General features: G+C 51.2%; 3 protein-coding genes and 1 long non-coding RNA gene across 5 annotated transcripts; 3 read left to right on the top strand and 1 right to left on the bottom strand.

Moving 5' to 3' along the window:
- Positions 1 to 28,685: 28,685 nt before the first annotated feature.
- Positions 28,686 to 35,790, bottom strand: LOC106740003 (uncharacterized). Its single transcript, XR_002093990.2, has 2 exons — positions 33,716 to 35,790; positions 28,686 to 32,498 (listed from the first exon to the last, which is right to left on the bottom strand). It is a non-coding gene; the product is annotated as an uncharacterized LOC106740003 (long non-coding RNA).
- A 299-nt stretch (positions 35,791 to 36,089) lies between these two features.
- On the top strand, positions 36,090 to 55,062 carry BCL6 (BCL6 transcription repressor). Of its 2 annotated transcripts, none has more exons than XM_014607117.3 (10): positions 36,090 to 36,183; positions 45,089 to 45,127; positions 46,029 to 46,196; positions 47,155 to 47,376; positions 47,524 to 48,501; positions 49,315 to 49,496; positions 50,463 to 50,630; positions 51,409 to 51,539; positions 52,279 to 52,416; positions 53,736 to 55,062. In XM_014607117.3, the coding sequence occupies exons 3-10, from the start codon at positions 46,036 to 46,038 to the stop codon at positions 53,877 to 53,879; spliced, it is 2,124 nt and encodes a 707-aa protein (XP_014462603.1). In that variant the 5' UTR covers positions 36,090 to 36,183; positions 45,089 to 45,127; positions 46,029 to 46,035; the 3' UTR covers positions 53,880 to 55,062. The 2 variants fall into 2 exon arrangements, with proteins under 2 accessions (XP_014462603.1, XP_019354598.1); XM_019499053.2 differs by having other exon boundaries at positions 50,460 to 50,630.
- A 16,283-nt stretch (positions 55,063 to 71,345) lies between these two features.
- On the top strand, positions 71,346 to 73,489 carry SST (somatostatin). The gene is made up of 2 exons (XM_006278486.3): positions 71,346 to 71,540; positions 72,963 to 73,489. Exons 1-2 carry the CDS (start codon positions 71,403 to 71,405, stop codon positions 73,173 to 73,175), a joined length of 351 nt encoding a protein of 116 aa, XP_006278548.1. The 5' UTR covers positions 71,346 to 71,402; the 3' UTR covers positions 73,176 to 73,489.
- Positions 73,490 to 81,753: 8,264 nt separating this feature from the next.
- Positions 81,754 to 86,360, top strand: LOC102571536 (cytoskeleton-associated protein 5-like). Its single transcript, XM_059731260.1, has one exon. It carries the CDS (start codon positions 81,951 to 81,953, stop codon positions 86,031 to 86,033), a length of 4,083 nt encoding a protein of 1,360 aa, XP_059587243.1. The 5' UTR covers positions 81,754 to 81,950; the 3' UTR covers positions 86,034 to 86,360.
- Positions 86,361 to 141,765: the final 55,405 nt, after the last annotated feature.

Below are 141,765 nucleotides of genomic sequence, written 5' to 3'. Positions count from 1 at the left end.
TGCTGCTCTCTGTAAACACTGAAAGACAGTGCTTCTGCAGGGCACCGCTACAAGGAGAGTCAGCCCCAGCAGGCAAGAGCAGGGTCAGTGCCTTTGGCATGACGGTGCCCTCCCCGGAGAGAGCGCACGGGTCTCGTTTGACCAGGACGGCTCTGCAGCGAGGTGGGCAGGGGAATGGACACCCCCAGGAGCTCAGGGCATTGCAACCCTGCTCCTGCCACCATGGTTTTCGACCTGCTTTTTCACTGTCATTTAAAGCTATGCAGAGACAGAGACCATTCAAAAAAATATATCAGCCCCCAAACACTCCAGTGCACACAGCTCCGTCCCCGGGGAGAGGAGGAGAGAACAAACAACACGTGTCAGCTGCGAGCCGCGCCGCTGGGTGGGAAGCCCTCTGAAGCGATGGCGATGGGCACAAAAGAGAAGAGAAGGGACAGTCGGTGCTTCATCACCTTCATCTTCTGCCCTCGCTCACCTCTCCTCTCCTCTCCAGGCCATGTTGGGGTGGAGAAGACACCGCCAAGGGCGTTTGGAGGTGTCACGGGGGGGAGCGGACCTCGAGGAGGAAGGCAGGAGAGAGGATGCAGGAGCTGTGTCGAAGACTCAGCCCGTGATCAGGGGAAGAGTGGTCCTCCTTCATAGTCGACAGGAGAGCTGCCCGGATGCTAAATCCATGGCTGGGTACCCGTGACCCAGAGCCAGGGCACGGGCCTGATGCTGATTGCGGAGAGAGTCAAAAGTGGGGGTGGAAAAAAGCAAGAGAAAAAGAGGGGATGGCTTTTATAGCAGAATTAAAATATCAGCAGGGCTAATTCCCAGCGAAGGGCAGTCTCCTCTGTCGATGCCAGGGCAGCACACAAGGCCTCGGAGGAAACAAGAATGGGAGCCTGTGTCTCTCCCCCTTACGCGCCACTGTTGTTTTTTTCTTTGCTCGGCCATCGCAGGGCCGTGGCGATGAATGCTGATAAGGCCAGACTTGGACGAGCCTCCGGCAGACATTTGGCGTAATTTGACTTTAAATGATACTTAACGATTTGTTTGGAGTGTTTAGTTTCTTCCTCTCCCCCTCCAACCAATTAGGTTAAATTTATTTTGGCAGGAGACCTGATTATTGGGGCTGGGCTCCAGATGGTCGGGAGCACAGCCGGGTACCGTAAATAATATGGGATGGAGGGAGCAGGAGGCTCCGTGTCCTGCAGATAACACCCAGCTGCGCGGCCTGGGCCCTGCCCGGGGCACGGCAGGGGGTGGGTGAGCAAGACCCGGGCTCGCGTCCCACAGTCGGTGACATGAGCTGTCCCCGATGCACTTCCTCCCAGGAGCTGGTGATGGGTGTCAAGCTGCTCCCTAGATCCCTGCCCTTGCATTCAGGATGGAGGATCTTAAAACAAATCTCCCTTTTTCTGTGCTTCCTCAGGGCCCTTTTCCTAACAATATTGATGTTAAACTCTCTGATGAACCTTGGCAAGGAGGTAGTTTGCATTTTTTTTTCCCCAGGGCCAAAGGATCCGTGTATTTACAAAAGGAATAAACTTAACAGAAGGTGTAAATCACTAGACAGAGCCCACACAAACCCTCTGTTTCACTTGTTCTCGATGTGAGGAGATTCCCTCGAGAAATGCCACATGTTGCACGCCCTTGTTGAACACTGCGTGAAAGCAGATGACAGCGGCGCAGAAAAACCGGTTTCATAAAGTTTCTGGAAAGGCCACTGGGTCTCCCATGCAGCAGTGGATAAACAGGAGGGATCTCCCATGCAGGAGTAGATCAAAAGGAGGGATCTCCTGTGCAGCAGTAGATAAAAAAGGGGGGAATCTCCCGTGTAGCAGTAGATAAAAAGGAGGGATCTCCCGTGCAGCAGTGAATAAAAAGGGGGGATCTCCCATGCAGGAGTAGATCAAAAGGAGGGATCTCCCATGCAGCAGTAGATAAAAGGGGGGGAGGGATCTCCTGTGCAGCAGTGGATAAACAGGAGGGATCTCCCATGCAGCAGTGAATAAAAAGGGGGGATCTCCCATGCAGCAATAGATAAAAAGATGGGATCTCCCATGCAGCAGTGAATAAAAGGGGGGGATCTCCCATGAAGCAGTAGATAAAAAGGAGGGATCTCCTGTGCAGCAGTAGATAAACAGGATGGATCTCCCATGCAGCAGTGGATAGAAAGGAGGGATCTCCCAGGCAGCGGTAAATAAAAAGGAGGGATCTCCCATGCAGGAGTAGATCAAAAGGAGGGATCTCCCATGCAGCAGTAGATAAAAAGGGGGGGGGGATCTCCCATGCAGCAGTGGATAAACAGGATGGATCTCCCATGCAGCAGTGGATAGAAAGGAGAGATCTCCCAGGCAGCGGTAAATAAAAAGGAGGGATCTCCCATGCAGGAGTAGATCAAAAGGAGGGATCTCCCATGCAGCAGTAGATAAAAGGGGGGGGGGGATCTCCCATGCAGCAGTGGATAAACAGGAGGGATCTCTCATGCAGCAGTAGATAAAAAAAGGGGGGGGGGATCTCCCATGCAGCAGTGGATAAACAGGAGGGATCTCTCATGCAGCAGGGAATAAAAAGGGGGGATCTCCCGTGCAGCACTGGATAAACTATCACCATTGCTACATGTCTGAGGCAGTCTGTTTGGACCCGGTCAGGCATTTCCAAAATTAGATTTTTCATCTGCTGCTTTTTGGATGACTTTTTATGTTGCAAAAAAGCTTCTTTTTCCTTTGCGTGTCTTGGCCAGCTCTAACTGTGATGAGCACGAGGGGTATTTTAGTGACAGGTCAACTTCACGACTGAAAATCAGAGAAGAAAGCACAGCTGGGACGACCGTTCTTCTCAGCCTTTTAAGTGCCACGAAGTCCGTTTCTCTCTATTTAGGCCTGATTCAAAACCCTTTCTTCCTATCTTGATTCAAATCCTTTCCATTGCCTTTGCATGGGCTTTGGAGAAGGATCTCCTCTTCTTCATTGCTTGACACAAAGCAGCTGGAAGGACCTGCGGGGTGGAGCTCGCAGCACTTGTGCAGCGAAGCTACCTCCTGGACCTCCCCGTCAGAAATGATGGACGGACAATTGATTAGCGTGTCCTTTGGTTGCATTTCAGCCAACGGTGCGCCTCTTGCCTCTGCTCTCCTTGCTGTTTCCAAAAAAGCATGGAGTCACCGCGGTCCGGACCTCTGCTTGTAGGTGTCAGCCTTCACAAGAAGGCTGTGCTGCCGAACCACGAGAGCAGCTGTCAGAGTTGGGACCGGTGCATTTTATTGCCAGGTCTTCCACTCGATCGCTGCATGCCCGTTGCTAAATTATTCAACTTCTCAGCGTCCTTTGCTTCGCTCATCTGTGAAAGGAGGCTGACAGCTCTTGTCCCCCCTCCAGGACCGGTTGTGAGCAAGGCCAGATGGGAGCAGTTTGTCGGAGTTATGAAACTTCTGGAGATTTTCCAAATTTCCTTCATCTGCACTAGGATGAAACCAGTATCTTTCCATATGCCGTAACTCCCTACCCTGCCTGAATCAGAGCAGCAACTTGAACTTCAGGTTCTCACGTCTCCAAGGAGTGCCCTGCCCCAGGGTTTTGACGGCTTTGTGGTGGATCCACCTCTGCTTTGAGCAGAAATGTCACCCCATGCTTGCCCGGTGGCGCTCCCATCACAGCTCGTACAATGGGGTTCGCTTCCAACCGATCAGCATCTTCCAACAAAAGTGGGTTCGTCAAAACCCCCTGACCTGCTTTCAGCGGTGAAGCCTAATTAATTAGCTTTTATACAACAGCTAGATAAGAGGAGCAATGCAAGTGCAAAGTTTATTATTATTATTAGTTAACAATACAAGAACACTTAGCAAATTACATGCCAAAACGCTTATCTCAACTCATTATCCTAATTTATGTTGGTGCCTCCTGGAGATTTATCAGGCATCGAGGACAAATTATAATAAGTACTAAAATTTTTAGTGCTGATCCAACCTTTATAACACGAATCAGTCAACATGAACTTATTATTCCATCTTATATGTTTATTATGCATCACCTAAGCTAATTGCAATATTAAGGGCTGAATGCTATCCTGGGTTGGGAAAGCTATGGCTGCTGGGGTACAACTGTTGGGACTTGTTCTCCATGCTTTGTGTCTTTAATGGACATCTCCTGTTACAAAGGGAGCTTCTGCGTTGCATTCAGACACCACCTACCATGGGGTGATAGGAGACCTTCATACCTTCTGACTTCACATCTCCTGACCATGCTCCTACCACGCACTTCCGCTACTGCCTGGTGGTGTTTTGGCTGGGATCTGCCAGGGGCAACGGCTGAGTCGACCCGGTACTGCACACCTTGTACGTGAAGTGGTTTTTACGGCGTTCTGCATCGTATCTTTATTGTAGACCATTTATTGCAGACCTATTTTCGTGCAGGTGTGGAATGTTTATTACATTGCACCGAGCCAAATCCGGCTGTGTTTACAGGCCTACGATGTCCTTGGTGCAAAGTCAGGGCTGGGGTGAGCAAGTACGAGCTCTGGTGAAGTTAATAGAGTCTGCATGTGAGACAGTGTGTGTGGGGGGGTGCATGGGTGCAGATTTTTAGCCACTTCTATGAGCAGAGAAAACACAGTTTCATCCTATTTGACCGCGTGGCATCCCCTGCAGAGGGTATTCGAGACGTGGAAGGAGCTCCAGCACAAATCTTTCGAAAAATGGCCTGGATGTTGTTTCCAGCAGTAGGACACCAGTAGGCAAAGAAAGGCACTGAGCTGCTTGAAGTCACAGGCCTGAGCTGAAGTCACAGGCAGAACTGGGAGCAGCTGAACTGGAACCAGTACAGCTAGACAGCTCCTGATCTCAACATCCAGTTGCAAAGAAGCGAGCATTTGTCACGTTCTGCAAAGCTGCTGAGGCAATCCTTCCAGCCCTAAAGAAGTTCAAGGTGGAAATGATCTATTAGATCCTTTTGCAACCACTTGGGAGCAAGGCAAGAATGGTCCCCTGGGGTATTCTTAGTGTTTTGCTCAGTCTTGCTCTTAATAACTCAGACAATAGCCAGGTGAAATTATGTCATTTGTGCAGCACAGGAGGTGATAGGCCGATGTGTATTTTAGGTTACATTCGGGTCCCATTGCTCTCCTCTGTGTACTTGGGTGTGTTTGATGTGGTTAAACAAATCCCATAGAGAAACACATTTAATTTCTGAAAGTACTCGTCTTCCAAGAATTTTTAAGAGCTTGCAATAAACCCAGCCAAGGCGATCACTCAACAAATTGAAATCATAGCTGTATTAATGGGGTTACTATATTCAGATGAAATCTAACCCTAATGACTTTATCTTGTAATCTGGCAAAGTGAATGGGTCGCTAGAAGTTACTTGCAGGCAGCTGAGCGGGCATTTCTCCGGTGACGTCACCCTTGCTGCTCTCCTGATTCAACTCGCCTCCTTCATCCAAACAGCCACAGGCTAACACCTTGCTATGCCTTTCACAGACCAACCTGGAGATGTTATTATTATTATTACTATTACTATTATTATTATGATGCATGTCATAGCCCAACCTGGGGTTTACCGAGCTCACTACATTCAAGATCATTTTCTAGGGTTTGCTTCTACCTTCCCTTGTGGCAGGGGCCACTTCCATCAGGTTAAATATTCCTCCCCGTGCAAACCAAGGGCTGCTGAAACTACACTCAAGTACCAGTCAACCCTTTCTGCTATGCTGGGCAGCTCTGGTTCAGAGTAGGAAGCCAAAATGTGGCATCCTGTGTTAGACAAGTGATTGCAACGTTGCCCCTTGATGGCTGGGCATGTGGACCATGTGCAAGCCTATAACCACTGCAAGAGGCTTCTGGGTTTGAAGCCGGAGGATGAGCTCCTCAGCCACATGGCATTTGGTTTAACTAGCCATTAGCTGGGTTGTGTACAAGCATGTGGCTTTCCTTGTGCAGCCCCCTGCATGCTGCCAGGGTACTGCGGCCAAGCGGAGCCAACCAACCAAGCAAAATATATGGTAAAGAGCCTTAGGGAGGTTCCCAAAGGCATAGCAGGCCATTAGCTCCTCAGCTCCCAGTGCAAACCATGCACAATGCTCAAAATATCCCTCCAGAGGATGCGAAAGAGCAGCCAACGAGTTGCAGGAAGCCACCTGGCCTAGTTAGATAAGCAACACCTTGTTAATAAGCATCCGTGCATCCCCGGTCCTCCACACCTTGATCGCTAACTGCTGTCCCAGGCCTCAGCCCCAAGATGAATATTGTGTGTCCTTGCTTGGGATTGCACAGAACGGCGAAAGGCTGGAGGGCATCTAGCTCACGTGCGACTCCAGCGATGGGCTGGGCCCCTGGAAACCACAGAAGGACGACTGGATGACTCAAAGCAGGTCAGAAGAGTTCCCACTGGCAGGGATACTTCCCTGATTTATAGGAGTCTCTTGGAAATCTCAGGAAAACACGTCCCCAAACAGACCCGCTGCACCCCACTATTTGTGTTTGGGCAGGGAAAAAAACCCCTTTGGTCAAAAGCTTCTCTAGTAAGTTTGGGGTGGGCTCCCTTGTTGTCCCGACCACCCGAGCAAAAGCAGAGGCATCAGAGACTCTGGCCTGGAAAAAGATTATGTGGTGGTTCTCGCTCAGCTGGAGGGGTGGGCAGAGGTCTGGATCGGCCGTAGGCTTTGCCTAAACTAAGATCTCACCTCCCGGAGCAGGAAGAAGCAGCGCAAGCCTGCCCTTTCCAGGTCCGGCTGCAGCAGGGTGGCAGGCCAAGGACTGAAACGATGCCAGCTGTGTGTGCAAGTCCAGGAACCATCCGGCCGGCCCTGGGAAAACCGGCTCGGCACGGCTGACTTGAGACGCCTGTGCCAGGAGCATTTTCGTCGCTCTTTTGCAACCAACCTGTGACCACTCTCACCCCTGCCTGGTACATAGCAAGGGCAGGGAACGGGCTAGAGGTCAGCCCACAACTCCTAGGGACCCTGGTGTGCTTGCGAGCATGGGATCTCTCCCTCCCACTTTGCACACTGAGGCTTTGGCTATGCTCACTCGCTTGCTCTGCCAGCCAGCAGCCATCACTGCCAAGCTACAGAGCACATGCCCTCCCATGTGCTTCGGGTGGCTTTGCAAGATTACAGGGCTGCAGCTGTAATGCCAGTGTGAAGTGCACCCCGGAAAAGCACCCGCTGCTGGACAGGCCGTGAGAGCCAGCTACGGGCATGGGAAGATGTGTGGGCCAGCGGCTGCGGGGGGCAAACAAAGCCATGCACCTCTGGACAGAGGTGCAATAGCTCGGTGTAGACTAGGCCTGGCAGTCAGGGAGCCAGCACAAAGCCCAGGTGAAGGTGATGGGCAGGATGGACCTGGTCTGGCCTCCTGGGCTGCTGTGGGATGTCAGGGGTGCTTGGCCCTGGGTCACGCTCGCGGTGCAGGAAAACGCTTCTCTTGAGCACAAAGGCAGGAGCTTGCGTGGGGAAGAGAGAGGCAACGAGAAGTGAGCTGGGCCCATCTCCCTCCTGCTTGCACCCAGACAACACAAGGCCCAATGCAGCTCCCTACGTGCTACTGAATCGCACGTCGCCTTCTGCAAGAAGGGAGGAAAAAGAAAAGAAACCCATTCCAAGAAGCAGCACTGAGGACGGGCTGCTCTTCCTTCTCCCTGCCAAGCAAATGGTGCTTCCACAGCGCCGGTGCCGGGGTGGGCTCGACCCCCGCTCGGCCGCCCCGCTCTGAAAGCAGATCGGCCTTTTCAACCCGGGGCTGGGAGCTGGGTGGGAAACTCTCCCTGGCTTCACGTTGTCTCGCCTGTGCCGTGCTGGCTTCACAAACACAAGGTGCGCTGTCAGGACAGCCCGGGGCAAAGTTTGTACTTTGCTTGAATTCTAACTGTTGTTTACCCAAGTCATAAACCGGTCTCCTCTTCCAGGTGTAAACGCTATTATGAAAAGGCATATTTGTATTTCGCCTCGCCTCAGCTGTACAGTATGTTCTCTCGTCCCACACGGGGAGCACGGGGCCTCCACTGCACCCGAGCTCGCAGTGGGGAGCGCAGCACGGAGGGGAAGACTCGAGCCCTGCCGCCTCCTGCGCACGTGTGGGGGAATGCAGCTCGGTCCGGGGGGGGTGACCGGATTGAGCCCCCGGCACTGGTCATCTCACTCCTGCCTTCACAGCCAGGTTGTATAAAGCCCAGCCCTGCCCGCCTCTGCGGTACGTGCTACCTTTGCCAACAGTTGGGCTGTGTCAGTCCTGGAGCAGGATCATGTGGAGATGATCCTCCTAGCCAGCTTGATAACTCTGTCTCGGCAAGTTAAGCTTCGGATGCTAATTGTCTTGTGTTGGCCACCCAACCTCTTATGTACCCGCTTTGTCTTAGCAAAGGCCTTAGCCCCAGTGTGCCGCATGCATCGGAGAACAGGAGGCTTTCGCTTCATCTTGCTAATGCTGCTTCAGGAGCCCAGCCTGGCATTTCCCTATGCCATGCCCTGATTGCATGGGGACCCAGGTCTTGGGATAGCAGGTGCATTTAGCACCAAGCAGCCAGTATCCTAAATGTCTCCCTGTCCTTCAGAGCTTGTCCGATAGCCCTGAGCTTCCCACTCACTGCTCGAGGGGCCTAGATGCTGGCATTGATAGGGATGTTATGGCACATGCCAATTTATGGCACATGCCACCAGATTTAGGGTGCATGCCACCAGATTTAGGGTGCATGCCACCAGATTTTCAATGAGAGCAAACAGCCAGCCCTGATTGCTCATCTGAAGGACGGCTAGTGTTGCCGCTCCACCACGCACCAGGCTGGGGGTGATGGGCTCCATCCTGCCTCTCGAATGAGCAACTCTCCCAGCCCCTAGGTTTTCCTCTGCTCACTCCCACTGCCCTCCCCGGCCCGAGCTGAGCTGAAGCAACCTTGAAATGCTGAGCTCTCCTAAAGCTTCCTACAAACACACCAGCTGCAGGTCACTGAAATCTCCTCGGTTATACTGCATCCTTTTGGGGGCACGTAGAAGAGAGCTGTTACAATGCAAACATTTTTTCATGCATGGACTCTATAAAAAACTGCCTGTCATTCCCATGTGGAAGAGCATGGGTGCAGGGAAGGATAATAGATTGAGAAGAAATGGAATAAGGATTCAGGCTACCTCCTGGCAATGGAGAGAGTCATGGACAAGCCAAAGATATGGCTTGCGAAGGCATTCACGGTGTCAGGCAAGGATGTTTTTGGGGAAGAAATCAGAAGCCATAAATGAGATCTCACTCTAATGTTTAAATGTATGAAGTATTGGCAAAAGTTGTTAGGCTTTTGGGGGGGGGTTCTTTTTGCATCCTACTAATTATTTCTCCAATGTCCCCCCACCTTGCTCACACCACCCTTCCTGTCCTCTTTGGGCTTTCTTGACTTCCATTTGAGGAGGGAATGCCCACACCAAGCTAATTCTCCTCACATGTCAATAGAGGCATCCATCAGACAATAATTCTGGCCCATGGGCACTCCAAAGGCAAGCTCTTCAGAAGCAGCTCACCAGAAGAATAAAAATCTCATGAGGTTCAACAAGGACCATTGCAAAGTCCTGCACTGAGGAGGGAGCAATCCCCTGCACTGGTGCAGGCTGGGGGTGGGGGGCTGGGCAGCAGCTCTGCAGAAAAGGACCTGGGGGTGACAGGACAAAAAGTTGGATGAGCCAGCAGTGTGCCCTTGTGCCAAGAAGGCTACCGGCATCCTGGCTGCATTGGTAGGAGCGAAGCCAGCAGATCAAGGGCAGTGATTCTTCCCCTCTATTCAGCACTGGGGAGGCCACATCTGGAGTTCTGTGTCCAGCTGTGGGCCCCCACTGCAGAAAGGATGTGGACACATTGGAGAGAGTCCAGTGGAGGGCAATGAAAATGGTTGTGGGGCTGGGGGACAGGACTGGTGAGGAGAGGCTGAGGAAATGGGCTGATTTAGTCTGCAGAAGGGAAGACAGAGGGGGATTGAATAGCAGCTTCACCTCCCTGCAGGGGGGTTGCAAAGAGGATGGAGCTGGGCTGGTCTCAGTGGGGGCAGATGATAGAAGGAGCAATGGGCTCAAGCTGCAGCAAGGGAAGTTGAGGTTGGATATTAGGAAAAACTCTCTCCCTAGGAGGGTGGTGAAGCACTGGGACAGGCTACCCAGAGAGGTGGTGGGATCTCCATCCCTGAAGGTTTATAAGACCTAAGTAGACAAAGCCCTGGCTGGGATGATAGAGTTGGGGCTGGTCCTGCTTGGAGCAGGGGTTGGATTAGATGTGACCCCCTGAGGTCCCTGCAACTCTCATTGTCTATAATGCGAACAATGAAGAGAGACCGTTTCCAGCAGCAAAGGTTGACGGCAGGGCCACTGGAGGGAGAGGACCAGGGCCCACATGTAAGAAAGAGCCTCATTCCCTGGAAGCATCAGGCTCTCCTCTCCCTGCACCGGGACAGCAGAAGTTCACGCCTCCCTGTGTCCACTTCAGGCCGCAGTGCAATGGCCAGCGTGCAGCTCCTTGGGCACACACCCAGGGACTGAACCAGAAGGACACACTTTCTGTAAGAGATGGTGAGGCAGAGCAGCAGGTCTCCCTGCAGGTAAGAGCCTAAAGGACCAGGCCCTGTCTGGGAAGACACCTCTGAGGTCTGGATGCTTGAGCTGAAAGAGGCAGCGACTCCTGACCCTTACTGTCGTCTCCTAAGACCCCCGTTTTGGAACGAGCGTGTTCCCCGATCAAGGTCAGAAGAGCATTGGCAGCTGCTCCATGTGGGTTATGCCATGCTGCTTCACACACACACACACACCCTGCATCCTTTTAAATGTGCCAGTGAATCTGTGTCTCAACAGGCTTTCTAATCGTGTTCTTGTAACACATTAATTCAGTTCTCCCGGAACAGGGAAGACACAGCATCATGCCAGGGCTACGTAAGAGGCCAAGTGGATTTCACACATTGTTTGGTTGGTTGCAAAGGTCTAAAATAGATTTTACTGGTGTTAATTTGGGCTAGGTGAAAGTAATAAAAAAAAAACCCTATAAAGATCTGGGCGTATTCTAAAAGAATCTGCTCCAACCCAGCTTTTATGTTGAATCCTTTTTTCTGCTATAAGGTTTTGCAGTCACAAAGCGGTCCCCAACGGGTGAAGTTTGTCCTCGGCAGAAGGAATCAATTGACTGGAATCATCTCCTGGGCTTGAATGGGATTTTGGTTTTGGTGAAAAGCACCCCCATGCACAGTCCCGTGGCAAGTTTTCATGGAAGTATAACTGAAATGGGCTATACCCGCATGGGAACCACTCATGGACCCTCTGCCCATCACAGAATGGGGCGTTCTTGGCATGTAGGGGGGGAAATGTGCCTTGCAGTTGTGCAATAGGGTGGATTGTGCAGTTTTAAAGTCAGGCAAGCATATGGCTGGGAGGGTTCAGCAATGGTTCTGCCTCAAGCAGGGGGTTGGACTGGATGTGACCTCCTGCCCCCACCCCGGGGGTCCTTTCCACCCCTATGTTCCCGTGGTTGCATGATCCCAAATAAACCTCAACCAAGAAGCATGCTTTGGCAGGTATCCGCAGTCCCCTCGACAGGGTTCAAAGTAGCTGAGCCATGCTGCTCATCTATAAGAGACCTGAAGGAAATGTGAGCTATTTGTGGATAATTTCACAAACAGGAACACTACCATTTGCTTCAAACTCCTGCACCTGGGTGCCGAAGGCTAAGGATCTATCAGAAAGGTCCTGGGTTGGGGTAATAGCTCGCCTCCCTCACTTCAGGGAGCTGAGTGATTTATATTTGTGTGATTATCATCTGCTCTGCTCTGCTCTGGCTCCGACGCTGCAGGGACTTCTGCCCGAGTTTCTCTTTCAGCATCTGGGCTGTCCCAAAGGTCTTAGCAGGGCTGCCGAGCCCACGGCGCTAAGCAGATGCAGAAGTCTTTGCAGGCACAAGGCCCGTGCGAGGAGCTAATTTGTTCTGGGGTTCTCTAACAAGTACATCGTGTACATCTGAGCAATGGCAGGGTGCCCAGTGCACTTGGATGGGTGCCGCTTCTTTATCACCCTTACCAATCTACGGAAATTAAATGAGCAAAGAGATAATAACCAAAGAAATCCCTGCTGGGAGAGGGGACAGGCAGGATCTTATAAAGCAAGGATCTCTCTCTCTCTCTGCCGAGCCGTCACCTGCTGCACAAACCGGACTTGAAATGAATTCAGGTTTACGTTGCTGCAATCTTCAAGTCAATAGTGGTTCCTCTCCTTGTTTCTGGCCAAGAGCTGGAATTGGTGAAAGGTGGCAAGGGACAGTCCCCTGATGGCATTTCTGCCTCTTCCCAAAAGGCAGTCATTGAAGAAGGGGAAATGGGAGGAATGGGCTCTGCAGGGTAGAGCAACACCCAGACACCCCCAGATGTTTCGACATAGCTGGGATAAAGACCCTGGGTGGGCAGGGAGGATGGCTGGTGAGTCCCCTAAAGCAGAAGTCTGCAGAAGTGTTGCCAGGACCTCCAGGAAGGCCCAGCTGTCGAGGGTCTCTTGGAGAAGGGATTTGTGGTCTTTTGGGGAAGGGATTTGTCAGAAATGGGAGAAGATCCCAAGCTCTGCTGTGCAACAGGATCACCTCTTTGGCGAAAGGTAACTGCAAATGCTTTGGGGAATTTAGATACGCTCCTAGGAGAGGCCCTCAGCCAGTATCGAGCACGGCAGCGCTGTCAGCTTCCCCTTGCAATGGCTTTCACGTCCCCCGCGCTCTGCCCTTTGTGAGGTTTGCCCATCTCCAGCTGGGCGACCAGGCACAACCTGACCCCTAGCATGCTGTGGAGGATCCTTGGCACCCACAAGGAGCTCGGTGAAGATTCGATACGCTGGCCTGTGCCCTCATTCACCTTCTGCTGGGGGTTAGACCGGAGGGAAGTGCATGGGGTGGGTCTTGAGGAAGGGAAGAAGAGCACTGTGCCATGCCTTGCTCATCAGCAGATGCTCTCCATGGGACACTGGCCTTGCCAGGGCCTTATCCAGTGCATGGGACTTGCCATGTCTGATGTCCTTCCCTGCCCACGCTCCATGTCATCAGACACTACTGCCATCACTGTGCTGACAAGGTTAAGGAGGGGCTGAAGGAGGGCAGGGATGCACTGGCTGAGCCTTTTCCAGGGGTTGCAGTCCTGCCTGCCATTGTGCAGCCTGTGTGTTAAGTCCAGAGGTCCATCCGGGGCAGGGATGGGGTACTTGTCTAACTCACCCATCCCCAGACGTTGGGCTTTGGTTCCCCATGTCAATGGCTCTTCTCACCCTTTCTAGGTAGCTTTTAAGTGAGGCTGGCTTGATTCAGCCCACAAGAGCGGCATCAGCTATCACCTGGAGGACTGGATGTCTACAGGTCCAGGCTGAGAGAAGACTGAATGGACCAGAGACTGGGCCTGCCTTGCCCATGTTTTTCTATCACCCAGACCCATGGGCCTGGCATGGGTTTCATGTGGCAGCAAACACGGATTTAGCAAGCTGTCCTGCAAGATGAATGCTTACAATTGTCAGACCTGAAGCTTTTCTCTCTCGCTCGGCATCGCAAATGCACATCTCGATGATGCGACTAATGGTTTATTTTCAACACCGGGAGCAGCAAAGGCGAGTGTGGAGTTGAGCTGTCATCTGGGCCGCTTTATCTTCAGTAAGTGCCAACTCTGCTACCATGGCAGGCGATGCCACTGCTTCCTCCTGCCGAAATCAAAACCCTTCCATTGCCCGACAACGTTACTCAGCAGGGACATCTCCGGGCATTGTTTTCCGTTTCGATTGCTTTTCATAACTTCATCAGCCACGTTCAAAGGCGAGGGGGGAGGAAGAGAGAGGAACAAACAGAGCTAATATAGATATTTCTTTTTAAAAAACCCACATCTTTTAAATTATGAAAGATCCGACTGATCCTTTAAAAACTACCTGACTTTGGAGTGTCAAACCCTTCGTTGATGCCATAAAGTATTCATGGAGGTTGGGATTCAGACTGGCATTTTATTATTATTATTTTTTTTTTGAAACAATGAAAACTGAGAACCTATTGATTGAAGCTGGGCTTTCACAATTCCTCTGATGCTAGCGAGGAAAGTCAGTTTGTGCCACGGGAGTCCTGCGACTTGACAGCGTCTATGTATCTCACACGCCCAAAAAGAGGGCTGGAGGGAGGCAAAGGCAGTCTACATAGCAGGCTCATCGATGCCTTCCCCCATCGCCGTGCCCTTTAGAAATCACTCAGACTTTCCAAACTCAGAGCGTGATCTAAAAGGTCTTTATAGGTCATGGAGGTAGATCTGCTCCACGTCGTGTTGTGGGCTGGATTCAAGAGCCGTGGTGAAATTCAGGGGCTTGACTTAGGCAGAAGATCACCCTGGAGGATCATAGTGGTCCCCCGTAGGCTTAACATCGATGAACAAAGAGGGAACGTGAGAGCCAGGGAGGGAATCTGGCTAGGGAAGGAGGAGACCTGGGGAAAGCAGACCCCAACCGGTATTAGGGGTTGTTGGACGACCTTCTCTAAGAAGGCTATTCCACCGGTGGTGACATAAGCCGTGAAACACCCCAAACCCATGCTTACCCCCCAGCATCCCCGCACAGTTCTTCACCAAGAAGAGTTTTGACCCCTTGCGACTCCACAAAGTCCACAAAGGATGCTACTATTGCAGCTGCTTGTATGTGGGTGCTCCTTAGCCACAAAGGTGGTGGGTGGCATTACAGTCCCCTATGACAGCAGACAGACAGGTGTGAGGCTGAGCTCTCAGGCCCATGCTTCACCATGATTTGCAGCCTGCTTGACAGCAGGTGTCTTTTTATAACCAGTGCCATCAACCCCAGACCAATATGACCATTGGTTTCCCAGGGAGTCTGCCCCTATGAAGGGCGAAGAAGAGAAGTAGGATACAGGTAACTGTTGCTGCAGATGTTGAGACCAATTGAGATAGTGACCATTTAAATGGCCATTTGGTTAACTACTTCGCTACCAAGAGCTTTTTAGCAGAAACATCCAATGGAGGGGACAAGTGGGTTTTTTCCTTCCTGTGGCAGGGAGCTTAGGGGCAGCTGGAGAGCTTAGGAGCAGGCTTATGCCAGCTAGGCCCTGGCACCTGATCGAGCTGAAGAGAGGAGCAATTTCTTCTTCAGAGGGCTGGAAAGTTTGCAGGGAGGGGCGTTGTTTGCCTTTGCTCTGGCTGAGCCCCATTGCACTCACTCCAACCCGTGGTAGAAGAAGGCTCTTCTGTACAGATTCAAACCCAGGCCCCTGCGATTAGGCTTCGGAGCAATCCCCGTCCTCATCCTTGAGTCATCTAAGGGGTGCTCCAATGCAAGCAGGGAAGAGGAGACTTCACGTTCCTCTCTACGGTAGGAAAACTCGGCTTTTTATTTTCCTTCCTTTCATGGCTTCTCTTCCCCAGTGCATTCCCCCGAGGGGAACACGGGTCTTATCTGCACCACAGCATTCAAGTAAGACCCTCGCTCTTAGGACAGAGTCCTCATTGAGCCGATAAGGAGGGATCAGTTGTGTCGACACGCAGGAGGCGGCGTGATTCGAACCCTACTCCGGCAGCCGTGGTGGTATAGCGATAGTGCCCCGTGCTTGCCTCGCAGGGCTCTGATAACTGGAATTTCTGGGCCATCGGTACACCCATCTTAATCCCTCTCTTTCTCTTCCACAGGCTGCTCCTTGGGCAGGAGTCAGCACACCCTGCCCACGCTGCTCCCGTTCACCCGCGGAAGGCCCGAACAGGGCAGGTTCCCAGGCACGGCAAACATTTCATAAATCTCTCGCTCTTGTCTCCCTTTCAAACAGTGCCAACACTGCAAGTGGGTGCAGCCGGCATGCGCACCCAGCTACGCCTTGTGCTGGGTGCCAGCTTTCTGGGCATGAACACGCCTTCTGGAATGAGCTCGCTTGTCTCTTTGCAGAAGGGCACAGGGACCGTGAGGCCTGGGCCCGGGCTCTGGCTAGCAAGCGAAGCCCTCAGTGAACCAATCTCTGTCCCACTCTTGGATTCGTGACCGTACAGCACTTTCTACCCATGGTCTCAAAAGGGCATTGCAAGAAACAAAGCATAGTCAGGCCCATTTTGCAAGCGGGAACACACACGGTGCAGCCTGCGGAAGTGACTTGACCGATGACATGCGGGGAGTCAGTGGCGGAGTCAGGGTTAGAGTGCAGCAGCCTGGTGAGCCGGAGCGGGCGACCGTGCCCATGGTCTCTGCCCTGAGGGGCTTGCACACTGGGCGTTAGACCTCACGCATAAAGGTATAATCGGCAAGCAGTCTTGTGGATGCAAGAAACCCCAATCGAAACCAGGTCCTAATGATTAGTTATCTAGAGGGAGATGAGGCTGGAAGGGTAGGGAGGAGCAGCAAGAGAAAGAAATAAACAGCTAGGAGGCGAAGAGACCCAAGGAACAGCACGGCGATAAGATCATGCGTTTACTCTGTGTAGGCACCATCCTCACTTCTTCCAGGTACTGTAGTGAGAGGGTGAGAGTTGGCAAAGGAAGCCAGGAAACGGGACTTTTCACCAGGAAGAAATGTAATGATTTCATGTTCTTGTCTTTTGGGGGTTTTTGAAGGGCTGGTTGCAAACCCAAATGGTTGGAAAATGTCTCTCTTGCAAAATGGTATCCAGCAAGGTGGATGAGGGGCTCCTGCAGTTAGGCGACTTGGCACCAAAAGCTCGTCTCCCTCCCAGTGAAAGATGAACGACACCCACAAGGATCCCTGCCTCTCGCCTGCAGGGAGGTGACCGTTTTCAGGGACACTGTTTTCAGCCCCAAAAAAGAGCTGACGTTCTTCAATTTGCCATTGCTGGAAACTGCTGGTGTGTCAGCATTGGGGGTTCAATGGAAACCTCCCCCCCCAAAAAAACCCATGCATTTCCCACAGAAATGTCAGCATGGAAACACTTTTTTCCTGTTTTTTGGTTTGCTCAAAAGCCAAGGTTATAACATAAATTTTTCCCAGCGCTATTGGTAGGATGGATCTGCATGCGGAGGAAGAGGTGACTTAGAAAACAGGAATCTGGGGGCAGCTCCCAATGGACAGGGGCAGGGAGCTTGGGGAAAACCATGCAGGCATTGAAGGGCGTTTCAGAAAGCCCATCCGTTCCTGCGTGGTAGATCTAGCACTCACCAGCAATGGTGCCCAGCAAATATGTGACGGTAACAACTCTGAGGTTAGAAATAAGGGAAAGGGTGGGGGACAAAGACGAAGCTTTTTTAGGAAGAGCACAGGCGGCTTCAGCAACTTGGCACCTACAGCATAAGGAGCCACTTCAGGTGTGATGTCTCTGGGCTGGTTTTGCTTTATTTGCTGCTCACGCGGGCATAAAGACGCACTCCTGCATGCAGCAGCTCACACGTGTCGAGGCCCTGACACGTTCCCTGCATGCTGCTGCTAGCTGTTGCAATCGCAGCCTCTCCGCATCACTGCGCGAGAGTTTGGGACAGAAAGTGAGGGCTGTGATGTCAAAGGAGCGAGGCAATCATGGCACGAACATCCCATGTCGAGAACGGGTCCAGCACAGCTCACCCAGGTACCGACTACATCGTGATGTTTTGGTGGTAGCCCAATGTCCAGGGTGCAACTGGAGGCCAAGGCTGGGAGTCTGATTTTTTGCTTAATTAATTCAAAGGAAGTGACTCTTCCTTAACAGCAACCTGGCAGCCCATTGCACAACTGCTTGTTTTAACCCTTCAGGGAGTGGGAAGATCTTAGAGGACTTTCCTGGTGTCTATCAGCCCTAAAAGCATGAGTCCCCGGTGAGACGGGAGCAGCATCACCCCCTGAAGACAGCACAGATTGCCACCACTAAAGGAAATGTTTGGGAAGTCTGAACTTCTTGCTTTTTTTTTTCAAGCATTATAAAAAGAAATATGAAGAGAAAAACTCCTTCTGTAAATCTGCAAGCTCAGCTTTTTTTTTTTGGCTCTAAGCTTTATCAGGAGCCCCAACAATGCCAGGCCCTGAGAACTATTCATTAACGCTTATAAGGTGCAGAGATCAACCAGCGAGGAGTGCCCCAAGAAGGATCATGAATAAATAAAATAATGTACCCAGCCCGTGGGATAATACACGCTCCTGCAGCTGGGCAGGTGCACAAGTCTTTACAGGTTCAGGGCCCTGAATGCGCTGCAAAAATGTTTGCAAAGCAGCTCATTTACTGTCAGGCCAGATGTTCTTCTTTGCTCTCAAGTGCAGCAACGGTGGAAGATGCTGGCTGCAGCACAACCAGGAATTAGCACAGGTGATCTCCAGGCTGCTGCCTGACCCCATGGAAAGCCAGGAAGGCAAATGCTACAGTGATGAATACTAGCCTGTACCCTAAGTAAAGAGCTAGAGGGAGACAAAAAACACGCGGCACTGAGTTCAAATTCAATTAGAAAAGGTAAGTGTTTGCTGCCACCCAAGCGGTCCCCGTGCTCTTGCAATGGAGGCTGTGGCGGTTTCTTTTACAATCAATATGTTCTCCCCCTAAGAGTGGGGGAGTGATCCCCAATCCCATGAAAACGACTGGCAGGAGAATTTGTGCACCTGCAGGCTGAGCTCGTCTCTGCGGCAAACCTCTCCGAAAGAGCGGCACGCTGCCTTTGACCTGGCTGATTTGGCTGGAGAAATGGGATGCATCCTCTTCAAGGCAGCAGGACAAATCCCTCCCTGAAAAGTGGACAGCATGGTCTATATGATACGCTATAAAATGTATATCCTTGTACTCAGCTAACATCATACATCACCCCAAAGTTTGGGCAACTTTGCAGTCATTTACACTGTGCATAATATCATTCTGCAATGAATATCTTTCCCCTTCCAGAGGGTGCAGGTGCTGTCTTCCCAGCTTGGGCCCAATCTGGGATATCCTCACACAGTCTCTGAAGAGCTCAGTGCATGCTTTCTTCATTGTTTTGCCCAACTGCAGCACTGAAGGAACGCCAAGGGCATTGTACCGGCTGGAAACAGCACATGCACAGTTCCACCCTCCTGCAAAAAAAAAAATCCTTTGAATGAAGCTAAACGTTTGGTGAACTCGCATTAAAAATACTCCTGGGGAAATAGGGGGAAATTGATTTTCCTTTTTTATTTTGCAAAACTGCAAGGTTTCATCTTGGCGAGATGGAAATCTGGAAATCTTGGAAATCTGGTCTTCATTTGTATTTGGGCTGGCTTTTCCTTTCCTTCCCAAAAATGTTTAGTGGTATTTCACAGCATACTCCATGCTCCTGCTGCAGCCGCAGCCCGGCCCGGCATGAGATGCTAGTGGAAGCAGCCTATGATTTGTACAACTATTTTATTTTGAAAGGCACTAGGGGCATCTGCTCCGTAGTGCCAACTGGAATATCTCCCCTCTTCCATGCATCTCCAGCTGGTGTTGGCATGAGATCATTTGCCGTTTTGAACCCCTGACTTTCAAATGGCTCTAATAGCTCAGGCAAGAAACTGTATCTCTCTGTCCCTGTTTCATTTAGGCACTGGTTGACCTGATTAGGATTTAAGCATGTGCTCACAAATCAGCACCTGTTTAAGCACTTTGCTGCATAAGGATGGAATTAAGCAGGCACTTAAGTGCTTTGTTGGCTCGGGGTGTCAGGTTGGGAAAGACATAGCTGTCTGGGGGCTTGCTGGGCTCCCAGGTGTTGCCTTGCCCCAACTTCTGCCTGATTTCAGACCACCACAGATAGCCACCTCCCTGTATTGAGGAGTAACAGGCTCACCGGTGCTCTTTTCTGTGCATTGCACCCAAAAAGAGCCAGCAGGCATTTCAATTCCCCGGCTCCAGAGACACCTGAGAGGCAGAGGCCCCGGGAGGGCAACCCACCGAGGTGCTCTGCAGCCGTGACACTGCGCGTTCTGCCGTCGTCGGTGAGCTTCACTCCCAGAGTGGGTCGTCTCCCCGAGTTGCAGAAGGGCAAAACCTCCCATAGTCTGTACCAATCTGACCCAGGATAAAACTCCTCCCTGGCCCCAATAATGGCATTGGTCTGACCCTGAGCAGAGCCCTTTAGCCAGGAACCTCTGGGTTGAAGTCCCAGCAGGAGCATTGGGCACAGCCCGGTCGCCATCCCCAGCCTTGGCTACACCCGGCACCGATGCCTCTAGGGGAAGGGGACCCCCACCCCGTCTGACACATGGAGCAACAGAAGGGGGAAAAGTCCTTCCCGGCTCCATGTAGTAACCAGCAAAGCCCAAAAGCAGTAGAGCAAAGGCACAGCTCTTCCTACATCATCCCTGACTGCCGGTGCTTGGCCAACCTTTTCTTGAGCACCTCCAGTGATGGAGAGCCCACCCCTTCCCTAGGCAGGTATGGACCACAGCTCCTCACAGAGAACATTTCCACCAGGTCCTCCTCTCTGCTCTTCAGGCAATCTGTCTAATAAAAGCAACAGTACCTAGCAATCACAGTCAAGGAACGCCTGCTATAACAGCAACCCTTTGCACTCGGAGAGCTCCCTTCATCAACAGAGATCTGGGGCCTTTGGGGCATCTCATCCCCCTGTCAGGCAAGCATTTAGGTGGCCCCTTCCCCATATTTTGCTGACAGGCAAACTCAGGTGGAAGGGGGATTTAAAACCCATCTCCCAATTAGCAGCACCTCAGCCTTGGGTGCCAAAGGCCCAAGCACCCATAGCTCCAGCTGAAGTAGGGGGGGCAGAACAAGCACTGAGCACCCCTGAGGCTTTAGCATTAGCCAGATGAGACCAGCAACCAAATCAGAGGCAGCTTGTGAGTGCTCACCTTGAAATGACTTGCCTAAGGACGCTTGGGGAGTGAGTGGCAGAGTCGGGTCTGGAACGCAGCGCCCTGATGCTCTGTCCCCTTGCTCAGGGCACCGGGGACAGCGGCAGGATTTAGGTGGCCTCAAAGGTAAGTCTTGCATTAGTGATCATGGAGGTTGTAGAGCAAGGGTGGAGGCACTGCTGGGCTCAGGGTTGTTCATACACAAGGCAAGGCTCAAAGGCTAAGCCCTGGGGTCTGCACGCGCTAATGGACACAAGTCCCTTCCAGCATGTGGGCAACCACAGAGAGAAGTCAACCATGTGCCCAGGCTGTTGCAATCTAACCACTGGTACCCTCTGACCCTCCAGCCTTGGCTTCAAAGGGACTGCACATCACCTTCGAGATAGGCTGCCGGGCCTGGCTGGACCCAGGCACCTCACATCACATTGGTACCTGAAGAAAGTCATATGTGTAGAAGGAGGCTTTTCTGGAGCAGGCTTCTCAGTGCCCACCTGGCATTTCCTCTTTGGTCCTGGTCACTCTGGCCATGCTGGCACTGAGCAGCTACACCATCCAGGTGAGTGGCTCTGCCAGGACCTCTTCCTTCCCCTGCTACACTTGTTCCTTTAATTTGCATGTCCCCTGACACCAGCCCGGATTGCACTAGGAGATGCACTATTCCCTGCTCAAGTCACTAGCCATGGAGTTCGCCAGGACTTCTGCCAGGGAGCCTAAAAAAAGATTTGATTTTTATTATAAATAGAAAAAAAAAACGCTCCACACCAGCAAAAGGCACTCGATCAACAGTGCTTGGTGGATGCCCACATACACCAAAGGCAACGTCCCACCCTGGCAGCCCACTGCTACAGTGTGGCAGTCTTCATTTGCATCGTTAATCAGGAGAGGCTGCTTTCATCCCCAGGCCTGGTGCCTCTCCGCTGCCAACACAGACACCACGAAATGCCATGCATGCCGGGCATCGGACTATATCACACAGTGCCCATTTTCCAGGCCTTCGCAGTGCCCCCACATTTCAAGGGATGACGTGCCTTTCTTGGTGCAAGGTTCCCCATGTTGCAAGCCAGCTTTGCCTATCGACACTGGAAACATAGCAATCTCTGACACTGCCCACACCTTAGGAGTTTCCTGTCCCCTTGTCTTGCACTAGGTATGTGGCAGGAGGAGCGCGATGCACCTACCCACCTGCGAGAAGCTCTGACCTGCCAGGCTCACCTCGCAAGGACAACCTGACAGCCGCTGGCTAATTTAAAGCCTGCTGCTTGCTCCACACCTGAGCTAGATGTGAACTGGTGATCTCAGAGCAGAGCAGGACATCTATGGACCCAAAGACAGCGCTGAGTCACCCGGCCTAGCACTCTGCCAGCGCGTCTACACCTTCATTAATACACAGTAGTTACTGTGTATTTAATGTAGGACTTGTTTAATGAAGTCCTAACTAAATGTGCAGTAACTCATGGTACTGGCAGTAGCACTGGCACATAGGTTTTTAGTGACGGTTACTGCATAGTAGCCTAATGATACTGTGCAGTGGTGTATTAGCACGGGTTTTGCCCAGCACGCTACTGTGCAGTGTTATTAGGCTACTGTGCATTCAGTGTCTCATGTAGACGCGCTCAGTGTCCATGAAATGAAACCGACCACAGTCCCTGGTAAACCCCACTTCATCCTCCAGGCTTGCAGAGGGCCCCCACGTTCCCAGCTGCAGTGACATCCTCATGCTGCGGAGAGAAGTAGGCCCATCTCCTCCCTCTATAGACAGGGCTGGATGCAGCTGCAGTAACATCTGTGAAGTGGGGTGCCAGATGCCAAACCACTGCCCCCGCTCCCCCGCAGGGATGCCCCGCTACCAGGGCTGTGTGTGCCCAGGAAGACCGGCGTCTGTGCTCTTTCACTGCTGAATTCTCCCTGCCAGAGAGAAGGCTAATTAATCAACTCGGCTCTTCTGGCATCACTCAACATGCAAATAGTTTCTGGCAGCGAGGCAGGCACAAAATTAGCTGCTGTATTAAACTGCCATATCCCCTTTCCTCCTTTATTGGCTGCACTTGGTGCAGAGGAATAAAGCATTAACTGGTTCCCAGCGGACCTGAGAAACTATTAGGCCTCTCTCTCCACTGCGTGGAGGAGGAAAATATAATTTATGGCTGCGATTCCCTTGAAGATGCTCGTTTGACTTTGTGGCACCGGGGATAGAAACAGAATCAAGCATGGAGATCCTTGGCACAACAGGGGAGACCGCTGGCAACTAATAAACCAAGGATTAGCAGGTCAATTGTGCTCCTGAAATACAATGAAGTGACTGAATCCTTGTATTGGGTCAAGGCTTGGATGAGAGACTGCCAGCATCCCAGCCAGGCTATCAATAGTGACGTCAGGTGCCTACATCTGGACGTGCCCCAGGCTCTGACGTACGCTCCTGAATCTCCTTGTTATGACAGAATGGCAAATCTTTTTATAAAGGAAATCATTCATGGCCACATTGATCCTCCTCATGGTTTCTGATCCTCAGCCAATGGGACGGGTGGCCCATGGAGGTCCACAAAGCCAACAAGATGTGCTAGCTACGGGAGCTGGTCCTTTTGCAAAAAAACCCAAATTCATCTAGGTTGCATGCTGATGTAAGCCCATCAGATGTCCCCTGCACCTGGAAGCTGCTGAACTTTCTCACCAGCCAGGAAGAAGCCCCATTGCAGCAGGGTCTGTTTCTGTGCCCTTGCTTCAGGGGAAAGCCGATGGATGGATGGATGGATGGATGGATGGATGGATGGATGGATGGATGGATGGATGGATGGATGGATGGATGGATTCTGCCCTGGGTTCCTCTGCTGTAGCAATGCTGTTGCATTTCATTCACATTGGATGGATGTGGGAGAAGCAATCCAGAAAAAACTGGCCCTTGCTGGAACCACTTAGACCTCATTTACTTGTTGGAGGTGGCTGTGAATGAAGCCTGCCCTCGAGGAACCTGGGGGACAGGCCTTGCTAGGGGAAAGTCACTGCCACACAACCCACACCTTTCCCGAGTGCCTCAAGCTCCTTGCACTGTTGTTCATCCACCTCTAAAACGTGGACAGCCTATCTTCTCTCAGAGGTCCCACAAGGAGCAATTTGGGAACTGCAGCAGATGCTTTGAGAGGTGCTGGCTTGGAAGGAGTTACAGGCGCTCAGTGAGTACAGATAACTGGACCCGGAGCACTCCTGGCCTCATTTACCTAGCATGAGTCCCATGTAGCCTCCTGAACGTGGTATCTGCAGCCCCTATGAGATGAAAGGGTAGATCCCAGGCAGAAACTGGGCCTTGCATGGCTCAACATCCTGGGCTGGATGGGACAACCCTGCCTTGTCCTTCTATAGGCAGCACTCAGTGTATGGGAACCACCTCAGAAAGCCACTCCAGCCCTGGATGGACTTATACCTCATAGGCCCCAGCATTGGGAAACTACAGCTGTGGGACCCAGGTCAGCATCAGTGGGAAAGTCCCATGGACTTCCATGGGCACTGAAGCCAACAGGCCTTATTTACCTGTCTTCTCTAAGGATGACCAAGAGGCAACACCGCTCTGGCCTCTCCAAGCCCTCACCCAGACACAGGGAGCGACCGCGAAGAGCCACAGGATGGGAGCTCTCATCAGGCCCCTGGTTGTGCAAACCACACGGTACCAGAGCCCCACTTCCACCACGACACACCACGGCATCACGCAACAAATGTGCAATGCAGGACGAGTCCACCCAAGTGACACCCTTTGGCCTTCTCTCTCTTCTTCTGGGAGAGGTGTTGCCCAGTGATTGAAACACGGGATGGGGATCCGGGAGACCTGGATTCTTTCATTTCTGCCTGGGTCCCACCTCCAGGTTTCTTCACCCCCTGTATCTCCATCTCCTCATCTGCGAGATGGAGATAAGGATAATTACACACCCCATAGCAGAGCCACATGGACCCACTTATTCATCCTTCTGAAGTCCTTGGAGATGAAAGGCACTTTGCTGAGCACAGGATTATCATTACAGTACTAATAATTACAGTAATTAATACGCTGTTTGGTCACCAGCATCGGCCCTTGACCCCATTTTTTACATCAAATGCATGTACCCCATGTCTGCAAAAACAAAAGTAGCCAGAATAATCCCCAAAGTATAACAGCAAGGCTTGCTTCTCAAAAGTAAAAAGGAATTGAGCCATTCCTTGAATGGACACAAAAATTGCATGGGCTTCTTGTGGTTCAAGATGATTACCAACCAGTAGCCAACCCTGAACTGGGCCAAGTCAATGCTTCCCTCAAAGCTGCAGAGACTGTCCTGGGATCTGGGAGCTTTCTCCCCGGCTGTTATTGGCTCCTGGTCTCTGCCTCTCCATCTAGCTGTGGTTTTGCAAAGCACCGGCAGTGCAATTTCTGAGCCCCTGCCAAAACAGCCAAGCGTGCAGGTGCAGAACTCTCTCTTCCCTCCCGTCAGCAGGGACTGGGTCTCCTTATGTTGTAGGCAGGTTGCTTTTTTAATCTGATGCCTGCATTTATAACAAGTTCCCTCAATACCTAAGAAAACCCAGGAAATGAACCTGCTCCCTTCCCCTACCACCACCAGTGCCAGCTAGGAAACAAAAGCCGCCCTGATGATGCAGGCCGATGTTAGTGAGAGATTTCAACAGATGGGACCAGAACCTAAAATAAACTTCCCTCCCATGGGATTCTGATTCCTTCTCTTAGGGTGCATCGAAACACATCTGGAGTCCTGTGTCCAGCTGTGGGCCCCCACTACAGAAAGGATGTGGACAGGTTGGAGAGAGTCCAGCGGAGGGCAATGAAAATGGTTGTGGGGCTGGGGGACAGGACTGGTGAGGAGAGGCTGAGGGACCTGGGCTGATTTAATCTGCAAAGAGAAGACCGAGGGGGATTGAATAGCAGCCTTCACCTCCCTGTAGAGGGGTTGTGATGAGGATGGAGCTGGACTGGTCTCAGTGGGGGCAGATGACAGAAGGAGCAATGGGCTCAAGCTGCAGCAAGGGAAGTTAATGTTAGATATTAGGAAAAACTCTCTCAATAGGAGGGTAGTAAAGCACTGGAAAGATTATCTGGAGAGGTGGTGGAACCACTATTCTTGGAGGTTTTTAAGGCCCAGCTTGATATCCCTTGGCAGGGATGATGTTGCTGGAGCTGGTCCTGCTTTGAGCAGAGGGTTGCACTGGATGCAACCTCCTGATGTCCCTTCCAGTCTTCATTTTTGATGACTGCATGATTCTTTGAAGCATGTGAAGGGTATCAACATCTAAGGTACAGGAGGAATTATTTAGGGTGTTACAACTTGGAAATTTCCTAATGGGAAGACACCCTCAGGTATGGAGCAGAGCCTACGGTGGTAGGTTGCATCTGCCTCAGGTATGTCGGCAATCTTAATTACCAAGTTATCAGAACATCTCACATCCTTTAATGGCTTTTTCTTCCCAACACCCCTGGGACATAGGATGGTGCAATGACACACCATCGGGGATTGGAGAACAAACAGGCCAAGCTCAGATCTTCAATCTTATTTGGGTGCTGACAATCCACTGATGGAAGTCAGGCCTGTAAGGAGCTTTGAAGTCTGGAGCCATATGACTTGGCCAATGATATGCAGAGAGCCTGGGATAGAAAAAGGATCTGAATCAGCATCTCATGAGTCCTTGGTATCATAATAAGAGGATGGGCCAACCCTCTGGAGCTCCCCCTACACCTACTGTTTTCTTGTAACCTGAATATCTTTGGTATGAATGGAGTCCCCTGAAATATTTAACAGTAGGCTCCAAAAAAGACCAGCAAATCCTGTAGAAAGAATAATCCTGTAGCAGCAGCAGGGCTGGCTAACCTGACCCCTATCTCTCATTCTCTCCTGCCTTTATCTCTGCTCCCTGAAGCCAGCAAAAAGCAAACCCCAGTGCAGAGACTGGACACATCGGGCAAGAAGGAGAGATCTCAGAGATGGAGCTGCCCCTGGGCATCCACGGACAAAGCTGGTGCTACATGCACCCCTGGGACCCCTCTAGAGATTGCTGCAGTGAGAGATGCCCACTCAGCACCCAGGGAAACTTTTCCATAGGGAAGGTGAGAGCAGGCCTGCAACGTGGTCCTGCACAAATCCAAGGAGACACGGCAAGGGCTGGACGAGGAATTCCTCCTCCCTGGGGCTGCTTATCAAACGCGCTATAAAAAGGCAGCACCGTCCGATACGCAGGACAGGACTCAAAGAGCAAAGGGTGAAAGCCAGAGGCCTCGTTCTGCCTCGTGTTGTTATCAATCGGGAATGACCCACGTGAGGTCTGCGGGGCAAGGCTGCTGGGGATCGGCCCCTTCGCTCCAGCCTGGCCAGGATAAAATGAATCCCAGGCACATTCCAACATATCCTGCAAGCCCGGGGAGGGCGTTTTGTTGTCTGGTTCTTTCTTTTCCCAGCACACATTGTTCTGATCCCACAAGCATGACTTGTATCGGCCACTCCTGACCCAGGGCAGCAGGCGACGGGGCCAGCAGGCCTGCCGGGTGCGAGACACAGCTCCAGGATCGGCCGTGGTGACGGCTGACTCCTCTGCTGCTTTGGGACGAGATGCTTTCCCTTCTGGAGCGGGTGCCGCTTCGAAAGAGGGAAACACATGGAAGGCAGGCCAAGAGAAGTCTCAGAGGAATGTCGCTTTAACTGAAACCCTCTGCGCTCATCGACTTCAGCACGCGTTTAATGATTCATTTCCCAGCCAGCCAGCTTGTACCTTTGTAATCTTTGCGAAGGTTAACTTGTTGATCCCAATAGCCAGCGTCGTTGCAAAGGGGGTGGCGGGGGGTGGGAAAGGGCTCGATTTTTGGTAAAAGTCAGGTTGTTGTTTTTTTCCTTGAGGCTGAAGGAGCAAATGGGAAACAGGGCAAAGAACAGAACGAGAGAGATTTGCAAAAGAAAGGGAAATGAGAAGCACTTGGGGACTGCTTCCAACTTGTTTAAAGGCAGATTGGTAGAGGAATTCAAACATATTGGTCATTAAGAAATAGCCCCACACTGAATTGTCCCCTTAAGACGTAAAGCTTAACGTTGGTAGTAATCAAAATTATTTCCTGGAGCTGTTGGCAATGCTGTTCTGTATCCAGCTCCCCGATGTGCTCTGAACTCGATGCGAATAAACCCCTCATTGAATAACCAGCATATACAATGAACTTTTCCAAACAGGAGATTTTACCACCTTCAACTCTCCTATGGAGTATGAACTGTCATTTCTACCCAGGAGAACTTTTACAATCTTTTCTCCAATGCCTGAAGAAGGGTGTTTGTGCCCAAAAGCTTGCAAGTAAAGAATTTTTTTTTTTTTTTTTTGCAAAAATCTAGTTGATCTAATAACAGATATCACCTCGACCATGAGTCCTGATAATTGGTCCCTTCCTCTTGAAATCTAACTGATTACTGCTGGCTGCAGCTTTGATCATTATTATTTTAGATGACTTAAGACCTGAGAAGTCCCTTTGGACTTGTTCATCTCAGTAAAGAGTTAAAATTGTCCTAGCCATTTTAGGTGGGGTCGTGCAAGAGAAAAGCAAAGAGGAAATCCAATTCTTCAAACTAAGAGTGAAAACAAACTGAAGGGAAATTAAAACCCCAAAACCCCTCCAAAAGGTGGATAAAGAAACAAAAGCCCCTCCTCACAAATTGGTAGTCACTACATGATGCTGCTATTGATAGATTGGATTTAAATAATCGATAACTCCATCAATGCATACATTAACACTGGAATGATTAGTATAACATTAAAAAAAAACCAGTTTCTGGTTGGGCAGATACAAAAAAGAAACTCTCAAATATAGTTTGCTGTAACTCTCTCTGTTTTTAAAAGAGAATGCAGAGATCCGAAAAATTTCCAGAGACAAACAAGGCAACAAATGCTTTCCCCTGCAGTTACTCATATATTCCAATCAACTAACTCAATTCTTTAATAATTAGTGAATCCGGACTGTTCTGACGATTCAAAAGAACATAAAAAACTAAGCATCGATATTTTATTTGGAGGAAGGAAATGAAAGGCAGATAATGCTAACTCGGCACAGATGTCCAACAAGTTATATAAAAAATAACTGAAAAATAATATGAGTTTAAAAAAAGAAATCCGGGCCCCATCCAAGCCCCTGGAATTTAATGGGAGTCTCCCTTTTTATCGCCACAAGCTCAGAATCAGGCCCTTTGTTTCTGCAGGAAACAGGCTTCAACTTTTAACTCCCAAAGTTTTCCTTCTGGGATCAAAAAGTTTTCCACTTCTGACATTTAGTAGCATGGACCTGTGAGGTTTCGGGCAGAGCTGGAATAGAGAAAAAGAAGGCTAATAAGTAATCTGAATTAAGGACTGCCTTTGATTTATTCACTTTTTCTGGCAAGGCCACCATTTGTTATTAGAGACTTGAACCATCTCAGCATTTTTCTTATCAGGAATATATCTTCTGGGGTTACTGAGGTTTTTGACATTTTCTTTTAACCTCATCAGGTGGAAGTTGAGATACATGCTTAAAAAAAAACCAAAACAGCCAATTTTAGCACCACTTACTTGAATACGTGGAGCTTTGCACTCTCACCAGCCACATATTTCATATTTTCAAATGTAACAAATGGACAAGTTCAAAAATACATTTATGTACGTGTAAGCATGCATGCATTCATGTAGGTGTATATAGACGTATCTAGGTCTGTCTTTTAAGTATTTATGCATTTCTTATGTCTTTTAGGATACCTCTACACATTTTATAGATAGGAGAGCAGGCACAAAATAGGGAGGATGAAATCTGGGTTTGCATTTGAAGGTGTTGGAGTTTGTATTTCTCAAGCAGGGGTACATAATGCTCCCAGGGCTATGTGTTCATCTTCTAGAGCGTACGTGAGAGGAAGGCATAGGAAAGCAAAAGAAAGAAAAGGGATAAGCTAAAGGCAGAATAAAGAAAATCTTGAAGAGCAACTCTTCAATATTTCTTAGGTGGTTGGAAAGGTAACAGTGTGGCTGAAGGGACATGAAATGTTAGTTCTTTATTATCCGTCACATGAAAAATCTGAAGGGCACAGACAAATTAATTTAACTAGCCTCAAAAGAGATACCCCGCACCCAAAAAAAAGGTTAAGAACCGCTGTTACATATCAATAGCATATGGCCATTGCAAACGTCTCTCGCTGCATGTGAGCCACTACGTTTTTCTACAAGCTTGTCTCACACACATACACACACACATAATCACAGACTTTGGTCTGTAATTGGTTAAAAATTGATTGGGGGTGAAAAGGGAGGAGGATAATTATCTGCGACTGGCTGGATGCCTACTAGAATCTAGGTCTGAAGTTTATCCCCGTTTTTTTCATACCAAAGATCGTGTACATAGGGCACAACATTGTGATGTTCAGTGTCACAGAGTGGGGAGCAATCAGAAGCCTTGCATATTAGTTTGTATATACAGATAATATTTATTATGCCAGATAGTAAGTGTTTGCAGATCAGACAGGCAGATAGACAGACAGGGAAAAAAAAGTGGCAACAATCCTCCTCCCACACTTATGCTGAGAAAATCATTTCTGACACACAAGTTCTCACCGTCACTCTCCCGGCAAGGGTGGGAAGGTGGATTTGTCAATAATGACAATTGCACAAGAATATGTCTATAATATCTCTGTTTCACTCAGCGTGATGATCCCGTCGCCAGATGTGAGCCAGCCCTGTTATGTGACCCAGTTCTGGGTACCTGGAGTCCTTAAGCAATGGCATTGAAAATATCCTGTGTGTGTTTCAATGGCACTGAGACTATCCTTTGGATTGAAAATAGCAATCCCAAACCTGCATGATCCCATTTTAAGTGCCCCCCACCTTGACATGTGAAAATATAGGGGCGCCTGTGTGTGTCTGGGTGTATTACACATGTGAAACCGGTAACACCGCTCCAGAGTTGCTTGTATTTGGGTGCCTGAGTGAATATCACCTCCAGTGTGGAAGTCAAGGGAGATTCTTAGCCACTGATCTATCTGTCCGTCCACCTTTCCCTCTGTCTCGCCATCCATCCCTTCTTCCAGCTGGAAGGGCAGCCTCTCCAGTGTGCACCCAGCAGCTGCGTCCCAGGGAACAGGGGGATGCTGGTTGGCATCTCACACTGTTGACAGGTTTCTGCAGGAAGGAGAACTTAAACCAGAAGCACTCTCCACCGTGAGCCCACGAATGGAAAAGTACCCGTGCTGTCCCAATGCACATTCTTGGGCTCTGAGTGAGACGAAGCAGGCTGCCTTCAGAGCTGGTTCAGTGCGGTCAGGTGTACCGAGGGCGGTATAAGAGCCAGGCCCCGGCATGCCAATCAAGTTTTTCCACTTCCAGCCCTTTCACCAGAGGTAAGGACCCAGCCAGATCACAAACATTCCAATTAAAGTTCAAAATAATAATGATAATGAACATAACAATACCCCCCGCCTTCCTCACTGGAGCTAACAAGCATTTGGGTCTTCCTCCCTTGTTCTTCTCTAAGCCCAGCTGCCTCTTCTCCTGGCACCAAAGGGAAAATATTGTTCTGTATGCAAGGACCTGAAAGGAAAAAGCAGCAGCAATGGGGGGGCCATTTATTTAGCTCCTGGAAGCTGGTTGCAAGGCAAAGCTTCTGGGAGCAGGAAGGCTGCTTTGTGGCCTGCCCTTTGCAATAAAAAAAATACAGAGATTTCAAATATTTAAGAGACTCAAGTAAAACTAGCGTGGGATGAAAGCAGGGTGTTGAGGCTGCTTGCTCGGTGAAGTTCAATCATGACACGTCTGTTCGCTAAGGATCTCAGCTCCGGGCCACCACCTTTAGCCCTTTAAGAGTGCTAGCTTATCATCTACCTCCAACTTCTAGCCTCGGTGCAAAAAGAGAGACGAACTAGGAGGAACAGGCACGCATGCACAGACAGCAGGCAAATGCAGAGTGGTAAACTCGACTACTTTGTTATGATGATGCAAAAAAAAAAAAATGAAGTCGCGATCATGTGATTTTATGCAAATCGAGTGAATGGACGGTTAAAAACTAAATGTCAGGTAGATAAGATCACATACACCTAGAGCAGCGTCATGATATTCTCTGCACGTTACATTCATACTGGAAACCAAACCGTGTTACAGAAATCAGACACCCACAAAAGGGCTCAGAGATTGCACTGAAAACAGGTTTCTGCAAAGCACCAGCCTCTGACAAAAAAAAGTAGGTTAGATGAGAAAACAAGATAACACGAGCGAGCCAGGGAATACACTGTCCCTGAGCAGTGTGCAATCCCACCTTATTATATAAGTTTACATGCACAAAACTGCCTTGAAATAACATTTATGATCCAGCCCAAAGCTCTTAAAAAGGCAGGTGCTCCAGGGCTTGGCTGATAATCCATCTTTAACTGCTGTGAGCAAGGAGTTGTATAGGAAACGGCTTTTCTTAAAGGTGAATTTTCTGCCCTTGCCACTTAAAAAAAAAAAAAAAGATCCTGGGGGCTGTTTATTTCTGTATGTCTGTATTTATTATACATAAAGCCATTATTATGCACTAGCTGGCTATCTAGGGAATGAGCAGCATTGACTTCCTGAAGGAGCTAATTACAACAACATAACAAATAGTCATTTTTAAACAGAGGTTTATTTAAAACCAGTATTGCTCAGAAGATACGCACAGTTCTTTGGCTACCTAGACTTCGTCTGAGACCCGACCTGTAAGATTTTAAACCCCAGATGACGTAGCCCAAAGGACTGAACAAGTCCGTAGAAAGCAAGGTTCGTTCTTGTCCTCGAACAGTATAGGACCAAGCCCCGTGGAGAACTGCAGAGGGCTAAAGAATGACATATAAGATGATGCTGTTAATCAGTCATGCTAAGAGCTCAGATGAGTACCCCCCACTTCTTACGTATGCTGGCAGAAATGCACGGCACATTTGGGGGGTTTGGGGTTTTTTTTAGAAGAATCACTGAAATAACCAAATAACTTTTGTTTTTCAAAGAATAACTGAAAAATAACATTTTCTAACCTGCAGGAACATTTATTTCAGGGGGGAGAACAGAATTCCCTGTGCTGATGGGGCTATTAGACTTAATGATCTCAATCTACGTTCAGGACCACGGGACATGCAAAGGTCCCGATCTGCTGTCCTCTACACTTGCTTCAAACCTCACTCTTATTGATCCAAGACATTGTGAAAGGAGCTGTGCCGGCCTGTCACATACACTGAATACTAGGATATGTCGATGCAGAATTTGGGCTTCTATGTCACACACAGATATGGAGAAGGATATAGCGAGGGCAGCTCTCCATGGAGAGCAAAGGGAGGCAAGGTCTGACAGCCAGGGCCCAGACTGGGGAGCAGATGCACGTGCAAAGCAGGTCCACATTCACTGCCTAGTTGCTTGCATTTTTCTACCCTGTCAACCCTCCCATTGCAAGGAGCAGTTTCCTTTTAAAAATGAAGCCAGTTTCTGAGCTAAAAGGAGCAACGCAACCTATTCTACCGCAGCACAACTTTCTCGCCTTCTCGCAGGCTGCGACTAGAAACCCGGCCTGGGATTTTCATATTGCTTGCAGAGCCAGGGCAAGGAAGGCCTTGTTTTACTCTGCAGTGCCTCCCCGGCCAACGTAGGCGTTGCAAGAATGGGCTCTGAAGGGAATTTCATGTTGCCCTTCCTATGCTGGATATTATAGTCCCTGTATATCCTCATGAGTCCCAGTTCAGTATATGGAGAGGAAGCTCCAGTGGTGATGAACAGAGGTTTAGGTGCATAAGAACCACGTGTTCAAGGCACAGCAGCTGGGTGAGAGTGAAGTGAAAGCATGGAAAAGCACAGGATCGAATAGAGAGGAGGAAGATCATACAGGCACCCCAAAGGGGGAAAAAAATAATGGATATAATCTACCCAGTGCTTCCAGGCTTGGCACCTGAACACCAGTTCTCAGCCCAAAGTGAACGCTCAGGGCTGATTTATAAGTCCCTGTAAACAGGGGGTTTATAATGGAAACTCTGATGCAACCCTAACATTTGGCAGTGTAAAGGCATACCAAGATCTCTGCTCAGTGAGGTGCCAATTTTAACAGCCGTCCTGATAAATCATCAATCGGACAAAAAAATCTTCTCCGCTTCCCAACTTTCTGCAAACATTGCCTTCAGCCGCTCAATTGATGCAGCCACCGTAGAAGACTCAGGCTGTCCAAAGGGGGGAGCAGGAAGGGGATCTTTAAAAAAATGAATTAATAAAGGCACGCTAAAAAAATAAAAGCTAGCTTGGCATTATACTTCTTGTATTATTTGTTACTGAGTCCACTTATATGACACCAATAATTTTGCTAAAGTGGATAAACAAGCTTTCTATGTCCCCGAGAGCTTAGAGTCTAATAAGTAAAAGCTATGCTCACTCTGAATTATATATATTACTTTCCAACTACAAAGGGAAACGTCTTTAAAGCTCGTCTGCATCATCTCAAGTATCATCTTAGCCTGATTCCTACTCCTTACTGGGCTATTTTTAATGACAGATGCGGGCTATCGGTTACAAGGCTTTCCTCCTATTTTGTTTTAAGACAGTGCTGAGTATTTCAGTCCGGGCACTTTGCTGAGAAATTAAAAAAAAAAAAACAACCCTCAGGAAATGTTCAATAACTTTGCATTTAGGCTGCAGATTTCTTGGAATTCTTGGTAATTTAATCAGTTGCTCTAAGCAATTTGATTAGCCGGAGCTAGGGCACGGTGACCCTGCGGTGGTGATTCTTGTAAACTAATTTCTATTAATTGGAATAAACCTGAAATGCTATCGGAGGCACAAGCCTTCCCCCCACCCCTATCCTCTCTGTCATGCAGAAGAGGAATTTGAAATCCTTTTACCCCCCGGACATTCAGGCGGGGGGAAAAATAATAATAATACATGCAAATTGAAACAGAAATCTGCTGAGATCTTTTAAAACACACCCACCCGAGCCAGGCCTGAGTGAATACGCGGCACAAGTAAATATGCAATTCATTTGCTTTTTTAACACAGATATTTACATAAAGGGTCATTAGAATAACACTTTGTCACTCTCCCTCCCTCCTCCCCCTGCCACACACCCGCAGATCTATTTGTAAGACCGTCTTTACATTTTCCCTGCTGCCTGAAGCTTCCTCCAATGGCCAAAGCAGGCCTTTGCAGCTCCCTCCCAAGAGCTCTGAACTAAACATGGGCTCCAGCGACTCAAAATCAGAAGTCTCCTACTTACAAGGAAAATCAAACATCTATTTTGCATACAATCATAGATAAGACATACTGTACATCGCAGCTATGGCACGACAGACGCTTTACCATGTCCTTTGCAACCAGACAGCAGCTACAAAGAATTAACCCACCACTTAAAAAGAGTCCTGGAAAGGGAGAAAGAGCAACAAAAAAAAAAGAAAAAGAAAATATAATCCTCCGAGTGCGGGGGGTTTTTTCCAAGTATATTCCTCCCATTAAAAAGCAACACCCAAAAAAGGGGGGGAAAAATAAACCATATCTATCAAGAACAAAAAACAAAACAGCTTCTTTTCTCCTCAACAACAAATCCCTTTAAGCACGAGAGCCAACAAGAGATAGAAATACATACATTTAAAAAAAAAAAAAGATGATTGTGCAAAAAAACCCAAACAACCCGACAACACACACAAAAAAGAGACTCCGATGTCGCAGGATCCTGGGCTTTTTTGGTTGTTTTGTTTTAAGCAAGAAACTTGCACGCAAAAAATCAAAATCAAAATCAAATCAAACCAGGAATATGAGTCGAGTCTAATTCTGAACGGTTCTTTCCTCCCTTCTGCCTGCCTGCGATTTTATCTGCCTCTCTTCCTTCTGCATTTTTATTGGTATGTTGGCTGGTTGTTTTTGGTTTGTTGTTGGGTTTTTCCCCCCCTTTCCTGTCTTTTTCTGCCTTAGGGGGGGAACAAAAAACGCAAAAAAGCCCAGCCCAAGCCGCCCCGCTTTGCACGTCCTAAGCCTCGCTCCCTCGGTTATTTTAACGCGTGTTTGTGCCCTGCTCTGGTGTGTGGCGGTGTTTATGGGGCTTTCATGGAGACGCAACGCGCCCGGACCCCGATTTCTCTTATGTCACCGACTAGCAAATGAGTTCTCAGAATTCCAGGGGCAGAACCCTGCAACATTGTAGCGCGCCGACGTCACAGAAGGCAGGCGCCACGTGACGCCCGGGCACGGACCCGTCCATTGCGGCCGGGGGGGTGGCGGCGCCCCCGGGCCGGGGCAGCGCCGCGGGGAGACCCCCGGCGGGGCGCAGCCGCGGGCAGCAGGCGGGGGGCGGCGTCGGGCGCTGGGCCGCAGCCGGCGGGGGCGCTCCGGGGGCCCGGGGCCGGGGTGCGCGGGGGCCGGGAGGCTTGTCCCCCCCCGCGCCGGGCGCAGTGGAAGAGTCGGCAGCTCAAATTCCGAGAATTGAGCCGTGTTGATTCTTAGAACTGGGGTTCTTAGAAGTGGTGATGCAAGGAGTTTCTAGGAAAGCCCGGAGACCAGGTGATTGCCTTGCCGCTTCTATTGCCGCTGCCGCTGCTCCCGATTTTACCCTTTAATTCTTGCTTTTGCTCCGAGGGTGCCAATGGCCTTGGCTCCGAGACGCCGCTCCCCTCCCCGACTCTATATATATCGCTCCCCCTCTCCCGGGGCAGGTGCTCCCGGCTCCCCGTGCCTCCTCCCGCTTCCCAGGCAGGGGCGCGATGGAGCCGCCGCGTCCCCACGGGCTGGAGCGGCTCTGGGGCAGGGCAGGGCAGGGCAGGGGGGGCTTTTGGGCCACGGCTTTTGCTCCCGTCGCTGCCGGCTGCGCTGTCCTCCAGGACTGGGGGGTTCTGTACGGGGAGCTGGTGGCATGGCTTTTGCACCCCGGGGGGCTTTGAGCGGGGAGCTTTTTGGACCCGTGTCTGGCTCCTTTTCGATTATTATTGTTTGGCACGGCGCTTGCACTATCCCTGCCTGCTGCGCTGTCTTCCTCCGGGGGGTTTAGGGCGCATCTTTTTGGACCCATGTCTGGCTCCTCTCTTTTATTTGGCATGGCTTTTGCACCCGTCTCCGCCTGCTGCCCTGTCCTCCTCCGGGGGGTTTTAGCGGGGATCTTTTTGGACCCGCTTCTACCTGCTGGGTTGTCCTCCTCCTGGGGGATGTTTTTTAGGGGGGGCTTTTGGACCTATTTTTGGTTCCCCCTCTTTTATTTTTCTTTTTTGGGGGGGGTTGGCGTGGCTTTTGCACCCATCTCTGCTTGCTGCGCTGTCCTTCTCCTGGGGCTTGATGGGGGGGATCTTTTTGGAGCCATTTCTGGCTGCTGCGCTGTCCTTCTCCTGGGGTTTTATGGGGGGGATCTTTGGGCATGGCTCTTGTGCCCATTTCTGGTTCCTTTTAATTTAGGGTTTTGGGGGGGTTTTTGGCATGGCTTTTGCACCGCTGTCTTGTGCCTCCTGCTGCCCTTGCTCCTCTCCTCTGTGTCCCTCCCTTCCCGGAGCTGCCTGCCCCTTGGCTCAGCTGTGCGCTTCCCAGGGCTGGCGCTGCTCCGCCGCCCCCCGCTTAGACGAAGTGACAACGGGCAGGAACCGAGATTTGCCAGCGGCGACGTTTCCCCCGAGCCCACCCGAGAGCTTTGCAGCGGGTCCCGGCGGCAGGGGTGGAGGGCGGCTGGCGGGGGTGTTTGTGTGCGTGTCAAAGATGATTCTTTTTCTCCCCGTTGCCCTTGCCTTTTGGAAACGTCTGTGCCCTGCTGGGGCTGGGGAGAGGGGGGGGAAGGCAGGGGCTTTGCACCTGCCTGGATGTCAGGGAATGGGGCTGGAGCCCGGTGTTTGGGGTGTCGAGGCGTGCGGTAGCGTCCTTCATCTGCGTGACTCGGGCTCGTCTCCCAATGGCTGGATTGTGTCTGTGTTGGGTTTTTTCTTTCTTTTTTTTTTTTTTTCTTTAAAAAAAAAAAAAAATCATCTCTGAGATTTGCTGCGGAGCTGACACCCGCACACAGGCGCACGCCCGGCAGCGTTCGCGTGCTGCGGCCGGGGCAGAGCGAGTGCTCCGGGGCTGAGTTCTGCACCGATGCAAACATTCCCGGGGTTGGGGGGTTGTTTCTTTTTTTTCCCCCTCCTTTCTGTGCAAGTCGGGGGCTGCAAAATTGGCCAGTGGAGCCTTGCAACCTGTAGCTGTCTGGTCCTGCCCGGGCGAGGTGGGGGGGATAGGGATGGGTGCATGGAGGGGGGAATTGGGGATGGGTCCATGGGGCATAGATCCACACAGAGGGGGGCAATTAGGGATGGGTGCATGGAGGGGGTGGGGGGGGAATTGGGGATGGGTACACATGGCTTTTTATTTGGGGAGTGGGAGGGATTCGAAAGTCTTGTCTGGACTTTGGGGGGCAGGTAGGGGTTGTTTGTCCTGCCTGCGAGTTAGGGGCTGTTGGGCAAACTGGATCTGGCTGGGGATGCACAAATCCAGCCACTTTGGTGCGGGAGGGGGGTCACTGAGGCACACAGAGCAGCTTGGAAAATGGGGGGGGGGGGGGAAGGAGCTAATTGGGGCTCACCTGGGATGGGGGTCCCCAGCTCCATGGCAGTGAATTGCAAAGTGTGGGGGGGGCGCCCGAAAAGGAAACAATCAGTGCAATGAGTTCACGGGGCCTCTGCAGATGGGATGCAGGCAGTGCCCAGCACCCCCCCCCCCCAATGTCCCCTGCTCTCAGGCCCAGGGACAGCCCCCCGGGTTATGCCTGGTGTATGCACTGTTTACTACCGCCGAGCCCTTGGCAGAGAGACAGGCCTCGTAAATCTGCAGCTCAAGTGAAGTTCAGCTTGGCCCCTTTCCACACGCTATTCCTGGAGGTAGCCGCGCGGCTCCGGAGCAAAGAGAGCCGCGAGCGCGTTTGTTTTCCCCGGGGGGGGGACCAGTGCTGCTGTGCCAAGCCCAGCCCGTGTTAGCGGGGAGGCACTGGGGCGAGCGTGGGGTCCCTGCCCCGCGTGTCTGGAACGGGTGTCGTGGGGTGGGAGCGGGGTACGCTGCCTGAGCCTAGCTCAAGTCCATGGTGGGAGACGGGCTGGGGAGGGCAGCAAGCTGTGATTGTGTGCGCGTGTGATTTGTGTGTGCATGTCTGGGGGGGGGGTGATTTGTGTGTATTTTATTCATTTATTTTTTTTAATTGAAGAGTTCCAGTTTGCTGTGTCAATGCCAGCTGGGACTTGATGTCAACCCCCACTCTTCTCTTCCCCCCCCCCCCAGTCCCAAAATGAGGGGGGGCACCCTGTTGTGAAAAGTGAGCGTTGTGTTGCTGTGTGGGGCAGCAGTGCCACCTGCTGGCTGCCCGGGGGAGTTGCTGGGGGGGGGCGGTTGTTTTGGAGCCGTTTTGGGTTTTTGGTTTGTTTTTTTTTGTGTGTGTTTTTTGTGCAGTCACAATATTTCGAAACATGCTGAAATAACCTTGACGGGCTGAGAAGTGGGGCAGGGAACTCCGCGGCAAGTGAGATCTTGTAAAGAGCGGTGGCTTCTCCCTCCTCCCATCCTTCGAAGTCTGGCTTGGGAAGGGAGGTGTGAGCTGGGGTTAGAAAAGGAGCCGAGCTCCGTGTGAGCGCGCGCGCACACGGCAGATCCGAGCCAGAAAGCGTGGGCCGAGGCAGGGGAGGGGGCTAGGTCTCATCAAGGGTTGTCTGGATGGATTTGGGGACCCGTGCCCATGGACCATCTACTTGCCCATGGATAATGGACTGGAGCAAAACTCCCCTGGACTTTGAGCAGAAACTCTAATCTGAGTCCAGGAGTCCTTGGTGTCATCGTCCCGTCCCCCCCCCCCCCCCCCCCCCATTCTCCTCTCAAGGACCAAAGCTTTGTAATAATTATTCCCAATATTGCATTAAAGGCCTAAAGGATCAGGACTTGGGGAGCAAACCTGGGCTGCGTTCTAGCAGCCTGGAGGGGGCTTCTTTTAACAGCTCAAATTGCTCAGGGAATCTATTTAAGACCAATCCACCCTACAGGGGTGGGGGGGAAAAAAAGGGAGGGGGGCTGGTTATATAGGTGTGTTGTGTGTTTTCCAGTTTTAAATGCTAGGATTGCTGGCTTCAAATAGCACTGCACAGTAAGACTACAGCTCTTGCCTCACACAAGAACCCCCCCCCCCCCCCCCCGACCTAAAATATTCAGAGGCCGCCTAATAATGATTTTTCAGAAGAGCGGATTGCTGCTTTGTTCCAGGAAGAAAAGATCTTGTCTCTAAGCGAGCGTTTGTTGTTTGTTTTTTTTTGGATTTTTTTTTTTTTATTGTTGACTGGCAAAACAGATCAAAGCTCTCTTGGGAGAATTTCACTTCCAATCCCTCCCCCCTGGTGGGGTCAGGCTGAGTCAATAAGCAGCTATTGCCCAAATAGTTATTAGGAAGCAAAAAAGGGAAAAAAGCCAAAAAATCACGATGCCTCTAAAAGCTCCTGGCCGGAGCGTCCTGGCTGTCCAGCTGGGGAAGAGAGACCGAAAGCCTCCCGTCTGCTGAGCCTGAAAGAAGGCGAGCAGAAACGCCAGGCTGTGGAAAACAAGGATGGGAAGTCGCGTCAAGAAAAATAATCATCATCCTATTGCTCAGGAGCGTTTTAAGAGCGCCCGAGTGAGATGTTTGCCAGCCTCCTCTGTGGTGGGTTATTTTCCAAGGGGAAAAATTAGACTCTAACAACAAAGCTAAACGGTGCCACCTAACGGCTTGTGTCGAGATCCCTTTGGCTGACGGGCGATCGCTGTTCTTACAAGCTTGGGAAAGCAACCACGCTGCAGCGGACATAAGCCAGGCCAAAAGTCGGATGGGAGAGGAACTTGGAGAGCTTGGGGATTGAACTGAATGGCTTCAACAAGGAAACACACAGTCCTTTTTTAATGAGGAGATCTGTGTTAAGAGCTAAACTGGTCTCTGTGGGGGCAGATGACAGAAGGAGCAATGGGCTCAAGCTGCAGCAAGGGAAGTTGAGGTTGGATATTAGGAAAAGCTCTCTCGCTAGGAGGGTGATGGAGCATCAGAACAGGTTACTCAGAGAAATTGGGGACTCTCTACCTTTAGGAGGTGTTGAAGACCCAGGTACACAGCCCTGGCTGGGATAATGGAGTTGGGGCTGGTCCTGCTTTGAGCAGGGGGTTGGGCTGGATGTGACCATCCCTTCCAGCCCTCATTTCCATGATTTCTATGATTTTTCCCCCCCCCCTCATCCCACCTTAAATCTTTCCTACAGGTGAGGTTAGACTATGAATTTCCACCCAGTGTAGGAAGCATCTTTATAAGCATCCTTCTGCAATAGATGTGGGGGGGAAGAAATACTTCAAGCACTGTGGCAGAAACCTAAAAATAGTCTTTAAAGAATATCTCTGGAAAATGCTGACAATGCGACCTGTTTCCCCAACACCAACACAACTACAGGTGGCTGCATTTTGGGGGGCTTTGTTTTTTATTAAACACCCCATTTCAAATACTTTCTTGATTTCTTGTGACGAGCTCTGGACGAACACCAGGGCTGCTTGCAAGATCCCAGTTTGCTTGTCACTGTTGTGGCAGTCTGTTTACTTTTTTTGTTGCATTTCTCCCATCCGAGACAAAGAGGCATTGAAGTCTGCTTCAATTCCTGTCCTGTTTGGGGCTAAAAGCTGCCCGGGGAGTGTTTGCTGCTTCCATTTAAAAAGGAGAGTTGTTGTTGTTATTATTTTATTTTTACGTTTTGTAAAATCTAAATTTGGAGCCGCTTCTGCCTGCCTCTCCTGGACCTGTCATGCTCTTTTATGGCTCGGCATGGGAGCTCTGGGAACAAGAACCTCTTGTGTGAAGAGCTCCTGTATTTTTTTTGTTCTAGACTTAGCTTTTAAAGGGTTCTTCTGGCTTTAGAAATGCAGCCAAAAAAGTGTAATTTAATCCTTGTGTTTACAGCAGAGAGGGCTGGACCTGGGAGGGTTTGCAGCTGGGTTGGTTGGAGGAACATCCAGAAGTCGGTCAACTTCTTGGGACTGCACCCTTGAAGCTGCAAATCTAGCCACTCTTTAGCCCCCTTTTCTCATGCCCCACTATCTTCTCCATTTCCAGTCCCAGCAGCAAGTCAAAAGCCTGGGGCATTGCTGGGGGGAGGTGGCTGTATTTTGGACTTCAGACCTCAAGCCCCTTCTGAGAAGGGTGTGAGACCAGAGGGAAGAGAGGGTGGCCCGATGCTTTCTCCAGCCCTGGTTGCATGGTCTCCTTCCCCTCTAACAACAGGCACTGCATGCCACAAATGCCTGGAAGTTACTTCCCACCGCCACGGGGCAGATCAGTGGGAACAGAGGGGGAAACATTCCCAAATGCAGCACCAGACAGCTCAGTGCGTAGGAGAACTTCAAACGGCATCTCGGTGCAGCTGAACCCCGTGTAGTGGTGGCCACGGGGTACCAGGGCAGGCGTGGTCACTGCAGCCTGGAGCACGGCCACAGCCCAGCCCGCTACAATGGGGATGCTGGTGCAAATGCCCCCAGCACCCCTCCGGGCTCTGCAGGCCTCACAAGGCTTTAAACATGAATACCTACACCTGTCTCCCCTGCAAGAGAGTTGGACTCATCGCTTTCCAAGGACACGCACTGGCTTTGCACCCAGATCTGGCCTGGGCGCAGACACCAAGTGTGGTGTGTACGTAGTGTGTGTTGTATATACCTCAGTGTATGCATACGTGTGTGTGTGTATACACACATTAACACGTATATTATTATTTATATATGATCACACACATACGTGTGTATATGTGTGTAGGTGACTTTCCTCCTCTCCAGCTTCCCCCCCCTGGCTGCAGCCCCTTCCCCAGGGTGGGGGGCCTGGCTGGCCCTAGGAGCTGATCCCAGGTGCGGAGGGGGGCAGTGCCCCTTCCAAAGAAAAGGGGGGGAACCCCCGGCTCTTTTGCACGGTTGGAGATGCAAGCTCAGCTCCTCGCCGGGTTTTTTTTGTTTTTTTTTACGGGGGGGAGTGGGGGAGGAGAAAAGCCTCTGAAACAACAGCAAAAGCAAGTTCCCTTTGCTTCCCGGCTGGGGCCGGTGCAGGCGCCCGGCGCGGCTCCGGCACGTCTGTTTGCTCGGCCCCCGCGGGCGCAAACAGAGCGCTTGGAGCAGCCGCAGGTATCGATCCGGCCGCGCTGCGGGGCGCAGCACCCCCTAGCGGCCCCACCACCTCCCCCCGGCCCCCCTACAATGGGAAGCATCTCCCCATTGCAGCCCGGCGGTCTGCTTTCTTTTTTCCCCCTCCTTTCTTTCCGTTTCTGATGCCGGGGGGGTGCCCGCGGTGCCCCCCGCCGTGCTGGGGCAGGAGCAGGCTTTGCAGGCTCTCGCTTCCCCAGGGGGGGCAGGGAGCCCCCGGGCTTCCAGGAAGAGCCCTTCCCGGGGTAGCGGCCGGGAGCCGGCCCCGTTCCGTGAACCGCGGCTGGGCTGCAGCGCCGGGCTTCCCGGAACGCGCCGTATCCGCCCCCCGCGCCAACGGGATGCTCCGCCGCGCTCCCCGCCGGGCTGCACGGGCCGCTGCTCCGCGCAGGTACGGTGGGCACAGCGGGGCTGCGGAGGGGGGTTCTTCCCCCACCCACCCCCTGATCCTCATCCTGATCCTGGAGCGGGGGAGGTTTGCAAAGGGTCCCTCCCTCCCTTGGCTGGGGAGAGGCTGGATCTCGCATCCCCTCCACCCGGCCAGGGGGGCGATGGGTCAGTTCTTCCTAGGTGCTGAGGACCGGGGCTGGGGCAGACATCCTCCCGCAGTCCCCAGATGGTTGAACTCTCTGCTGCTGCTGGAGCTGAGCGGGCAGCACCTTTGGCATCTGCCTTGGGTAGTAAGGGGTGGTGATTGAAGGGCAGTAGGATATGCAAAGGGGTCGCAGAGGGCAGCTTCCTTTGGCGGCATGTGGGCATGCCCCACCCCAGCCCTGTCTGGGAGTTGTTTCCTGCAGGAGTTTCTCTCGTGGTGTCGAAAGACTCCCAAGTTACTCCCCCATCCCGCTCCACACCCAGGCCCGGCAGGGATCCTGCTCGGTGAGACAGGTGTGCCAGCCCTGGCCTTGGTGGGACTGGGTGCTGTCAGTGTAGCTGCCCCCCTTTTTGTGCATCCCCAACCCATTGCTCCGGGGCTGGAAACTCTGCAGCGGGGCCCAGGGCTGACAAAATCCTGCCAATCATTTGGCTTCAGTGTGAGCTCGGAGAGTGGCTGGCACGGGGCGCTGCGCAGAAAGGTCAGAGTCTGCAGTGCTTGGGAAATGAGTCACTTTTTTTCAAGCGGCGCTGCTTTGCAGGTTGGCACCATGTGCGCGTGGGCACGGGGATTTCAGGGGCGGCCGTCCTGGCAGCATCCTCAACTCTCCCTGTGAGCTGGGGGACGATAAAAGAAGGATGATTTTCTTTTTTCTTTTTTTTTTTTTTTTTCAAGTGTGCAAGCCAGCTTGGCTAAGCTGGGAGGACTTGTTTCAGTAGGAACCAGGATCAGCCTCCTGTCCTTCGGGTGCTCAGTCCCTTTGGGTTGCTCTCAGCCCCAGCAGCGTGATCTGACTCAGATGGATCACTTGAAAAACTTATTTTAAAGCATTCAAGACAAAGAAATGGAGAGCTCAATTTTTAAAATGAGTTTGGTTTTCTGCCTGCATGACTGGTACTGGGAAGTGAATGCAGAACTCTGCTCCTCTGCTGGTTTGAAGCCTTCTTGCTTTTAACCTAAATGCATTAATCATTGATGCAAATTAGGGGGACAGAAAAATGTCCTTTTTTTTGGCATTCAAAATCCTCTCTGGCCCTTGCTGCTTCCATCCATTGGGGCCAGGGATGAGTTCCGGGTTGGGTTTTCACTGACTCACCGCGTGCCTTTGTTCCATTACTTAATCTCTCAGTGCCTCAGTTTCCCAAACTCCGGCGTGGGAGTGCCACTTCTGAGCATGTAATTGGTGTTTGTAAAGTGCTTCGAGAATGGCGGGGACTCAAGGAGAGGATGCTCTAGGCCTTTTCAGGTTGCTGAGCCGAGGAGAAGCTGCATTGGGGGTGCAGTTTAGTAGCCCCAGAACTGGGACGGGATTAGGAGGATGGGGTACATGGCGAGACTCATCTTGGATGTGAGGCATGACCAAGTTCTTGCTTGACTTGACTTCTCCTCGGCCTTCCCCACTGCTCGTAAGATCCTGAGTCATGGAAATGAAAGGCACCGTGGCACACAGCCAGGGCTTGGGATGGAGGGTGTGGAAGACTCTGACTGGATTCCCAAAGCCCTCTGGTTGTGATACCAGTGTGCTCTCCAGGAAGAATGGGAGCCTTACTGGAAAGTGGAGGGTGTGTTATCTCCCACGCTGGTCCTGCGTCAAAACAGCAAGGCTTATCTTCATCCCCCACCCCGTCCCCCCACCACAGCCAGTTTACAATCGCAAACTAATCCGGTGTTTGTTTTCTTGTGTTTTATTCATAGGTTTGAAAGAAGCTTTTGGACTGTGAATTAAGGCACTGGGTATGTGAATTTAATTGCATGGCTTTCTAAATGGGTGAATGCAATGCTTCATTAGCCCCACCCCGCATCTGTGTTCCCATGTGCGGCTGCACCTCCAAAATAGCGTGTGTTATGTCCTACTGCCAGGTGCGGGGGGGAGGTGTAGCTTGCTTTTCATTGAAAAATTTGGCATTTAAGATGCAAATTCCCATGCAGAATTTCAGGCCAAGGGAAGCTCAGGCTGTCCCAGGGATGGATGGGGAATGCCTGGAAAAGAGTGGACCAAAGGAAGCATGTTTGGAAGGTGTCAAACCAAAGCGTGGAGAGCGAAAAGGAGAATAACTGGTCCTTAGGACAGCCGGTGCCATCCTCCACTAGAGGAGCTGGACCTCAAATCTGGCCGGGGTCAAGTGCATTAGGCACGGGGGAGCCAGGCTTCTGTCTGGATCCTGGCACCAGTCCACTGGGGAACGATGGACCAGTCTGCTTCCAAGTGGCACCCAAAAATCAGCAGCTCGGTTCAGTGCTCAGCTCAAGGCATGGCAGGGATGGTCAAGAAGAGCTTTTATTTTCCAATTTGGGCTATGCAGTCTCCAGCGGGGATATGCAGAGCAGCGCTTATACTGTTTGGGCCGGGGCAGGTGTGTGTGGAGAGGTCACGGCGGCAGGGTGGGAAGAAGGTACTGCTGGCTAGCTGCTGGTAAGGTCTCATTGCATTCATCCCCAAGCTAGGGAGAGAGATGGAGCAGAGCAAGCCAGTGAATGGGGTGGGTGGAAGCCTTCAGGTGGTCGTAGCCAAAGGTCTGCTGCTGTCTGCATCAACTCTTGCTGTTCAGTAAGAGAGCGGCAGGTCTTAGTCCTGCTTGCAATGCCTTCCCAGAGGCCTCCCGGCTTCAACTTTTTCCCCTCTTGTCTCGTGCAGGCTCAAGATGGCCTCTCCGGCAGACAGCTGCATCCAGTTCACCCGCCACGCGAGCGACGTCCTCCTCAACCTCAACCGGCTTCGGAGCCGGGATATCCTGACCGATGTTGTCATCGTCGTCAACCGGGAACAGTTCAGAGCCCACAAGACGGTCCTCATGGCCTGCAGGTGAGCCAGAGGCCAGCGATGGGCAGCGTTCCCACATACATGTGCTGCTCCCCATCCAAAATCACGGGGTTCAGAGCTGCGTGGTCACGTCCGGCAGCTCCGTAGGGACTGGAGTTGCGGTTGGGAGCCAGCGTGCTGCTGTCCGAATAGGTCTGAGATGCTGCATTGCCCGACATCATTAAACAGATGGGACGGGCTTGTTCCTGGGTCCACGGGTGGTTGTCTGCCCGTCTCTAGCATCCCTCAGGCCTGGTAGTACATCCCCTGCAATCAAGCTTTACTTCCCAGTCAGTTTTAAACATGTGGTATTAATATCCCATTGATTTTTTTTCCCCCTCCCTTGCCTGGTTTCTCATTCTGTTTACTGGGTATCTATTCATTATCTTCCCTTGTAAATAAAACATGACCCACTTCTATTGTTCTCATATGATCAGGCAGAGGAAATGAAAGGATTTGGGTTTGAAAGCAGCATAAAACATCTACAAGGTTTTGTTTTGGAGTGGGGTTTTTTTTCCTAAATAGTTTATCACGGTGTCTTCCACAAGACTCCAGAGATATGCAAGTGATGGAGGGAGAGAAGGGGCAAAACACCAACAAATGGGGCTATGATAGGTGAAGGGGATGGAGTGAACAAGTAGCCAAAAAAAATGGAAGGCTGCTACCTACTCAGTTATGTGATGATTTTTTTTTTGTGGACCAGCAAAGGAGCTCAGGGCAGGAGGAAGAAGTGGACAAGAAAGAAGTTTCGTTGGGCCCATTTATGAAGGGGGTGGGCTTGTATGTACCAAGATAGGAGCCCTCAGCCTCTCCCAGAGCAGGACGTCCATCCACTTGGGAGCCCCCCTGCTAATTTCCAGAGCCCCTACACTGTGCCATACTCCAGTCAAACCCCCCTCTTCTTCCACCATCTCCCAACGTTTCACTCTCCTTCTCCTCCCGCTCCTTCTCCTCTTTGCAGCGGCCTCTTCTACAGCATCTTCACCGACCAGCTAAAGTGCAACCTGAGCGTCATCAATCTGGATCCAGAGATCAACCCCGAGGGGTTCTGCATCCTGTTGGACTTCATGTACACTTCCCGCCTCAACCTGAGAGAGAGTAATATCCTCGCCGTTATGGCCACAGCCCTTTACCTGCAGATGGAGCACGTGGTTGATACCTGCCGGAAGTTTGTCAAGTCTAGGTGAGAGGCGCGGGCCCCATTCAAGACTGGGGTGTGTTGTGTTTTTTGGGGGGGGGGGAGTGAAAGAATGGACGGCGCGTCAGCCAACGTCGTTTAAATGCTAGGGATGATAGTAACCCTTCCCTGTGGTCTCGCTTGTTTGTACAGTGAAGCGGAGATGGCCATGAAGACGCCACGGGAAGATTTCTTGGCCGGCCGGATGCTGAGCCATACAGAGATGATGGGATACAGGGCCCGGGAAGTCTCTGAGAGCAACATGCCTCTCCGGAATGGATCTCTATGCGACAGCAGAGCATTCGCCCCCGGCTTGTACAGTGGCCTGTCTGGGTCCTCCCTTTCCTACACGGGATACAGCCCTATCCCCCTGAACGGCTTCCTCCTTGACGATGACCTGCGGGAGGTGAGGATGCCGCTGTCGGACCTGTCGAGAGCCAACCCCTTCCCAAAGGAAAGGGTGCTGCCATGCGATACCTCCCGGACCATCCCTACCGAGTACACACGGGCCGTCACAGACGTCTCCGCCAACATGTGCCATACCACAGTTTATTCCCCAAAGGATGTAGCTGCTGAGGAGCCTAGGAGCGACATGCACTACAGCGTTGCTGCTGGCCCCAAACCCATTGCGCCGTCAGTCCGAAATAACCCCTACTTCACCTGCGACAAGGTGGGCAAAGAGGAAGAAAGGACGTCTTCGGAAGATGAGATCAGCCAGCACTTTGAGCCCACCAACACGCCCATGAACCGCAAGGGGCTCATCAGCCCGCAGAGCCCCCAGAAGTCGGACTGCCAACCCAACTCGCCCACTGAGTCCAGCAGCAGCAAGAACGCCCGCATTGGGCAGGGCTCCGGCTTGCTGGCCACCAAGAGCCCCACTGACCCCAAAGCTTGCAATTGGAAGAAGTACAAGTTCATCGTCCTCAACTCCCTCAACCAGAGCACCAAGCAAGAGGGGGCCGAGCAGAACGACATGGGGACCCTCTCGCCTCGCTCCTACATGCCTCTCTCGAACTGCCAGCAGTCGATAGAGCCTGAGACTCTGGACGTCCAGTCCCCGACCAAGATGAGCGTGAGCGGGGAGGACTCCACCATCCCACAAGCCAGCAGGCTCAACAACATTGTTAACAGGTGAGGACAAAACCTTGCAGCTTTGCTGGTTTCTATTAGTGCGTGGGAGAGCTACGCTTCCTCAGTCAGTAGGGTCAGATCCTCAAAGAGCTCATTGGCAAACCCAGTGGAGCTGTTTAAGGCAACACCAATGGAGGATTTAGTCAGTAATGTACATTTAGGTTGTGGACTTTCCACCCTTGGAGGTTTTGAAGGTCTGGCTAGACAAAGCTTTAGCTGGGATGATGTAATCGGGGCTGGTCCTGCTTGGAGCAGGGGTTTGGACTAGATGTGACCTCCCAAGGTCCCTTCAACCCTCATTGTCTTTGATTCTGATTTCCCTAATGTAGCAACACCAGGGTGGTCTGATGGCTAACTCAGGTGGTCGGCTTGGCCGCTGTGAATCCCCTGTTTAACCTGCGGCAGATTAGGGTGTGACGTCTTGTGCTTGCATCAGTGTAGTTTTGCTAAGAGGTTAGGTAATGGGTTTGCACAGAATGGTTTGCACAGAGCTGATCCTGCCTCGGGCAGGGGTTAGACCAAGTATGACCTCTCTGGAGGTCCCTCCCAGCCCCACTTCACTCTGATTCTGTGTAGCCCTGGGCAAATCATCTCAAACGTAGTCCTCAGCTGCCCACTGCACCAGGGTATTTATAGAAGGCTTTGCGATCCCCAGGTGGTGAGTCCCCATAGGGTAAAGCATTGCTGCTCAATGCACAGCAGAGCAGCAGTCCTTGCTTGTATTCACCTTGCACCTGGGCTGGCGATGGCAGCTGCCGCCCTGGTCTTGCACGTTCTGTCCTCACGGGTTACATTGCTCTTCTTCTTCCCCAGGACGCTGGATGGGTCCTCTCCAAGCAGTGAAGGCCAGTCCCCGCTGTACATGCACTCGTCCAAATGCAGCTCCTGCGGCTCCCAGTCCCCCCAGCATTCTGAGATGTGCCTTCACACCCCCGGCTCAACCTTCGGCGAGGAGATGGGGGAAACCCAGTCCGAATACTCAGACTCGAGTTGCGGTAAGGCCACAACCCAGGTCTTCCTCCCTTGCCGTGCCAGCTAGTGGAGGCAAGCCAGAAAAACGGTGGGGCCATGGCACAGCCCTGTAGCACCCTTCCTCCAAGTGGGTCTGGTCCCCTTTGAGAACCCAGGAGCATGGTTGCTTCTGTGTCCAGATCTGCAAGGGCCTGAACCTCAAACTTTCTGAACCTTTGGATATGATCATTGGGAGTGTGTTTGCTTACCCATCCACCCACAAAGATTAGGCACGGTGTGAGATAAGATCATTACCCCTAGCTCGCCCAGCAGTTCAGGACAGGAAGTGAAGAAAGCCGCACCCAGCTGGGATCATGGGGAGGGGAGCAGACCCGGTTGCCCAAGCTGGAAACATGTTTCCTCGTGCAGCAATCCTACTCGCAGCCTCTGCGCTGGGAAGGGGTCTGCTTTTGCATGCAGGGTGATGAGGAGCTAGTGAAGCTGGCAACATTTGACAAGCCCCCTGGTGTAAATCTGGAGATTTGGGGGGTTTATCTGCTGCTCAGAGTCGAGTTGCTCCAGGCGAGGAGAAATTCTGATTTTAGATGCAGGAAAAGCACTCTTGAGTAGGGAAGCTCTTGTCTTCTGCTTCCTGTTTCTGAAGAGGCTACTTCTCCTCTCTGTTGTTGGGCCCACGGGTGGTTTTGTGTGTAGGAGTTGACTGAGGCAATCGGGACATCTTAGTCACAATGCCAGCTGCATCACAGCGTTGTCTTGGGTTGGGAAACTGGTGTGCCTCAATCATGCTCGACTTTTTGGGCCACCTTGCCTTGATCTTAGACTTCTTATCTCTGGCAAGGGCATCATGAAGGTGCTGCTGATTTTTGCCGAGTCCCAGACAGGATCCAGCTAAATTGGCTTCCTGCCCTCCCCTGCTCCCTGAGCCCACGGCACATCCCGGGCATGACTACTCACTTGCTGATCTTCTACATTTTCCTCTTTCCCAGCAGAAAACGGCGCCTTCTTCTGCAACGAGTGTGACTGCAGGTTTTCGGAAGAGGCTTCTCTCAAGAGACACTCCCTGCAGGTGCACAGCGACAAGCCGTATAAGTGCGACCGGTGCCAGGCCTCCTTCCGCTACAAAGGGAATCTCGCCAGCCACAAAACCGTTCACACAGGTATGGCCCATTGTCCCCATCCAGTCTTTGGGAGTGCATTGAAGTGGGGCCTCGAATGCCCGAGCATTACAGAAGGGTGGTTTTGGGGCACAGATCCATATAGTGTATGCATTGCTGGGGGGGCACCTGGCTTGTGCCTGGGTGCAAGGGCATCTCTGATGGGGGAAAAGCAAAGTTGGCCTCACACCTTGGGGTCAACACAGAGGGCAGCAATGCAACTTTTTAAAATTGCACTAAATGGAGTGCAATTTAAAAAAGACAAAAAACACAAATCTTGTGTTTGCAGTTGAGGAATCCAGGTCCTGCCCATCCTGGGGAAATCTTACTGGTAATGGGAGAATAGCTGGGAAGCAAAGGGAATTGAGGGTTAGTCTCCACTCAGAAATCTTGGGGGGTGGGAGGATGTTACCTGGTTCTTATTAACACTTAAACAACCAATTCACATTTTGGAGAAAGGAAGTTCGGGGTAAAGATTAGGCCTGAATGGCACAGGCTTTAACTGTACATGGGCATCAGCAGACACTTAGGCACGTGCTGTCACGTGTGTGGGATCAGGCCACGGGGACTCTGTATCCAACAGGGAAGGAGATACACATGGGAGAGCTCTTGCATTGCAGATGCCTGCATGGCCTGGGCCTGCCTCAAGCTGTGCTTGAAGGGCCTTTGGGGGAGTGGAAGCCAGGTGGAGCGCAGGGCCTCGCTCCCCTGCGCTGCGTGGACACAGTGGCCCTGGGTACCGGGGACTAAACAGACCTCTTTCTTTCTGTGTGGACAACAGGGGAGAAACCGTATCGGTGCAATATCTGTGGCGCACAGTTCAACCGGCCAGCCAACTTGAAAACCCACACGCGCATCCATTCAGGGGAGAAGCCCTACAAGTGCGAGACCTGCGGAGCCAGATTTGTCCAGGTCAGGACTGGCGCTAACTCCCCAGAGCAGTGGTCTGGGGATAGGGTGCGGGTTTCTTCTTGTCAGGGCCTGGGCTTCTTTGATGCATGGCCTGGGGACACGAGGAAAAGACTTGGAGAAAGTGTCTGGGCTGCCTCTGGGTGGAGGATGCTCCTTGCTATAGCAGAGAAAAACACGGGACTGCAGACTTTGCTCTCAGCAGTTAGCTTAGCTAAGACGCAGCCTTTAATCTGACGCTGGCTTTTGCCTCTTGCATTTCTGCATGAGCTGCAGGGGCTCAGGTTAGGTTTATGTTACAAACATCAGAAGCTGATGCTTAGGGGGCTGCGATATCTAGGACCCCAGGAAACTCCCTGCTGGGTACCACTGGGAAAGGGTCTGCCAGGCTGGGCTGAGATGCTGGCTCTTCACACTCCAGCTGGGACGTCTGAGGAGTTGTAAGAGCAACTGGATAGTCCCTTCAGACCAAAGCTTCATGGCATGACTATGATTGGCACAAGGTCCACCTAGTCCAGGAGCAATTCTCATGGTGCTGCGGGGGGCATCCACTCCTGGGTGATCCAGGCTTGTGCAGTCCAGACCCCTGGGGCAGTGGGAGGGAGGGATGCATCTTCCTGCCCCCTGCCCTTGGCCACCAGCTCATGCTTTGAAGTTGGGGGGGTGTTAGACACAGCTTGCAGGACAGCCTCAATGCCCCTGCAGCAGGTACCCGTCCGTGACGCTGTGTCCTCTGTGACAGGTTGCTCATCTCCGCGCGCACGTGCTCATCCACACGGGCGAGAAACCATACCCCTGCGAAATCTGCGGCACGCGCTTCCGGCACCTACAGACCCTCAAGAGCCACCTTCGAATCCACACGGGAGAGAAACCATACCATGTAAGTGACCCTCGGGGACTGAGCTGAAGCCCCTTAGGAGGCAGAAGGCTGATGGCCTCAAGACTGACCCCCAGCTCTGGGTGCCCCTGGACAGCCTTGGGCATCCTCAGAAAACCTTTCCCCAAGGTTGCTTTTCCTCTCCCTGTGCAAAGCCAGCTGCTGAGGTAGCATTTAACCCAGACCAGCTGCATGTGGAAGTGCGTGGTGTGCTGACCAGTGTTCCCGGCTCAGAGCACGCCTTGGCTGTATTTTTTGTTTCATTCCCCTTCCTTACCTAGAGAAGGTCACTGTTCCTTGAGGAGCCTGCAGGTTCCCAAGGGATCTTTCCCCTTTTGCTATATGCAGACTAAAGTGCTGGTGAGGAGAGAGAACCAGGGTGCAATGCACCTGGGTGGATCTAGACCTCGCTGGCTTCTCTAACCCTGTAGTCTGTGGTGTCCCACTGGGCAGAGCTTGTCCCGGTGGGCTGCTTTTACCCCTGACCCAGCTAGATCAAAATCCGGAGCAATGCAGCTTAACCTTGAACTGAATAAAGATGGGTACTCATCTGGAGCCAGCCAGGAAAGGCTGCCACCAGAACCCAGAGTAGCTGGGACATGGGGAAGCATCCAGCCTTACCAGTACCACCCCCCCAGACTGCTCTCCAGCCCATGGAGAGTGTGAGAAAACCCCCACCCAGCTGTAGGGAGGTTACACAATCCCTCTGGCTGGTGGGTCGAGTTCAGATAGACATGGACATCCTCCCAGAAATAGGGACTGTTTAGAGATTTAAAGAAGACAAGTGTTCAACACATCCCAGTTTGCTCCTGGCTAGCTGTTTGGTCTTGAACAAGCTGCTTGACTGCTCCGAGTTTCCCTCTCTGTGACCGGGTGGGGGGCTATAGACCGGGGGGCTGCTCCCAGCTGCTTAGTCGTGTGAGCTTGAAATGCGCTGGAGGGAAGGTGCTACAGACCGGCTTGCAAAAGTCCCATTGGGACTTGAACCAGCCAGCTGCGAGGCTGTGGCAGAGCCGTCGGCTTCTCCGTGACATTATCTTGACATGAAAGGAGGACTCGTGGGTTCCTGGAACTCATGAGACCGAGGCTCAACTTCAAGCTCTGCCACAGACCCCCTGGGATGACCAGTGGCAAGTCCCTTAGCCCCTCTGCACCCCCGTTGTCCCATCTGTAGAAGAGACGTCATGCTCTCAGGGTGCAAGAACTACCCGGAGGTAGCTTTCAACCACGGGGCCCAGGGAGCCGTAAGGGCGGCTCGAACACAAAACCTCCTATGCAAGTGCCCTCCGTCTCACCCGCTTTTGTTTCCCTCTCCTCCACAGTGTGAGAAGTGTAACCTGCATTTCCGCCACAAAAGCCAGCTGCGGCTCCATCTCCGGCAGAAACACGGCGCCATCACCAACACCAAGGTGCAGTATCGCGTCTCCACGACAGAGGTGCCGCCAGAGCTGCCCAAGGCGTGCTGAAAGCGGACGGGTGGCATCGACGATGTCCAAAGGCTACTTGTAACACTTTACAATGTTCATCACGTGATGGAGTGCCTCTAAGCCCATCGTGCAGATAGGTGAAAAACAAATATTCACACACACACACACACACACACACAAAAGACAAAAATACACGGGTTTTATTTTTCCCAGTTATGTGAAAGTAAAATAATAATAATAATAATAAAATTATTCAGATCTTCTTTGTGTATAAGAGAGGAAAAATAACAATAGTCCTTTTACATGTCTGTGCAGTGGAGTGTTGATAATCTCTGGAGTTTGACCTTCACAGCCTTCACAGCCTGAAGATGAGGAATGTAATTTTTTTTTGGGGGGGTGGGGAGGGAACAATTTTGGTTTCTTTTTTTGTATGCAAAACGTGTGCGTTTTTCTTTTAAAAGAGAGATGAATTGTGTATGCTATGAAAGACAGGGCTTTAATGTTTTTAACCAAAGGTGAAGGAATCTATGACAGAGTTGTAAATATATAGATATATATATATAAAATAAATATATATATATATATATATAAAATAAATATATATAGACCTTTAAAAAAACAAAAAAGATATATTAAAAATATATATAAAATGCATTAAAGGCTCAGTTGGTATCTGCAGGCAGATGCCAGCCTGAGAATCTTTATTGTGATAGAGCACTTAACGAGATATTTTAAAGTATTGCATCTTACAAGTAAGAAAATATTTTGTCTAAATGCATCCGTGTATTTGTATTTTTTTGCAAGTGAAGGTTTACAATTTCCAAAAAAAAAAAAAAAAGGTGTGTATTAAACCGACAAAGCTGCAGAAGGAATTTAAAATAATAAGAAGAAAGTGTAATTTTTTTTTTTTGTTCTAGTTTTCAGTCTGTATATATGTAAAATGTGGTTCGCACGGTGCCTTTCTTTTCAATGGAAGTTTTCAATGTATGGACTACATGAGCCCCGTGTCCTTTTCAAGGTACAGCTTAGACGTTTGCAGAAAGGAGTCTGGATGGAACTCTTCATTGGGGAATGTTTTTTGGGGGGGTGTTGTCTTATTTTACGTGCTTGTGTTTTAAACAATCTCGGGCGGACAGGGTTTGGGCTGTGTCTAAACTGCATTAATGCGTTCTGTAAAATATAGCTGTACAAATACAAGAATAAAATGAAGAAAAGTAAAGTACATGCGAGTGAGGAGGATTTTCTTGGGGTTGGGTTTGGGGTTTCTTTGAGTCTGCCCAGAAACATCTCGGTCTTGCATGCTCACCCTTGAAAGGCACCACGCAGGGGCTGATCCCAAGTGGTGGAGGCTTGTAGAAAGGCTTCACGGGTCTGTCTGCAATCATTGACGGAGGCATGTTAGGATGGACCTGATCCAGAATAAGCAGCCTGCGTAGGCTCTGAGCCATGAGGGCTCAGCACCGCTGAAATGCCTGCTGTCTTACAGAGGGGTCCATCCTGGAAAACAATATCTTCCATCCTCATACCCAGCGCCGCATGTCTGGATTACTGAGGGTCTCCAGATTGGCATGGCCTCTTATCGGGGCTTCCTGGGCAATAAGAGGTCTGTGTCCCCGATGGCTTGACTATGAATTCCCTCTCCATTTGTGACCCTCTCCTAACCTTGTGCCAACCCCGTTGGTAGACACATTGGGTTGGGAAAGTACTTTGGGAGCTGGAAAGAGGAGCCAATTCATTGTGCGGTACCAGTCTGAAAAGGGTGGAGAGCATCTGAGGTGGTAAATGAAACAGCGACTTGGTCCCACGTGTGTTTGTTTGCTACCCCTTTCTGTTGGGCTGTCCCACAGGCAACTGCTGGAGATGGAGAGGGCACACGCGTTGGTTAACAAAGGGCAGGCAATGCATTTTAACCCCTGAAAAGACACATTAAGCTTCAGCTGGAAGCCATAGCACTCAGGGATCCTGCCAGCTTTTCCATCACATAGACCCCCTGGCAGCCCATTGCATCAGGGTGGGTGAGACCCACCTGTTTCCCTAGCCCATTGCAATCCCAGGATGGACACGTGTCACCCTGCCAGGATGGACACGTTTCCCACCCCGAGCCGAAATGACCAGCTACTTGTTTTAATTAGATGTTCTTTCATCCGAGTCGGGAGCAAGGCTGAGTGACTCTGCCCTGCCCTTCTCCAGGAGAAACCGAAAGCTTTCTGAAATAGCGGTAAAAGGAACAAGCTGCACGTGGCTGGGGGACTTTGGTGCGGAGGGACAGGAGTACCCCCCCGGCATTTTCTGAAATAAGCAGGTCTGTTACAGGCTAGCAGGGCCCTTTGCTTTCTGATCTCTAGTGCAGGGTCATCCCCCACCCCATGCTCCGGCCTGCGCGGGTGGATCTGCTCCCTGGCAGCGCCGCATTTGAAACCTCTCTAAGAAACGCCAGGTCGATACTATCCTGGTAGTTGAGTCTATTGCACTGCTTGGCTGCTAGCCCGAGGTGGGAAAGTCCAGCCTGTCTGGGCCCTAGTGTGACATGATGAAAGATGCCATTGTCCTCTGCTGATAAAGCAGGGTGAGGTGGGGGAGCTGTTTTTCTGTATTCAGGGTAAAGTTTTCTAGCCTGGGAACCTACATGAGAGGTGCTGAGTACTTGCCTATTCTACTGCAGCCAGTGGGTCCTGTGCAGTATTGAATAGCAAGCTATTTTCCTTAGGTGCCTTCTGTGACACCCAGTATTGAGACTTTGGGCTGTTTAATTTAAGTTTAAAAAAAAACAACCCAAAAAACAAATGCAACTTGGTTGCTAAAAGTACTATAAACCTGCCCAGAGTGGGCATCATGCTGTGGCAGGGAACTTGGAAACCTGGGGAAACAATAATATCATCTCATGCATTTAATCCAAGGACCGTTACATGCACATTCAAGAAGGAAGGGTGACAGCCGCCATCAGGGGCCTGTGTCTGGCCCCTGGGAAGCAAGGTCTGAGATGAAGCCAGGGATAGACGTTTGTAAATGTGCTACAGGCAGAGAATAAAGTATTTCAATAGGATGCCGAGCTTCCAGAGAAGGTCCGGAGACGGGCGACAAGGATGATTAATGGTACGGAGGGGCTTTCATGGGAAGCGAGACTAAAGAGGCCAGGCCTATTCCATTTAGAAAAGAGACATTTGAAAAAGGACATGATAAGGCTTTACAAAATGGTGAACAGAAAGTAGATAGGGATTTATTATTTACTGCCGCTCACGATACAAGAACTAGGGGTCATAAAAAAGAAATGAGCTGGCAGCAAGCTGAAAACTAACAAAAGGAAGTGTTGGGTTGGGTTTTTTTACACAGTGTGTTATTGGAGTGTGAAGCGTGTTGCCTCCAGACATGGGGAAGCGAAGAGTTTAGCCAGACTCAAAAAGGGATTGGGCACATTTTTGGAGGAAAGGGGCATCGGTCACTATTGAGCAGGGGAGCGAGGGGCACAAAGCAGAACTTCCTGAGCCTTCAATGCTGGAAGCTGTAAGGGAGAGAGGAACAGGGGGAAAAACCCTGCTCGGACCCAGTTCAATCTTCCTTCTACCGCTGTGCGACACAGGAGCCTGGGCAAGAGGGGCCTGGTCTGACCCCATCAATGGCATCTCTTATGCTCCTAAGCACTGGGGAGAGAGGACAGCCAGTGACTCAGTTCAGGCCAAGGTGAGGGAGACGATTTTGGGAAGTGCAGGACGTGGGTATCCATGTTGGTGGTAAGTGCGACAAGAAGCTCTGACTCCGGACAGGGACCAAGGGGGTCTGATAAGTCCAGACCAGGCCTGCGGAGGTTGCTAGAGCTGCAATGGGCTCCTATCGGCAAGTTCAGCCTTCATTGGCAGCAAGCTCTCGGCACTGGGGGGTCCTTTGAAGCCTACAGCTCCTCCATGCTGCCCGCTAAGGGAGCGATAGGTCAGGCTTGGATAAAGACCGGGCGCTACATCAGATGACACTGCCGTCCCACCGAGGAGGGGCTGGGACGGAGAGAAGGCAGAAGCACTCTGATCTGTATCCAGATTCCCCTATAATGCAAGAGGCTCAGTTTGGGTCCATTTCCGATGAACGAGCAGCAGAAAAGAGGGCCTGGGTTACCTCTCCTTCCTAACAGACAGCGAGCACTTCTCCCCAAGCACCCTTCAATGATTCGAATGAGCCCAGCATCGCGTGGTCGATGAACCGTGAGTTGGAAGTCGCACAGATTTGTCCCTGATGCGTGAAGCTTGCCCAGAAGCTAGTTCTTGCACGGTGGGACCAACGTTCCCCTGCTAGCATCCCAGCTGGACAGTAACCCCCGTCACCAACGGCCCAGCAAGACAGACCGGCGGGACGCAACTCCAAACCCCGAGGCCAAATTTTGTGTCTCCAGCTGGACGGACTCCTGCCCTCCATTCAACCCAAACCCCACTGAGCTTGAACCAGCCTATTCTGAAGCTGTTACAGGCAGCAAAGCAATCCATGGAGGGCCTGATAGTCTACGTGTGCATGCTCGATCGCCTTCACAGAGACCACGTTTCCAGGGGCTAGTGGCCAGTAAAGATATCCGGTTCCCGTGTGCAATTGGTTTCCATGACACACAACTGCAAGGCCTGGACCGCACGCCCTGTTTTGCCCATGCAGAGATGCATTCAGGACACCAGGCTCTGAGTCTGCTGAATAAAGCTGGTTGAAGAACGGAGGCTTTTTCTAATGAAAAATGACTGACCGGATAGGCATTTCCCCTCCCTCACCACGCTCTGAGCTGTGTTGGGTTTTCAGACGTTCAGTACAAATTTCCATATGAAAATGTTGATAAAAATCACTTTTTTTTTTTTCATTCTTGAGGCAGAAAATCCCACCCAATTTTCCTGTTCCTTGGGACGAGCAGCGCACGAGCTGTAGACAGCATCCCCTGGATGCAGGCAGCCTGAACGGAGATGGCAGCTCAAGTGACCTGGTGTGAGACAGCAAAGCTGGGGACACCTAACAGGGGTCCAGCAAGACTCCTGATCCTGCCAACCCCTACCCTTCCTCTGCAGGCTTTACAAGTTGTCTAAGGCTGGTGGGAAACACAATAATCTCACTTCCCCCGAAATATCAATGTTTCAGCAGTCCTCCTCTTCATTTTTGTCATCTTTGCATCTTTCTGGGGGTCAAGGAAAACATCCAACCAACCCCAACTCTCACACCAGCTGCTGGTGTCCGGTTTGGATCAGAAATCCCATCTTGGGTTCGGGAAACTTCCCTGGCCCATGGTTCTGGCAGCAGTTCCAGTTCTTACCCAGCCTCATTTTCCAAGGAAAGCGTGCTTCAACGAAAAACAATCCCCAGCAGCTCTGGAGAACTGCGTTTTTGCTGCCTATAGCTACCCCACCCGGGGCAGCCAGCCAGTCCAGCCTCCTCCTGCCTGCCTGCCTGATCCAGATGTCATGGATATGATCCAGCAGAAGACAGGGCCAGCAACGGAGCCTGGGATTTCTGCATAAAGCCCGTGAGATCTTCATGCCCGGTTCCTCGTGTGCTGCTGTACTATTTGCATGCCCATCTCCTTCGACTCCTTTGAAAACATGGCTGGCGCCAAGTTCCTAGCAAGTCATCATCAAAGATTTAGAGGCATTTTTTTTAATTGAAGCACAGCTGTGTTCCTGGCCAGACAACAGCAATGGAATTTGGGCACCCTACAACCAACTGGCTCAGGCTAATCATCTCGACTGCCTGGCCCTGAACATCTAAGGTCGGATGTTGTGTGCGGTTCGATAGCTGCTACCGTCCACCCCAGCAATGGCTGCATTGTGGATGTGGGTGCATGCTGTGCAGATCTGGGGAGCAGAGGCTCTATCATACAATCTTCCCACCCCCTATATCATCATCATTATCATTACCGTCATCATTATTATTTAAATTAAGGTACTACATTAGACACAAATACTTGAAAGGAGAACATTGCTTCCTTTGAGCAGTGTACAAGACTGAAAAGTACTACTAATAATGGTTAAAAATATTCTGGCCATTTGCAAATTCCAAATTTGCTCTCAATTACTCCCATCTGGTAGGTCTGTGATGGCCAAATGTCACGTTGGATACCTAAAGAATGAGATGCTGCCTGTTGTGAGTCACTGTAGCAGAAACTGGCCCATCATTTGGTGCTGAAACACAGAAGCAAAACCATCTTCTTGCTTATAAAGACAGGTTTATATATGGGAAAATAGAAAATTAGGGTTGGAAAGGACCTCAGCAGGCCATCTAGGCCAACTTCCAAGGTCGGAAGGGATCATCCTTGCAATTTTCCAAACACACCCAGCTTGACTTAATACAAAGCTGGGCTCACGAATGCCAATGTTTGTATTTTATTCACTTATCAGTCAAAACCGGGTATCTGTCTTGGTATATTTAGAAGCATAGACTCATAGAAAATGAGGGTTGAAGGGAGCTCAGGAGGTCACATCTAGTCCAACCCTTGCTCCAAGCAGGACCAGCCCCAACTGCATCATCCCAGCCCATGTGTGTTTTTGAATGCTCAGTCTAAGTTTGGACTTCTTAACAAATACAATTTAAAAAATAGAAAGGTTTTCAGGTGTCAGGTTTGTCTTTATTCAAGTTTTGTCTGGTTCCATTCCTATCATCTTCGCTGGGCATTACAGTAACCGAGAAGAGCTGGAAAGGGACCCCATCTAGTCCAACCCCCTGCCTAAGGCAGGACCAGCCCTATCTAAACCATCCCATATAAACCATAATTCTTTTGGTTATAACAGATATAACTATATATCAGTTATAGCTGATATCAATGGAAAGATTTAAAATGGCCTAGTCTCTAGTGACTGGAGGCAAGAGAAAGTAAGTGCTGTGATATGCATATGCCTATTAATGTTGGGTTGGATCTAAGAAAGCAGATACAGAAATGAATGGATGGCACATGGAGAATTTTTATATCGATACCATTCATTGATCATAACTGGGCAAATATATTTTGGGAGTTACCTGTGCTTCACCTATTTAACATGCTAGCCATGCTTATTACTACTCTGATAACCTGAAGTAAAATTTGGGGGAAAGCTACTGTAATCTGTCACAACGCCACGAGGTGGCAGGCTGTGCCAAAGTTTAGGGAGGTGATTGCTGTACCTGGAGTCCAATGGGCATGGCTTTGGCAGCATTGGAGAAGTATTTTCCAGTTTAATATGTTTAAATTAGAAGAAAAATGTTACACAGTAAAGGGAAAAAAAATGTTGCCATGTAAAGGTGTATGTGATTGAGGGGGTTTGGTCCTAGTTAAAAATAATGCTAGTTCAAATAAAAAATAAGCACACTTGGAATAAATATCATGACTTCAATTATGACGTAGCGTTGGAGCTATTTGTAGCTGTGATAGTCCAGGAATTATCTGAGAGGCGAGGATTTCTTAGGGCGATGTCTATTTATTGGATCAGCTGCATAGTTGGGATAGAGATAGACGGGCTTTTTGAGATAGACGGGCTTTTAAAAGCCAGGCATTCTTGTTCAGGTCTGAGGAGTGAACGCCGGCAGAGCACAGTAAAAAAAGCAGAGGAGGGGGAGAGCAATTCCCAGGGCGAGCAGACAGAGGCGGCTCCAGGGGGTGCATCCGAGTACCCCTTGTGATCCCTGCTCCATCTAAACTTTAACACTATAAAGCCTGCAGGGAGTGGGAGGCATCAGCCTTTCTATTCGGGCAGTAGTGAGGGAGTCAATGGACTTCATGGCTCATTGTCATCTCCCTGATTCCTGCTACTCTCTCTCCACTCCACGGGTGTTAACGACCCTCTCTTTTTTTAATGATCTTGATGTTCCACTATTCAAATACTCCTTCCACCTGCAATGTTGCTGTCTGTTAGCTATTCCTGGTAATAGCTCTCCTCGATTGTACAGCCCTGCAGACTGTTTTGAGCTCTAGCTGGAGCCGTTACTCAGGCGTGGGACTAGGAACTCAGGTGTAAAAGGGGTGACAGCAAAGTACTGGAGACACCATGAAGACATTCAGGAAGTCTAGATTTTGTTTTTTGAATCTGAATAAGAGGAATACATTTAACTGTAACGATGACAAGATTAATGATACAAACTCCTTTGACTATTTTTGCCTAGCTTGTTGTCATTTTGTATACATATACACCCCCCCATACACACACACACACACACACACACACATACATACACATACTTATACATATACACACACACACACATACACATATACACACACACACACATATACACATATACATACATATATACACACACACACACACATATATACATATACACACGCACAGACACACACACAGACACACACAGATTTCATACACATTAGGGGCTGGAAGAGACCTCGCAAGATCATCGAGTCCAGCCCCCTGCCAGAGGCGGGAAGTCTGCAGGGATCAAATGATCCCAGCAAGATAAACATCCAAACACCTGTTGAATGAGTCCAGAGTAGGTGCTTGCACCACCTCTGAGGGAGCCCGTTCCAGGCCCTGGACATTTGGACTGTGAAGAAGTTTTTCCTTACGTTCAGTCTAAATCGGCCTTCCAGGAGTTTGCGGCCGTTAGCCCTTGTTAGCCCTTGGGGAGCCCTGGTGAACAGATGCACCCCCTGATGTACTTTTTGGCAGCCACCAAGTCCCCTCTAAGCCTTCGCTTCTCCAGGCTGAAGAGTCTCATGTCCCTCAGCCTCTCCTCGTAAGGCTTGCTGTCTTAGCCTTTGATCATGCGGGTGGCTCTCCTCTGGACTCTCCTGAGCTTATCCATGTCCCTCCTGAACTGGGGAGCCCAAAACTGGATGCAGTACTCCTGTTGCAGCCTCACCAAGGCCAAATAAAGTGTCAGGATGACATCCCTGGTTTTGCTTGAGATGCATTGGTGGATGCACACCAGAGTTTGGTTTGCTCTGCCAGCCATGGCATTGCATTGGTGGCTCATGTCCATCTTGTGGTCAATCAAGACCCCCAAGTCTCTTTTGGTTGCAGTGCCTATAACTATGATGCTGGTTGTTCCTCCCAAGGTGGAGCACCCTGCACTTCTCTGTGTTGAATGCCATCAGATTTTGGCCCCCCCATCTTGTGAGCAAGTCCGAGTCGGCCTGTATCCCCAGTCTGTCCTCTAGTGTGACCGCCTTCCCCCATAGTTTAGTGCCGTCCACGAACTTTGCCAGTCCACATCTGACACCCAAATCCAGATCATTAATGAAGATGTTGAAGAGTACTGGCCCAAGCATTGAGTCCTGGGGGACTCCACTGGTCACCTTGCGCCACGTTGAGATGCTCCCATCAACTAGTACCCTTTGGGTCCGATCCCAAAGCCAGTTCTCCAGCCATCAGACTGTGAGAGGGTCGAGGCCGCAGCTCCCCATCTTAACCATGAGGACAGCATGGGAGACCAAGTCAAAGGCTTTCTTGAAACCCAGGTGTATGACATCAACCTCGTCTCCCCTATCGAGGCAATGCGGCACCTGGTCATAGAAGGAGACGAGGTTGGTCAGGCAAGACCTGCCAGTCACAAAGCCATGTTGGCTGGCGTTCAAAAGGTTGCCTTCCATTAGCTTGTTGCAGATGGATCCCTTGATCATTTTCTCCAGGATCTTTCCAGGGATGGACATCAGGCTGATTGGCCTGTAGTTCCCTGGATCTTCCTTCTTTCCTTCCTTTTTTGAAGATTGGGACCACGTTGGCTCTTTTCCAGTCTTCTGGTACCTCACCCAAGCACCACAAGTTCTCAGATATCTTTGCCATAGGGTGCACTACCATGTCCACCAGCTCCTTCAAGACTGTGGACTTATGGATGTCTAGCCTCTCGAGCTGTTCCCTCGCCTGATCCATTATGGACCCATCTCCCACCCCCTGGAAGTTTTGCATCCTGTCCGACCCCCTTGGGCGGGTGGAAAATTGATGCAAAGTATTCATTTAGGAGATTAGCCTTTCTGGGGGCATCAGACATCAGCTGCCCCGTTTTATCTCACAGGGGGTCAATGTTGCCTTTGTTCTTTTTCCGACTTTCCATATATCTGAAGGACTTTGTGTGTGCGCGCGTGTGCATGTGTGCATGTGCGCATAGCTTGCTGCATATAAATCTAGCAAACTAGTGCACCTTCCAATAGTTATATTTGTTTCTTGCTTTGCTTTTAAAATGAATAATATATAATGCTAGCTTCCTAGCATATTAGTAAAGCCTCTCGTTTCTCCTTAATTGGAGCAAACACGTGTTGTGTTCTATGCGATGCAACATCTGCACCCCACCCCGCTTTCCAAAATCCTCGTTCCCTTCATGGCAGCAGACAAACGATCGGCAGAAGAAAAGAGCTTCTGCAAGGAAGGACCAGCAGTTTCACAATCCCTCCAAAAGCCCAAAGCTCGGTTTTGTGGAAGGCTGCGGCTGTTTGCACTCAGAGGCTCTGCCCTTGGGATAACATGGTGTGACGGGAAGGTACTGCAAAGAAACCACAGCTGCAACTCAGAGCAGCTCAGGGCTCCCTGCTGCATGGAGACTGCCTCCAGTTTTAAAATGTAATTAAGAAACCAGGAGATCGCAGTCCCTCCTGTTAGAGAAGTTTCGATCTGCGCCCAGCTAGCTACAACTTCCACGCTCTTTCCCTCCCCACGACACGCAGGAACAAGCCGGTTCTCCGAGCTGGAAATCTCTCTCATTACGAGCTCCATCCGCGAGGGCTGAGGAAGGTGCACGTTCCCTCCTGGTGCAGGATTCATGTCTCACGCTTCATTTCCAGCCAGTTGCAACCTATTTTTCATTCGTTAAACCCCACTCTGCCCTCCTGCATCCCTTGCATTGTCTGCATGGAGGCCGTCGCCCTGGCTAGCAGATCAGCAGCCTGGAGTCTCACTGGCCGGGGAGCCTCAAAGCAATTTCTTCATGGGGCTGGATGGGGAAGGTTATGGGACTTGGTGGGGGGAGACAGGGATTTCAGGAGAGGGGGTCCCTCAGATACAAGGAAGGAGATGAGATAATGAAACCCCATGTTGTTTCCTTGTCCCCCCTGCTCTGTCTGCCCCATGCACCCATCCAGTTCTGTGTCTGCTCAAAACCCAGCACAGTGATCCCCGAGCCCACGGCAGGGGCTCCTAAAACCCTCCACGCTTCAAAACAACAGCAACATCCCATGCTCCCCCTTTTCTCAGAGAAACCACTGGTCGCATGTGCTCTGCAAGGCTCTTCAGGTCAGTGGCAGCGTTTTAAATGTCGAAGACCTCATGTCACCCCTCCCCACCCTCCCTAATGAGACCGGCTCTCAGCCACCAAGATAGATTTTTAATAGAATAAATGAGGTATTCTGGTTCATGGCTCTCTGGTCTGGAGCCACGAGGGGTAAAAGTGCTTTGGTTTCCCCAACCCTCCCTGAAGGCCAGACATGGATTTGCTAAAAGAAAAGTGAGAGTGAGATGCCTGCTCACAGGACTCCAGGAGCAGGGGCTTCGAGGGGGAAATATCATGACCAGCATCTCAAGCGCCGGCAATCCTGAAAACAGCTTGGGTTTCTCCCCTCCCTGGGTTCAGAGGCTGGCACGCGGCTCTGCTGCAGCGCTGAGCAGCACGGAGATAACTCCACCGCCGACGCGGCCAAAGGACCCGTCATGTCGAGGCAGGCTTGCGTGCTCCCCGCTGGGAGCGTCTGACTCATGTTATTCATCCTACAGGTGGGAGCAATGACTGGAAAACTCAGGACAGGGACCAGCAAGCCTGTATGTCTGAGCTCTCACAGGCTGCCCCTCATGCCGGGGAAAACTCCCTGTCCTAGGCTCTGGGATGCCTACACAAATCTGGACAAGGGTGAGGTGTCTGTCAGGCTAAGCTAAGCTGCCTTCTTGTGCACTTGCCCTCTCTGGTCTCCGCTTGCAAGCTTTTGGACCAGTCTTGCCCTGGTTTGATGCAGGACCTGGTGCAAACGAGTTTTGAGCTGTGCTGGGGACTCCTAAACCCCGCGGCCACATGCATCAATCCAGAGAGAAATTTACTCTCTCATCAGCTCAGTTCTCCCAGCTTTTCCCACCCCTTTTTGTCCCCTGGTAGTAATTTCTCCAGGAGACAGCATTTGAATTAGATTTGCAGCTCAGAGGACTTGTTCCTGCCAAGTTTTGCAGCTCAGAGGAATTGTTCCTGCCAAGCTGTGTTGAAAGAGAGAGCACTGAAGTTGTAGCTGGCTGGGGGCAAAATATTCCCCGTGGCTGGCTCCACAAGGATCAAAACTTCTCTCACAGTAGAGAGTCCCTGGGAAGATGATCGCCCCATTTCTTAACGACATTTTAAACCTGCAAGCAGCATCAATGCAGAGTGGGCCCTGTGCTGGTCTGAGTGCTGTGGCTGGCTCCGCCACATACCTGCTGTGTGACCCAAGTCAAATCATTTCACCTGCCCATGCCTCAGTTTCCCCATCCATAAAATTGGGACAGCGGTGCTTTATGTCAGAGTGAGATGAGCTCAATAAAATCATTATGAAAACGATCAGACGTTACTTGTGCCATGACAGCATCTCCTGGGCCCTGTCGGGGGTCCAGGCTTCAATGTGCAAGGTGCTGCATATTCATAATCGACAAAGACATAATCCTTGCCCCAACACATTTACAGTGTGGGTGTTATACTGGAGCACGGGGGAATTTTGTCATGACACCCTCCTTTTAAGATGCTCCTCTTCCCAGGGAAGGCTCCCCTTGGTTTCTCTGTGAGAAGGGTATAATACATTGAGTCAGGGATGTACTTGGTAGCTGTGTTGGTTTGAGACCAAAAGAAATGCAAAAATCTAGAATTCTGGGTTCATAAATGACGCCTTTTATTAGACCAACTAGGAAATCCGCTTTGAGCCCAAAAGTTTGCAGAAACAATTTTATTTATTTATTTATTTATTGCAATTTTCTAGGTGCTCCAATAAAAGGTATCAGATTTTTGCATTTCTTTCATGCTTTGAGAGACGCTTTGGGAATTAAAGTGAAATGGCATGAAGGTGGCGTGAGCCCAGGAAGCACAATCCAAGCACACAGGTTTTGCAGTCGGAGTCCCTGCCCATCGCGTGGTAATTACGTGCAGTGTCACGCTGCTCGGGTGCGTGCCAAGCCTGTTCTCCTAATGGCATCTCCCAGGGATGCCCAAAATACCAGCCAGGGGGGGTTTCCAGCTCTTTTTTTAGCACTGGTTGCTCATTATCTTTCAGGCGGAACCGGCTGCTCTTCTAATGGCAGCGCGCGTCTCCTGGGGAGAGATCACCCTGCCGCTCAGCTAGGAAGCCTGCCGGGTGGTATTTTAAAGGCAAGTAGCAAGGGACGTTTCTCTCTGGTGTTTCTCTCCTCCCCAGAACTGGCTGCCTCTCAAAGGGTCCCTCAAGCCCTGGAGCTGACCTGTGGCCTCTCGAGAATTCATGACTGCCAGTTTGCTGCGAGGCGAGGCCACTTGGCAGCTCCTGGCAGGACTATTTTGTTATTCATCATTCACTTGGCACCATGCCGCCTGGCCCCACGGCCCTGGCTAGGAGTGGCTGTCACAATACAAATACCGGAGGATAACTAACAGCTTTTACATAGGCAGTGACTTCTGTTTGGCGTTTTCCAAGCTCTTCATGGATTATTGTAATGACCTGCATTGCTGCTGGCTAAACGGCGATATTCAGGTGCATGCCCTAGGCCCTGTACTGTTAGCAGGGAATGAAGATCGCCCTTTAGCTCAACTCTTCGCAGCCTCTGCAGCTCTGCCTCAACCCACCAGCCCATCCTGGGACCAGAGGGAGGTTGCAGAGAGAGGTCTTTCTTGCAAGGGGAGGCATTGAAATGGGCTGGCTCTTAAGGTGAAGCATGACAGTGGGTTGGCAGAAAAACTTTCTCGCCAGGGGGGTAGTAAGGCACTGGAGCAGGCTCTTCAGGGAGGTGGTAGCATCTCCATCCTCAGAGGTTTTTAAACCATGGGTAGACAAAGTTCTGGCTGGGATGGTGTAGTTGGAGCTGGTCCTGCTTGGAGCAGGGATTGGATGAGATGTGACCTCCTGAGCTCCCTTCAACCTCATTTTCTATGATACTGTGAGTCCAAGGTTATGGCACTTCAGGCTGAACCGAGGTATCAAGCCATAGCGCTGAAAGAGGCTGTTCACATGCCTTCTGTGACAGCAGGTGGCAAACTTCTCCAGCTCAGCCTGTGCCAGAGACTTGCTCCGTGGCTGACGGGGACGAGCCCTAAACTGAGTCGTAAAGGGGCTGCCATGGGGCACAGGCAAAGACCCAGCCTTTCCACTGCCTGCAGAGCAGTATGCCCACCCAGAAAGAAAAGAAGAGAAAAAGGAAGAAAGAAAAGAAAAAGGAAGAAAGAAAAGAAGAGGAAGATTGTCAGGAGAGGTGGAATGGTCAGGGGAGCATTTGCTGGAGGGGCCAAACAAAGCAGCAACAAAGAAGTGGGGGTGAGACCGAAAGGACTTCTCAAGGTTCGCAGCAAAACAGAACAAAACCAGGATGTCTCCTCCACGGCCAAGCCCCAAAAGCTTTGCTCAGCCAGAGACCAAAAGGGCTTTGCGTCCTATGCTGAGTTATTAACCCTGTGGTGGAAGTGGCTCTCTTTCCTATCCGTGCAGGAACAAAGACTAATGAAAAACTCCCTCTTGAAATGCAAAGCTGAAAGGGGGCTTTGGAAACAAAGCACTGGGATCCTTCTTTTTTTCCCTCTTTGGGCTGATCTATTTGCTGGATTTGACTCCAATCTGCAAGTTCTTTCTATTGCCTCAAAATTCAGGCGGGTGTCTAGGGACGGGTGTTGAGGGGTTATTTTGCTGAGGGTGTAGCAAAATGTACCTCTCAGCAAAAGAAAACATCTCCCAGCTCAAATAGTAAATCCAATGGGAAGGGGAAGGGCTGCCACTGCCCTATATTTAGCGCCCTTTAGGGCTAGCTGCTCTAGGACACTGTTTATCCCAGGAGATAAACCGCATCCCTCCACCCCAGGGTCATTTTCAGGGGTCTGAAGGGAGTGAGAAGTGGGTGCAATGTGCCAACTAGAGCTGTGGGAGAGAAGACAGGCATAAATGATGGCATGGCATACCAGGCACTGACTGGGCACAGGAGAGCAGCTGAAGGGATCGCCTTGTAGCTTCCTTGGGCCCTGAAACCAGGGATCTTGCCAGCTGGATAACTTTTCTTCCACCTCCCCACTACTGTATGACCTCTACAATCTCTGACTTAGAGGCACATCCTGGGGAATGGGAAGACGGGTGGGATACTTCAGCACCCCGGGCACTCCCAGCTCCTCACATGGCCCTTGGAGGCTGAGGACATCAGATAGAAATTAGAGCCACCCCAAGGATGCTCAACCTTATCGCAGACACTTCATCCGATCCTGCCTGGGCCCAACGTTGAGGAGGGGCAAGCCTGGTATAAAACCTCCTCTACCCCCTCACCTGTTTGAGCCCTGTACCAAGCATATCTCCCCAGAGGGCACTTCTGGCCATAAATGGTTCCTGGAGACCCACTGAGCCAGGCATGGGGTCTCGTGGGTCTCTTTATGCACCACTGAGGGGTCACTGGGTTTCCTGCATGGCCCACTCCCTTCGGGAACCTGTGAGGTGGGCGGAGGTTACAGGATCCTAGAAAGTGCTGAAGACCAACTTGCCCTGGACTTGGCAAGCCCCCTGCTCGGGGCAGCCTGGGCGAGGAGTTCTGAAGCAACGAGGCCCCTGAGACGACACGCACCGGGCTGGGAATCCATGCCTGCCTTCAATGGGCCCTTCCCTGAGGCGCTGGCTGTATCCGGAGCCAGTGACTAAGGCCTGATGCACGTCAGCGCGTGACACACAAGCCACCTGCCCGCTCCCCATCTGCAGGATGGCAGGTGACACAGGGCCCCCCCCCCCAGCCAGGAGAGGACCGTGCAATGCCAGCACCCGCCGTGCCGCTCTGGCAGGGACTCGAGCGTCATCGCTCCCGACACAAAGGCTCATCGCAGGCTATTGTTCCACATGGATCAGAGCCTGGCCCTCCCCTGCTGGCAACCCCTGCCAGGTCCTGGCTGGGTGGCACAGCGTTTTGCTGCCACTAAATGCAACGATACCTGATCGGGTGTCCAAAGCCAGGTGCCCGGTGCCAGCCGGAGGCCCCAAACTAGGGCTGGCGCAGGGGTCAGAGCAGCACAGGCCCTGCAGGAGGGGATTTTACCAGGAAAGAGCTCAGCTAGCCCCCCCTGCACCAATCACATCACCCTGGGGGCTCAGGGCTCATCGATCCTTGGAAATCACTATGATACAGTTTGCTGTGCTATAGAAGATCCCTGGGGATCACTATGCCATAGCTGATCCCCAGAGGTTGCTCAGCTCTGGAAGATCCCTAGAGATTACTGTGCTACACCAGATCCCTAGATATTGCTGCACTGTAGTGGATCTCTAGAGGTTGCTGTGCTGTAGTTGATCCCCCAGGGATCACTGTGCTGGAGTGGATCCCTCCCATTCACTGTGCTATAGCTGATCTCTAGGGATCACTGAGCTACAGGAGATTCCCTAGATATCACTATGCAGTAGCAGACACCCTGAAATCACTGAGCTATAGAAGATCCCTAGAGATCGCTGTGGTATAGCAGATTCCTAGAGATTACAGCACTATAGCAGTGCCCTAGAGATCAGGGTGCTATGGTGGATCCCAAGCAATCACCACACTATAAAAAAAGCCCTTGGAGACCACTGTGCTATAGTGGCTCCCAAGAGATCACTGTGCTACAGGAGTTCCCTAGAGAGCACTGTGCCACAGCTGATCACTGCATGACAGTGGATCCCTGGAGATTGCTGCGCTAGGGCAGATCCCTAGAGATTACTGAACTATAGAAGACCCCCTAGACCGCAGGGGCGAGCAATTCTTTCAGGCGGGGGGCCGCTTACTGAGTTTTGGCAAGCCGGCAAGGGCTGCAGGACAGGCAGCCCGGGGCACACCAATATCATTTTCCAAATTTTTCCAGCCACATCTTGCCCCCCTCTGCCCTAGAGACTACTGCACTATAGCAGATCCCTAGAGACCACTGCATTATAGCAGATCCCAAGAGATCACCGAGCTATAGAAGCCCCCCTATAGGGCTGCAGCATAGCACATCCCTAGTGATGACCCCTGCACTGTAGTGGATCCCTGAGCTATAACAGACCCCCAGAGATCGCTGCACTAGAGCAGATCCCTCCAGAGCACTGGACTCTGGGGGTCCCTGGAGATCGTAACCGGTCCCCGGGGATGGCTGTGCGGAGGGGGGATCCATCCCTGTCCCTCTGCGCACCCTGCAGAAGAGCCCCCCAAGCAGGGAGCCCCCCAAAGCCCGGCGGGGCGAGGGAGCCAGGCGTCCTCCAGGCACCGAAGTTGCTCGGAGAGGCCGGTCCCCGCTGCGGCTCCGCAAGCCCCGGAGAGGGGCGGGGAGAGGAGCAAGCAGCAGCTCCCCCTCCCCTCCTCTCCTCCCCCCGGCACGGGCGGCAGAGGGGGGCTCCTGGGCCCTGACGTCAGGGCGGGGAAGAAGGGTTTAAAAGGGGCCGGGGCGGGCAGGAGCCCCCAGAAGCCGCGGCGGAGACCCCAGCTGAGCGTGCCAAGCCTCCTCCCGGACCAGGCTCCCCCAGCAGCGCCCACCATGCTGTCCTGCCGGCTGCAGTGCGCCCTCGCCCTGCTCTCCATCGCGCTGGCGCTGAGCGGCGTCTCGGGGGCGCCCTCGGACCCGCGGCTCCGGCAGTTCCTGCAGAAGTCACTGGCTGCGGCAGCGGGGAAACAGGTGAGAGCCCCGGGCTGGGCGTGGGGGGCCGGGGGGAGCCTGCCCAGCTCCCTCCCGGGGTACAGGTGTGCTCCCCCGGAGCAGCCAGCCCCCGGCGCCCCGTTCCCGTTGCAAGGGGGAAGGAGCTTCCCTTAGCATCTCCTGGAGCATCCATCCCCCCGGCATCCCATTCCCTTTGCAAGGAGGAAGGCACTTCCCTTAGCATCCCCGGAGCATCCATCCCCCCGGCATCCCGTTCCCTTGGCAAGGAGGAAGGAGCTTCCCTTAGCATCCCCGGAGCATCCATCCCCCCGGCATCCCATTCCCTTGGCAAGGAGGAAGGAGCTTCCCTTAGCATCACCTGGAGCATCCATCCCCCCGGCATCCCATTCCCTTTGCAAGGAGGAAGGCACTTCCCTTAGCATCCCCGGAGCATCCATCCCCCCGGCATCCCGTTCCTTTGGCAAGGAGGAAGGAGCTTCCCTTAGCATCACCTGGAGCATCCATCCCTCCGGCATCCCGTTCCCGTTGCAAGGGGGAAGGCACTTCCCTTACCATCCCCGGAGCATCCAACCCCTCGGTATCTCATTCCCCTTGCAAGGGGGACGGGGTTTCCCCTAGCATCACCTGCAGCATCCATCCCCTCGGCATCCCGTTCCCGTTGCAAGGGGGAAGGAGCTTCCCCTAGAGCATCCCTTGGGGCATGCATCCCCACTTTGCAAGGGGAAGGCAGGGCTGGGGGCACTGGGCAGACTGGGCACACGGGGCTGGACCAGCCGAGGATGCTAACTGGGAGGATGGGGAGGTGTCCAGGGTGCTGGCGCTGTCCCGGGTGCTGAAGCGAAGCCCCCCTCTCCGAGAGGAGTCCGCCTCGGTGAGGAGAGCCCAGCCCAGAGCTGGGCATGGGGCAGTCCTAAGGGGAAGCAAAGCTTTTTCCTTGAAAAGGAAAAGGGGGCAACAATGCGGTAGTTGTGGGTCCTGGCATCCATGCATGCACTTTGCAGAGTCTCTCTCCAGACTGTCCCGTGCTGGCGAGGTTAAATACAGCCGAGCTGTGAGTCGGTACCCCTGCAAGAACCAAGCAGATCCAGCCTGTGCCCCCCTCACTGTATTGCCCAGGCAGATTAAAAGGGAAAGGGTGGGTTTGGTGAGATTTCTTATATGCCTAGCAGATGTCTGTCCTTGTTGGGTCTGGATGTCGCTGGGCAGGTATCATTATTGGACAGCTCTGGGTTCCCTTTCTTGTTTGCGGTGAGGTTTGGTTTGTAGGCATCTCTTTTGGGGAGAGAGGAGCTGGGCAGGGGGCTGCGCTTTGGAGAGATGCGACAACTACTTTTTGATCCAGTAGCCATGGGTGTTTGCGAGGGCCGGGTCGGGAGAAAACTGGTTCGAGGTAACAGCCATTTACGAGCTCCTTTCTCTCCCCCTCTCTCTTTTCCAAAGGAACTGGCTAAGTACTTCTTGGCAGAATTGCTCTCAGAGCCAAGCCAGACAGAAAATGAAGCCCTGGAGCCTGAGGACTTGTCCCGAGGAGCTGAACAGGATGAAGTGAGGCTGGAGCTGGAGCGATCTGCTAACTCCAACCCAGCCTTGGCACCCAGAGAACGCAAAGCAGGGTGCAAGAATTTCTTCTGGAAAACATTCACATCCTGTTAGCTGTAGATCTGAGCCGTTCCGCCCATCCATCCCGTCCCCAAGCCCTCAGACCCTGAGGGGAACCCTCATGACAGGACCAGAAGACTGTAAATACCCAACATGCGGTGATGGTGAAATTAAAAACAAAAAAAAACAAAACAAAAAAAATGGGAGTTTGATTTGGAGCTGTTTTAATAAAATTTTCTGTTTAGATTGTACATGATTTGCTTGAGTTGTGATTTCTGACTAGTTCTTTATGACATTCACTCTGCAGCTCTCTCAGATGTACTATTTTTAATTCTTTGTCGCAATAAAATTTATGTTTCAAACGGTAACGCTTGGAGTTTTTTGGTCACTGAGACAAAAAAGAAATCACCTCTTTGAGACTGGCTTTGTCTTTGAGGGTATGAATAAAGCACTAGGAGGCAGGAAAAAGAAACCCACCAGCAACATATCAAAATCCGCCAGGTTACTGTCTATGAATGGTTGAGCTGAATGATTGCCGAGTCCACTGTCTACACGGGTTGAGTACCATTTTATAGTTAGGTCCAAAAAAGGTCAACATTTCAGTCAATCTTTCAGTCTAGGGGATGGAGCTGAACATCAGGGATGTGTCTAAATTCTTCCACTGCTTTGAAAAGCACAACTTTGCCATAGAAAAGCAAGGCGCTGCACTGAAGTGCTGACACGCCATGAATGAGTCATACCCCTTTCCCCAAAGAAACCCTAAGAAAACCTTCTTACCAAACTAGGAGACATTTTATTTATTCGATATAATTAAACGACACTTCTGAAGTGTATTAGGAGAGAGTCAAATTGCTTCTATGGTGCTAGTTTTCACGTCCCTACAAAGCTAAGTGTTCGAACACGACAGCGTCTGCTTCAGAACGAAGAGAAAAATACCCGAGTAGCAACTGGCAGAATTCATTAAATCATTAGTTGCAATCCCTTTTCTCAGCGCCCTAACACCACTGAACACAAAGCCAGGACTTTGTGATATACCAGCAGTAGGAAGGGGGGCCTTATTTGAACAGAAAGAAGACGGGGAATTCCCAGTGAGTCAGCTGTTCTAGCTTTATTGGTTTGTGAGACACTGAGCCAGAAGCCAGTGAGGAGTTCAGCACTTATTATTGAGTTTTCTGCACTTGAGAAGTGTATAATTTGGAGGCAAAGCTCCATAGAGGCATTTTGGAAGCCCTTGCTTCTTTAAATAGACTGTTCGGATGGGTTGAATAGTAGCTGAGCTATGCCACATCCAAAACCCAGCCTTCCCCATGGCTTTCCTCTTGGCATAATGCACAGAGGGGGTATCTCTCTAGCTCTTTTCCTCTATACCTGCAGGTGATAGCCCCAAAAGCCATATTCCACCCTGCCCGGCTCAAGAAGACCGATGGGATGTCATCAGTGAGGTGGAAAGGCAAATACAATCCCTTCCACCGGCAAGGCTGCTACATGAAATGACTCCATACAGATTATATGGAAAGTTTGGAAGCTACGCTTGACTTGACCGTTATAATCATCTTCCACAATTTCATTTTAAAGGCAAAGCAGAATGCCGCCTTAGAGACTAACTCCTTCACAGAGGCATAGCTTTTCATCCATTCCTAGCCGCTGATGAAGTTGGTTGTTGCTTTTGAAAGGTCCAACCTCTCTCTGCACCAATTAGTCTCCCAGGTGCCATCCTGCCCTGCCCTCTGCCTGACTTCAGACCAACATAGCATTAGCTAGCCACTTCTCCTATTAATCCAAACCTTGCTAAACCCCCCTGCAGGAATGCCCTCGGAGCTTCTCTAACCATTCTGGATCTCATCGATAAAAGGATGGCATCAAAATAACCAGGACACAAATATGTCTTGTTTCCTCCAGCAATGGGTGGAAAAGGTGCATGTGTGACTACCGAGCAAATATATATATATATATTTGAAAAACTGGGAAATTTGTCTTAGCATCTGACAAGGTCCTTTGGGTGAATCTGATATCTTTTATTAGACCAACTTAAATAGTTGGAAAACAATTATTAAGCAAGCTTTCGGGTTGAAAGCTTAGCATCTGATGCAGCTGGGCAAGCTACAATTCCGATGCTCTTGTCTTAAGCATGGAAATTGCAAACCCTGCAGCCTATTTCACCTGCTAACCCACTTCAGCGTGCTTTCTTTTGGATTAAAGCATCACTTACTAGGAGCTGGGCAATTTATACCAGTCACACTGCTTTTCTGAAGGGTACCCAGCATCTTGATATACAGCAGGGCCACACTTACAGACCCAGATTCAGCTCAGCACATACTTTACTTGAGCAGGGAGCTAGCGTGGGAGCAAGCACAAGGCTTCAGCATGAGTGACTCTGTGGCTGCTAGCAAGTTCCCGGTGACAAGGGGAGGCAGGTCCCATTCCCTCTTCTTCCAAGGGCCCTCTTTGTGAACTTGGTCAGTTGATTTCATCTCTCTGGGACTCTACTTACGCAGCACTAGCAGCCTGGCCCTGTCCTGCCCTGCCTTACAATGGTACTGGGAGGAAGCTGCATTCAAGATCACCGGGTACTGAGATAAGACAGTAACGGGTTTCTGCTAAGTACCTAAAATGTTGCATGGGCCCTGGCTGCCGGCTGCAGGAGATACTTCTGCAAGGACACTGCCTTGTCTGCCCTACTGGAGGGCCCCTGATCCCCATGGTTGATCCCTCATTTCCTGATCGTTCCTTGTGTCTTGAGAGAAAATCTAAGCAATTACTGCCAGCAAGCGCATTATTCAGCAATGAAACCCCAGTAAGTCCGAATGACTAGAACTTGCAGAAGGGGCCAGAGGCTTGACTATCCTTATAATCTGAGCTTCTATTTCCTGGCATAGAAAGACAGTCCTACTTGTCCATAGTATTCCCTTGGTCACCTCTCCACCCAGCATCTTCCAAGGCAGCTTAACACTGCTGACCGTCCATGAAGCCAATTGCAAATCATAGGAGGTTCCCAAGGGAATCACCTGTACATGCACGCTTAATGAAAGCTGCTAGCTTCAGATCCTCCTGGCATCTGCCTAGCTAAAGGCTGTATTTCCAGTGGAGGCATAGGTAGGTTTGATGGTATCACAGAGTGTGCAGTACAGTCACTTCAGTCACACCCCAGGCTGCATGGCGCTAATGCTGTAGACGCTTGGGCTATGCATTGCTCTGTAGTTGCTGTTGATTTTTGTAGACAGTACAATTCACCTCTCTGTAGACAGTACAATTGCACCAGCAATGTCATGGTGCCAGACACTACACAAACTCATTGCAATAGGCAGGACTCATCCTGAAGAGCTTCAACAGACAAGACAGGCCCAGCAGGACTTATTAACCCTATTTGACAGACAAGGCCTAAGAGATGAATTAACCTATTCTCTAGGGGGGCTGATTCATTTGACCATTGCCCACTGCCCACACTGTATCTGAAGCACCCATAACATTGCAGACTTACAGTCTGTTGTGCTATGTGCTTGGGGGGGTCAAGTCTGGGATCAGCCTGACTAGCTCGCGTGGGAATATTCCCTGCTCGCACAAGTCAGTCCTGCTGCGTGTGAGCCAAGCCTGCAGAATCCAGCCCTGGATCCTGCCACTATAAGGCACGGGGGGAGAAGCCGATGATGCTGTTTTGCTGAATTACAAGCATTCCCAATAAGGAGGTGAAGATGGGCCGTAAGTAGGGTTGGGGGTCAATACACAACTGATTGATTGCAAACATCTAGAACGCTTGGTTCACACATGATACCTTTTATTAGACCAACTAAGACATTGCAAAAAAAAAAAAAGATCTTTTTCTTCTTGATTGCTTGATTTGCATTGTTTTCTATTGCTGCTAGCACTGCTTCCAGCACCTGGACCAACCCTCCTGGGTGCCTTTGCAGCAGAGATTTGTACTAGATAACATGAGGAAAAACATCTGACGAACCACACAAAGGTCTTAGAGCTATGGGCTGAAGAATTAGGCTTGGTGAAAACCACCCGAGGATTTCCGAGGGATGCATTTTCCCAGCCCCTCTCTGGGAAGGTACAGGTGGTCTCACGAAGGACTGCAGATTGTGAGCCCTTGCTGTGAATGTCGGCGATCCCCAGGAGCACGGATGTGGGGGTGCACAGAGCCAAACTGGGTGAAAGGGGCATTTTCCCTGGCTCAGGATGGCAGCCCGTGACAGGCAGCTGAGATTCACTCCAGTCTGCTAGTGTCAATGTAAAGTGTGGTCCCACGATGCAAAGTGACCATGGACGACTGGCTCGAACTTACTCCCCCTTGCTGTGCATTCAGACTCGGATCTGCTGCCTTCCCTGAACACGCTCTGCATGCCATTCAGCCTCAAAACAGCAGGAAGAAGCCAAGAGGAATGAATTTGTTCTCATACATCCCAAACACAGCTGCCAGCTGATTTCCAAGGCTCAGGCCAATGCACCATGCCAGTGTCCAGCCAGTATCATTAACCCCTCCCTTATGTCTGGGTGCTAAGCTCCCTCACCATGTCCCCGAGTGAAGTTGCATTTCTTCTGGCATTTCCCTACCCCACATGTCCAAATAAGCTCTAAGCCATGTTGAATTTTCCTTGGCTCTTTCCACAACCATAAGAAGGATGAACCCCGCTGGACCCTCCCCTGCCTCGTCCAAACCCTAGAAACATCAGTGCTGTACCAGTACACGGCTGAATCGTTCCAGTCCAAATGTGGCAGAGCCGAGCCGTGTGCATCCAAGCTGCACAGCAAGGCAGAGAGGTGAATCAGGATCTCATGCATGCAGGAGATGAATATTCAGTGCTGAACAGCAGCCTGGACCTAAGCTGGATTTGCACCAGATAAGAGGGTGATGATTATTTCCCTTGCACTGGCTTCATCCAAGAGAAGTCCTAGCAAAGTTCATAGGATCCTCAGGGCTGCCCTAACTTACAGGCACTAGGAATATCCCCAGCTTCGTGCTTTAATAGCAAATCCTTCTTTCCCAAATGCCTGAGATTTAGGAGATAGATCTTATAGGATCTTCAAACCTCTCCAAGAGAAACAGAGCTCTCAACAGCCACTAAATAGCGCTGGATCACATAAGATACTGCAGATGTCTGGGGAAGTGGGGCGAGCACCCTCCAAACAGAGGCAGTGGGGGCCCACAACCGAGCCCTCATTCACCTGGAACGAGGCAGGAGGACGTTTCATTGACGAGCGAGGGTGAAAAAAGCAATAAACAAACCGTTAGCGTCTCCTGCGAAGGGAACAGTTTGTACTCGCCTCTCGCAGCCCGAGACACTTTCTGATTCTTTGAGAGCTTTTCACTCAGCCAGAATAATGCAGCGCACACTAGCCTCTATCATGCCTATAAGCACACGGATGAATCATTCGTTACCCCATAACAAGAGCTAAATGCCATTTCCTGGAACGAGTGATCTGGGCAGATGCAGGGGCTAGCTTGGAAGGACTTTCGGAGCCAACACTTTACTCTCCGTGCGAGGCATTTGTCCTAGCAAACTCTTCCACGAAAGGAAAAGGTGGAGGTGAGGGATAGCAGAGAGGTCTATAAAATTATGAAGGGTGTGGACCGAGTGAACAGGGAGCTGTTGTTCAGGTCTCGGGGGCTACCTGCTGAAATGACCAGGGGACAGGTTGAGACCTAACAAGAAAAAGACCTTTTTTTTAAAGCAAAGCAGAGTTAACTTGTGGAAGTTATTGCCACAGGAGGGGGTGAAGGCAGAGAGCAGAGCCAGGTTACAAAAGGGACTGGATAAATTCATGGATGATAGATCTATTCATGACTATTGAACAGGATGGTTGGAGATGTTTCCCCTGCCATCTCTAACCCAATACATGGTGGATGCAAGGGTGAGTATTGAATAGGGGACAGATCGCTCTAGAGGGATCTGGTTCGATGCTCTCCACGTATAGCATCCGCCCCTGCTACGGTCAGAGACAGAACAGCATCCGCCCCTGCTACGGTCAGACAAAATACTGCACTAGATAGACCGGGGCAGGGCGCTGCTTGTATTCTCAGGTTGCATGTACAGACCACGTGCACCTGGGTGAGCGGAGAAAGGCTCACGGCTGCTGCTGAATCCCTGGGCAAAAGGCACTTTCCTGGGATCATTTATGGAGATGCAGCAGAACCAAGCCAGGAGCATGGGTATGGATTAGGCAGAGAACTGGCAACTGGGGACAAACTCGATACCTGCTCTGAGCTGCAGCAGTCGCCCGGGTGTTTAGTGCTGGTGGAAAGGGGTGGATGCAGGCTTTGGAACGGGAATCTGCCCTAATTAATCCTGGAAGGAGTGGGGGCAGCAAGGGCAGCAGCAGGGCGAGCTTGCGTGAGTGGATTGATAGAGATGCCAGTCTTCACCCTCCAGAAGGGGAGGTGCAGCCACGCTGCGGCCTGCCAGGAGCCACCTCTACCCGCACGGCACTTCGATCAGGGCCCACGCTCTTGCCTTGCTCCAAACAGCCAGTATTGAATAGGGGGCAGATCACTCTAGAGAGATCTGGTTTGATGCAAATCTATGGTTCATATTCAGGTTAACCCCTGGGGACCTTCTGGCCTTGCTCAGACTTGAATAGACACCCTCTCCTGCACACTGAGCAGGGGGAAGCTCTCTCTGTCCCCGCCACAACCACAGCCTAAAGCTGTCAAAGCCACTCGGTGGGGCAGCCCATCAGCAGCGTTCCCCTTCCTGCTGCTTCAGCCGTGGTCAGTCACCTACCGGGCAGGAGCGAGGGTGGAGATGAATCCAGCTGGTAGATGACCCTGCCTGCGAGTGCCCCGCTGCACCCAAACCCTAAACTGCATTGTGCTTTTGGGACCTGCTCCAATGTCAGGATAAAAACCTGTGTACATGGTGCTTTGGCTCTGCTGCAATCTGATCATAGCTGCCTGCTCAAAAAGGTTTTGCATTTAAAAACAAAAACATATTGAGGCTTTTCAGCACAGCTGGTTAGAAAGAGCCTACAGCACCTGCAAGGGAGCTTTGCTGCTCGGAGGTTTCTTGGCGCTTCCTGGCACCCAACTCCCTGCTAGAAGCAAAGACTCACTCATCCAGTGCTCCTTCCTCAGACCTCTCTTTCCTCTAGGGAGCTTAAAATTAACACGGCTCCTTTCGTCTCTGTCCTGGCTGGTGTATTAGCGACACTGTGGATAGCACGAGGTACATTGCTTTTGCAGGCCCCACGCAACTAGCAGAGGGGACCAAGAAACATAACATTTATGCTGCTTTTACTCCGTTTTCGGTAGCTCAATAGCATCCAGCTGCAAAAAATATATACTGTGCTCGGTGCTGCATGGCACATATTAAAATAAAGCCCTGACCTCACAGCAGTCATCTGACCTTCTTTCTTTCAAACGAATACAGGGTTCACCTACCTGCGGCTTGGCAGGGAATCAAAACTATTTGCAAATCAAATTCCTGTTCAGCAAATACTTGCAGACACGAATAAAAGGGGCGGCTGGAGGAAGCCCTGAAAATGCTGCTGTCTTTCATTCTGCTGCCTTCAAAAACAAAAGGGTTGGGCTTTTCATCTTGCAAACAGCTCCTTTCCTTGCTGATTTGATTTCAATGGGCAAAAAAGGAACAGGGTTTCCCAAGGGGTGAGTAAGCTGGAAGGGAAGGGAAAAGCTTCATGTGGGGTTAAGCAAAATGAGGCCCGGTTGAACCAAAACAAAATTCTCCAATATTTGATTCCATGTGAACTTTTTCTCCACTTATTTGGCACGAGAACCAAACCGTGCTGTATTCAATGATGGATACACTGAGGACTGCAACACCCAGGGCTGGAGCTGGTGCGATGAGACACGTAGACATTAGGTTCACTGAACAACTCAGTGACGAGGCACAGATGCCCTGTCCATCTCTGGTTAGCAGATCACAAAGCCATGCTCGTTCAAGGGCTGCCTCCTTTGGAAGTCAGTGGGCGTCCACTTGGTGAAAGCTAAAACCGATGGTTCCCGTGGATATCTCCTCCTGCCTTCAAAAGACACTCTTCTGGGCTTCACCGTGTTTCCGTAATGACCCTGAGCTGATGCAGTCCCATCAGCACGAATTTGGCATAGGGCAAAGGCAGGACCAGGACCTTCCTCCCGTACCTTGTCCTGTCCCATACTTCGTCCTGTCCCGCACATCATCCAGAAGATGGGGGGAGTCACAGGAGGCCATCCTCAAGGAAATGCATGCCATCCTGAAGAGGCCGTGCTTGGTCTACCCAGCCAGCAAGATCACCAGCTTTATCCTGGAAGGACCAAGAAAATGCCATGCTTTAGAAACCAAGAGCTCACTGAAGAATAAGTGCGGGTGATTAAAATTGATCCTGAACAAGATGAATGAACTTTTTGGGGGGACAGAGGAGCTTGACGCCTCATGTCAAAGGGGGTTATTCCATCTCAGACTCAGCCCAACAGGCATTTTCCCAAAGACAAACTTATAACACAGGACCCTTCAGATGAGTGCAGCTGGGTAAATGTGAAGCACGATTCCTATAGACGCTGGACTTGACTCAGTCCCTCAAGGGTTAATCATTCTGCCTTCAGCTGGGCGCTCCATGCTGACACGTGGATGACATCACAATGACATGCCCCATGACCCGCGCACTCCAGGAAGTGAGCTCATCACACCGCACAGCTGAGCAGAAAGCGCCCAGAGCTGCTGCGGGAACATCGCCGGCTCCTCCATGGGCCGTGGGGGGCAAGGACATCTCGACGCCTCTCCTGCCGCTTCTCTGTGACCCCCTGAAAGAAAGCTCCCGCCACCCAGCCAGGCTGTGCCCATCAGGCCTGATGCCTCAAAAGAAGCCCCAGGCAGGCCAAGGCTAGATCCCAACACCATGTTTGAGCTCGAGCTCTCGGCAGAAGCATGCGAGGAGAAGGCAGCGGCTGTGCTCCCAGCCACCTGCCTCCAACATCTGGACAGCAGCCTCTGGAAGGAGAGGTTGTCCAGCCTGGAAGCCTTTGAGAAGGCTGTGGAAGAGATGGAGAGAAGCACTGTGCCCTGCCAAGCCCTGGTGAGGCTGCTGGTGAAGGACCCCGGGTGGAAGGAAACCAAGCTGCAAGTGGTGAGGAAGAAGCTTCACCTCGTCACCCTCATCGCCCAGAGGGGGAACTTCTCCAGGGCTTCTGCCCACATCGTCCTGGACGGCCTCGTGGACCAGCTGGGAGATGTGATATGCAGCCACGAGGCAAAGAGCGCCCTGACGGCGGTGGCCGAGGCGTGCTCCCTGCCCTGGACGGCGGGGAAGGTCGTGGATTTGGCCTTCTTGCAGGAGAAGCCCCGGACGCAGGCTGAAGCCCTGAGCTGGCTGGCGAATGCGATTCTGGAGTTTGGTTTTGCGGAGATGGAAGTCAAAACCCTGGCTGATACCATCAAAGCGGCCCTCGCTGCCGTCCACCCGGATGTACGGACGTCCGCCCTCACCTTGCTGGGGGTCGTCTCCCTCTATGTGGGGGCCCCCGTGCGGGCCCTGTTCGAGGGGGAGAAGCCGCCCCTGCTCTCGCTGATAGACGCAGAGTTGCAGAAGGTGCAAGGGCAGAGCCCGCCGGCTCCAACCCGCGGCAGCTCCCAGCCCGGCAGGGAGGAGGGGATGGGAGGGGACGCGGGGGACTGCGGCAAGGTCGAGGCGGTAGACGTCCACACTAGGATCCCCTCCGAGCTGGTGCAGAAAATGTGGGATGGGAAGATGCGGAAGGAAGGGCTGGATGAGGTAGCAGGCCTCCTTCTCAAGGCTGGGACCATCCACTCCAGCCTCGGCGAGCTCCCGGCCGCCCTCAGGGCCTGTCTGCATGACGCTGACCCCGCCGTGGTGGAGAAGACCCTGCAAATCCTCCGGCAGCTGGCCACGGCCGCAGGCCCAGGCCTCAAGCAGCACGTGAAAGACCTGGGCGTCCCCCTCTTTGCCACGCTCTGGCACAGCCAGGGCCCCGTGAGAGCTGCCGCCTTGGAGGCTGTGAATGCCTGGGCCGAGCAGACCAGCCTGCAGGAGTGGCTGGATGGGGAGGACTTTTTGGAGGGGATGCGAAAGGAAACCCCCCTTGCAAAGCAGGAGCCATGGGAGAAGCCACCTGGGCTCTGCTCTGCCCCCTCAGAGCTGTTGCTGGCGTGCGTCCCTCACCTCTACGCCTGCCTGGAGGATTGCAATGCCGGCATGAGAGCAGCCGCCCAGGGAGCCCTGCCTTTCTTTGTCATGCACCTGGGGACAGAGAAAATGGCCGAGGCCACCAGCACGCTGAAGCCGAGGGAGAAGTACCTCGTGCCGACTGAGCCGGAGAGAGCCAAAACCAAACCTTGCGCGCCTTCTCAATCCCTCTCCAACCTGCCAAGGGCTGCAGCTGGGTCTGCCTCAGACTCAAGCCGCGCCACGCCTCCCTCAATGCCAGCCTGCCCGGCTCAAGACCAAGCATCCAGCAGCCCCGTGGACCAGAAACCTGGCCCTGAAGAAGCCAAAACAGCAGGGTCGATGACCCAAGGCACGGCAAAGGTGAAGCCGGACCTGAAGGAGGGTGGCAGCCAGTTGGGGCCCATCTTCATCCTTGTCCCCAAGGGGAAGGAGCAGAGGGTGAAGGACGAGCAGGGCCACAAAGTGCTGAGGTGGGATTTCAAGGCACCCAGCAGCAAGTACGTGGAGCAGCTGAAGGCCCAGATGGGCAGCTGCGTGTCCAGCTGCCTGCAGGAGGAGATGTTCCACTCCAGCTTCCAGCACCACATCAAGGCCTTGGCCATCATGGTCAAGCACCTGGAGAGGGAGAAGGACGCGGTGATTAGCTGCCTGGACCTGATCCTGAAGTGGCTCACCCTGCGGTTCTTCGACTCCAACACGTGGGTCCTGACCAAGAGCCTGGAGTACCTCCGGCGGCTCTTCGCCTTGCTGAGCCGGGAGAAGTACCAGCTGACAGAGAACGAGGCACGTGCCTTCCTCCCGTACCTCATCCTGAAGATGGGGGAGTTGCAGGAGGCCATCTTCAAGGAAATGCATGCCGTCCTGAAGAGGCTATGCTTGGTCTACCCAGCCAGCAAGGTCGCCAGCTTCATCCTGGAAGGGGCCAAGTCCAAGAGTGCCCAGCAGCAGGCGAGATGCCTGGAAGAGCTTGGCTATTTAGTGGGGGTTTATGGCATCCACGTGTGCCAGCCCCACCCAGGCAAAGCCTTAAGGATGATCGCTGCCCTCCTCAGAGCCCAAAATCACACCGTCCGCCAGGCCGCTTGCAACGTCATCGTGACCGCGAGCAACGTCTATGGGAAAGAGGTGTTCAAGCTGATCGGGACTCTTTCGGAGAAACAGATGAAGATGTTGCAGGGGAGCCTGACCCCGAGAGCTAATGGGGCAGCTCAGCTGGCCAGAGGGAACCGTTTGCCAGGTCCGAGATCGAGTCCCCATGTCTGCACGGGGGCAGAAGAGACCCTGCCCCCCAATCTCAGTCACACTCTCGGCATGGGCATGGGCTTGGAGGGGGAGCCTCCAGCTCCTCAGGCTTTCCAGCTGGATGCAGATGGGTCAGAGGATGTGCCTGGCATGGTGCAGGGTGAGATCCCCAAGCTGGATGGCATCCCCAGCTCACAAGCCCAAGCGGTGCCCACTGAGAGCGTGCAGCATGACATGGCCAACCCCATCGACCTCGTCATCTACCACGTCGCCAGCAGCGATGTCAACACCAGCCTCCAGGCTCTGATGCAGATGGATGGGATCCTGGGGCAGCCAGACAAGGTGGGAACCATGCAGGGCCATGTCAACCAGTTCCTCGAAGCCACCCTCTGGCAGCTCCAGTTCATCCATAGCCTCCAGGGACCCAAGAAGGAGCTGGGCCCGGGCAGGTACCCCATCATCCGGCTGTACCGCAGCATCCTCAGCAACCTGCTGTCGCTCTTCCAGAGGGAGAGCCTGGCTCGCGAGGCCTCGGCGGCGGTGCTGACAGACCTGCTGCGCAGCCTCATCGCCTTCCTGCTGGGTTCCCAAATGCAGGCCCCGGAGGAGGAGCAGGAGGTCACGCAGTCCCTCAACCTCCTCCTGAAGAAGGTGCTGGAGACGTCAGACCAGACCCGAGCCTTCACGGCCGTGCTCACCCTGCTCCGGGAGAGCCTGGAGGCTGCGGGCGGCACCCCACAGCTCCCCGACCTGGTGGCGAAGTGTTTGTGGAGGATCACCCGGCTCCTGCCACGCACCCTCAGCAGCCTCCACCTGGACCACGTGCTGCTGGACCTGCACACCTTCCTGCGGGCCTTCCCTACCGAGGCGCTGAAGCAGTGCGCCAGCAAGCTGCCCCTGCAGGCCCTGAAGACGCTGCTGCACACCCTGTGCGAGCTGAAGGGAGCCGAGACCCTGGACCACCTCACGCTGATCGGGAACAAGGCTGAATCGGAGCTGGAGGCCCACCTGAGGACGGCGGCCGAGCCCCTTGCCAAGCAGGCACCCAGCGAACCGGATCCAGGGGTGGGGAACGGGGATGCCCATGTGGCTGCCAAGGGCAAAATCGAGGATGTCTTGGAGGGGATCTTCCAGAAGATTGGCTCCAAGGAGAGCACCAGGGAGGGCCTGGAGGAGCTGTACGAGTACAAGCGGCAGTGCCCCGAGGCCGACTTGGAGCCCTTCCTGCAGAGCCTTTCCCTCTTCTCCCGCAGCTACATCAAGCAAGGCTTAGCAATGATCCAGGTGGAGAAGGAAGGCAGACCACACACGCTGCCCCGTCAGACAACAGGCACCAGAACAACGCCCATCCCGAGATGGGAGGTGGGGCTGTCTCCTCCCTTGGACACGCTGAAACCCCCCCGCCAGGGACGGGGCCCCAGCAGCATGAAGCCCCCCAGCCGGCTACCCACAAAGCCCCCGGGAAAGCAGTGCAGCAGGCTCCCCAGGTACACCAAGATCCCGGGGCAGAAAGAGCCGCCTGGTTCCAGGCCGAGGTGCATGCTTCATCACTAGCCTCCGCTCCCTCCTCGGCCTCAGCAAATCCAGCTGGAGCAAGAAACAAAGCAATAAAAACAGCTACCTAGAACCCATAACGCACGCCGGTGAGATGGTTGCACCAGAGGCAGCAGAGGGGAAGGGGCAGATGAAGCTTGGGTGGCAACCAGCTGGAGCCCATCTTAATCCTCGTCCCCAAGGGGAAGGGAAAGGAGCTCCAGCTGGCTCAATCAGGAGTCTCCCGGGGTCAAGTGGCCTGGTTGAAAGCCTAGAGTTGAGCCCCAAGTTAGCATTGAGGCGGGCAAGCAGGGGAAGCACTGGGGAGGCCGTAGCAGCGAGGCTCCCGGCTTCCCCTGCATGCGAATACTGCCTTCATTCCCACTTGGTGGCTCTTACAGGTCTATTATTTGGCTCCGTGCTGGGACAAGAGCAGAGGACACCAATACAAGGGGCAATGGAGGGTGACCCAAACAGTGAGGAAGGCCAGGTAGTAACCTCTGCAGCGGGTTGGAAGCAGCTTCCCCAGCAGCCAAACTATCCCCTAGCGGAGGCCAAGGAGGTTGCATTCACGTGTGCGAGAGCATCCAGTCCCAGTGCTCTGCCCCCGTTTTCATGGGAAGTCAGCAAACACCAGGGAAGCTGGCCCCCACACTGAGGTTTTGCTTCTGCCTATTCAAATGCTTGCAAGCCCCATGAGACCATCATCATACAGCTGGCAGGTGCCAGGATGACCCTTCTGCAGGCCGAGGTCTGGCTCTCCCGGCCACAGAGCAGGCAGCAAAACCTTCCCCATGCAGCTGGTTTCCAAAGCCCTGCCCGGGACCTGTTGCACAGCTCAGTCTCTCGCCCTTCCCAGGCTTTGGCTCCGTGCTCAGGTCACCAGCACAGATCCTGCCACGTAACATCCCCTCTCTACCAGCACCTCTCATTCGCATGTATATTAACAGCAGCGCCCTGCCTAGAGCAGGGTCCTGTTGCACTATGTCCTGTCCACGCTCATTCAGGGGTCGTTCCACTCTCCCCAAAATTCACAGTCTCCTCAGACCCGTGATTCTCAACCATGCACGGGTGTCTTGATATCCTTGCAGGGGTGCAGCGGGGCACCACGCAGTGGGTGTGCAAGCACGATTCACAAGATCGACCCTGAGATTTCAAAGAAGTCACAGTGTTAAAAGCTGTCTGACCCACTGGGGTCTTTCTGAGTTCTGTACAACTGAAGAATGGCTTCGTTATATTTTTATGTGGTCAAAAAAAAGAGCCAAAGCTAAAAGCTGACATTGCCCCAGGTGGGGTCCTGAGCCTATTGAGGGGGACGGGCCTCAAATCTATGGAGGTTTGCCTCAAGTCTAAAAAGGTTGAGAAGTACTGCTTTAGACAAAGGCAAGAGAAGCATTCCTGCTTCTGAGGATAAGTGGCACAGCGCGGGATGATGGTCTGTGACAAAAGCAGGGACCTGGACCTCCAGATTCCCCACCCGGTGCCTTAAGTCACAAGGTCATGCACGCTCACGTGAGCCTCGTCTCGGCGAGGCTACAGACAGACACATATGGCGACATCCACTTGCACAACCTGGACCAAAATGTCATGGGAAGAAGCCGGGCAGTTCTGCAAGGTAGGACAGGAGCTTTCCTTGCTCTGCCAGTCACCAGAAGAAAGTTGCTTCCAGCTGTTCCTTTGGACCGTTTACACTGCTAGTTTCTTCCTTTCTCTCAGTTTTTTCCTACTCTGCACCCACACCTATCACAACCAAGATGCTACTCTATTCTTTCCCCTGGTTTCACACCACAACCCAGCGCTGTGTTGTGTAATGCTCAGATTTTTGCACGCTTAGCAAAGGATCCATCCTTCACAAGACTCAGCGTTCCCATCCCGATCTTCCAAAGCACAAACCTGAAGGCCGCTGGCTTGAATGGCGCTAAGCATGTGCGTAAAAGTTAAGCAAACTGTTTGAGAACAGAAATCACTGCAAACAGATCATCAGCCCGACCGAGGCTTGGTTTCTGCCTGTAGATTGAGACTTGCAGAAAGATCGTGCCTTCGACGCCCAGTCAGAAAATTTCTGATAAACAGATTTTTTTTAGCTGTAATACCCAAGGCAAGGATTGGAAGAGGGAAGCAGTTTGTACCAGGCTATTTGTTGTCTCTTAGGTGGAATCAATAAGACGCGGGATTTCAAGCCCACTTACACTTATCAACCTAAAAGAGTCTCAATGCAGCCGGGTTACTATGGACAACCATAGGATGCCGATATATTATGGAGAATATAGCTGTATAACCTTAATATTGCAGAAGGTCTTAGAGAAAAACTTGCGTTAAAACACTTGCAATATTCTCCCAGGAAACCTCATCTATTTAGTCTTTATGATACCCTCTTTCTCCTGAGCTTCCCCGGGCAGGAACTATGTTTGTGCCTCCTATAGCACTGAGTGCTACCGAGACGGTGAATAATACTGTTAGTCATAGGCAATTCTCAACAAGTGTGAAATCTCTTTAAAATTCTGGATGCATCCAAAGCAATGCTGCCAGCTATTAGAGATGTCACCTGGCCTCTCAGCTCTGTTTGTTTTACAAAAGCCTGTGCTGCGCTCTACAAAAGCAACCCAAAGCTCTCAAAAGTGTAACTACACTTCTCGAGCGATGAGTGTTTCTTAGTGGTTGATTTATAATGCCACGTAGCCGTGCTACGATCCCCCCGCAATGCAGAACATCCTATCAATGTTAACATATCCCTTTTCTGCAAATGCTGTCAGTGCCCAGTAATTGCTCCATCACAGAGATCCCAGTTCGCCAGTCTCGGTCCGTGGTTAAGGCTTGGTTTCCTATAGTTTGCACAGGGCGAATATAGCAGCATTGCTGAATGGCTCTTCCTGTCCTGCTGGATCTCTTAGACTCCCCCCAGCTGACACCAAAACTATTGAAAAGCTACTTACATAGTAGTTACTTCAAGCCCTCTTACTATTTTTGCCTTGCACGCCAGTGACTATCTCCCTATTTCAGAATAATACCACCTCCCCCCTCTATTTACTGCACTGCTTGTGTGCTGGCTAAATGAAAACCCACCCGAAGTAAGGAATTATTTTTATATCCCCACTGCCACAAAGTGACTCAAATATGTTAGGATGGCCTAACAGCGTACTGATTTCTTTAAGCAGTTAGAGACACCCTGTTGTTACATTACCCCTGCAGAAACCATGCAAAAGCATGTCCCCCTTTTAAGGCCCTTCCACCCATGTTCATCCATCATAGCATGTCTCAACCCATGCTGCAGTCACTCATCAGTGCAGTGCCTGCGTCCCACGGCTGAAGGACCGGGTCCTTTTAACTAGTAGACACGAGTCTAATCTGTGGGCTGCAACCACACATCCATGCTGTAGCCAATGCGCACAAACCGAGGTCTCAAAAGACTGGAGACAATTGATTCCTCATACAATTTTGGGCTCATGTACACGCCACAATTTTTGCCCTTTCATGCGCTGCAACTACATGTCTGTTTGCACAAGCAAGATTTCCTGACGCTTTAAAAGTCTTTCTTGCGTGTTAAAGTAAAACTCAGACATAGTTTAGTTTGGCTCACCAGGAATTCAAGTGTCGTGTCCATGGATTCATTGTGTGCAAACACAAAGGCACTCAAAGACGTGTAATTACCCTCTTCTTGCACCAGACTTGAGACTGGAGACACAGGAGGATGTGTTTCCCGTTTCCAAAAGCTTGGTGGCAGTTGGCAGCTAGCAAAGCTATTAATTATTAACCATGATTATGTGTCGTTTATATTACCAGAGCGCCCAGGAGACCCAGCCATGGATGGGGACCCCATGGTGCTGTGTTCATGGCACCAACACAGAACAAAAACACAGTCCCTGCCCCACGGACACTCCAACTTTGGCAAGCAACCCAAGGTAGCTAACCCTAACTGCCTGGAGCCCCCTGGGAGCCAAGTGCTTTCCCAGAGCACCTCACCTAGCGATCTCTTCTATTCAGCTTCTCATCCCATGCTCATCTGAGCAACCCCCAGCCGTGCATTCAGCAACATGACTAAGATCTGTCACGTGTTGTTTGTTCTGTCAGGCTGTCCTCGGGGGGAAGCGTGTGCAGTGGCGTGCATTGTTTTTGCAGTGTTATAGCCTTGTGGCTTTTTTTTTTTTAAATATACACGTTGCAATAAGGTTTTGCAGGGGAGGGTGGGAAGGGAGGGAACAGTCAAAAAAGCAGAGGGAGGTGAGGACCAGAAGGGAGCCTGGCTCCTGCAGAAGTTCACTCCTGAGTCCTTCTTGGAAAGTTCTGCCTCTTGTGCAGGGGAACCGTACCCTTCACAGGGACAGGGAAGAGACTGCCTAAAGGTCGTCCTCCCAGAGTTAACATATCCTAGGTTCAGAGACTTCCTTGCAGACAACCTTTGAGCAAGGAAAGCTATATAACTTGGCTGCATGGAATCCGTCCAGGACAGGTCCTACCGCTTGCGAGCGTTGAGTGGTAATGATGATGCATTCTCCTATTGGATTCCCGCTCTACTGCCTTACCAGGAATGCTTCCCACTTACTGCCAACAACCAAAGGATCTCCTATGCAATGGCGTGCTGGAAGGAAGGAGAGGGTCACTGCCGTGTAGCAGAATGGGAAGCCCTCGCCTAGGCGGATCTCCCAAATTTGAGCTGGTTCCAGAGAGTCTGGGTGAAGGCACAGAGCGTCCTCCCCACACACGAGGGGACACTCAGGAAAACCTTGGCAGTGTACTCATTTGCTCCTCATATTAGAATTAGGGTGGAAGGGACGTCAGGAGGTCACATCTAGTCCAACCTCCTGCTCCAAGCAGGGCCAGCCCCAACTACATCATCCCAGCCAGGGATTTGTCTAGCCGGGTCTTCAAAACCTCCAAGGATGGAGACTCCAGCACCTCTCCAGGGAGCCTGTGTCAGTGCTTCACCACCTTCCTGGTGAGAAAGTTTTTCCTAATATCCAACCTCAACTTCCCTTGCTGCAACTTGAGCCCATTGCTCCTTGTCCTGTCATCTGCCCCCACTGAGACCAGCCCAGCTCTGTCCTCTTTGCAGCCCCCCTGCAGGGAGGTGAAGGCTGCTATTCAATCCCCCTCGGTCTTCTCTTCTGCAGACTCAATCAGCCCATTTCCCTCAGCCTCTCCCCACCAGTCCTGTCCCCCAGCCCCACAACCATTTTCCTTGCCCTCCACTGGACTCTCTCCAATGTGTCCACATCCTTTCTGTAGTGGGGGCGCACAGCTGGACACAGGACTCCAGATGTGGCCTCCCCAGTGCTGAATAGAGGAGATGAATCACTTCCCTTGACCTACCAGCAACACACCTGCCAATGCAGCCCAGGATGCTGGTAGCCTTCTTGGCACCAAGGGCACACTGCTGGCTCATCCAACTTCTTGTCCTGTCCCCGTTCAGGTCCTTTTCTGCAGAGCTGCTGCCCAGCCCGTCGCCCCCAGCCTGCACCGGTGCAGGGGATCGCTCCCTCCTAAGTGCAGGACTTTGCACTTGTTCTTGTTGAACCGCATGAGATTCCTTTTGGTCCAATCCTCCAAGTTTTCAAGGTCTCTCTGAATCCTACCCTACCCTCCAGTGTATTTACTACTCCTCTATACAGGCATGGGGTATCATGGTGGTTGCAGCACATTCCTCCAGACCTCCCCAGTCCACAGCCCTGAACTATCAGGTGCCTCACGTAGCGCTACCTAAGACTGCTGGGAGAATGGAGAACAAACCCCTGTTTGTAGAAGCAAAGGGGTTGGGTCCCTTGCAGAAATCTCCAGGAAGAAATCCAGCTCAACAGCTGCTCCTGCTTCTGGCTCAGGCCAAACCCTTGTTTAATTTACTGGAAGGAGGACTAAATAGAGACTTCAAGAGATAGCAGGGTCAGGGAGATCAATGCCTTATAAATAAATACAGCATAAACAAATCAATCAAGGCGATAAAAATATTAGACAGAGCCACACTAATTAAAAATATAATAATCCCGATAGCCAAGATTTATTTAAAATAGTGCAATTACAGCTTTTAATCATCTGGGTTTAAATGAACAGCAGCACCACAGCGGCTGTGCAAACGTGTTCTTCATAATGAACTGATATTGCTACGCCGGCCCCGCGCGCTTGCGTTCCAGCTAATTCTCTCCTCTCATCGTGGAATAACCTTTTGGTATCGTTTTCTTTCAGAGCCTCGAAGATGAAAACACAATATTGAAGCTAAATTAAATCCCCATCAAACATTTCTCTCCTTCCGAGCTGTAAAAAATTGCTGGGATTGTTCATTCAGTTGCCAGCGCTGACGCAACCCGGTCCCCGAGCAAACATCTGGGAGCCCGTGGAGTCATTAAAGGGGAAATAAAATCCAATATTACAACGAGATGGCAATTAAAAGGCAGCACGGGGGAGGGCTCAGTCCTGTTTGGTGCTGAACACTGCCTACACTCACTGCAATCAGGACACTGGAGGGTGCACGGTCAGAGTCTGGATAGGAACTTGCTTGTGAAGTCTTCAATTCATGCTGGTTGCCCCTGCTCCCTTTTTTCCTACCTGTCTCGGGGAGTTTTTAAGCCTTCCTCAGAGGCCCTGGGTGCTGGCTGCAGCCCAGGCTGGGGATGGGGACTGGGCTGTGCCAATGCTCCTGCAGGGACCAAAGCCGGAGGGTCCTGGCCAGAGGGTCTTGCCCAATTGCTCAGGGTCAGACTGATGCCACGGGTGGCTCCTGTTTTACATCTAGAGGATGCGGGGTTCAGGTCCTACATGTGACCCAGCCCCTTGGCTAGATCATCATCCTCAGATGTGCATTGGCCCACCTGGATTGCACCGCGAATTCGAGTGAGAATCAAAAAGGGCTCCAGTTTGCTCAAAACTAAGCTCTAACACAACGTCTCTCAACTCTTCAGGTCCTTGAGACACCAGAGCCCCCTAGAAAAATGCCGCCTCTTCATTTTCACTTTTTTTTTTTTCTGAGTACGGAAAAATAGTAGAGCAATTCTTCTGTTGCAAAGAACTCAGCCTGTCAGCCTGCAGCAGGTCAGCATGACTTTGCCGCTCTGGATTGCTATTTGCAAGCTCTGGGTTTATCTTGTGAATCATATCTGCACACCCAGCAGTGCTTTCAAAGAGTCTGGAAGTTGTGTACAGAAGGAAATAGGCCTGAAACTCTTCACATCAGCAAACTCTTTGAAAGAGTGCTCTTGTTGAGAATCAGCCCTACCCAGCAGACCAGGTGGGCTTTCGATCGGGGAGGAGCTGCTGTGATCCAGGTCTCGCTCTCACCTCCTTCACTGAAGTTTCTAAAGAAAACAGAAGACCACAGCAACTTTTATGGATCTCACTTTGGCTTATGACACAGTATGGATAAGTGAGCTAATGACTAAATTGATAAAGACTATCGAGTGCAACACGATTATTTCAGTGCTCTTTAATGTCTTGTCCAGCCACAAGCTCAGAGTTTGCCTTGATGATGAGATAAGCAGACCTAAATTCATTAACAGCACTTGACCATGGGCTCTGTTCTGGCACTCATCCTCGTCTCATGTCTCTACACCACCTTTGACCATTTTACTGCACGTGCTTGTGCTCATTTATTGCACGTTGCAAGATCTTTCATTGCACGTGTGCCTTCAAGCAGCAGGCATCGCAGCAGGTGCTGCATAGCATAGTTCGAGGCTCTGTGCCATGGTCACGGGTGGTTGAACCAATGCTATAGCCCCACTTCTTCATTAGTTCCTTGGAGCATCCAACTGCGGCATGCAGGTGGTTGAGAGATCACCCCCTTTGCCACGGTTCGTCAGCCCGCGGCGGTGAGGCCTTGGCAGCTGGAATGTGCATTTTTTCCCTGTCGGGTATTTCCTTCAGCCTCTCGTTCCACATCCATAGTCGTATCTCCTTGGTTGTGGCATCAAAAGGTTGGGTGCTAGTAAGGAAGCTCCTGTGTGACTTCAGACATCTTTACACTGAGGGCTGGTCGTACAATGGGCATCTCAATTGGTACACATGTGATATTGCCCGTACAAAATCACAAAACTTTATTTACACTGAGGATATTGCCATCCTAGCACAGGACTCTGATTACACTCAGTAATGATTTGGCAAGGTTAGAAGATTATTTTAATGAATGGTATTACAAGCCCAATCCTGACCAAACAATTTGTTTCTTTTTTCATCCCACAAATGCCCAGGCGAATGCCCAGCTAAGAATCAGCTTTTGTCGACTATGAACCCAACCCCAAATATTCAGGAGTCCTCCTTGACCGTAGTCTCACCTATAGGCATCATCTACAAATAACTAAGAACAAACTTGTCACACATAATATCATCATCTCCAAATGGGCTGGTACAAGTTGGGAAATGATGCTGAAGCTCTCGGACACGGGTGCTGGCCCTCATCTACTCGGCAGCTCAGTATTGTGCCCCAGCCTTATTGACTCTCAGATGAATGAAATGATGAGACTCATAACAGGTATTTGCAGATCCAGACTCCTATTCCTTGGTTGTCTGTTCTATCGCATATCCCTCCTCCTGATCTCCAATGTAAACCGGGCTACCCTGGTTGAGATTTCCTGCTCCAAACCTTGGCTTTTAATAAGGTGAAACATAGGTGAAGGTCTCATGTGGATAATCCCCGAGTCTTTAATCCTCATGATGAGATGAGGTGCATCCCAGGCACTCGTGGACATGTGGACTCCCCCCATGCCCACCCGTGGAGCAGCAGTGGTGGGTGAGGGAAGATCAGGCTGCATTGCTCTCCCATACAGCGCCTATCAACCAGGATGCTATTAGCATTCACTGTGGGGGTGAGGACATGGCTACAACCCTGCACTCATTTCAAACAAGCCATTACATGGAACAGGATTGTTCTGAGCTAGATTTGAACCACGGAGGGAAAAGCTCCCTCAGCCCAGAACAAACCTCTACAGGTCTGAAGGGTCAGATTCAAGCAAGCAGGAGACTCATGACACCACGGAGGGTTTGCACAACTGAGGGCACGACGAGTCAAGGATGGCCTTGGCACTCGACCCATACAATCATCGAGTCCGGACCCCTGCCATAGGCAGGAGGTTATTGGGCCTCTCCTTATTTTGGGCACTCCCAGTCCCAGCGGGGCTTGCTTTGGCACAGGAAGCTGAAAAGACGACAACGAAGCAAAACGTTTTGGGCCCCCGAGATGATTTCAGGACGGGAATTCGGCAAAGCACAGGGCATGCATGCATAAGTGTGTACATTGCCTTTCCTTCCATCTCTGTCACCCACTCATCTCCCAGCCATTGTCTAACTACAATTAGCTGCCTCCTGACCCTCTAAATTGGAGATGAAAATCAGAAACCCATTTGGAAGGGTTTCTAATTAGCGCTGAACTCTCCTCTCCTTCCTGTTTACTCAGGAGGCGCGCAAACATCCCGAGCGCGCTGGCGAGGGTTACGGCTGCAACCAGCGGTGTAATTATTTGGCTTGTGCATTAAGATTAATAAATATTAACTTTGCTTGGGTTTTCGCTGTCCACCTAAAACGGAAACAATGAGCTTGGCAAGTTAATCAAATTACGGCTATAAAATTATTTCCCTTTTAGAAGGCTTGTTTCTGTTTTGCTGGCAATTAATGCTGATGACTCCGGCTCCCGTCTCTAGAACGTTGCAAACTACAGAAAATGGCAGAAGTGCCACAGTGCGTTAATGGATCCATAATACATATTAGCTAATCAAGCGTGAAGAGCCTGTTTACTCGGAGAGTTCTAATTATTTAAGAGCTTTTTTTAAAAAAAACAAAGAAAAAAAACACAAATGTCAAACTTTTATTTTATTTGGATCATTTGAAAATAAAAGAAGAAGAACGAGAACACACTTAGCGTTGCTTGGGAAACTTCCATGCAAAGACGAATCGGGTTTAAGGGAGATGTGCAAATGCCGTGTTCTTCCTTTTCATGCTCTCATCCTTTCACCATCCCAGCGTCTCATCATTTTATAGATCTGAAGGACAGAAGGGCCCCTTGTCTGACTTCCTGTAGGCTTGGGCCATAGAACCGCGCTCAGCAACTCTTCCAGCCTCTAAATGAAGTGTTGTATTTCTTTTAGACAGACATCCACTTTGGAGACTAAGGGACTGAGTGATGGAGAACACGGGGCATCCCTTGGTAAGTCATATCAACCATAGGATCATAGGAAAGTAGGGCTGGAGGAGACCTCAGTCTTCTCTTCTTCAGATGAAACCTAGTACCTTCAGCCTGTCCTATGTCATATGTCGTTGCTCTTTGCTGGACTCTTTCCAGTCTGTTCACATCTTTCTTGAAGTGAGGGCCTCAAACTGGACACAATACTCCAGGTGAGGCCTCGCCAATGCTGAAGACAGTGGCAGAAGCATTACCCTTGATTTGCAGGCGATGCTCCTGCTCATGCTGTTGGCTGCTTTTGCAAGAAGAGCACGCCGCTGTCTCATGTCCTGCTTACAGTCCACCGTAACCCCCGGGTCCTGCTTTGTGGTACCGCAGTCTAGCCAGGCATTCCCCAGCCTGCATTTGTGCATGCATTTATTACTCCATGCTCAGGGCAGGACTTTGCATTTGCCCTTGCTGAATTTCTTCCGATTGATTTCGGACCATTTCTCCAGTCTATCCAGGTCGTTCTGGATCCTAGCCCTGTCCTCTAAGCATCTGCAGCTCCATCCAGCTTGGTGTCATCTGCAAATTTGCTAAGCACGCACTCAAATCCCATCCTCTAAATCATTATGACTTACCCTCACCACATCATTTTGCATTTCCAACTGGAATGCATCCAGGTTTCTGGTTCCAGTGATTGAGCTTTCTCAGTGCATTTTTTTCTGGTGCTGTCAAGTAGGCAAAACCCTCCCTTAGGACACTACATTTTATGGCAGGCTCAACATTTCCCTGCTCCCCTTGCTAGTGATTATAAAACTATTTACTGATGCCTCAGGCGCGCATGCACAATGGATGAGGACAGGGGCTATGGACCAGGGGCCGCAGAAATGGCCACAGCCTGGCTCCAGTTGCCAGGGGATTGGCTTCCACTGCCCCGATGTACTTGGGGAGCCACTACCCATAGCAGTTGTTCCCAGGTTGTAGATCTGTCCCAGCAGGAGCAAACCAATTTCTCCATTTCGTCTACACATGGCCCATCCAGGAGCCCAGCCAAAAAAAAAACCCCTGCAAGGGAAAACTGCCCTCACAGCAGCATTCCCTACCAAAACACCACTAGACATGTGCTTCTTATAGACTGGACTATGAGCTGCAGCCCTAACTGCCAGGCCACTGAGAAATGTCTATTTTTCATGGTCTCGCTGACAAGGAAGAGCTTGCAGCTGCAGCTTAGCTGCATCCAAGAGTGCTAACATGCAAGTCGGACTCTACCTTTTCCTGGCAATGCTCGCACAGGGCAAACAGCAGCAATATTTCTCTTTGTCAGTAAACTAAGGTTATGTGCATTTAGTGGAAGGTGGTCGAGTGTAAGAAACTCCGGTGGAACAGACAGACGGCTAAAGCTGGTTGACTTGCTCCCTTCATAGCCTCAGCAGCATCCCTGTGAGTTTGACCTAAGTTCCCCAGGCTTTGGGCATGTTTCAAAGTCACGTGTGTGACCCCAACCATCAGGAAAGCTAGCTGCATATCTGGGGCTTGCTGCGTGTGTTCTCATTCACACCTGTGCAACCTGGGTGTGAAATGCGACTGTCTGGAGGTGGTGGCATTGCACAGCTCCTTTGCAATAGTTTGGGTGAGAAGCAAATGGCTTGCTGTGCGGCCTCTTGTTTTAAGCAGCGTGGCTTTTTCCAAAGCAGGGCAAGGCTGGCTTTCCCAGAGCATCTGTAGCATGACAGAAGCCAAGAGAAAATCTGCCCCCAAAAAGTCATAAGAAACTTTCCATTTACCTTCATTACTCCTTGCTTCACACAAAAGCAGCCCGGCCACTCTGGAGGGAGACGGGGAGTACAATATTTCTCTCCAGGGTGCCCATTTATTATTTTAACGATCATTTAACTTTCTGTCTGAATCAGGGAGGAACGTGTTGGTCCTAAGCAGCTCCAGGGTTTTGTTCAATACCAAACCGCGCCGTACATCATGTTGGCTACACGTGGTAATTAACCCCAGAGAAACTTCGATATGGAGACCAGAGTGCATTTGAGAATCAGGTCGTGGATACACATTGCCAGGAGAAAGCCCGGAAAAAGGACAAACGTGGAGAGAGGAAAAGATGTCACTAAGCCAAAGCAGCATAGATTCAGTGCTGTTATGTACTGAGCGCTTTGGGGCCGGTGCCAGGAGCACAAGGAAGAGCTGGCTCTGTAGTAGCAGCATCAGCAGAAATGCTAGGATGCCGTACCAGCCATGCGCGCATGGATGGACTTCCCGGTGCCTCCTGCAAATATCTTCCCTTTTGCAACGTCTGTCCTCTCCCGCCCAGTCCCACAAGTCACTACCTAAGAGATGATTGTGTGGCATGTACTTGTGTTCAGTCATTGCCTTGCATACCGGGTTCCTGGCAAGGCTGTTTCCAAAGAGCCCTGAGCGCACCTGCGATGAAGGGTCAGTCACAACCAGACCTCATCGGTGCTTCCCCCATGCATGGAGCTGTCTTGCCTGGGGCTGGTCCTTCAGGGCACATCAATCCTTTCAGTAGCTCAAGACTGGCGTGAGCTTGCAGAGAGTACCCTGCATTATCATAGCTGCAAGGAAGCCATAAGGAAGCTTATCATAGCTGCAAGCAAGCTGCTGAATCTCCTAGCTCGGCGTGGTGGCATGCATGATGCTCTTGGACAGAGACGTGCCCCTTACCTGTAGCCTGTGCACAGTGCTATCCGGCCCCATTTGACCAGGGTAGCCTAGCTAGCAGCTACCAGCAGCTGCCGATGAAGTGATAGGGCCATTAGCAGAACGTTTCTGCCCACCCCTTTGAAATAAATACGAGTGGAGGATGCGTGCGCTGAGTCTCTCGCTCAGGTCATGCAGCACAGGATGAAAGAAGCAGCTTTGGTTGCACAACTGCACTGCAGCTGGCTCCAAAAAAAAAATCAGGACTCCCCATACTTTCGGAGAAAGCTTTCTCCATGAGAGATTTGTGCTGAGAGACCGCTCTGTTTGAATTTGCGCTATATGGCAAACAGCGCTGGCTTGTCAAAGGGCTAAAATCGAGCACTGATACATGGTTAGGGTGCATGTCCACATTTGGCACCTGGGAGATTTCCCAGGTGTGCAAATGATGTCTAGAGACCATACTGGTGTCTACAATGGATGCTCCTTCAATGCATATTAACACATCCACACAACCAGCCAGCCAGATATCTTCTTAGAAGGGGAGGGCTTCTAGGTTCTCCATACCCAAGCCCCAAGCTACCTTTTAGGGTTTCATATTGCAGTCATTGCTCTAGCATCAATAAGTGCCTTTTTCCATGCAAAATCCATTAGCAATAGTAAAGACCAAGCCAGATTTCCTGGAAGATCTGAGTCAACATGTTACTGAGCAGGAGAGAACAAGATGTGCGGTCTCACTCATCCCAGATGGGCTTTGTTCAGGATAGGGTAGCAGTGGAAGAGCACGCACCTGTGCAACACTAGCCAGACGCAAGATTTCCAATCCATATCCAGGCTGCTAGACAAGGTCAGACCCTGCAGTTCCTCTCGCATGTCATTCCCATGTTAACTTAATACCATCTGTGCTGACCGGGGCTTGGTTAGCTCTGGCCAGGGACTGGCAGTGACAGAAGGCATTGCTACAGATCCGGGAAACTGCATGTTGCAATAAGAACCCAGCAAATCCCAGGATGGAGAAACCAGGACAAGCCACACTCGCTGGATGAGAAGGCACCAAGATCCTCACCTATATGGGTGACTTCATCTCAGCGCTGTTGCACTCTCTCTGCTGCCTAAGGAAGGCGCAGCCCTGAGCTGGGTGCCCAGATTTCCCTGGACCACATACAGGGAGCATTAGACACTAGAGCCCTTTTGTCCATCCACCCCTGAACAATCAGAGCCAGGGATGCGAAGTTTCCCCGGTTGCCTCACCCACTTATAAGCCACTGATGTGAGTGAGGAGGTCAGGGGTTCTTTCGAGACCCCATCATTACATATTTATTATAGCAGAAGCTTTTGAAGGGCCACAATACTGCAAGTGGATGCATGCAGTTGCTGGGCTTTCCTTAGCTCCCACCAACTCTGATCGGGGGTCAGACGCTGCTGCAGAATCAGGAATGGAGCGAGCAGGGAACGCTGATCCCCGGTCACTGTGGCTGGGCACGCAATGCAGCCATTTCCACCAGTGCAATGCCACCATTATGATCCAGTTATGATTTCACAGCTGTGCAAATGGTGACTCAAGTCACAGGGTCAGGAGAGATTGGGCTCCCTTATTTGCTCATGACTGCTGTAGTTATTGGAGCAGGCCCTGCGGCACCCTGCAAAATGTAAGATTAGCAGTGCCATGCTGGGTCAGACCAACGGTCTGTAGAGCCCAGAGTCGTCTCCAACAGCGGCAGGGGTAGATGATATGGAGGGAGAGCATTGAAACAGATGCGTCTAGTCCCTATTCAATACCCTCCCAGACATCCACCATTTATTGGGTTAGAGATGGCAGAGGAAACATCTCCAAGCATTGTGTTCAGTACCCAGTAATAGATCTATTATCCATGAATTTATCCAGTCCCTTCTGGAACCTGGCTCTGCTTTCTGTCTCCACCCCTCCTGTGGCAATAAACTCCACAAGTTAACTGCACCTTGCATAAAAAGTCCTTTTCCTTGTTAGTTTTAAACTGTCACTTACTCATTTCAGTGGGTGCCCCGTATTTCTGGTATTGAACAACAGCTCCCTGTTCACTTGGTCCACACCCTTGATGGTTTTATAGACCTCTATCCTATCCCCCTCAGCTTCTTCTTTCCAAATTAAAGAGTCCTAAGGGGAACATGGGGAAAGGGGGCTGCCCCAGCCTCAAGGCTGGCGTGGGCACTGGATGCTGCAGCATGTTGCTTTCCCACTCTTCGTGGACAGGATGGGTGTGAGAAATGAGTTCGGTAGATGGGAATGGTAAGCACACTGCAAAAGGACCTGGGGGGACAGGGGACAAGAAGCCAGCAGTGTGCCCTTGGTGCCAAGAAGGCTACCAGCATCCTGGGCTGCATTGGTAGGAGCACTGCCAGTAGATCGAGGGGAGTAATTCTTCCCCTCTATTCAGCACTGGGGAGGTCACATCTGGAGTACTGTGTCCAGCTGTGGGCCCCCCACGACAGAAAGGATGTGGGCAAATTGGAGAGTCCAGTGGAGGACAAGGAAAATGGTTCGCAGATTCACAGAAGTTTAGGGCTAAAAGGGACCTCATGAGATCATCAGGTCCAGCTCCCTGCTCTGGGCAGGGAAGACTGTGAGGGTCAAATAACCCCAGCAAGGTGTGCGGCCAGTCTCCTTTTGAAGAGCTCCAGGGTAGGTGCCTGCACCACCAGTGCTAGGGCTGGGGGACAGGACTGGTGAGGGAAATGGGCTGATTGAGTCTGGAGAAGAGAAGAACAAGGGGGATTGAATAGCAGCCTTCACCTCCCTGCAGGGGGGCTGCAAAGAGGATGGAGCTGGACTGGTCTCAGCGGGGGCAGATGACAGAAGGAGCAATGGGCTCAAGTTGCAGCAAGAGAAGCTGAGGTTGGATATTAGGAAAAATCTTTCTCACTAGGAGGGTGGTGAAGCACTGGGATATGTTACCCAGAGAGGTGGTGGAGTCTCCATCCTTGGAGGTGTTTAAGACCCGGCTAGACCAAGCATTGGCTGGGATGATGTAGGTGGGGCTGGTCCTGCTTGGAGCAGGGGGTGGGACTAGATGTGACCTACTGAGGTCCCTCCCAACCCTCGTTTTCTAGGATCCTGGGAAATGACAACCTCAGAGCCTGGCTAATCACACAAATCATGTCAGACGCATGCAAAGGCAAAGGCCTAGACCTGAGGAACAGTTGCTCAGAGAACCACTAGCAACGTCGCAGAAGAGAAAACACAAATGGAGTGGGGATGTGTTGGCAGTGTTATTTTGTGTCCTGTTCAGTTGCTAAATAGACTATTTCTTTCCAATGCTACAGAGTCACCCCAAGCTGACAAGCATCTGGTTATTGCCTCATTTCACAAGCACCCAAGGGTGCTGTACAGAATAGAGAGCACTCAAGCTCCATTTTAGAGAAGAGCCTGATAGACTGCAGGTCAGACTGTTATCACCTCCCTCCTCTTGTGTCACCAGTGTCACACCTGCCTGCCGGCCATGCATTTTGCATGCTGGCAGTGCACCATCCATGTAACCATGCTGGACCCAGTCCTCAGTTCTGATGATTTTGCATTGCCTTCGACTGCCCTCAAAGGAGGTTACATCTGCTGCCGGCTGAGCCTTGTATTCCAGGAGCTTGGGTTATGATTTTGCATCGTGGGAGCAGCATGAAATAGGCCAGAACCAGGGCATCGAGCCCAAGCACCACCCAAGCTCCGGGGAAGTTAGGCTAAGGAATATCCACCTCCATGTCTATCTACCCAGCTTCTCTGTGCATGTGTATCGCCCTTCACATTCCTATGGTCTGCATTCCCAAGCTGATCCTTTACAAGTGAGGCCTTACTTAACTGCTCTGAACCAGAACAGATCACCCCAAAAACCTCGCACCTTTGAGGCAGTTTAAACCTAGATCTGAGCTCCATGTGCAAGCATGTCTGCTACGCTCTGTATAAGCACACAGGCCCCTGCAAAGGGACACCCTTCCACCCGCCCCTGCCTTTGCCTCCTTTGTACAAATAAAGCACTTAATGGTAATAACCCAGCACCTCAAATCCCAAAGGGAGGGACTCTCTGAAGCTGATTTTACCAGAGATCTGGGATAGATGCTCCTTCAGGAGGACAAAAGGCTCCATAACCAATGTAGGCCATCATCAAAACCTGTTGTTACCTCCTGTGTTACAGGCCAAGGCACCATTACACTAGGTGCTGTACAAACATAAAGACAAGACATATAAATGTTATAGTGATGATGTGCTATAAATGATATAGTTGGGAATGGTCCTGCTTTGAACAGGGGGTTGGACCAGATGTGACCTCCTGAGGTCCCTTCAACCCTCCTTTTCACTGATTCTGTGGCTCTAAGATGCATCTTTTCCCAGGCCAGACCTGCAGTGTAAGACAGCAGACAACAGACGGGGAAGAACCACGAAACAGCATCGTTTAAGTCTCCGAGTTCCCTCTGCTGTCCATTAGACTTTCACTATAAAACATCTGCTTTTGTACAAGAGAGGGCCCCGTGTAATAAAGGAACAAAGCAGCGAATTAGCCTCTATGATTAGTGTAATTGGACGTCTCTGCAACTCCTTTGTGGATCGGAGTTGGGCTTTTTATTCCCCCAATAACTGATCACTGGATTTAATTACACTGCCCCTGCCCTGTCTAGCTGTGTACAAGTCAAACGGAGCAGTTGCTGCTAATGATATGTAATTTGCAGACTATAACGTAATAAAGCGGTGATTAAGGCTGCTTTGGAAGTGAGAGACAAGGCAACAGCTCAGCTTTGGAAGGCATTTAACATCCCCCCAGGGACTCCAGCCAGCCAGAGCATCCCGAAGGAACAAGGCTCAGCAAGCGACCGTGGAAAAATAAGCACGGTCCTGCCCTAACCAGCTCCGTGCTGCCATCGTGGCCTCTCTCGGCTTCTCGTGCGACGGGTGAGGCTCCAAAGCAAGCTGTTATCTGAGGGGGTGCGTGTGCAGGGACGGGGAGGTGGGAACAGACCGACCGAGGGACAGCGGCTGATGGTCTTTGCAAGTGTGGGAATGCAGAATGGGTCAGGAAAGGGCTTGTGTTGTGTTGCATTTGCCACAACAGAGCTCTGGACTCAATGGTCCAGGAAATACTTCACTGCCAGCCTGACCTGATCTGCAGCAGGAGAGGTCCACAACACTCAGCATCTCCGTAGGTGATATCACTGTATTGCTGTATATACGTGCCTTTACATCATATCGCCTGTGGTTCAGAGGAGGGCATTGGACTAGGGGATCAAACGTTTGGGCTCCACTCCCCAGGCTGGTCTACCACAGCCTCCTTGTGTCACCTGGAACGAATAACCGGCACCTCCAGCTTGTAAAATACTATTTCCCCACCCCGTCCTCATCCTCTGTGCTGATAGTCAAGGGTAGGAGGTCTCTTGTTCTGGTCAAGGGGGCTTTCTTGTTATGGGCAAAGGCTATAGGATTGTACAGCACCTAGCACAAAACCAGCCAACACATTTTCCATTGCAACAACTCTGCTGCTTGGCACCATCCCTTGCACGGCATTTGGCCTCTCTGAAGTCAGTCATACCTTAAATATCTATGAGAAGGCTCCTTCGGTGGCCTTTGCTTCCTCTCTCTCCCCCCCCCCCCCCCAGGTGAATACGCCGGTGCCAAAACTCAACAATGATCCTGAGGGTTTTTTTGAGAGAATCAGATGCAATTTCAGAGCTGAAACTGGAAGAAGGTGCATTTATTTGCATCATGTAAGAGTGCAACACTTTTATCCTCTAAAAAGATAATGGAAGATGCGGTGCTGATAGACCGAACCCCTCCCATACACCTAATTTAGCACTTATATAGGACTTTCCAGACACGAGTCCCAGACTAATTGCACCTATCTGCTGGCAGCAATCATTTGAAGTTGCTCAGAGTTTGCAGAGGTGGTAGGAGGGCAATCAAACAAGTTAACACACTTTGTTATGTATTTACATGATTTAAAGCGTGCGTCTTTCCTCAGAAAGCCTCTAAGGGAGGATCAAGGGATTTGCAATAAATTAAATCTGGATTATTTGCTGGCTGGTGGCATGAGACAGAAGTGCTCTGTTCTGCGGTGGAAATCTCCCCAGAAAGGTTTCCTGATAAAGGGATAATTGTTTGGGATGATAAATGGGCTTGTTGATAGACACACTGCTTTGATAATGCCACATCAGTCAACACTTCCAGAAATCCCTGGTGCTGCACAGAGCTAGGGCAAGGCTGGCACTCAGCAGATAGCCCTGGCAGGGAATTTCTCTGCCTGCGAATCTGGCTCATTAGCACTTGGAAGATGTAAGCAGCACGGAAAGAAAGAGCATTTAGAGCAAGCAATGTGTATGTGTGTGGCGGGGGGGGTCTTACTACCACCTAATAAAGCTAAGCAAAAGCAAAACCAAATGAAATACCAAGCAACACTTCCTTTAAGGAGCTCTATCCAGTTGTTCCCCTGCCCAAAGGGAAGGGAAGGGAGCTTGCTTCTTATCTCATTGCATTGCTCCTCATCTCAATCTGGACAGCCCCAAGTAGCATAAATGTCCTAAAAGCCTGCATCAGCCAGATATCATTTAAGGAGATTTTCCTGTTCCTAACCTCCGTGATGCTGCCAAGTCACAGAAATACCAGGCAAGAGCAGGGAACTAGCATCAGCCCTAGAGTTTTTCTTTAAAAGATTTCCTTGCTGAGCCCCTCAGAAGCTCCCAGTCCCTTCCCCTCCACTTTCAGACTGGGGATGTGGTCCCTGAAGCTGTATTTAAAAGTTTCCATCCCTCCTACCCTCCCAGGTGCCTGCCCTTAGGGTGTATCCCTGCCTTCCATAATGAGCCAGGTGGAGAATTAAAGCAAGTCTGCTCTCCTTTCCCTATGTGCTTAACCCTTCCTGTGCCTGGTTAAAGGGAAGCAGGAGAGAGAGAGGAGGGTGCCCCAGCTACACTTTCCACCCCCAAAAAGCTGGTCCATTTTCCCTGATGCTTTATGCAGCCCAGAGGGGAATTGAGCAGGGAAGGGGGAGAGGACGTGTATGCTCACCCCACTGATGGGGCTGGATCAAGAGAGAGTCTTCTCTTGCTTTGTTGGAGGGATGGAGAGGATCCAGAGTCCCTGGCAGGTGGCACATGGCTCTGGCAAGGAAAGCAGGCAGTCAGGGTTTCCACCGACAGTGCACACTGGAAAGGAAGGGCTGGTTCGGTGCCTGGCCTCAGGGAGCGTGATATGGGAGGCAGCAAAGGAGGTATATGGAAGAGGCCTGGAAGCTTTTCTCCTGCCTGGACTAGTGGCTTGAGTGTAACCCTAGGGTGTGCAAGACCTGGGTTTGAGCCCTTTTGCCGCAACTGTGCTCCAGTATAAGCTTGAGACTGGTTGCTTTCCTTTCTTATCATGTGAATAAGAAAGGAAACATCCCAATCCTACCCCTGTGGGCTACCCCTCCTCTAACAAAAGTACCCAGCAATTAGCATCCTCTAATGAGGCTACCTGCAGGCTCAGGGCAAGGAAGCCGCTTAGGCTCTGCAGGGCTTCACGGTCCCAGAGGGGTGTCTGGCAGGGAGCACCCTACCCACCCCCAGAGTACAGGGGCTCCGTGCCTATGAACCTGGAGAGAAATCAATAGGATCACTCTTCCAGAGACATCAGGCAGGTCTGGTTTTAAAGAGCAGTCCAGACCGTGGTTGTGCAAGTCAAGCCTTGGGCTCGTGCAAGCTGCAGGCGAGGACATGGCACTGGTGCAAGGGGTCAGCCTTGAAGGAAGGGGTCTGCTCTTCATCAGGCCAGGGCTGCAAAGGCACCGCCACTCCTCCTATGGCTCTACCCTTGCCAAGGAGCCTTGAGACAGCCCCACAGGGGTCTGCAAAGCATCCTGGTAATCTCCCCCCAGGAGCAAACAGTGCATGGGGTGTAGGTGTCTCCCATGCATGCTCATAAACTGGATCCTGGGTTCAAGCCCTGAGGGACTGATCTCAGTGGGTGCCAGGGACAGGCAGGAACCAGATTTCCCATTTCAAGGAAAATTGGAGGTTGTCCAATTCCCCCTGCTCTGAAATACTCTAAAATTGTTCATGTTGCCCAGGAAATTTTTTTTTTGGGGGGGGGGGGTAAGAGGTGGAGAGGAGGGGAAGCGTTGTTTTGGGTTGTTTTGTTTCATTTAAAAATGACCTTCTTAAAGCTCTTCAGACATCAGACACGGCAGCAATGGCTTTCAGTTTGGAAACCTCCTTTCCAGAAGAGAACTCCTAATACGCCATCAGAAAAGATGAAGGCAGAGCGCTCTGAGACTATCAAAGCTCTTCCTCTGGGTGCCTGCCTCCATGAAACCTCATTGGAGACTATCACGTGTTTGGAAATGCTGCGGTTTGGCTGAAAACGGCATTTTCACCCCCCAAAAAAACTGTATTTTGAAAAATATTTTGACTGTCTGCAATTGTCAGACAGCGTGGCCCGTCCTCCCTTCCCTGACCCAGCTGTGACTGCGCTGGATATAATGGAGCTGCTTTTTTTCTGTAGCGTGAACAGCCTCCTGGATCTGGTCTGAATGGTCTTGAATTCAGTCCTGTAACGAGCTTTGCTGCCGGAGAAGCTGCACATTATTAAAGCTAAGACAGTGGAGGTTGAGGGGAAGCATGCAGAGGGTAAGAAGAAAACATTTCTCTCTGCCTTTTGCTATAAAGTGAAGGATCCCGGTCTCTCAAAGAGAGCTCAGATCTCAACTGAGGATGATGATGATGCTCGCTGCTTCTATGATCCTGGGTAACCAGCTCTCCCTCGTGGGTAGGACCTGCACCATGCAAATCCAAGCTTGGTCTGAGATCCGTGCAGAGTCTGGGCCAGAGAAGTTGAATCAGGATGCTGGATCCCATTCCAGGGTTTAATTATCTTTAGTAAGTCATTTTACTTGTGCCTTTGCATCCCCATGCGGATGAGGATCCCCGCCCAGGAGAAGGGATGCCCTAAACTCCTTGTATCACATCCTTCACCTTGAAGCCAAGGGTCTGATCCTCAGGTGAAGGGTACAAAGGGCTGCATGTGTTCCTGCCAGCTGCCAGCATCATGGGGCTGCACCATCAGGTCTGAAAACAGCTGGTTTCTGGCACAGCGGTGAGAAGAAGGAGCTGCCCTTCCAGCAAAGGGACATGCCTGGAGACCTGGCTGAGCTGGAGACATCACAGACGCTCAGCCAGCACTTGCACAACAGGCACATGGCTGTTACAACCCAGCTGTTTCTCAAGGCTGTTCATTATGGAGGGCAAAAGTTGTATGGAAACACATCTCCTCGCTCTAGGAAAGTCCATTTCCTTCGGCTGGGGGCCTGGGAGGGAACCCTGTTTGCTTTGCTTTTTGGGGATAGCGAGCTACGACAAGCAGAAGAGCAGGCGTAGGGGGTAGAGACAAGGGTCAGAGCCGATGGGGATGGACTCATAGTGTCAAGCAGTGTTTAAAATACCCTTTGCATCACACCAGCTCTTAATTGTCACCAACCACGGAGGGACTGATTGAGCACAGCAAGGGTCCGGCAAAATAGATAATTTCTTCCAGCCATCTAAAATTCATGAACGCAGCAGTGAGCCCATCACGCCATTGCTATGTTGTTCTCCAGCCCCGAGTTTCCCTCAAAGGACCGGATATCAGGAGGTCATTCCCACCCCCCTGCAAATGCAGAATATAGTCGAGGCATTAACGTGCATCTCTCACGTCGGGCGAAACGGCCCCTCGAAGAGCCGAGAGCTCGTCCCCAACCCCGTGTTGTAAATTAACTCTTAATGGCATGAATGTATTATAGGACGGATAGGCCTGAAAGCCGTGCACAGAAATCCTCATGGCTGATTAAGGGCTTGATTCATAAAAGCTTTACGCACCAGTTGTGCAGATTCCTCCCCTGGAAGATTTACTTGGAAGGAGAAAGAAAAGAGGCCTTATGTGGAGCACCGCGTCCTCAGCCATGGCTGCCCCTTGCTCCCCTGATAGACATCCATGTGTGGGCTTGCTCTCACCAAGGTGCATGCACAGGTGTGTTCAACCTGCACACACGGCCACGGGAATGCATGTCAACGCTTGCACGGGCAGATATGTACGTACATGGGCTCACATGCATGTAACCCACTGCCATTGCAGGCATGTGTAAGTCATGTTGGCAAATCCATACAAAAATCCAATGCTCCAAGCAGACCATGGTGTTGTCCCATAACCCAAGCACTTCAGGCTCAGGTTTGGAAACTCATAATCCAGGTCACACACTGCAGATGGCCTTTCTCCCAGAGGGTGGATGGGGCTGTCCTCCTAATATTTGCATCTGTTGTTGCTTTCCCCCCTCCTATTGCTATGGCTATTAGGGGTTTTTTGTTGGGTGTTGGCTGCAGCCACGGTAGGGATTTTGATTTGGACGTACCAATACTCCTGCTGGGACTAAAAATCCAGAGGTTAAAGGATCTTGCTCCTCTGCTTGGACTCAGCCTGTCACTGCATTTGGGATCAGGAGGGAACGTTATGCCCTGGTCAGATTAGCATGGACTGTGGGAGGCTTTGCCTTCCTCTGCAGTGGGAGGCACGGTCCTTCTTGGCTCTTTCAAATGCGTTTTAGCAATCACTTCCTATACGTGCAATGGCAGGACATTGGCAGTGCCCTTGTATCACGGCTTTACCTGTCAGGTCAGGGTGTTCTTGGTGTTGTGTGCTGGGGTTGTTTTGTGTGGTTTTAGAATAGGTTACACAAGCACGTGTCAGGGATGCTTTAGTGAGAGATGATCCTGCCTTGAGCAGGGGGTTGGACTAGAGGTGACCTCCGGAGGGTCTGATTGCTCTATGCCTCACCAGGGACCGGTCTCTTGGGGCCTGGGTGAAAGATGGGAGGAAAGACTCATAGACAGGGAATAGGTCCACAGTGGGCAAAAACCAGCAGGGAAAGCAGGATGGTACACAGCTTTGTATGTCTGACATCTATGATTTAGGAGCCTTGCCTTCATCTAGGCTGCAAAGAGCTACAAGTTTTGATGGGCTTTCATGGTGTAGAAGCTCTGGGAGCAATTTCCAGCATCTATGCTACTCCTTTTTACCACAAGCCAGTTGTGCTGAGCATACAGAGGCTGCCAGCCACGTTTAGAGGCCATGGTGATCTCAGTCCTGCAGACTTGCACACCTTCAAGCAGGGGCTCTCTGCATCTTGGTCTGAGCCAAATTGGTGGTTTTATAGGCATCTGCATGTGGGAAGTATGATCCTGGGAGAGGCAAACTTTTTAATTGTTGTATGGCTTGAGAGGGTTCGATGCAAGTCAGTGCACTGAGAGATTAGGTGTTGTCTCTGTGCTGCGTCTGGGAAGAGGAGCAGTCAGAGGCTTGCTAGAGGAGAAGAAAATCATGTTCTATATCCCGTTGCAAGAGGATCCTGATGAATCAGGCCCTTAGCGACACCCCATGTGGCTCATCGTGACAAATGCTGTGCTTACAAAGGAGCTCCAGGAGCTCCTAGCTCTGCTCGACCCTTTCATGTGAACCCACCGGGGCCTGGAGAGGTCTATGCAGAGGGTTCGTTCTGTGCAGCTTTGTGGTCCCCGTGCAAAAGGTGAGGCAATGCTACAGCGCCGATGCATTGGGTACAAACAGCACCCTCTGCCCAAAGTACTCAAGGCCTCTGCAAATTGTTCTCTGGGATTAACAGGAGCATTGCTGCTGCCTTTGCACACATGGGCAAACTGTGGCATGGAAGGGTTAATGACTCACCAGGGCAAGAGCAGAGCCCAGGAATCCTGACTCCATCTTCTGCTGTGACCACTTGACCACATTGCCTCCCGCAGCCAGGACTCTCATGCAGATATTCCAGCTCCCACTATCCTGCTCCAAACTGATGCAAGGATGGAGTTTGGGGCTTCCCAACTGATGCAAGGATGGAGTTTGGGGCTTCCCAACTGATGCAAGGATGGAGACAAGGACTCCTTTCTACCTTCTTGCTTCCACTCTGACCAGTAAGAGACTCCTCAAGTTATGGGAGGAGGAGCAACTGGTTTCATAGCATTGCAAGGACTGCATGCATTGCATTGCACTGTTCTCCATGGTGGCAGATGACAGGACAAGGAGCAATGGGCTCAAGTTGCGGCAAGGGAAGTTGAGGTTGGATATTAGGAGAAACTTTCTCATGAGGAGGGTGGTGAAGCACTGGGACAGGTTACCCAGAGAGTTGCTGGACTCTCCATCCTTGGAGGTGTTGAAGACCCAGGTAGACAAAGCCTTGGCTGGGATGATGGAGTTGGGGCTGGTCCTGCTTGGAGCAGGGGGTTGCACTAGATGTGACCTCCTGACGTCCCTCCCAACCCTCATTGCCTATGATTGTATGAAGGAGGCTAGAGATAGCAGGCCCAATTTATGCCAATGTGACTTCCTCCTTGGAATCACCCAGCACTTGGCATCCTCAGTCACACCAATGCAGAGTGATGGTAAATGCAGCCAAGCCAGCAAGGAGGCACTCATACTCCCCGCCAAATGATATAAGAGACTGGGCATGTGAACAGGCCTGGGTGGCAATCCACGTGTTTCACCCACCATGTCTGGAAGATCACGAAATCAGAAGCTGCTTCTCCTGAAAATAAACAGTGGCCTTCCTTCTCATTTTAATTATAGCTGTACCCCTGTGAAGCTGTGATTATTGGATAGAATAATAGCACTTTCAATCCTTGATGCAGGAAACAGCTAAGAGTGACTGAAATAGTCACATGAGTTATAGGGCCACTGTTGATTAGTACAATCAAAAACAATGCATTAGTCTGCCTGGGATGTTCTGGGTCTGAGTCTATACTCAGACTATGCTGTGCCTAATGTCAAGTGTGCTGGGAGAACTATCGACTCCTACAGGACTTGTCCTAGGGCTTATAACTAGGGAAATGCTTAAGAACTGGCTGAACTGCAGTTACTATATTATTCCATAGTTATGGCCTGATGTATTGCAGTGCTGAACCTATATCCATGTTAGATGAGAGACAGTGATCGCTGGAGCTACATTCATATGAAAAAAATCAGGAAATATCAGATTCATTAAATATGGGAACTCTCTTTGGTGCTGTTCATGATCCTTTGGTGTTTGATTTCCACAACTGTTCCTGCAGTAGCCTGTCTTGGGCACGATGATTCATGGAGATGACAAGGACAAGAGGAATATTGGAGACTAGCAAATTCTGATTTCCAAGCCTGACTATTCAGATAGGGACCCCGAGCATCCTCGTCCAATCAGGAAACACGAGTAATGCCGTGTAACACATCTCTCCAATCAAATCTAACTAACGAGGCTCACGTTTCTGACCCCGAATACATGAAACAGCCTGCAGACCAAAAGGCAGTGGCAAAAATTTGAGTTTCTGTGCATAAATAAAGTAGAGAATCTGCAGGCTATTTGTTTCTGAAGGGGTTTTTAAAGCTAAATTTGTCCCAAAAAAGTATTTGCTGGGAATGATTCACTCCAGTCCTCTCTCCTTAGTGCTGCTCTGAGCTAGGAGCAGAAGTCTCTGTGTCTCATTCCCGGGGGCCCTGCACCATGCAATCCCAAACGCTAACGAGATCGCGGTTTTGACCCAGAGATCTTCGTGCTACTGTTGTGTTGCCAACTCTTTCTTTAAACCCCTTGCCCTTGGAGCCAGGCAAGCACATCTGAACAACAGCTTTGAAGATCAAGTTTCCAGTCTTTCTGGTTAGTAATAAAACATAAAAAAAAAGCTAGAAAGTGTGAGGGGCAAAGTCCCGAAAGCAAATAAAAAACCTCCCTGTGTATTGCTGCTTAAATCTCATGGCTTCTAAATCAGGCCTGTGATTCAGGGAGCTGGGTTTCTGAAGGTGCAGGGTGGGCAATGCTGCTCTTGGCGTGCAGCTTAGGCACTGCTTAAAGGGCTTTCCTTGGCTGGGAGGGTAAATCTGCTGGTGCCAGCTCGAAAGCTCTTGTCTGTTTTGGGAGCTTTTGCTGGATTTTCTTAGGAAAAGCCATAGGAAGCTGCCATCCCCAGAGTGAGACTCCAAGACAGTCCATTTCTGAGCTGCCAGTCAAGGACAGTGCATGAAGTTATTAGCTCTCGGGACGTCAGGGCTTGCCCCTGGATATTAATTGATTTCCCTGGGAATCCCCACTGAAAACAGAGCCGCCGGTAGCACGACCAAGCTTTGATCTCCAGCAGGTCTTCTGCTGTGGGTGACGTGGTAGCCACAGCTTAGCAGCCTGATTAATTGCTTTGATTAATTGAATTAGTAATGATCATGTAGGAATTGCAATAACCCCATGGCAAAGGACACTCGGCCAGAACTCAAAAACATTTTAAAGAAGCACAAGAACAGTGATGGAAAGTAAATCAACCATTTTTCTCACCTACTTTTTTAGCCGCAGGGACCCCAACATGAAGGAGAGCTGACAGCATACCCCGCAGTCTTCCCCACCCCCAAAATAACCCAGCCCCAGCTCCTGAGGCCTGCCCTTTCCATCCTACCTAGGGAGGCAACAAGTCCAGGGTCTCTTGGATCGAGGGGTGGTGGGGGGAGCATTACGAAGTGATGCCTACCCTCTTTGCAAAGAGAGTCATGCACATGCAGTAAGAGCCACGAAGACATTTGCATGTCATACGTGTGCCAAAGTCAAGCACTTACATGGCACTGGAGTTGACCACAGTGCATGGGAAAGCAATGCAACCAAATACCTGCCCCTTCAGAAGTGCAAAGGGCTGCACTAACGCTAACACACCTGTGTGGGAAGACATTTCATCCTCACCACCTGGGGTGGAGGAAACAGAGGCACAGACTAGGAGTCCGCATGGAAATCACCTTCCCTAGGTGACAAGGGGAAAAGGACTCTTTAGTATCTGCAAGTGGCATCTTTGTGGAAGATCTTGCCTGCGTAGCAATCTTGGAGTGGGCAAGTCTGGTCTTAGACATGACTGAGCTGTCTGAGAGAGGCAAGGACTGCACCCACCACCTGATGCACCCAGGCACTGCCTTGGGACTGGGAAGAGAGAAAGGTGGTGTCTCGAATGGCTAGTTGCAAAGACAGGGGAGGATGGGGACCTGCAAGAGGTGTACTCCTTTTGGTGGCTTATGATGCAGAAGCAAGACGCTGCATGCTTTATAAAGGAACCACAAAAGAAGCCACGAGTCTAATTCTGCTCTTGCTAGGGACAAGCTGGGGTAGAGACTATATGGACGACCCGTCCCTTTGTGCGTGTTTGCATCAACATCACCGGATGAAATAAAAGCGCCAGCCAAGAGCAGCTTCCATGCAACCCCCTATCTGCTGTCGCACAAGAGGCGCTTTGCTCAAGGAGCTGTTTAATGACATTTCTATTGGAGTCTCGGCCCTTGTTTTCTATCTCAACTCATCGGAGGATCCCTGCCTCTCCCTCCCCCGTATATCACAGCATAGCGCTCATACTGGGCTCGCAGCAGTAGTGGCTCCTCCACACTCAGCCTAACAGTAGTAGCACAGAGCTGTCATTTTATAATTTGTCTGTGGGTAATGGAGTAAACCCAGCACTGCAGTCGTCTTGCAGTTAACACAGCAAAGGCTTCTTTAAATCATGAACCACTACACAGAGCTGAAGGTGCCCACACGCCTGCTTAATGGAGGAGCGGGGGAAGCCGTGCATGAACCGCGTGGGAGAAGTCAAGTGGGACTTTAAGAGAAGTTTGTAGCTGGGCTGGGTCAAAAAATTGAGAACCCCTTGTATTAGCTGGAGTGGGCAGCATCTGGAGCAATGCAGAGGTTTGGTGCATAGACAAAAAAAAGCCCAATCTGATTTCCATACATGCCCCACTGCATCACCAAGGGTTTTTAAGAGGCCTTGGAGTGAATGGAAATCAGAGTTATGGATATGAACTCGAATCAGCTTCCATTCATCTTCCCAACACCTCTGGGCATGGGGAATTTAGGATTTCCAAAGCAGGGGTGGGGTGCGGAAAATGAGGTGCATCATCCCCAATAAAACAACACCTATTTTGCTCCAGTGAAAAAGAAACTAGAAGCTTTACTAAGGTGCAAGAGACCTAGGACTGGATGATATGGTTTAAGATCAAAGCACAAACAAATGGCATTTCATTGGAATGAGTTATAAACAGTCCGCAAGGCTGTGAAATAGGAGCTTCGTGACCAGGAGCAGCTCCCAGCAGCATGGCAAAATAAAGGCGAGCTTGACTGGTGGAACATCAAGCCCATTAAAAAGAAGAGAGGGTCGTTAGCAGCTGTGGAATGAAGAATTTAGCAGGGGTCAGGTGGATGACAACGAGCCATGAAGTCATTTGACTCCCTCAGCGCTGCCTGAATAGAAATGCTGCTGCAGCCAGGCAGCTGCTTTGAAATGTTGAGCAGAGCAAGAATCAAAACAGGGTGCACGTGCAGAGAGCACAGGAAGGCTTCATGTAGTCTGCCGAACCATTACAAGAAGTTTCCATCCAATTTATCTCCCCTAATCAGTCCCTTTATAGGGCCTGTTAGTCTAGGACTCTTGGAAATGAAGAGAGCGCTGGCAGAAAGCTTTTGAATTGACAGCAGTTTGTTTGGCTGGTTAAGAATATGATCACCCTAAATTGGCGGAAGCTCAACACTCAGTGCCGACAGCCCTAATGGCCCTGCTATATCACGCAGAAGTAGGGACTTTCACTGCCTGCAGTTTATCAGGACCAAGACCTTTGTGCTAAGGGGGAAGGTGGTATACGAGAGCACTAGTTCAGGCCACTGATGCTTTATAAGCTGTTTTAAGGGGGAAATGTTTGCACCCACGGGCTAGGGGTCTGCAAAGAGCCAAGAGTATGTCTCCAGAGAACTCAGCCATCCCAACCAGACCAGCATTGCCAGGTCTTCAATAGGAAATTATCATATTTCAAGCTCAAAATTATCGTATTTGCTGTCAAAAGACGGTATGCTGAAAGATATGCAAATAAGTATGCAAATAAGTCTTGTTCTTATTTACTTTCTATTGCTCATTGTAAGATGCCAGTGAGTGAGTGAGAACTGGGTCATCCACACTGAAGCATTTCTTTATTTTGAGGCAAGCAGTATTAAGAAAGTGCTGACAGCCAGCTCCAAAGTCAGTTAAGACTCCTGTAGAGTGACTGGAGTGCATACTGCATCAATTAGCTGCCTTGGAAATTATGGTAAAGTTTGAACAGTTCTCCAGGACCTGTTCAAGCCCAGGCTTTTAGGCTTGCTAACCAAGAGGCTGAGTTTGAGGATGCTTTTTGTGACTTCCAAAATTGACAGCATCTTATCCGATCGTTTCATACAGGCCACTGAGCAGCCCTGAGAGGTGAGCCACTTTGAGTTATCAGCTGGGTTTCAAACTGAGCAGGCACCGCTGTGAACGGTAGCAAATGGTGACTGTGCCTATACAGGAACGGTTGCCCTGCATCAAACCCAGCCTGGCAGCGCTATAAGAAAGAGGCTGGAACAAAAGTTTGGACTTCTCTCCTGAAATCATATTTGCAGCTAGAGAAGAGAGCAAAGCATTTGGCTCTGCAGAGCAGCACCTCCGGGCAGTTCTCCCCAGTCAACGCTCGCTGGTCAATATGGCACTGTGGAGGGAGACAGGTGCTAGAAAGACGTCACACAAGGGAAGAGCAAAACCTTTGGACCCCTTTCCCCTTCCATGGCAAATATTGCAGGTGTGTGCAAAGTACACTGGGAAATGCTTCTGGTGACAATGCTAGGAATCACTGCAGCAGCTTGCAAAAATATTGGCATCCCAAGGCTTGTACATACGTCGCTCCTAATCCTGTTGGGTGATGAGGCATGATAAAGCAGGGGCTCCAGCGGGACTTCCACGGAGCACGCTGCTGAGTCTGTGGAGCTAAGCCAAGTGAGCATGTGTACTCCCCTTGGCATGGAGACGGCGAGAAGCGTCCACTGGTGAATAATTCATCCCTCAAATGCATGCCTCTGGAGCAGTCTGGAGCTGCCTGAGCAGCTCTGTGACTCTGCCCAAGGTACCCAATAAAGAAGTGGTGTGATGGCCAACGTGCAAGCTGTCATGGCTCTTGCATGGAAAGGACAGCCTGGGAGAGTCAGGTCCTAGGAAAGGGCAGACACTCAGCAACTCTCGGGATCAGGTCCTAAGCAGGTAGGTCCCTCTGGGTCTGTAATGAGGGGGCCAATCCTGAAAGAGGCTGGCAGGCAACATCAATGACTATTAACTGTGTATAGGTCCATCACATCTGGCTCCGGTGTGCTAAGGGTCTACACGGGCATCACCGGAGATGAGCTGACCCCCCGACGAGAGCAGGTGGGAGATGAGAAGCTTAGCCAAGATCAAACATGAAGTTAGTAGCGGCGTTGAAATGGTCGTTCCAGTCTCCTGACTTTCAGCCCAGTGCCCTATACGCTAACCCAAACTGCTCTCTGCATGAGTGGCTAAATGAGATGGGAGGGTGCCCAGCACCCATGGGAGGGTGCTCATTATTAAGCAGGATAGCTCCTGCCATCTCTATGGACCACACTAGAGTCCTTCAGCTCAGTGCTGTTCATTAACGCTCAATCCTCCCATGCCCAGGGGAATTATGTGACATGCCCTCCTCGCTCATAGACAGCAGCAGTGGCATCTCTGCGAATGGCTCCTAGGAGTCCTGGCTCTGACGTGTAAATGCTAGCTTACCAACTAACAACTGGAGTTCTCTGTTCCCACCTGCCAACTTATTGACATGCAAGCAAGTGTCTGTTTTTCCTGTATTTCTTCCAGCTCGTCAATTAGGGGCATCGCTGCTAATAAATGAGAAACGATGAGCCAAGATAGTGTTGTTGTCCAGTTCCTGGCACTGGAAATAGCTCTGGAGACAGACACGTGGACCCCCAGCCCTTATAGCTGTATCCACGCAAATCAGGAGTTAATCATGTGCGCGCCATCAACAGAGCCAAGTCTATACATATGCTGAACACAAGTCCTTTCACGGCTCAGATTTGCATAGCATTATGCAGCCCCATTCATTCCCCGAGGTGGGTGATGTCTGCATTTCTGCTGTCAAAGCAAAGCTTTCCAGATAACAAGATCACATCTTGGAGAAGGAGGCAAATCAGCCTCCATGTTCGGGGCTTCTGCTGAATTCTTATCCGGAGTTTCCACTCAACCCTAAATCCCTTCAAGCCCATTGACTTAAATCCAGCATGAGAACAGCTACAGCTTAGCCATGCCCTAGGCAATCCTCTCTCAGCCGTTCGGTTTAAGAGTCTTATTGGAAATTGAATAATTGAAAGCACATTTTTGTTGTAGGAAAGATTATACGAAGCTGGAGAGAGCAAGGAGTTATCTTTCAAGAGGTCCCAGGTGGCTGCACTTCAAGCCAGACAGAAGATTATGTGGTAGCAGAGCAATAATAGACTCTTCAGTGACCTCCTTCTGGGGACCGGAGACACAGGGGAGCACCTCAGGGAGCCTCTTGCACTGTGCCAGCTTTGGCATTTGCCTTTCCACAATTAATCACACTAATCAAATTAGCAAAGGATGAATTTCCAGCAGTTCCAGAGCTCCAGAGGAAGAAGCAAAACTTAAGGTGCCCCCCCAGTTATCTAACAAAAGAGTAGGCCGGACATTTCTGGTCTACTCTGTTCTCCAGGCTACATGTTCTGCCCTTTCATCAACCTAGCAGGGATGCAACCCTTTGTTTTGGGTGTCTCCAATGAGCAGGTCAGTCCAACACAAGTTCAGCCTCCTTCACATCCATGCAGGGCTCTGTTATGGGGCCTCATCCATGTGCTCGGGTACAGAGCATTGTGTTCTGCAGAAGTGGGTGGTTGCCTGTGAAAGCTCATGTCTTTCTAAGAAAGTTAGTCTCTAGGAGTTCCTGTACACACCATGGGGTTAAATCCTCATTAAATTAAATAGGTTTATAAAATTTAAACTTGTTTATTTTGGAGTGTTGCATCAACGCTTGCACGCACTAGGTTTTCAAACAAATTAAGCCTGGTCCCCAGCCGGTGCCACAGGAGAGCAGGATGTTTCAGTACTGCCCCATTGGCCCAGGGCCCCCCACCCCATGGCCTGCTGCACAGCTGTGGAATTAGGGAGCCAGCAAATGGCACAAGAAAAAAAAACCACACAGGAGCAATTTGAAAGCAAAAGCAATGTGAAGGGGTGAATTACATGAAAGTCGCTGCTGTCTGGTGGACAAAGAAGGTCATTACATGTCTTTGAGTGCCTTTGTGTTTGCACACAATGAATCCATGGACACGACTCTTTAATTCACAGCAAACCAAACTAAACTACCTCTAAGGAGTTTTACTTGAATGCACCAGAAAGACTTTTAAAGCATCTGGAAAACCCACTCTGCCTTGCCTTCTGCTCAACTTCATACTTACCTGGCTAACTACCTCTGCTGTCTTCCACAGGGAAGGAAGGATTAAAAATGGGTGTGCACAGCCAGAAGATGGGTCCTGCATGACTATTTTAAGGATGGGTCTGAGGAAGGGATTCTTGGCACACAAATCACCTGGGAAGCCTCCAGGACCCAGCCCTGAAGGCCTCTGCCCACTGATGTCAAGGGGAGCTCCCCACAATGGGCCTGCTCCCCTCCTGTGTTCCTGTCCCATAAAGGTAGCCCTTGCTCCTTTATCTTTAACTATTAAATAAGGGAATCTGTGAGCAGTGAATTGGGCCCAGATTGCTTCCAGGCTGTGGGCCCCCCACACGCTATGCAGGCTGCACCATAGCCTGGTCCATTCTCCACCTGCCTCCAGGCTCCTGCTGTCTCCCTGGGGGCCTTCTCCTCCTCTATGCTGGAGGCATTTTCTCTCTCCCTTCAGGGAACAGCATCTTTCCAGAATATGCTGACAGCTGTCGGGAAGATTTGGAGCAGTGTGGGTAGGAGCTCAACTGTTCCTTCCACGTGGTCCTGCCAAGAGCTGTGGGGGAAAGCAGGGGGTAGGGCTGCTCAACACCAACGCCTTCAGACCTTCCACCAGGAGATGGTTGAGAACATCTCTTCTCCATGCATGACCATGTCTAGGTCTTGTAAAGAGCCCATGCAGTCAGACCAGAGGCCAGGCAAGCTTCCTCCTTCATGCATTAGACTAGGAGGAGCAAAAGTTTCCTTTTATCCAACCGTTTATCCCAAGAGTCCTAAATTCATTCACTTTGGAGGCCTCAGCTTGCCCTCTTTAGAGACGACAGGCTCCAGGCTTGGAGACCTCTCCAGCCCTTGGACTTTTGGACTCTGCCAGGCCGTGTGGCAGTGAACTCCCACACCCACCGGCTGCTTTCCACCAGCTTTCCACCAGGGCATTTGTACACACCACGTGTTACATTTGTACACACCACGTGTTACATTTGTACACACCACGTGTTACCAGCTGCTTTCCATCACGTGTTACCGGCTGCTTTCCATCTCTTGTTGAAAGCTGCCGTATGTTCCACCGACCCCTAGTATTTCCAGGTGTATCACCACATACAGAAGAAATGGAGGCAGAAAGAGATTCACTTCTGATAACACTGCAAGAGGCTTCTCAAATCTGACGTCCGGTACCACGCAAGCCATTCAGCTCCCCCCAGTCCCTCCCAAAGGACTATGGTAGAGGCAGGAGGTAAATTCAAGCATCGTGATTCACAGCCTGGGGCCTTCCCTTTATGGCCACCCTTTCCCTGAGATAAAACAGGCACCGTCTCACCTTCTCAGCCCCCAGCCAACACAAATCAGTCATCCTCAACCTCCAGCACCCAGTCTAAATGAGGAGCTTTGGGACAACAGCGGAGGCAACTTCACACAGGTCTGGGCTCTCAGTGAATTGTCCTATTAAGCAGCTCGTGCACGTGGACCAGACTAGCGGGATGAAGTCACACAACATCCAGCCCTGTGTGTTGCTGCAAGGAATTGATGCATTATGTTATTTTTGCTGCTGTCGTAATGAAGAGGAAGCAAGAGCGTCCCATTAGCCACAAAGGAGGGGTCAGCACAGTGGTAATTGAGTACAAGAGCTATCCGGTGGGGGGTAATAAAGCAACCAGCAATTGCTGACAATAAGAGGCGAATAAATTAAGGCGAGTGTGTCTGCTTCCATCCAGGCACAATTAATGTCATTAATCCTGAGAGACGATTTGGCTTTCTGGCGATAACCGGATGAGACAGGTAGAGCTGTCCATGTCAGGCAAGATGCCTTCGGCCTAGGGTGCAGCCATGCGGAGCGAGTTTGGCCTCACCGGGCTTGCTTGCGTCAGCGGGCACAGCGAGCTGGGGGGCCGGGATGTGGCGCTCCGGGCAGTTTTAGCTCGTATGGTGCTGGAGAATCAGGATCGATTCATGCACGCAACAGAGCTAGCAGTGGGACAGGAGGGATTTTGAAGCAGCCTTGTGCCTCCTGTGTTTTGGGGTAGTTCTGGTGCCCGGCATAGGTTGCAGTGGTTTAAAAATTCACCTGAACAGTCAGGGGGCAGACTTAATGCATGGCTGGGCTTGCACGGTGGTGGGATAGCCTGTCCCATACAGCTGGCATCCCCATCTCTGATTCCCAGAGGTCCACACACCACATTGGAAGCAGAGACAACCCCAGAGCATCTCAAGGGCTTGCAGGGAGCAACAACAGACTGCTCATATCCCCTGCCCCTGGCCTAGAAGATGACTCCTAGCCTGGCCTCCCATCTGATACTTGCCTTGGCCCCCTGAATCAAGTCCAAATCTTACCTTTTGTCAGATACTTGTTCTTGACAAGCCGACTCAGGCCTGTGCTAACTGTGCTCCATGTCCCAGGGTCTCCACGGTCCTGAGAAGCAGAGAAGTCTGTGAAACTGTGAGGCCTCAAAAAAAAAACAACATATCGAGACAGAGACACTTGCATTGGCATGTTCAAGGCGTGTTCGAAAAAACAGTCAATCACACACTGGGTTGTAATAACATGAGCGTCACTTGGAAAGAAAAGTGTATTTGGCACTGGTGAGGCCTCACCTGGAGCATGGTCCAGCGTTGAGTCCCACACTTCAAGAAGGAGGTGGACAGATTGGAAAGAGCCCAGCCCAAAGCCACCGAAATGCCTAGGAGCCTGGGAAGCAAGGCTTGGGAGGAAGGCTGAAAGACCGAGGGTTATTTAGCCCAGAGAAGAGAAGACAGTCTTCAAATACATGAAGGGCGATGACGGAGAGGACACCTTGTCCCTGTGGCCTTAGGGGACAGAGCTAGGAGCAACAGCCTCAAGCCGTAGCAATGGAAACTGAGGTTGGAGATGAGGAGGAACTCTGACTCTGAGGGTGGTCAGCAGACTTCCTGGAGAAACTCTTGCATCTCCATCCTGCGAAGTTTTCAAGATCAGGGTGGACAGACACGTGGCTGGGCTGCTTTAATCAGGGATGATCCTGCCTTGAGCAGGGGTTGGACTAGACATGACCACCTGAGGTCCCTTCCAACCCTGCCTTCCTATGAACCTAAGGCTTTCTGAATGCCAGGCCATCAACCAACCTAATTGATGCTGGCTTCATTTCAACCCAATAACTAGCCAGTGTTTTACCCAGTTGGATGGAAAAGAAAGATTCCTGCAGAGAAAAGGTAAGCACCATTCTCCCCTAGGAAACAGAGTGAGACAATTGAATCCACGCCTACAAGTGGGCATCAGTTGGTTAAAACCTATCAACCAAACCGAGGGAGCTAATACTGCAAAGGCCTGTATCTTCCTAGCAGGATCCCCTGAGACATTCAGCGCTTTCATCCTTCCCCGTAGCTCAAAGGACGCACGAGAGACAGAGTTACTATTTTCCAGTGGGCAAAGCAAAGAAAAACCCCTTTGTTTGTTTGTCGACTGCAACCTGTCACCGTTCCTCAGCTTTCCGCCAACCAGCTAAGTAAGCCCGTTCCTGCCTGGCGGTGATATTTAGCACTTTATGAATTAATCACTTGCAATGCGCTCCTCGGTTAAAGCCGGGAAGGTTTCCGTGACTGAGGGACAGCGAGAGCTAGATTTAGTAACTCTGAAGGAGTCTGTCCAGCCCGTTGCTTCAGCCCTGGGTTTGGATTTTTTTTCCCCTCTTAATATAATAAATAATATAATATACTATATACTATAATAAATATAATAAATACCAATCCCAACCCAGCTGTATGATGCTCTTCCCATGTTTTGCCTGAAGAGCAGACCCTCAAAGTGATTTCACGGTCTAGCTCACTCCTGAAAAGACATTCATCAGCAAACCGAGGAGTGAGCTGGGAGCTGGCCGCGTGGCTGGGGGTGGCTCTGGTTACGGCACGGCGGTTTCCCTCATTTTTCCATGTTAGTGGGGTCTGGCTGGAACTCCCCAAAGCAAATTCCCAGTGGTGCAAGGGTCCTGCATGGCCTGTTATCCCCAGAGCAGAAATGCCACTGTGGAGCAGGCATTGCACCCACGTTATCAACCTCTCTGCAGCCAGACACAGAAGTCACCCCCGTGCCCACCTTTCTTTCCCCCACCCCGAGGCAATGCACTTGGTGGGCACCTGGTAGAGAGGGCAAGGAGCCTTTTGGCCAGGCAAGGAGTTTGTTGTGGCAGTGAGAGGCACTCAGAGCTTGCCCGTTGGCTTGCTAAGAGAAGATCACCCCCTGAAGCCAGCCTAGCTCTGCAGGCTGGTGCAAATACATCCCTGCTAGCTAAAGCCCTAGTGTAGACACCCAGCTGGAGGAGGCATCTGGCCAGCAGGAGGAATCCACCCCAGAGGACCGGGTCCTTGCAATGTCGTGTCGATCCAGCACGATAGGGTCAGCGGCTGAGATTCGCTTTGCCCAGCCTGCTGGCTCTCTCCTAAGTGTCCAAGGCAAGGCCAGCAGCAGCAATGCTCCCCTCTCAGATCACCCCAGAGCCCCCAGCTCAGTGTGCCATCTCTCCCTCTCCTCTCCCACAGTCAACTGGGACCAGGAAAGGCTGCAAAGGACCCAAGATTGCCAGCAAGATGCTGGCATGATGAAGCAGCCAGAAAGAGGGCAGTGGCAGCCAGTTGCTAAGAAAAGTGCAAGGGGGAAGGAAGCTTGCACGCTGGCCCTATAACACGGACATGGCAGTAACTAGTGAACATCTCCAAGGGGGACCGGATGGCTCAGGACATGGGGTGACCATGCAGTCCATTTCTGGGTACTGACTGGGAGCCATTCCCACACCGCGCTCTGTACTGGGTGAACTGGGTGGCATCAAATCCAGGGCCAGAAGAGCTGAGGGATGAATACATGACAGACTGTATGATTTAAGAGGCTCAGTGCAGCCTGGCTTCTCTAGGACTGTGATTTAAAGGGTGCATAGGACTCGCACCGGCTCTTTGCACAGGGGCAAATTCCCCAGGGAGGGAACACATCTCCCTGCTGCACTTCAGGCTTGTACACTGTAGAATAAGGGACCTTCAAAGCAAAATGGACCCCACACAGATGTGAAACACATCTGGCACCTTTAGAAAACCCCAAAAGAAACAGCTTATGAACTGATGTGAGGAAAGCAGATTGCTAAATCCTCTAATACTCTAAGATGCTATTAGCAACCAAGGTAAGGAAACCTCTGTGTTTGGAAAGGGAAGAGCGTCCTCTGAGCACGCAGGGTGTTTCGGCCGTGATTAGGAAGAGGAAGACTGTTTACCAACAGGACATGGCTGATTCAGAAACACGCTGCGGTCTGCACCTTCAAGCTAATCCCATCCATCCTGGGAAGAGGTGGGGGGGTGAAAAGTGGGGGACCAGAGATTTCTCTTTGATGTCAACTAGAGCTACCACTGACTAAAGGAAATCTCCATGATAACAGCTTAGTGAATGCGAGAGAAAGAGCAGGGCCAAGACAGAAGCCACGCTGATTAGGATATTGTGAGCGCTGAGGCCTCCCACGCAGGCACCGCTGTCTCGGTTGCCTTCATTTCCATCCTTAAGCAGGCGGCATGATTAGCATGCTTCTGTGCTGGGTGCCCTCCTTTGCTCACCAAACCTGCTGTGCTTGTTTATTCTGGTTTAACCCCCGTGCAACTAAACCCACCGCACTGCCAGGTGCTTCTTCACTCTGATGGGGACGTGCCCTGCCCTGCCCTACCAGGTGAGGTCTCATTCAGCCACAGGCACAAGACGTCCTGCTTTGGAGAAGAGCAGCTGCTGGGACAGGTCTGACCACCCATCCTCTTCTTTGCACTCCCCTGACTGTCTGCATATGGCAGGAGACTTCTCCATCTGGCTCACCCAAGTCCTGGCACTGGGGCTTTTTCATTTGAGCGATGAGTTTCCATCTCACACTCAATAAACAAGGCTGTCTCACCACAATTTCATCTCCTGGAAGTGCATGGCTTCGCTGCAGCAGGGAAAGAACAAGAACTGCCGAAGCAGGGATGGCCCAAACGGGCAGCAGCATGCCCTGGGCTGCTCTGATCAGGTCCCAAATGTGCTAGGTGCTGCACAAATGCATGGTAATAAACAGCTCCAGTGCCTACTTCCCATCTAAATGGACAAAGGGTGAGGGGAAAGGACAGGTTGCTATTCAAATTTTACCCATAAGACAGAGAGAGAGGAGGGACTGGGCTCTCAAACGGTATTTAGGAACCTGAGCCAAAGCTGAGCCAATGCTTAGCTCCACTTCTGACTTACTGCGTAACTGTGCGCAAATCACTTTGGCCCTGATCCTCGGAGGAATTTAGGCACCTGAGTCCTAAGCAAGTGGCTTAGCCACTATGTGATCTTTCCTCTCCACCTGGGTACCCAAACCAGACTAGGGTTAACACCTCGCAGCTCTTATGAGTCGGGCTGAGGACTTTAATAATGGCAAGTGGTCAGGGCCTTTGGTTTGTAGGACAGCCCCTGTAATAGCATTATCCCAGGCTCCTTCTGTTCAGAGGCAGAAGCGGTACTGGCTAAATCCCATGTGCTTGGGACGCACAGTCAGCTCAGGCAGTGTCTATTGGTCCAGGTCGCTGTGTGTAGCACACGCGGTCAAGGACAGCCGTGGAGAGGGAAGCTCTCCAGCCTGATGGCCTGTTGAACGCCGAAGTCCTTCCAACCCAAACCAGGGTCTGCAGGTTCCTAAAAGAGAGCTCACTCGAGAGAAAAACAATCCATGTACTTCCAAGCAGCGTGAAATTCAGCCCATCAGCCTGGGATTATCCCCAAGAAAAGCCTCTTGACTGAGTCCAGCGCTGCCTGAAGGGCTGAACTGGGAAATTGTTCATGTTCCCAAAGGCGCTTGAAGTCCAGAGCTGTATTTCACACCCCAGCCAGGCTGGCTTCAGGCAATGCTGGTGGTACCGGGAGAAAAGCAAATATAGTAATGGTAGTGCCAGAGTCATGCTGTAGCCATGATGGTCCAGGAATTATGCCAGGATTTCTTTGGGTAATACCTTTTATTAGGAGGTAGTTAGCCATATTAGGCTGAAGGCAGGGTAGAGATGAACCTTTATAGACGAACTAAGGAGTGGGGGTGCGCGTAGCACAAGCTTTCATGAACCCCAGTCCCCTTCATCGGATGGGGTTATTGGACCAACGGCATGGTTGGCATAGAGTTAGGCAAACTTTCACCTGCGAGACATTCTTCTTCTGGCAAATAGTAATAGCTTTCAGTCCTTCCCCTACTCCTCCAGCTTCATCTTTGTAACCCAGAATAACTCAGGGAAACCAAGCACATCCCTGGCTCAGCGAGGGTATATCCCCACCCTCTTTGGAGACCTGGCTTAGACTGGCTCCTCATCCCCAGGGCCTACGAGCTGCTCCAACCTGAGCGAGAGATCTCGTTCCCAAACAATGCAGCTGTCTCTTCTTTCTCCGAGCAATGCTGTAGCTTCCTTCACTTCTGCTTCAATGTGAACCCAGCATCTCCAAGAAACTTTCACATTGTCTCAAGAGAGGCAGGGCCAGACCCTGAGCTGGTGCAAAGTGATGCACTAATGATTTCAAAGCAGATAGGCTGATTTACATCAAATCCTTCATCATCCTTTCTCCCACCCAGGGCCTGGAAATAGGCCCGTGGGGAGGAAGTCACACCCATGGAGGTCTTGGCTGTCTGCAAGGGTCCTGGCTGACTCGAGCGGCTGAGCAGGACTCTCCATCCTTGAGGAAAGCAGCACTGCTCTGAGATACAGCCCTTGTGGGGAGTGCAGGTGTCCTGCCCTGCATCTCTGGTCTCTCATGGAGATGCACAAGAGCAACTGCGTGCAGGCAGGGAAGCTGGGGGAGGTTTGCTGTGCGCTGGTTGCTTTGGGGCATTTGCCTGTGTGCACACTTTTCCTCTGCAATAGATGGAAACTAGCCGATGATGACTTATCCCTCGGTTCAACCTCTTCTTGAAAACCTCCAGGGACTTCAGTGCCACCGCTCCCCTCCATCATCCCACTGCTCGGATAGTTCAGCTTTTCCAGACATTTGATCCAAACCTGCTTCCTACAGCTTAACCCGACTGCCACGTGCCCTGCCTTCTTGGGGGGGAAGAACAAATGTCCCTTCTGCTTTATTTATGCATTGATTCCACCAACTGGCCACCCTTCCCAAAGGCAGTGTGGGGGGAAAGCAGCTTGCAAGGACCAGAATAACTTATAAGACAGGAGAGCAAACAGGGGAACAAAATGCCTGTAAAAGCAAACACAGCAGCGACAGAAAACCGAACCCCCTGAACGATATCCTCTGGGAGCGACAGCTGAGAACAACCCACTGCCTGCAGACCCGGCGCGTCGATGGTCCCTGCAGGAGGCTGCTTTTGGCTGACTTTCGGGTTGTCTTTTATGGCAGCCTTTCCAATATTTAAACACGGCTGCTCCATTCACCTCCTTTTCTCTCAACTCAAAAGGCCCGCACTCTCACCCCTTTTATCATCTCTGAATCTTGCCTTTATAACCTGGTGCCCAAAGTTGGACCCTACCCTGCAGCTGAGCCTTGCCAGCATGGAGAAGAACGATGCTCTTCTCTCCTCCTTTGGAAGAGGCAAGGACCCAAGGGGAGGATGGTGGAGGTGGCAGGTAGCAGGGATGTGTTTTGGGAGGACAGTGCCTCCAGCAATGCTGGCTGGGCCCAACGAAGCAGCAAGCGGCTTAATTTCTTTGCAACAACACGCCTTTATTTAATGGACGCCAGGACTGCGGAAGAAGCACGGTGCACCGGGCAAGATGAACCAGGGGCTCTTCTGACCGTGACACGGGAGCAAGGAAGCTATCCTTTTAAATCAAACAGTGTGCCTGCGTGCGTGCCTCACTATATAAAGCTGCCATAGCCCGCACAGGGCAAAATAAATAGAGAGATGGAGGGAGATTCATGTAGCAAAAGCTTATTAGATGCCAGCCCATTAGCAGAGCTTGGAGAGGAACACGACTAATGACATTGGGATAATAAGATCATTAAAGCAAACTGCCAAGTCCATGCTCACACCTGCAAACACTGCTGAGTGCCTGAGTAGATTAAGCTCTTTTTAGTGACCAGAGATGCCTGGGTCTTGGAAAGCAACTATTGACAGATCCAAGAGTTGTTTGCTTTGCATTTAGCCATCAATTAGAAGGCAAACGCTGTTGCCTTTCGAGCCAGGCCTGCTGGAGAAATGGGATGTTTCCGGCACTAATTATTTAAATGCTTAGGTGGCAGGACGGCACATCTGGGGAATTTTGTTTTATTTAAAGCCTGGCTGTGCCCTGTCACGTGGAAACAATCTCGCTCTCTTTGGGAAATTTCCATCCCAGCAAGCCGGTGTGCAGCCGCAGGGGGTGGCGGGGAGGGATCTGCGGATGCGCCATGAAGATCGTGCATTAAGGACTGACCGAGACTATCCCGGTGTCCCTTCAGGAGGGCATGCTGGTGAGAGCAGGGTCACCTGGAGAAGAAGCTGCTCCTAGATCCTTTTGGTGCAAACCTGTAACAAAATGAAGGGGGGTGAGAAACCTTCCTTGGGTGCAAAGAGAGGATTGGAAACCAATGGGGCTGTTTGCTGTAGGGCTAATTGCAGAAGGCAGGACAAGCCAACCTTGAAAGATGCTGTAGTATAACTCTGCCTCCCTTGCAGGCCCAAGGCCGCGTGCAGATCCACCCGGAGCTCCCTGACAGTCCAGCAAGGCGGCACAGCCACCCCGGCCAAGGGCTGCTGCCAGTCAGACGCTCCCCAGTGCTGACCAGGGGAGAAACGAGCACCACTCGCCCCTCATCCCCCACCATGGGACCAGCCTTGGAGACAGCAGGCAAACACCCAGACCCAGTCCCAGTCCCTCTCCGATTCTTTGCAATCTCAGCTTTAAAACCAAGCATTGGTCTCTAGTTTGCGGGGTGGCAGAGGAAACCTCAGAAACACAGCCCCAAATGCAACCAGTCAGGAGATGAATGGTATGATAGAAAATGAGGGTTGAAGGGACCTCAGGAGGTCACATCTAGTCCAACCCCCTGCTCCAAGCAGGACCACCCCAACTAGACCATCCCAGCAAGGCTTTGTCTACCTAGGTCTTCAACACCTCCAAGGATGGAGACTTCCAGTGCTTCACCACCCTCCTAGTGAGAAAGTTTTTCCTAATATCCAACTTCAACTTCCCTTGCTGCAGCTTGAGCCCAGTGCTCCTTGTCCTGCCGTCTCCCAGCATGGAGAACAGTGGTACCAGCTCCTGCAGAAGTACCAGCTGCCCTGGCCATTGCACAAGGCATTCAGGCAGATGTCCCAGGACTATTTCAGTGACAAGGTAGGGCTGCTGTTGAACCCATCAGGTAAGACAGGAGCAGGAGGGACACAGATGTGCACTCTCTATGCCACGTGCTACAGGTCTGGATGGTGTTAGTGGCAGGTGGCACGGGGGCAATCCCACCAGTTAAGTCTTTGTCCCAATCCAAATGGGGCTAGGGTTCGCTCCTTGACCTTTACCGACCCGCCAGCAGAACCCAGGAGGGTTCCCGGTGACCCAGACTGAGCCCAGCGTCCCCACAACCCTATTTCAATCGGCTGCAAAAGCAACCACGAGCCGTGTCCCATTATGGATGGAGCTTATATTGCAAAGACACCATCCTCTTTCCTCCGAGGTCCTCCCTGCAGCATTGCCTGGCTTCACTCGGCGAGGTCCAACACGTGGCCAGCGCCTCTCGCTTCAGAGGTTACCGCTGTGCTTATTCGGATGCTTGCAAGGGAGAGGGGCCCAATTTCAGGGAAAGGAGGGACAGACGACACCAGGCTACACTACCCTGGCTGGGTCAGAGCCTGCCAGCACAGCGAGACGGCTCCCCTGAGGGTTACAACATTTCCAGGGACACGGGGATGTGTCCTTTCCCCTTTGGGAATAGCTGTCTTACCTACGAGACAATGAGCACAGCATCGTCTAGCAATGAACACCGTCAAATGCCCATCAATGAACATAGCCGCCTTTCTTTCTTCCCTCATCAGTAATCACATCAAGGGAACAGAGAGGACCCAGACCTCGCTGCTTGTGTCGCGTCCCTCTGGTAGGTACCTAATAACCCGACCTGTCTACTTACCAGCACTTTAATTACGTGATTCAGACAATAATTACCTCCGAAATGCCACCGTCATTCCCTCCCAGGTTTTTTTGTTCCTGAATCCTCAATGTACAAAGAGCACTTGCTGTACGGTACCTGGGGCCAGCTCCTTCAGCCCTTTCCAGTGGTTTCTCTTTGAGGAATAAATCATGCTCTGACACCTTATTGGAGGCAATAATGAGCTATTGATTTCCCTTTTGCCATCAGAAAAATTACATTGCTTTCCAGATAGCTGCTGTGGCCTTTTACAACGGTGTCCTGGCAGGCCTCCTGTCTGCAGAGACCCGGCATGGGGGTGCTCTGGGTTACTTGTATTAGCTGGTGACGGCACTTGCCGCCCTGCGAGGAGGTGTTACGTGTAGCAGACCAAGGGTCTTAGGAGCTGTACCAGCTACCGGGGAAGTTATTCACCAGAAAGAGCAGTAGACCGGGAATTCGGAGACCTGGGGTTGTTAACAACGTCCTGAGGGATAGCCAGAGGTTTGTCATGGGTAGGTCTTGCCTGACCAATCTCATCTCCTTCTACAACCAGGTGACCTATCACCTGGACAAGGGAGAAGAGATTGACGTCAGATATCTGGACTTTAAAAAAGCCTTTGATCTGGTGTCCCACGATCTCCTCATGGAAAAATTGGCCAACTGCAGCCTCAACTACTTCACAGTCTGATTGCTGGGAACTGGCTCCGAGATCAGACCCAGAGAGTGGTGGTCGATGGCAGCGAGCCATTGTGGTGCTCTGTGACCAGTGATGTCCCCCAAGGGTCCGTCCTTGGACCGGTTCGCTCCAACATCTTTATCAACGATGTGGACATTGGTGTCAGAAGCTCACTGGACAAGTTCACCGATGACGCTAAACTTTGGGGCAGAGCGTCCACACCTGAGGACAGGCTAGTGATGCAGACTGACTTGGATAAACTTCGTACATGGGTGGATACAAACCTGATGATGTTCAATACTGATAAATGCAAGGTACTCCACCTCGGGGGGGAAAAAACCTGCATCACAATTACAGGCTTGGCAGTGCTATGCTCACTAGCACCGCGGTTGAAAGGGACTTGGGGGTTGTGATTGAGCACAAGATGAACATGAGCCACCAATGTGATGTCGCAGCTGGTAAAGCTAACCAAACTCTGGCTCGCATCCACAGATGCTTCTCAAGCAAAACCCAGGATGTCATCCTCCTGCTGTACTCGGCCTTGGTGAGGCCGCAGCTGGAGTACTGCATCCAATTCTGGGCTCCACAATTCAAGAAGGATGTTGAGACGCTTGAGAGAGCGCAGAGGAGAGCCACGTGCATGATCAGAGGACAGGAGAACAGGTCTTATGAAGAGAAGCTGAGAGCCATGGGACTCTTCAGCCTGAAAAAGCACTGGTTCAGGGGTGACCTGGTGGCTGCTTATAAGTACATAAGGGATGTGCATCAGGATCTGGGGGAACATCTGTTCACCAGGGCACCCCAAGGAAAAACAAGGACCAACAGTAATAAACTCCTCCAAGACCATTTTAGGCTGGACATAAGAAAAAAAAAATCTTTACTGTCCGAGCCCCCAAGACCTGGAATAGACTCCCTCCAGAAGGGGTGTAGGCACCTACTCTGGACTCAGTCAAGAAATGCTTGGATGCTTATCTTGCTGGGATCCTTTGACCCCAGCTGACTTCCTGCCCCTGGGGCAGGGGGCTGGACTCGATGATCTTCGAGGTTTCTTCCAGATCTAATGTCTGTGAAATCTATGAAATCCCTGCCTTTGCCACTGGCTGGCTGTGGGACCTTGGTCATGTCACTTTGCCACTTCGTGCCTAACTGCACATACACTATATGAGCTCCTGCTTTCCCATCACTCCCAGTGTTCCTGCTATGCAAATTTGCAAGGGTCAGTCCCAGGAGACAGTAGTTTGCTCTTCATGCCCTTTCAATTCCCCTCTATTCAGCACTGGGGAGGCCACATCTGGAGCCCTGTGTCCAGCTGTGGGCCCCCACTACAGAAGGGATGTGGACACGTTGGAGAGAGTCCAGTGGAGGGTAATGAAAATGGTTGTGGGGCTGGGGGACAGGACTGGGGAGGAGAGGTTGAGGGAAATGGGTTGATTGAGTCTGCAGAAGAGAAGATGGAGGGGGATTGAATAGCAGCCTTCACCTCCCTGCAGGGGGGCTGCAAAGAGGATGGAGCTGGGCTGGTCTCAGTGGGGGCAGATGACAGGACAAGGAGCAATGGGCTCAAGCTGCAGCAAGGAAAGTTGAGGTTGGATATTAGGGAAAACTTTCTCACCAGGAGGGTGGTGAAGCACTGGGACAGGTCACCCAGAGAGGTGGTGCAGTCTCCACCCTTGGAGGTGTTTAAGACCTGGGTAGACACAGCCTTGGTTGGGATGATGTAGTTGGGGCTGGTGCAGCTTGGAGCAGCGGTTGGACTGGATGTGACCTCCTGAGCTCCCTTCAACCCTCATTTCTATGATTCTGTGATTCAGTGACTTGCTAAGACAGCAAGGATGCCAAATGCAGTGCAGGCCCCAGACTGTGGACTCCTGTCAACTAACCCCTGGCTAGACGGCACCAACATTCATTTCCCGTGCTGCTGTCAGACAGTCCGAAATCTCCATCACTGGCAATCAAAGGCTGGATTAAGATCACAGGCACCTCAAAGTGAAAACCTCCATTTTCCATTATGTACCCCTCTCCACGAAGCTTCCCGAGGCGGCATTCTCAGAAAAGCAAAACACCATTGATTTTAGAGCCAGCTTTACAGTCTTGCTATTTATTTTGCATTAAGACACTAGTTTACAGGCTGCTGCCTTCTCCAGTTATCAATCAAGGGATGTTTATGCTGCAAAAAGCATCTGTTAAGACAGCAGCATCTTTCTCCATAGCAATTTATTGCCCTTAAAAAACTTGGGCCATTAAATATGTTGTTAACAAGCTTGTCAAGTCGCCTGTGAGGCTGGGTGGGGGGGGAAAAAAATAAAACCTGGAGCTGATATCAAAATCAATTAGACTTAACTACTTTATAAAACAGCTTTTACTTTTTTTTCCACTGGGTGTCAATTAAGCTGTCAGACTCAATAGGTCCGTCCTGTAGAGGAATATCTCTTTGGTAAATAATGGCCTTGATAAATACATTAGTGTACGGTATGTACTGGAGTCTCCTCTGCTGATACCTTTTATCTTTCTCTCCTCTCTCAGGTTTCCATAACTGCCTGAGAGCTAAAAAGCATTTAATTCTCTCCTAACGTGTGGTTATTAAGAGGGATTTACTGTATAAAGTGCTGCCTGACATCTGGCTAATAAACTCCACATACCTAGTGATCTCGGCTGGTTCACTGGCTTCCCCCACTCCATTGCACAAGGCTTGCTTTGAAGCTGCTTGAAAAGCGAACCCCACAAAAGTCCCTCTCCTTCCTCTGTCCATGTACTATTTCCAGACCTATATAATACATTTGTAAAGCTTTTCAAGCCCTCACTTCCCTTCCAGATCATCCGCTATTAACACCCACCTGTCTCCGGCTAGGGTTAGGAGGCATCATTGATATTCAAGGCCGGGGTTAGGCACGGGTAAGACGGATGCACCGAATAGCCGACAAAAAGCAGGGAGAAGGTCAGACTGGGCAGCTCGAGTCATCTCGCAGAGTTTCTGCTGATTGCTCGTGTTATTTTGCCGATTCCTTCTGGATCCAAACTGTACCTTATTGCCTGTTGATGGGAGCCTTCTTTGCAAGCAAAGGAGCTGCGTTTGCGAGACACAATATAAAGCAAGGAGGGGAGCAGGAACGGAGAAGGGAAATAGCCAGGAATCAGAGAGTTGCAATGCTCACTTTTACAGTGATGCGGCAGCTGCTGTCTCAGAGGGCTGGGAGTGCCGAAAAGCTGGGGTCTATGGGGGTGAGGGATTCATAGCAGATTGGGCAGTGCGGGGACAGGCAACCCAGTGGCAGATAGGGCAGGGAGAAGACAGCAGAGCAGCAGACCGGGCAGGCAATAGGAAACAGAGTGGTAGAGCAGGGAAGGGGAAGGCATCCGCGTGGCACTTGGGTGCATGGGTGGCATCCTTCTGGCTTCCAAGAGCCCCTAAGCCTAGGTGGACCAGATGAGTGGAGAGAGACCTTGATGAAAGGGGAAATGAGTGAGCTCAGTGCTGAAACCACAGCTGACAAGGGTTTAGAGTTAGGTATCATAATGCTGATTGTGAACATGGTAAGACACAGGCTATCGACGGAGTTTTGTGCAAGCTTTGTGGGCTCCTTTTCCCCCACGCAAGCACTTAGCAAATCCAAGCCCTCCTCAAGCCATGATTAGCCTTTTCAGTCTCCATTGGTCTGGCAACTGCCCCAGGCCCTGGATCACGTTGGTTGTCCTTCTCTGGATCTTTTCCAACAGTAGTGCATCCTTTCTGAGGTGTGAGGACCGGACCGGCACGCAGCGTTCAAGATGTGGAGGTGCCACGGATTTGACGAAGCCACTTCTCAATGCCCCACGCTCCCCCTCCCGATCTCTGTCTCATCTATTTGGACGGTGGCTCCTCCAGGGCAGGGACTTGTCTCTTACTAGCACGGTGCAGCCTCGAGCCCAGCATGGTCCTGCCCAGCTCTGCTGTAACAGCAATCATGAACAATGCTGATAATACCCCAAAAGTGCCATGATGAGTGCAAAGGCTGGCTTGCCTAGGGCTAGCTACACAGGGAGCAATGCAGAGCAGGGCTTACTTCCAGCCTGGTATGAGTGCCCTGGCTAATTGCACAGTTAAGACCTGCTTTCCTTGCACACAGTATCAGTCATTTCAAAGCCGTCTCCTACTGCTGCATCTTTTTTGTGCTGGAAAATGAAATTGCCAGGTCAGTGCTAAGTAAACACAGGGCCAGGATCACCGCTGTACACTGCGATGCAATACAAACACGATCCATTTTGCACTGCCAGCAGGTCTCCGGGATGAATGATCAGTGCCTCTCGGGGAGCTGGGGGCAGATTTCCATTTCCACACTGCCAGTGCCGCTCTTGCTGTTTACACCTCGGCCTGCGGAGACCTTTGCCGTGAGATAATTGACTCTGGTGTGACTTACTCGGTCCCCATCTGGGCCGTACAGCCACACAGTAGCAGCGAGGATCGGTTATATCCAGGGCCCCCAGCAAAACACAGTGTGGAGGTCTCTCTTCAACCCTCCTAGCTCCCCATTCCTGATGGTGGGAAGTTTTGTAGGCAGTGCATAGGGAATATAGTGCATGGGACATAGAGGCAGGTGAGAAGGCAGGAGAGATGAGGACCGTCTGTGAAATGGAGCCATCAGAAGCCACCGGCGGGACTTTGCTGGGATCTCTCGTGCCCTGCTGCTGCGGCAGCTCAGTGGGGTTGCAACAAACTCCTCCTGTCTCCGATCAAGGCATGGAGGGGAAAGGCTGAATCTGTCTGGAAGGGGACGCTGGACAAGGAGCCTCCAGTGGAGGGATCCTGGGCTCCCACTGACGGGACCTCTCTGTATCACTAAGGGGGTGTTGGAGGTCACCTTGAAACCTTTCTAAAGGCCCTTGAAACAGGAGTGTCCATGCATCAAAGGGCATGAAACAGTGCTAAACACCCCCAAAGCATCTTAAAGTGACACCAGTTTGGGCAAGGCTTATCCTTGAGCCATTCTACCTTGCTCGAGCTAGGGTAATGTTAGTCGGCTGCAGACATCCTGCATCCCAAGATGCATGGCTCCCAGCCCCTCTACCCCTGACACTTTACACCCTCCCAAGCTCTGGCCCCAGCTACCCCCATGGGGGGTGGCACTGGCCCCAGCTACCCCGTGGGGTATGATTTCAGCTCACATGGTACCACGCTACTGAGTCCAAGGATCCCAAGAGACCTGATCCGGGTACCTTGGCTGGGGGCCAGATATGTGGTCCGTCTCTAGCCAGGAGAATTTGAGGAGAGATGGGGAGTGACTTCCTTCCCCAGCCTCCTGCATTTCTGGGAGGGAAGGGGAGCAAAGCTCTGCCTAGTAGGAGCCCAGGGAGCATGGAGGCCCAGGGGCCATGCTGTTGCACTTAACTCCCGGGGCTCCACTTGCAGAGGAGAGAGTCCCAGCCTTCCTCTGCAAGCATCCTAGTCCCTAAATAAAGCACCGATGCCAACATTTCACTGTGCAGCTGAGCTGTGCCATACAAAATCTCACCCAGGGAGACCCTCATCTCATGCCAGCCCCATGCTGGCACCAAGAGAAGCCTTTGGAGCGAGGCGTGGGTAGTGGATCTCCAACAGCCTTATCGGGGCTGTGAAATTCCCTGCCGAGAAGTGAGGGGGCAGAGGCAGCCTTGATAATAAGAGCAGCGGGGACTCCCGCCCCCGAAGGCAAAGATCCCATCAGCTTTCCAAGGGGGGGAACAAGCATTCACCCACGGGGAAGCAGACCTCTTGCACAAGGAGGCACCATTGTAACTCCTGACATGATTTAATGCTAAAGAAATGGAGCCCAGAGGTTCAGAGCCGCACGTTGCCTCTGGCATGTGATCTCCCAGGCTTGGTTGCACACAAGAGGCAAGGCTTTCTTTGGAGGGCTATGTTGTATCAGACCAACAGCATAGCTGGGATAGAGTTAGACGCGTTTTCGAATGCAAGACATTCTTCATCGGGTCACAACCTGTTTTGTTGTATTCACCCGTACACGACTCATGCCAGTGCTCTCCTCCCTGCCCTTAAATTGCGAGCAAGCAGCTCAAATATGTATTTCCTGGAGATGCGGGAAAGAGTGGAAAGGCCAAATGCTCCAAATGGCAGTCTCCCCTCTCTGGTGTCTACCTTGATTGCAAAAGGGCTATAATCACATCGCATTAACATCTTTCTGCATATTTTCTGCATTTAAAGATGTGTTATATTTCCTAATGCCATGGAAACAGAGAAGCCAAAGAAAATTAAGTCCTAAGGCACGTAAGGACAGAAAGTTTGTGTGGAACGCGCCTCAATGGAAATCAATATTTGTGCAACATTAAAAGGCCTGAATTTTCGCTTGGCTTCTCCCAGTCTTGAAGTCAAATGACTACAGAGTAGGGACCTAGTTGCCCTCTTCGCTGGAAATGCTGTGAAATGTTATGCTGCTCTAATCATTTGCAAGCTTATTATTATTAATGGCATTGATTGCTGCACTAATGGGCCCAAAGGTACTGGTGTTGTGTAAAACTAAAAGAGACTTTTGCCCAGAGCCCGCAGATAGATGCCTCTTCGGGCAAAGATTTGTCATGGTTTCATAGTTGTCAGGGGCTGGAAGGGACCTTACAGATCATCAGATCCAGCCCCCTGCACTCGGGCAGGAAAGACTGCTTTTTTAAACATTTTGCAAGTTTTCAAAAGGAACTTTTCTCTCTTTTTTGGGGGGCTGTTTCACAACCAGGCTCTACTGAAAGTTTCCATTCAGATTTCTTATAGGGGTACGGAGGGAGGGTTGAGACTTCCTGCCTCTCTGCCTCTTCCCGTCCTCTCACGTTCTTTCTATCTTCCTTGTTTCCCCTCCTATTTTAGCAGATGGAAGAAGGGGGCAGGGAGTGGGAACTGAAGGCAAGAAAGGAAAAAGCAAAACGCTGACAAATTAAAATGCTGCAGTTTGGGGTTTTGTTATAAAAAAAAATAAAAAATCAAGACCACCAAGTAAAGTTTTTGGGGGATTTCCACCTCCAACCCAAGGAAGTTTTTTTGGAGGGGAAAACTTTGTGTGAAAAACTCCTCCCAGCTGATACCAACAGCGGCCCTGACTCCACAGGGAGCTGCCGGTACCCGAGCCCTGTGGGACAGGCTGGCGCGCATACCCCCTGGCAAGTGATTCATCGCCAGGCGCTGCTCAGCTCTGCCTCGGGGTACGATGCTTCGCTGCTCTGAAGGCGTTTCTATTTTTGCCCTGCATTACAGTCATCGGGGTTTAATTGGAACGGCGCTGTGTGAACCCGCTCCCCCAGCACCGCGGCCTGGCTCCTCGTCTCCCACAGCAGGGCAGGGAGATGCAAGAGCGCAGCGCTCCACGCGGCCTTGGACCACGAGGCCATGAGACCACCCCTCTCATACCATACACCCCCCCAAACAGGCAGGGGAGGCACAGGAGAGCAGACAAGCACCACGGTCACAGAGCAGGTCGCAAGCAGAGCCAGGGCTCAGGTCCTCCACGGGTGCAAATCATTGCAGGAGTCTGTAACTTGTGCTGCTGCTGAGCTTGTAGGGATCACGGGATCATAGGGAAGTCAGGCTGGAAGGGCGCTCAGGAGGCCACATCTAGCCCAGGCCCCTGCTCGAGGCAGGATCGGGACTAAACCAGCCCAGCCATGTGTCTGTCCAACCTGCTCTTACAAACCTCCAAGGATGGAGACTCTGGGCAGCCTCTTCCAATGCTTCCCCACCCTCCGCACCAGAAAGTCCCTCCTCATCTCCAGCCTGCATTGCCCGTGCTGTAGCTTGCAGCCGTTGCTCCTGGTCCTGTCCTTTACGGCTACAGAATAAAGCCCATCTTCATCCTCTTTCTAATTGCTCTTCAGGTACCTGCAGACTGTTATCAAATCCCCCCACCCTCGGTCTTCTCTTCTCTAGACTAAACAGTCCAATTCATTTATCCCTTTCTATTAAGTCATGATCAAGTTGGGGCTGGTCCTGCTTGGAGCATGGGGTTGGACTGGGTGAACTCCTGAGGTCCTTCCAACCTTCATTTTCTGATGTTTTTTTTCTATGATTCCCAAGCTTTGAAGCATTTGTAGCATGCTCTGCTGGACTCTTTCCAATCAATGCACACCCTTCTTGAAGCACGGGGCCCAAAACTGGACGCACTGCTCCAGGTGAGGGCCAAATAATATGAGAGAGAGAGAGAGAATAGACCTGGTATCACACAGATCAACCATGTCAACATGCTTGTGATCTTCCACTGATAGGATAAGAGCAGACAGATGGAGAGTGACCCTGCTCCAGCTCTTCTGGGATAAGTCCCCTTCCTCTTTTATATCCTTCATTGTAACCTTGATTCCACGGCTTTAGCAGCCTCAGTCCTGAGCGCTCTCACCCTGACAACAGCTTCTTCCTTCTCTCTTTTCCCGGTCTGTGATGATATGCATTGTGTCCCCACCTGTGAGGCTAAAGTCAGGGATGGGAAGATCCCAGAGAGACTTTCAAAGGCACAAGTGCCTTGGCAAGGCCAGCGGAGATCCTTGAGGGAAGGCCGAGCCTATTATAATTTCATTCATCTTGCAAAGATCTGCTGCAGCCGGTTTCTCCGCTCCCCTCCCTCTGCACGTCTACCCCTCCAAGGTAACGCAACAAATGTTTAACGAACGATAGCTGGGGAATTATTGGGCTGGATGATAAGGGACTCCGGAGTTCAGGAGCTCAGCTGGACCTCGCTGGTGGGCATGAGGAGGAAGTCTTCCGATTAGGCTAATGAGATCTGAGAGCCCTCCAAAGGATTTTGCAATTGAGAGTGTTGTTCAAAGGCGGTTTAATTGGCTTAATCAGCTGGAATGGCTGCTCAGAAATGGAGCACGTCCAGCTCTTGCCCTCAGATTCACGGACCCGCACTGCAGTTTTTCATGCTGATCAGGACTGTGTGTTTCTGGTTCCCAATGCATGGATGCCCTCTGCAAGGCCAGGAGCATCGACTGCCCAGAGCTTTCCTTCCAAGTGTGCAAACCAGAGCAATTGTGCTCAGTGGCCAGTACTGCAAGGGCTGTAACAGTCCCGGGGACTTGAGAAGGAAGTGGAGGAGATAGGAAATGCTGATACAGGCCTGGTTCGGAGGGGCCTGGGGCACCCAGGCTTGCAGGCAGGGCAGGGGGTGTTGTGGGTGCTCAGAAATCCCTGGTTTCCTGGGCCTGCACCCTGCCACCCCTGCACCTGGGGCACATTATTTACCTCCCTGCAAAGCAGGAGTAAGCTGCTGCCAGGTCAGGATGCTCAGCTCACATAAGCCCATTGCAATCAATGAGAAGCTCCACTGACCTCCATGGGCTTTGGGTCAAGCCATCACACCAAGGAGACTTTGTACACCCGGTTCAGAGATCCTGTATGCATATGAGATGGAAAGCTGAATGTCTTCCAGGTTAGCCCGGCCTGTTGATAGAGGCCACAAGGATTGTCCATAACTGAGAGCTTGTCAGAAGCATCAGCCAGAAATAACAGAGTCCTCATCTCAAAAGCAAAACACAGATTTTGGTAGGTGACAGGGAATATGACATCTGGAGTCCAGTTTTGGGTGCCCCACTACAGAAAGGATGTGAACAAATGGGAACGAGTCCAGCAAAGGGCAATGAAAATGGTTGGGGGACATGACTGGTGAGGAAAGACTGAGCTGATTGAGTCTGCAGAAGAGAAGACCGAGGGGGATTGGAGAGCAGCTTCACCTCCCTGCAGGGGGGCTGCAAAGAGGACAGAGCTGGGCTGATCTCAGTGGGGGCAGATGACAGGACAAGGAGCAATGGGCTCAAGCTGCAGCAAGGGAAGTTGAGGTTGGATAGTAGGAAGAATTTTCTCACTAGGAGGGTGGTGAAATGCTGGAACAAGTTACCAGAGAGGTTGGGGAATCTCCATCCTTGGAAGTATTGAAGACTTTGGTAGACAAAGCCTTGGCTGGGATGATGTAGTAGGGGATGGTCCTGCTTGGAGCAGGGGTTGGACTAGATGTGACCTCCTGAGGTCCCTTCAACCCTCATTCTCTATGATCCTGTGACTTCCAGAGGTCCCTTCCAGCCCAACCTGTTTATGATTCTGCTTGTGAGCAAAAGCCATTTACAGCTGCAGAAGCTAAGGCTTGTAAAAGAGAGACATCCAGAGACCAGGAGCCTCTGAAATACCATCTTCTGCAAAGATATCGAGCATTGCATGGGCAGCAAAAAGAATGGTTGGCGTCTGGAGAAGATGAGCCCGTCAAGAGACATGACAGCAGTCAGAAAAAAGCTAAAAGCCTTTGGCTGTGTGGCTAGAGGAGACTGAGACTACTTAGAGAAGACAGTACAGCAAGGATCTGCACGGAAAGAAGGAGAAAGAGAGGACCAAGAAGAGCGTGGATGAAAGACATGGAGGAGTGCATGGAACTGAGGATCAACCGGGAAACACCATCAGCCAAGAAGAGATGATAATGCAGAGATCTAGTTCATGGTGCCACAATCCCACAGATCAAGGAGAGTTGATAATAATAATACTAAGAGCTAGGGGCAGCATAATGCAGATGCCATCAGGCCGGGGATGTGGCAGAATGCCATCACAGTATCTCCCAAACTCTGCTATCAGGCTAAACGCCTGTCTGCCAGTTGGGATGCCATGGTCACTGCGGTGGGCAGGCAACCCTTCCTCCATCTGTTTCATGTAACCCTGAGTTGTAACCTGAGCTAGAAACAGCAAAACCACAGGTGAGAAACTATAGGTCGTCAAGGGGGAAACTCTACCTCTCAATGGTTTGGGCACTTACCCCATGGCCAGGTGACCAGTATTGCTTTTTAAACTGATTGCTTGGCATCAAAAACACTTGCCTGATTGGACCCGGAAGGTGAGGACACTTGAAAGCACCAGGCATCAGCCAACCGGGCTGCTTCTGGTGGAAACTTAGTGATGAGGTCATGACAGGGATATATAGGGTCCCTTCTTTCTGGAAGGGGAAGAGCCATCCTAGAGAGCTGTTTTTGGCAGAGCCATGCTGGAGTCCTAAGGCTCCCGGGGAGAAGGGAGGAGCAGCTGAACGCTGCAGCCCTCTCCTGCTCTCG

The sequence above is a fragment of the Alligator mississippiensis genome, chromosome 7 (assembly GCF_030867095.1).
Source record: "Alligator mississippiensis isolate rAllMis1 chromosome 7, rAllMis1, whole genome shotgun sequence".
In the NCBI taxonomy this organism is placed as follows: domain Eukaryota; kingdom Metazoa; phylum Chordata; order Crocodylia; family Alligatoridae; genus Alligator; species Alligator mississippiensis.
Note: the sequence above shows the minus strand (reverse complement) of the source record. Positions and strands in the feature narration are given on the sequence as shown.

Bases quoted from the DNA above. Each gene is read 5' to 3' on its own strand.
- LOC102571536 (XM_059731260.1), top strand. From the start codon at position 81,951: ATGTTTGAGCTCGAGCTCTCGGCAGAAGCATGCGAGGAGAAGGCAGCG.
- BCL6 (XM_019499053.2), top strand. From the start codon at position 46,036: ATGGCCTCTCCGGCAGACAGCTGCATCCAGTTCACCCGCCACGCGAGC. The intron at 47,377-47,523 runs GTGAGAGGCGCG...TTGTTTGTACAG, and splicing joins CGGAAGTTTGTCAAGTCTAG to TGAAGCGGAGATGGCCATGA. The intron at 48,502-49,314 runs GTGAGGACAAAA...CTTCTTCCCCAG, and splicing joins CTCAACAACATTGTTAACAG to GACGCTGGATGGGTCCTCTC.
- SST (XM_006278486.3), top strand. From the start codon at position 71,403: ATGCTGTCCTGCCGGCTGCAGTGCGCCCTCGCCCTGCTCTCCATCGCG. The intron at 71,541-72,962 runs GTGAGAGCCCCG...TCTTTTCCAAAG, and splicing joins CTGCGGCAGCGGGGAAACAG to GAACTGGCTAAGTACTTCTT.